The sequence below is a fragment of the Amborella trichopoda genome, chromosome 11, assembly GCF_054954075.1.
Source record: "Amborella trichopoda isolate Santa Cruz 75 chromosome 11, AtrichopodaSantaCruz75HAP2 v2.0, whole genome shotgun sequence".
NCBI lineage: Eukaryota > Viridiplantae > Streptophyta > Magnoliopsida > Amborellales > Amborellaceae > Amborella > Amborella trichopoda.
In genome coordinates, this window is record NC_142346.1 from 9,889,295 (window position 1) to 10,033,473 (window position 144,179).

Genomic DNA, 144,179 nt, shown 5'->3' on the forward strand with positions numbered 1-144,179 from the left:
TGACCGCCAATGAACAACCAGTGAGTGCTTAACAGTCAACAGATAATTGACCGTCGACGGATAATTGACTACCGATGAATTGATAGATAATATATCCTTGACAAATAACATATCCTTGACAGATGATGAATCCTAGATAGATGATGGATCCTTGACTGCTGACGAATCCTTGACTGATGGTGGGAGCTTGATAGACGGTGAACCTCCCTGACTGCTGATGAATAAATGTGAGGGGTGTGAAAAATAGTGTGTGTTGGTTAATGATGGATTCCAGTATCATGAGTAGGATGATACCGCTCAATGAGAATAACTGGATCATCTGAAAGCCAAAGATAGAAGATTTATTATACTATAGGGACTTGTACATACCAATTTAAAGGGTTAAAAAACACGCCCGAGTGTTCGGAACCATCTGACAATAGTTGAAAGAAAATGTATTTTACCACGTGTCAATAAAGACATACACCACGTGATTGTGCGATAAGATACATGACCTGTACGGGAGGAAGACTGTCAGGAATAAGGCTTTCTTGATCTGAAAATTTGTAAACATAAAGTTTAGGTACTAAAGATCCGTTGCAGAGCACCTGAATGAGGTGCAAAGCCTTGTTAATCAACTCACAACGATGAAGTTGTTTTTAAAAGATGAGCTACAAGCTCTATTTTTGCTCGATTCGCTATCGCACAGTTCAGATATCCTAGTAGTCTTTGTGAGTAACTCTACACCTGATAGAATAGTGATCATGAGTCAAGTCACTAGCAGCATGCCGAATGAGGAGATGAGAAGAAAATCTTCCAACACATCAAACTCAGAAGCTCTTATCACAAATAGAAGAAGGTCTGGGAATAGCAACCAAAACCAATCAAACCTAGCTAGATCGAAGACAAGAAAGGAGATCACATGTTTTCATTGTGGCAAGGAAGGGCACATCAAGAAAGAGTGTCGAAAGCTCTAGAAAGAGCGGAATGATGATAACACTAAGAATGATTGTAAGGAAACCACTGCAGGGACTACAGATGTTGGTCTGGTTAGAAACTGTGGTGATGGGTACATAAATATTGCATTAGGTTCAATCAACTCCGACTAGGTTATAGATACTGGAACATCATTTCATGTTACCCCACATAGACACTATTTTTCTTCTTACACAACAGGAGATTTGGCTCTGTGAAGATGGAGAACAATGGTTTCTCGAAGATTGTAGATAAGGGAGATGTACACATCAATACTGACCTTGGAACGAAGCTTGTGTTAAAGGACATCAGACATGTACCAGATATTTGTCTGAACCTCATCTCAGGAGGGTGTTTAGATGATGAAGCGTACCACTTATTGTTTGATAACGGACATTAGAAGCTGACAAGGAGATCTTTTGTCTTAGCAAAGGGCAATATATGTTGTTCACTCTACATAACATATGTGCAAAGTATCCAATACTGAAGTTAATGCCACCATGGAAGAACCCTCACATGTCTTGTGGCACATGCATCTTGGCCACATGAGTGAGATAGGAATGAAAATCTTAGCAAAGAAACAGATTCTTCCCATGTCAAGAATGCATCTCTAACCCCATGTAACCACTGTTTGTTAATAAAATAACATAGAGGCTCTTTCTTTAATAGGAGCTCTAACGATACAAAAATCATGGATCTAGTATATTCAAATGTGTGTGGTCCCATGGAGGTGAAGTCGCTTGGTGGTGCATCATACTTCGTCATCTTTATTGATGATGCTTTAAGAAAGGTGTAGACGCACTTGATGAAATCGAAAGATCAAGTGTTTGAGATATTTTAGAATTTCCATACTAAGGCGGAAAGGGAAACATACAAGCTTCTAAAGTGTCTTAGATCAGATGACGAGCGGAGTATACCTCGAATGCTTTCAAAAGCAATTGTGTCAAGTGTGGCATAAGGAACATAAAGACAGTGACATATACCCCTCAGCATAATAGTGCAGCAGGAAAAATGAATTGTACTATTATGGAAAGAGTTAAGAGCCTGCTACTCGCCGCCAAGTTACCAAAGCCATATTGGGGTGAAGCAGTCCTCATAGCATGTTACCTAATAAATAAATCTGTGTCATTTCCTTTGGATGGTGAAATCCCAGCGAGAGTTTGGACCGGAAGAGATATCTATTACTCACACTTGAAGGTGTTCAAGTGCAACACATTGGTGCATGTGCCCAAGGAACAAAGATCCAAGTTGGATGAGAAAGCACTCCTATGTATCTTCTTAGGGTACTCAGATGAAGAGTTCGGTTATAGGCTATGGGTTATTGAGAACAAGAAAGTTATCAGGAGTAGAGATGTGGTCTTTCAAGAAGAGCTTATCATTGAGGACATGAAAAAGTTAGAAAAGCTACAAATCGTCACTGATTCAGAACTGATCACAGTTCCTCTTATTGTGGTACATGAAGACGGGGGAGAAGTGTAACAAGAGGATGAGTCCCAAGAGTTTGACATGCCAGTTCCAGGTGATGTGGAGTAGGAGGGCCAGCCTATTGAAGAAGTTACACCTATAACTGAGCTGAGAAGGTCCTCTAGGGACATAAACCCTCTACAAAATACCCTGCATCGAAGTATATCCTACATATTGAAGGGGATGACCAGAAAGCTACCGAGAAGTCTAGACCAACAAACACAAAAAAGTGTTGGTTAAAACTATGTAAGATGAGATCAGATCACAAAAGGGTGTGGGTTAAAACTATACAAGATGAGATCGAATCCTTGCATAAGAATCACACCTATGACCTGATTTAAGCAAACCTATGACCTGATAAAGTTGCCTAAAGGCAAGAAAGCACAAGAGTTAAGTGCCATGAAGAGCCCTTCAACTAAAAAGAAGAAGAAAGAAATGTAGAAAGTTCCCTACGTGTCAAGCATATGAAGTTTGATGTATGTCATGGTATGCATAATACTATGTATTGCACAGACAGTTGGAAAGGTGAGCAGATTCATCGCTAATCTTGGCAAGGAACATTAAGAAACAGTTAATTTGATATTTAGATTTCTCAAAGGAGCATCTAAAGTTTATTTGAACTTTGGGGAGAGGAAAACCTTTATCGCAAGAGTACACATATGAAGACATGGTTAGAGAACTAGACTTCGAGAAGTCAATACTGAGATACTTGCTAACTTTTGCAGGGGGTTGTTTCATTACAGTCCAACCTGCAGAAGGGTGAAAAATTGTTGCAACTAGAGAAAATCCACACCAACAGCAGTACGTTAGAGATGATGACCAATACCTTAGCTAGAGATAACCAAGGGCAATGATGAAGCATGGTTGATATGGATGTTATATGAGCACTTAGTTGATCTGCGAAGGGAAACCTCCCTCCTGGGACTGGAGGGGCAATTGTTAAGTGTCACGTCCCATGAGGGAGGGTCACTGGCGATAATATCTCATTAGATGGTTACTTAGTGATAACAACTCATTCTGTTGTTATGAGTAGATAACCACTCATGTGAGTTGGGTGGTTATGAAATATTATCTCTTATCTCTTTAGAGAGAGAGAGAGAGAATATGGATATCTTCGTATAAGATAATAACTACGTGAGATAAGGCAGATAATTTGGAGAAAAAATCTCATCCTTCATAAAAAGAGGAAACCTCATGTATTATTAGGGTTGTATCTCCCCACTATGAGCAGTTTCATTAGGTATATCTCTCTTGGTGTATTAGAAAACTACAGAGAACCTTCTATGTGAGAGAAGAAGAAGAGAAAAAAAGTTACCTTCCTTTTAGAGAGAGAGGAAGAAGAATAAAAGAAGAGAGAGAGAGAAGCATGTTAGAGAGAGAAAGAGTATTTTTTTCTTTTTGAGAGATAGCCTCTAAAAAAGCAAAGAAGCCTATGAGAGAGATAAATGTTGGAAATATGGCCTATCAAGGCCTAAATTCCAGTATCTCTCATTCAGTGGGAGCGATTGAGAGATTGAAATCTTGGCGTCTTACGAAATGGAGCCGAGATTCCTTTACCCCGAGTACGCATGAGGTATCAAGAGTTCACGTGTGGAGAAAGCAATTTCTCAAGGAGGTGTAAGGGTCACCTCCTAGTCATGATTTTATAGGTTAGCCTCATGTTTAGCTTCAATCGGCCAGGGCTTGGAGAATCCAAATGAGAAAAATAGAACCCGAGCACTTATTGAGTATTTGGCTTGTATGGAACGGTCAAGACTTATGGGACATCAGTCTGTATCCTGACATGAGACCATTGCATGGCATGTGCATTTTCATTTCGTACGGGAAGCCACTCTTCCAAATGCATTATCCGAGTTTGGAAGAGCCAGTGCACATGTGCTTTGAGAAGACCCCTGTAATTGAGTTGGATTATGTCCCACAGGGGTACACCTGTAATCCAGTGAGAGCCGAATGATTGGAAGTTCTGGCTCAATGACTTTAATATGGTCAATTATGTGTCATTGCTTTAGATTGTGAAACATAGGTCTATTAGGTCGATCTGAGACTCGACAAAACATCATTCGGGACTTGTCCAATGGAGTACTTAGATATCTATAGTTATTAGCCTGAGATCCCACTATACTTTTTGTTCGATTTTATAATGATGAGAAAAACCTAATAATTGTTCAAAAATGCTTTAAATATTTATTGTGAATTTTAGATAATTTGTTCAAAATTTTAATTGCCAAAAAAAATAAGGGTTTTAATACTATTTTGCTCAAATTCCACTTTAGTCCTGACCTGATAGTAGCATGTGGCATCCGAGTGGCCATAGGGCTACCACATGGAACCCCACACGTCACTCTAGGATCACCGCCCAGCTAGGCATTGATCCTTAGGCAGGGGACTAGATTGGCATTTGGTTGCTTGTTTTATAAGGAGTTGTGTTATGGTGTCTTGTTATATTTTGTTATATTTTGTTATATAATGTTATAAATTAAGGCCCCTTTTTATCACATGTCTTAATTAACTCATACATAGATCATGCATGGCATGTGTAAAGTTTAATTAATTTATTTATTTGATATTAAATAGAAAATGTATTTTCAAATTTACGTTGAAAAATATCTTCACACAGGTGGGGAGGGGACATTATCTTTAAATTTATTGGTTTGAAATTTTAGATCTACAAAGTGATTGATTTTGATAAAGAAGAATATCTCTACATGTGTGAGCTTTGCCAATTACTTCTTTGCCCTTTAGCCTTTGTAGTTATCTACTCTAATACATTATTAAAAAAAACTAAGGGTATATTTGTAAGGCCATATTGGATACAATTGGAACAAAAACATGGGCCAAGGACAAAATGGTAAAGTGGCATAACTTAGGGTTAAGGTGGGTGATAATGGTGTGAAATCCTATCCCTTCATCCTAATGGCTAGATGGGGATGGGTGGCTAGGTACATTAGCCTCACATGTGCCTTTGGATTAGTGCATCAAGGGTGTTGATTGAATCCAAAGTTACACCCATATTATAAAAGCACATCATGAGATCTTAAATCCTAAATATCTCAACTCTTGAACCATTTTGGAAAATCGTTGCTCCCCTCTTTCTTCTAAGGTTTTATGACAGAAAATTGAAGAGATACAGCTTTTAGAGTTCCATTAATAGTGATCTTGATGGTGCTCTTCCTTTCTTATGCTTAAATCCATAGTGTGCATTTATCAAGGTAAACTCTCCATTGAATTTTTTTTTCTCATAAGATCATATCCTTGGCATCTATAGTTGTTGAAGTTTTGAATTCATAAAAGTTTCATTGATCTTAGAATCCCCATTTGATCATCTTTTTCATCATGCTTATTCATAGTGTGGTCCTTCATGAGTTATAGCCTATATGCATGAGAATCCATTATCATGCATAGTATCCCTTAATTACTTTGTTTCAAAAACATCAAATAATTTAATCTCATAGTATCACTCCATTTTCAGAAATTTTTCATCATGTGATGTTCATAATCTTTTCATACGAGACTGTTTTGGTAGTCCGAGGGACCACCGTGTATAGTTTGGCCATAACTCTCTTGTTCTTTATCCGATTCGATTCAAACCTTTTGCATTCTGTTTTGGATCAGTGTGTTGAGATCCTAAGATTTGATTTTAAGTGTGTAATTTCTTCCCATTTGGATTAGGCACTCTTGTGATATTGAACCACTTTTATACAATCTGAAGGAATAAAATTAAGCCTTTATAGGGCCCGATTGTGTAGTCTTGGCACAAGAGGTTCGAAACATGACTTCCCTATTTTAATTTACCATTCTAATACCCTATTTAGTTGATTTTATTCTTTAGAATTTTGTTTAGTTGCATGATGTATTTAAGCTTTGGAACATAGTTTATGTAATTTGTGCTATGAAAGTGTAATCTATAAGCAAGTCTTGCTTTATATGTAATTACCCCATAAGGGGTTGGTATTTGAGTTTAATAGTGGTTATACAAGGCTAGAAATGGTTGTAATTATTATGTAAAAGGATTGTAACTTATTCACTTATCTTGGTTTTTAGCAAGTGGCTTGTTGAAGGTGTCTATTTTGCCTTGTTTTTTGGCTTGAAAATTTACTCTAGTCTTTGTATTCACTTTCAATAAGAACCTCAGAGAGATAACCTCTAGAAAATATCCCAAGAAAGTACATTTCTTAGAAGAACATTATAATCATTATTTTAATAGTGGATTTGTCTATTTCTACCGTAGACGAAACCTGAAAATGTCTACCATATAAATCTCAATGTCAGTAAGCAATTTTTATTTTATTTGCTATATTGCATGTTTTTTCTACTCATATACACACACTTTATACTTTATGTTGTCTGTCCCATAAAACCGGGTTCTGTTGTGCGCATTCATATTCATGCAAGAGAGCTCGTACGGGTGAGCCCAACAGGGTGGAAATGGGCTGGGTGGTCCGGTCTGGCCCTGTTGTCTCCCGCGGTCCTAGAAAACAACGGCCTAGGCCGCAAAATGTGGCCCAAGTGCCAGGTTAGGGCCAACCACCATTGCTTGAGTCGAGGACCGGTACGAGCCTGGTGGCCTGGTCCTTGGTCACAACAAGGCTAGCCCATAGCAGCCCTTTTTTTTAATGATTCTCTCTTTTCCTCTTAAATTATATTGTGCTCTGCCCTATCCTAATAAGACTAGGCCTCTTCGGCTCGGTCAAAGCCAGGGCTTGGGGTAGCTCTTTAGACACTAGGGCCAGATTAGTGCCCTGTGGGCCTGGTCCAGCCGAGCCCAGCCCAGCCCCGTTGCTTGCCCAGGCTACGCTCTCAAATTAAGATGCTTGATAACAACGGCAGTGATGGCTGCACACTCTTAAGAAGTACTTTAGATATAGACACTTTTCATTTGTTTTTGTTTGATAGGCCCGAGAAGCACGTAGAGACATAAACTGGTAAACAAGTCGTTCAACCTTAACTATTAAAAGTGGGGTATATCAATTTGGGGAATGGATCGAATCTAGTGCTCGGTATAAGATTAGGTGCAAATTCAAATGCAATGAACGAGAGAGAGAGAGAGAGAGAAAAAGAAAGAAAAGGAGCAGTGTTGTAGGCATAGAATTTTGGGATCAGTCAAAGAAAACGTAGGTAAAGGAGATGTGAAAAGCAACACCCACTTTCCACATTTAAATGAGATATCTAGTCCCATCCATCTCCTACCAGCTTTTAAGAGTTTGAGATTCTCAACAATTTCCTACATTTCCCTTTTGTAAAAAAAACTATTCCATTATACATAAAATACTATTAAAAAACACCATGCCTTTTGCTCTCTCTCTCTCTCTCTCTAGCTTCATGTTTCCTATGGTATACAAACGTGCCGGGTCTATTTGGGTGCAATCCTTTGTGCAACATTACCTAAGCTTTTACATATAGGATTATCTTGGTGGATCAGCACTTCACTGTACCAATTGTTAGGTTTTGGTGATAGTCAAAATCATCATACCTATGTTTTTTTTAAAGATTGAAGGTATTATAATAAAAATAAATAAATTTTTTTAGGAAGCAAGAAAGTGACATCTATATAAGAGAGTCAAAGAAGACATGATACTCATCCTTTTCAAGATCGTCTTTTTGGGGTTTATGGGAAAAAATCTCCAACAAGGAGATGGGTCTAGTTTCTATTTTCAGAGAGATAAAGTTTATCAATTGCTCTCAAGTTAAGGTGCTCTTTTTGATAGTGGTATAGTAGTGGAAAAGATGATGCCGCTCGACGAAGTTGTTTGGTCAGGAGAGTATGATCAACTGAATTGCCGATCTGATAGAAAACTAAAGAAAGGGTAAAACCTAAGAAAATATAGAGTTTCATAAATTTATAGGAGACATGTTATTTAATAATTTACTATTTAAATCGTCAAAATGACCATATTTAGAATGGGGGATTAATTAAAATAGAGAGATTTGGGCGGTTACATATTTCAAGAGGTAACTGGTACTATCAATATTCGAATCAGATTCCCATCGGTAGTTCCCTATTAGATCTTTGATTTTTTAAACACTCTTACCCATCAAAAACAGAAGTATCGTTTAGAACTTTAATACCCGTACTGGAATCAGTTTAGAACATTTCAATGAGCACAAGTCATGTATCGAGTTCCTTCGGCTGCAAAAAAAAAAGGAGTGAATTATGTACTGACACCTCAAAAAAACTAAAATATAAAATGAATCAATTTTGGATTAAAATTATACAGAAGGTAGGTCAACCTGAGGTTTTTTACGTTTTTCAAATTCCCCCCTTGTCTGAGGATACCATTCTCGAACTACATTTTTTTTTTTGTAGTTTTTTTTAGCTTCTTCGATGGTAGGGTTGTGCCTTAATGTTTGGAGCAGGGACGAGTCGGTCCAATGCCCGCATCATCAGACCACCTTCTATGGTGCTCTTCAAAGTGGTCCAAATTCGCATCCTCAGCCCGTAAAGAATGACTTTGTTAGACATTCAGAGGCGGCCCGAGCTGCCCATTCTCAAACCGCCGTCTTTGGCGCTCTTCAAGGCGGTTTGAGGTTGGCATCCTCGGACCGCATTTACTCATTTGTTTACAATCGAGGATGCTAACCTCGGACTTCCTTCTGGACTGAGGCCTGCCCCTCACATTAAAGCATTGCCCTAGTCACAAAAAAAACTAAAAAAGAATAAATTAAAAAGCGGTCTAAGGATGGCATCCTCGGGTCGAGAGATCATTTTAAAAAAAAATTTGCATAATTTTTTCCTAAAATTTGGCCCATTTCATATTTTTCTTTTTTTTTGTATCCGCAAGTAAATTACTCAAAAAAGAAATTAACACTGTCTACATACATCATGTCACAGTTAAGCATCAGTTTAAGGATGTGATCTTTGTGAGATTAGCATCTTGTAGGGAAAGTAAGAAAGGGAAAGGAGAGTAAAAAGCAGTCGTGACTCATGAGAGGAGCTTCATCCTTTTGAGACTCCAAGGGAAAAAGCTATGAGAAAAGTAACCCACCCTTTCTTTTGCAATTGGGAAGATGGCCCACTATCAACACATGAGAGAGAGAGAGAGAGAGAGCACCACTTTGTGTGTATATATATATAGAGAGAGATCACTGGTTTGCGTCTAGAGAGAGAGAGAGATCACCGCTTTGTCTCTAGAGAGAGAGAGATATCACCGCTTTGTGTCCAGAGAGATACACTTTGTGTCTTCTCACTTTCCCAAACATGTATTAAAAATCTATGACGACAAATTCCCAACTTACGAGCGATCCAAAGGTGAAATTAGGGCGCTTAAAAATCTAGGGTTTTGAATGACATCTTTTCACACGATTCTAAAGAGAGATTCTTAGGGTTTAAAGATAAGAAGATGCCCATCTATATATCAGTTCTAAGCTTCTTTATTTTCCTTTTTATTTTAAAGACAACCCCGTCTTTGAAGCCTTTCCAAAGAGAATGTTTTTGCTTATATGTGCATGGAATCAAAAGAAAGGAAAAGGGATTCTTTTCAACGCATGAAAAGAAGAGCCCTTTTGATATATTTCTTAAGGAAGATTTTGCTTTTCCCCTTCAAAAGGAGCCATTCCTTTGCACAACCCTTACGTTATGAATCATACCTTAATCTTACTTTATCATATTTATCCATTTCTTTCCATCTTCTTATTGTTTTTTGCCTCTCATGTTATCATTCATGTTTCAGCATCCATGTTCAATGATTAACACTATAATATGCTTGCTGTACATTGTGTGGGTGTTGTGCCTTCTTGTGGCAACAGTGATGTCCTTGTGGCAACAAACCCTAAAGGACCATTGCTATTGCCACCCCCCCCCCCCCCCCCCCCCCCACAATCTCTCTCACACAAACCCTAAAGATCTCTCTCTCTCTCTCTTCCCAATTGTACTTCTCTCAAGTAGAATGATTATGTTCTAGTATATATAACAAAATGCCCAGGGATATGTGGGAATTGTGGTTCTTCTCTATAAGAAAAGAAGTGTGCTTCTCACTCTTGCCTTCTAGTCCTCATAATCATCTTGTGAAGCATCTATTGCCAATTCAAGGGAAGTACATTCGTACCAAAGGTCATAAAGGGTTGTCCCTCCAGCCACATACATGACCCCACTACTAGGTTCCCAGCCACCTCATTGTGGGCTCACTTTTAAAGATAGACATTCTAAGTTATTATCAAAATGAAAGAGAAATTCATGGACAAACCCAAAATAAGTCTGGTATCCAAGAATAGCCAGGTTTTTTGGACATTTTTGGGTGAGGTCCAAAACCTTTTAGCATTTCTTATACTCATTTTATTTTCGAAAATTCTAACTTTTGAACTACCCAAAATATAAGAAACTAGGTGTTTGGGCTAGGTATTTTGGGTGATTCGAAAATAGGACTCTTGAACCAGCCAAAAAACAAAAATCTAGGCAGTTCAAATATCTAACTTTCGAAGTAGTTTGAAAAAAAAAGATAATATCCCCTTAGAGTATCGATAAAAGACAACAATTTACATTTAAGGATATGTTTTTAATTTCTATATCAATCAGGTACATCCTCAAAAAAAAAATTTCAAAATTTTTCAAATTTCTCATGTCAAATATTTGGATTGTGGAACATTTAGGGGGATTTTTATCATTCGTCATGAGTAAGGCATTGGTGCCACATGACAAAATTACTCTCAATAGTTTAGCATTAGGAAGGTAGAACACAAAGTTCCTAAACCCAAACAATGGGGGTAATTATGTGGTTCAAGAGAAATTAATTTTTTACTCAAGGTTGCTCCGTTTTAGAAACATGGAACCATCTTTCGTTATTTAAAAAGGGTATGGTTTCCATAAGGTTGCAACTTTAAACAATCCAATTAAGACATACCTTCAAATTTGATCATAACATATAATTTTGATATAAAATATTCTTAGGATTATCTCAAAATCTATTTTCATATCTAATTATAAAATTTTAAACTCCAAAAATAGTTAAAATCAAGTAGATCTATAAACATATAAAAATTTAAAAAATGGATGGTCTAAATAATGTATTGTAAGATGCACTATTTCTAGGACTCAAAATCATTTTTTCTTTCATAATCATACATCTAGATATCGAGATACGCAATTAAAGAATTTTTAAATATTAAAATAATATTTTTCGATAGATTTTTGAGGTGCATCCGTAGTTCTACATTTTAAGGTTGCAACCTTATATAAACTTTTTCCATTTAAGAATACATGACTCTTTTCCTAATACCGAACTTTGAATCGCACGATGATCTTTTCGCTTGATTTAGTAACCATATTAGCCCTAGTTTTGCAGCATTAGGAAGCCAGAACTATTTTTTCCCTATGGAAACCTTTTGTTCTTATTTTTTTAAGGCAGAACAATAAAAGACATTTTCGGAAATAGCACCAATATCTTGCCTATACCAAATAACAATAAATATCTTTGAATGTTCTGTATTTTAAATACTGAATAGGGCTACTTAGCAATTTTTCAAATTTTTTTGAGAATGTACTTGATTGATATACAAACTTCAAAGCATGCCCAAGTATAATTTATTTCATTTTGACCACTTTAGTGACATGATAAGGTCCATTTTTTTTATATTTCCTCTACAAAAGATTAAAGGGTATTTTGGACAAATGGAAAGTCCAACTTTTAAACTGCACAAATGAAAGTGCTTCAAAAGTGTTCACAATTCCTGCTTTAAGACTGCCCAAATAACTATTTCTTTTTGTATTTAGGATATTTAGGCAGATTCAAACTTGCTGCCCAAATACTTAGTTTTTTTTTTTCATTTTAGGCAGTTGAAAGTTAAAATATTATGCCAAGGGGAAAATAGAAATACAGAAACTCCAAATTTTCCAACCTCACAATTAAATGTCCAAAAATATGACCCATTCTTTAGTGCCGAAAGTTATTACAGTATTGCTTAACATTAAAATTAACCTCATAATAAACTTAATTATTTATCCAATAGGCCAGCAGATTTAACAGTTTTATTTATTAATGTAGAACAGTTTAAATTATTAATTACGTATGCCTATTTAGTCACTGATGTACCCTTAATATCTCACTTTATAAACACCTAGGTTTTTCTGATTGATTCACATAAACTGTCATCTCAGCATTAGTTTTCCGGAACCTACTAGAAGAAAAACCTTTTTGAGGGTGGGTTGATTCACAAAGTTTAATCGAACCTACCACTACCACTAAATATATGCATGTAATTCTGAAGGCCTTTTATGTGTCATAGAGGAAGTAGTTTGATTCTACTCTCTTAACTACTAGTCAGGCACTAAAATTTAAGGGATTGTTTACAAAAAGATCGTTTATCTTTTGCACATAGAGGTCGCAATCACTTTCGTCACTGAAATTTCAAAAAGAGTGGTTGTAAGAGTGTCGAATACAAAGTTCTAAAAACATAATTGTCGGACTTCGTGACTTATCCCAAACCATCCAATTTGATATCTAATGTACAAAAGATAAATAATCTCTTTATAGACAATCTTAAAATTGAACACCTTTGAAAATAGCTTTGGGAAGCATGCTTCTTTACTAGACGCACAAGCAAACAAAGAAATAAGAATACCATCATTATATAAAGGAAAATATTTGGAGAAGTTTGCAGCCTATCAAAATAATAAAAGCCTCAGCTCAAACTCATTGAAAATTACAATTCTAGTGTTGGAAAAAATTCAAATCAATCATCTCGGCCTTGACAATTATGGTAGTGAAAAAAATTATTATTTCAAACTCTAAAAGCAATGTATATTGTAATACATAATCTAGACTGTCCACTCCCCTAAAAATACGTCTTTTACAAATCTGTAAGATCTACAACATGTTTTGAGCTTCAAATTTCATAAACGGTATTGAAAGCTGATTTTAGAGCCATCATAGAGATTTATGATGCCCAAAATGCTTTCTAAATGAGGATTAGATGTGAAGTTTTACTTTGCTTTCATAAAGCCTAGGCCTTACAGAAACTGCACCTTTAAATAAATATATCCAAAAGTCTTCTGCCCAGTGGCCCATATTCTTTCTCTGTTCTTGATTAATTTTACAAAATCATGTCCATAGTAAGTCCAGTGCCCACTCAAATTAGGGTACAAGCAAATGGTATCATAGCTATTTATTCTTGTTGTTGTCATTATTATTATTATTATTAGAAAAAATTATCATAGATGAACTATTAAGCATTTTACATATAGAATTTAATTTAATTTTGAAAAACCGATCAAAACCCATTACCGAACTTAAAAATAGTTACAAGAGCATAAAATATTAAATAGTCCATTTCTTATGAGCATTTTAATAAATTTCTATTATTATTATTGTTATTATTATTATTATGGTAAGAACGATGGTAGCAATTCAATCATATGAGACATTCTAAAGTTCATGTAATGCTCAACATATTACTGTCTTAAATGGTGAGGCCTTTCTACCACCCTTAACATGGCAAGTTGTCGGCCACTCGCACACATAAAAGCTATAATCTCATCTCGGAGTTTATTAGTCCCACAGCCACGTTATTGGGAACGACATATTTTCAAGAGAGCAACAAGAGAAAGTAGAAGCCAAAAGTGATAAGAAGGAGATCATTGACCTAAGAGAAGGGCTACTGTAGGGCGTTGGCTCCTTGGCAACCTCTAGTTCGAAAAATTAGAACCCTAAATGCCGAGAGTCCAGCCAAAGATCGCAGAAAAAGATGGCTGAGACAGAGAGAAAAATACATACACAAATCCACTACAAGAAATTAGGCAAAAACCAAATGACACTAATAACATGGAGATTCATATGATTCACACCAAAGGACTACATCCACGATGTTAGTAAGTAGGGATTTACTATCAATGAAGAATAGCCATTTTCACTAACCCTTGTTGTTTCCTTCTTCTCTAAACCCTGAGCAGCTGAGAGTACTTCTAGCAATTCTCCAACTAGGTCCTTCTTAACTTCTCCAACTAGGGTTATATTCATTATTTGGCAATTTTGTGTTTCCAACCTTAACAGCCAAAGGTACTTTGAGCCACTTAATTGTGTCAAGTTATCAAAATATCCTTGATTGTTCAGGGATCCCCACAGGAGTAACGGTAAATTGGAAATTTCAAAACAAATTATTTCACAGAGGTACCTTTACAAACTAAAACTTTACAAGTAAACCTTGCCGTGGTAATTGGGATCTTTTGAACACTTTAATTACTTTTTAAGATAATTTGAGCCCTTTTTACACATTTTCATGCCTCAAAATCATATTTTCCAAGTTTCTAATTTGTTAGGATTTAATAGCCTTCTCGAATACGAAAACAAGAATCTAAAAGGTGGATCCTTCACCTACTTATCCAGCTAGAAACAAATAGACGAGGGTACATCCAACAATATGAGAAATAAAACATAAAAATAAAAGAAGAGAAATACAAAGATTTACGCGGTTTATCTCAAAAAGAATGTATCAACGGCCATGCCAAATTGTAATCCACTATACCAATTAAAGTTATGTTATAAATTTTAAAATATAGAGTTACCTCTTTACCTCTCGACAAAACCCAGTCGAGCAAACCCCAGCCGATGTCTTATTTCTATTCTACAACTAAACCACGGTCCAAAAAGAGACCCAACCGAGACTTTTTCACACTAAAAAGGGAAACCAACTAAAATCTTAATGGGAATCACTTCTCTATAAGAAATCAAAACCACACAAAATGTTCGTGGTAACTGCTCCCTACAAAAGGCCAGCCTCTCAATCTACAGGAGGCACATCGTGGTGTTTTGCTCCATAGGAAGCTCTCTTCTCTCAAGTACATCTTGATGTTTCTCTTCATACGAAGCTCTATTCTCTTTAAGGGGAGGTCTTGCCTCTCATGCATAGGAGGGCTCTGCCTCTCTCTCTAGAGAAAGCTCGCATTTCACATATGGTGATCCAAATAGGGTATGCCTATTCATTCTTCTTTCATCCTATATACATAAGATTAGGAGTCTACACTAAATAGAAAACTTCTAATAGATGTTACATATATCTCAAGAACCAAGAGATATACCTAAGAGTCCTAATCTTTCTGGATTTCTATTTTCTCTAAGAAACTTATCAATTTCAATCTCAAACCTACATAATATGGGATTTCCTTATGTAGGTGATTTTGGATATCACTATATCCAACCATAATCATAGTTTCTCATAATACAATAAATTTTCATGTACTAATGTTATCTCAGTTCGTTTCAAACTTTTCGAATATAAAACACAATAAATTTTGACGCAACACCAATGTGCTGACTAGGCATGCCACCTTAGTGCTAACTAGGTTTGTCGGATAGGATTCGAACCCAACTTGGACTCGGGACCCTAGCAAGTTCCGAACTAGGTCCTTAGTATCCAACTAAGCTCTCAAACCATCTTTTCTGTAGATACAAACACTCCAAACCTTGGAGGGACCACTTATGGCTGCTTTAGAAGAGAGGTTGCCACTTGAAAATGATACATGGTGTACCATAATTTCTAGTTTGATTTTTGGACATTGAAAGAGATCTAACACATATTTTTTTGATTGATCTCAATGATGAAAGAGTTTGATTTATTCGAATGTTGCAGCCAAAAAGGAATGAGGTGACATGGGGAGAATGGTAGGGACTTTTAGAAATGATTGACAACCCCCAAGAGGGGTTTAGGTTTCCCTTTGAGAGAGAGAGGGAGAGGGGCATAGGAAATTCATGGAAAGTCTGGTGAGAGGTGGGACAAGAAGAGAGAATGAAAAGTGTATTGATAAGTATATGTTAGAAGAGGGCAAAAGGGATGAAGCAATTATAGACCCAAATATTCTGAGTGTCATGTGCCATCATAGGCAATGGTAGGCCACAATAAGCTCACTATGGGGAGAAAATAAAAAATAAAAAAAAATTAAAAGAAAGGTGATAGAGGGCAAAAAGGTATGTTGCTTCTGAAGGAAGGTAATAGAGTGAAAAATAATTTCTAGAAGTTCAAAAAGTATGTTGCAATTGCTCAGTTATTTATACATGAAAAAGGAACCAAAGATAACGATAGGACATAGCAAACATCCATTATTAAGTTTGGAATTATAAAACGACAATTTCAAGTTGGAGATGACTCAAATATTTTAACAAGAGCAAATTGGGTGGCAAGATAGAACATAGACCCATAATTCATTGGAGAAGTTATTGTAGTCACCTAAAAATCGTGAAAATCAAAAAACAAAACAAAGGGAACGGAAGAGATGGAGAGTGGCATGGCCTCATGCAATCTTTGACACTATGTGTTCCTAAAAGTCAATGTCACGATTTGGATATCTGTGTCAGCATATGATATGGATATAACTCTTTAAATTCTTCGGTGTAATTTGTATAAAGCTGACGCCTAAACAATCAAAAGTATGGTGGACCTTGAAATGGTGTCGAAATCTTTGTGATGGCCTGAAAATTTATTTTTATATTTGATCATAAAATTTAAAGCATCAGAAATAGAGTCGATTGAACAGATCTATGAACACTTAATAATCTTGAAAATTCATAGCTCATAAAATGTTTCATAAGAGGTAGTATTTTCAAGGCGTGAAATCCAATTTTTCTTATGTTCATACATCTTGAGATCGAGATGGTCGATTTGAGGATTTTTGGGCACAACTTCTTCTAGTGAATTTTTGATGTGTACCTTAATTTGATTATTTGGGGCCTTGCCCTTATATAAAAATTTTCCTTCTTTAAAATATCCATGTTGCCATTACCATTTTAAAAACAACACATTCAAATCCTATTTATAAAAAGAGGGAAGTGGCATTTTACATAACATTGAGTACTTCAATATCAACATTTCACGAAGAAGGATTAATAAGAAGTGTCAAGTTTTCTGAAGTATTAGACATGGGGTATCATGCCTTTGGTGGGTCGTCATGTGCGGAAACTTATAACTACATGTGTCTAGCTAGAATGTCTTTCCTGAAGAGACCATGTATCAATTTTAATTTTTGGAGCACAACTCTAGGAGTGGGATTACATAGAAATCCTTGAGCTAGTTCTCAAACCTGTCATGTCAAAACTAATCATTTTATTTTTTATTTTTTAGTTTTTTGGATTGTTTAGTGAGAAAAGGGACATTTACCTGTAGTGGAAATAAACCTCAAACATTATAGCACTAGGCACCCTGACCACCTATGCCTTGTTCCTAGTTAATCATTTTATTGATAAGATTAAAAATGCGTTTCTCGTCCAAGATTAGCTAATCTTTCTTATAGTTCATTAGCTTCACTTGATGGTGGAAGGGAAAAGTCAATGGTCTTTTCTTCAAAAAATAATAATAATAATAAAGAGCCAGTGTAGGTCTCGCATTCACCAAAAATGGACTCGTGATTTTTATAAAGTTATAAATAGCAACACCATTTTTTTCAAGCTTTTTGCTTATGGAGTAGAAAACAGCTGTTACAATGGATTAATGACTTCTACAGCTCTAATGCCACTATCACCGAGTTACAAAAGGGTAAACAATACTGGGTTTGAAAAAGAGAAATGTACATAAAGTGACCATTTACTTTTTAATACGAGGAATTCATAATTACTCTTATCTATCGGTTTTCAAATTGAGGGATTATAAGAGTGTATCAAAATTTCAAAATAAAAAAATTATTTTTGTTAAACACCACAAGTCATCCAATTTGATATTTAATATCTTGGAGTAATTGTGACCCCTTGTCGTAAAGATAAATAGTCTCATATCATAGAATCCTTTAAAAAAAAAAGGTCGGTACACTGAATAATGGTTATTTTGTATAATTAAACAGCCATTATGTAACTATCTAACGGCCATGATAAACAGTTCCCAAGTTCATTATTAAAAGGAAAATTTATCAAAAGTACACCTTATTTTTCAACTATTTAATATTTTATACTTTTCCTACTATTCCGAGTTTCCAACATTGAATCATCTGCATTTTGAAATTAAATCGAAACATAGGCAAAGCGTTAATATATTTTGAATAATGAAAGAAAACAAAAATAGTGGCCTTTATTTTCAATATATCAGAAATAACAGTTTTTACTGGAAGAATAAAAAAACAAGTGTCGTGATATTCAAAATAACAGTATGCATTCCTTGAAAAGATCTTCCATTTTCTTTTTTCTTTTGGTGGTCTCTATCATAGTTTACATTTTGACTTGCACCGCGCAATTTTGGAGTCATTCAAGTTATGCTTCTCTCTTAGTTTTCTTCTAAGAGAAGAAGCCTCCGCATTAGTGTGAAAGTCCCATCATTCAATATCTCTTATGTCTCTGTAAAAGTGGATTGGGAATACTTTGAAATCCAAAGAAAATTAAAAAATGCCTACCTTTACAAAAGGGGTTCAGTTCACTATTGTTGTCACTTATCATAACTATTTAGCTTTTTTCTGATATTTGTAAGAGGTGAATATATACCTCCTGATTGCCTAACTCTTACTCCATTGGAAAAAGGGCAGGAGTCATGTTGGTAGCATCTCCACACTCTAGTCACCATGTTGTAGTTTCGATTCCCCCTGTATTGTCTATTAACACCTTCAAAACAAATTAACTCCTAAATTATTTGTATTGTCTATTAACACCTTCAAAACAAATTAACTCCTAAATTATTTGAAAAAATGGGTAGGACCGGTCATTGAATTACCCAAAAAAACTTATACTCTTTTTTATGCCTTCTTTTTCCTCATGCGTACGTGTCAACAAATGTTCTATATTTTTTATCATTTTCAGAAAATAAATGAGAAAGAGACTACGAAACTTACAAAAGAAAATATTTGTAAACTAAGTTTCAAGAAAAGGGTCCCAATCGGAAACAACCGTATTATAATTTTTATCATCGCCTTCAAAATTATTGCTTAATTAAATTTTTAGTATAACTATTATTGTTTTTTTCCTACAAGCTGTTGTACCCTATTTTTATTTTGTGTGGGACCAGCAAGCAAACTAGTAAGGGATCTAGTTCAACCAAAATCAGTCCAACTACTAGTCAAATCGGTTGGACAAGATTTTAAAAAAATAAAATAAAAATAACAACAATAATTTTAACAATAAAATATATAAAAAATTTCCAAATGAGCCAATTAGAAACGGCTGGTCTGGCAGGCAAAAACTGTTTAAATAATGGTCTGACTGGTTCTTTAACAAAATCATTTTTATATTAGACCAGACTGGCTAAAACACAATCCTTTGACATAAATATATTTTCATCTTTTACATCCTTTAACATAAATATATTTTCATCTTTTATATCTCATTATCATGCAAACATGAGAATATGGCCCCCACATTATATTAAAATGAATATCATACCGCTCACCCATTGAATGGAGTCTTTCCTAAACAAACCCTCTTTGCCTCAAATGCTCCTCCCAAGGAAGCTAAAAAGTAACACCTTTTTTGAAAAGGCCAAAAAGTGAATACCAAAAACCAAAAAAGAATAAATAAAACAGGCAGCTATTTTTTTTTTCAAATTTATTCACACCAAGCCACAAAGACCAAGGTCCTAAAAAATATCAGAAACCCGAGAGAGAGAAAGTTGCATGCTCAATCCAATCCATGTATGACCTGAAACTGATAATTTACAAAACAAAACCACAAAAAAAAAACAGTACTAAGACTGTGTTAGAGAGAGAGAAAAGAGGAGAAGTCTCAATGCAATCCATGTATGACGTGAAAATGATAATTTACAAAACAAAACCACGAAAACGAACAGTCCTAAAACTCTGTTAATTTTCGCTTCTGCCCCCTTCAACGTCGAGCACGAAACATCCATCAACAAACTTTGCGAGCTCGAGGTCACAAGTTCGATCCTCGTCCTCTGCACAAATGTTCAAATCTAAAGACAAAATATCCATTGCCTTCTCATTCATTTCAACACTTGATTCTGATCTCTGTCTTGTTAGAGCAGAGAAATCCCTACTTTCTCTCTCTAAACTCTCACACCCCAATACAATTATCGCATCACAAATGCTGGTTTCTTGGCCATTGGAGTCGATCACCTTTCCTCTCTCTAAAACTCTCTTCAAACCCATTTGAAAATAATGATCAGATTGCTCAAAACCAGGCATGAATATTACTCTATGTGGGTTTTCAGTAATGGCTTCTGAAAATCTCTCTAGATGGACGAAGCATGGTTCTTCTCTACTTCTCTTTCCTCTTTCCATGGCTGGAAAGCTCGGACTTATCGATAAGAAGCTCGATTCGGAGCCAAAGATTAGGGTTGCCAACTCTCTTGCTATTTTCTCTTTACTTTGAGAATCAGAGCCTTTGAACAGTAGCCACATATCTTGCTTTCTCTCTCTAGAACTTGGTGTTGATCTCTTTGTGAGACGAGACCTGCACTCCAAGACTGTGATGGCTATTTCTTTCATGATGTGTTTTTGCCATGGCACTCTCTTCTCAAGACCATCATAAAGTGTCTTTAGGGTTTCTGCATTGAGCTGCTTTGCTTTGTGAGAGTCTGTGTCCATGGTTTCGGTGGATGAGGAGGAGTTGGGGTTGGGGTTAGCGTTCGCCGGGTTGGTGCTTGTAGAGAGAGAAAGGATCGGTGCTGCTGTCGGCTCACCATTTTCTTCTCTGAGATCTGTGGAGCTCTCCTTTGAAGAGATCCACAATTGGTTGTGGTTTCTCCAATGCTGATTAGGGCTGGTCCAGTTGTGGTAGAACTGCCCATAGCTTGAGAGAGAAGAAGATTGAGACAGGGAAGAGAAAGCCATGCTTCTCTCTCTTGAGCTCTGCTGTTTGTGAATAGAGTTGCATATGGAGTTCCACTTCTTGCTCAGTTCTCTCACTTGATGACAGTCCTGTTTACATGAAAAACACAAAAAAAATCAATATCAAGAGTGGAGGGAGAGAGAGAGAGAGAGAAGGGGAGGGTGGAGAGAGAAACCCAAGAAGAGACTGAAGAGAGAGAGAGGCCCACAGAGAATGATGAAATATGAAGAGAGAGAGACCCATGTAGAGACTAGAGAGTAGAGAGTAGAGAGAGAAAGAGAGAGGAGAGAGAAAATTGGAGGATGAAGAATAATAAAATGGTGAGCTCAGGTGATCTTCTGAAAACTCAGGAGAAAGGATAATTACGGGATCATTGGAAGTCAGTCTTCTGTTTTCGTCCTTGTATTGTTGGAGCCATGCAGGCAAATTAGAAGAAGTGGGGCAAGACTCATCATCATCATCCACTCTCTTCACTAAATCTCGAGCTTCTTTCTCGAATTTTGAAGAACAATCTGCACAACAACTCAAGCTCTGCTTCTTCTCCATTGCAATCTCATCTAAGCACCAAACCTCACCCAACCCATCTCCATCTTTCTTGCTTCTCAATTCACCTTGCATTTCACTGCAAAAAGGAACACAAAAGAAAAGGGGAACCATCAATTTTAGAGAACCAAGAAACCCCAATATGAATTAAAGCCCTACAGTTCTCTCTCTCTCTCTCTCTCTCTCTCTCTCTCTCTACCATAACATGTATTAAAATCAACATAGTTCTCTCTCTCTCTGTCAATACTTCAAACACATTATATCAAGAATTCAGAAATAAATACACTCTATCTCAAGAGTTCAGAAAGAAACATACTTTCTAGCTTTCTCAAGAGTTCAGAAAGAAACATACTCTCTAGCTATCTCAAGAGTTCAGAAAGAAATTCTCTCTCTCTCTCTCTCTCTCTCTCTCTCTCTCTCTCTCTCTCTCTCTCTCTCTCTCTCTCTCTCTCTCTCTCTCTCTCTCTCTCTCTCTCTCTCTCTCTCTCTCTCTCTCTAGAGAATTATAGTCCAAGAAACCACAGTCTCCCTCTATCTCTTACCTATCTGGATTGAGGCTGAGGCCCAAGCTCCCTGCAGGGATTGGAAGGGGATGAAGAGCCCAAATGCTCTCCAAAGAGGGATGACCCATCTTGCACCTCATGTATGTCTGATAAGATGAAGTCCCCATAACCCATAACCTCCCATTCTCTCCATTACTCTCTGAAACCAATCTCCCTATCTCTATCACAACTTGCTCAATACAACCCACCATCAATTCCACAGTCCACTTTAGATCTCCTACATATATTATCACTCCTCTCCCTACACAACCTCTCACTATGCACCTTAGCTCTCTGAGCTTGCGCTCCACCTCCTCTCTGCACATATGTCCGAAATTCAGGACTGGTAGAGAGAGAAACTGAACAGACTTAAGCATGTCCGGGACGTCTCCTATCTCTAGTCTCCCCATCAGCTCTCTCACCACACCCTCAGTGCTCAGCGTGCACTCCCCAACAATAACAGTGTTCCTCCTCCTCTTGTTCATTAAACTATCCACCAAGCTCATCACGTCCTCGCTCTTGACGTGATCGAGGCTGCTCTTCACATAGTTCGAGGTGCTGGTGGTGGCGGTGCTCACTGTAGGTAGAGAGAGTGCGGGTAGGGAGAGAGAGGGCTCCTTGCTTGGCTTAGCCGATACAGTGATGGAGCTCGAATTGCAGATCTCTAAAGAGACTGCTTGCTCTACGTTGCTCTTCACTTGTGTGCTCGAAAAACCAGCCTCTCTCATCACTCGACTAACACTTGGGTCATCAAGGATAGAGATTATGAGTTGCTCTATCTCTACCTTCACAGCTAGCAATGGTTGTTGTTGATTCTCGATCGAACCCCTTCGTTGGTGGGCTTGCGCTCTCTTGAAGGCGGCCATGAGAGCGTTAGAGAGAGAAGGGTGGTGGTGGTGGTGATGAGAGAGAGAAGATGGGTGGTGGTGGTGGTGAGGATTAGAGAGTGAAGAGGGGTGGTTAGAGAGAGAAGGGAGGCGGTTAAGGGCCACGTTGAAGCAAAGCTCGAGGGCTTTGCACTGGAGGGGGTGGGAGTGGGACTGGAGGCAGGCGGTGCGGAGGATTCCGCTGGTGGAGGAGAGCATGGCATTGGCAACATGGAGGGGAGTGACCTGAGCATGGCCCCGCCTCCGGGCCAAGCTGACCGCCTGCTTCACTACACTTGCCGCCTCGGCCGTCAGCGCCTGCTGCACACTGCAAGCCCCTGCCCTCATCTCTCTCTATCTCTCTATGCTAATTCTCTCTCTCTCTTCCCTCTACTAACACCTATCTCTTATCTTCTCTCTCCTCTTTCCAACTTTCTCACTCTTTTCTTGCCTGTTTATCTATGTATCCTACTCTAATAGTCTTCCCTCTCCCCTACTTCTCAAACTCTCGTCTCTTTTAATTTCTCTCTCCTACTCTATTGTCACTCTACCTAATTATCAGTCACTCTTCTTTATTTTTTTCTAAATCTCTGTCTATTTGTTCATCTCTTCTCCTCCTTCCTCTTCCTCTGTCTCTCTCTCTCTGGATCTCTCCCTATCTTTCTTCTCCTCCTCCTCTCTCTCTGGATCTCTCCCTATCTTTCTTCTCCTCCTCCTCCTCTCAATCTCTCTTTCAGTCTTCTCTTTCTCTCTCTCTCCTAATTCTACCTCTCTCTCTCTCTCTCTCTCTACCTCGGTTTTGTTGTTGTAGTAAAGATGGTGGAATTGGAGTTGAGGAATAGAAGTGAGTGATGGGGTATGTGGGGGATATGTATGGGGCTGAGGGCGGGGTGCTGTGGGGTGTGCTTTGCTTCAAGGGGAGGGAAGTTTTTTTGGTTATGGGACCGGTCTCTGGGTTTTGTAGACAAAGTGGATGGCATGTGGAGAGCGAGAGAGAGAAAGAGAGAGAGAGAAAGAGAGAGAGAGAGAGAGAGAGAATCAAGAAGCAACGGCAGCATCAAAGGCAACTTTGCCTTGTTTCTCCTTTCGATTCCAAGACTACATCTTTAAACCGGCCTCCTCTCTCTCTCTCTCTCTCTAGAACAGCCCCTCTCTCTATCTCTCTCTCCAGAACAACCCCTCTCTCTAAAACAGCCCCTCTCTCTCTAGAACAGCCCCTCTCTCTATCTCTCTCTAAAACAGACCCAGTCGCTATCTTTCTCTCTCTAGAACAGCCCCTCTCTGTCTCTCTCTCTAGTACAACCCCTCTCTCTAAAACTTCCCCCTCTCTAAAACAGCCAGAACAGCCCCTCTCTCTATCTCTCTCTAGAACAGATCTTTCTCTCTCTAGAACAGCCCCTCTATCTATCTCTCTCTTAGGTAACTATGCGGAAAGTGCTTTCAAATGAGGCGAAAATGGCCAAAATCTTTGAGTTGGGTCAAAATGAACAAAATACATCAACTTTTGGTTAAGCGAACCTAAAAGCCAACCATATCTTAAAAGACCATGCCAATAGACTAGGACATCGCTCATAATTGGCAAACAAAATATTCTTATTATTTACCAAAAACAAGAATGATCAAATTAAAATATATTAAATATTTCATCGATTCTAAGTAACATATGCCTTCTGTGTCAACATCAAACATCTCCATGTCCTTTGTGCTTGGACATAAATAAATAAAAACCACAATAGAAATTGAAAATTTAAAAGAGGAGGATCAAACCCTAGCAATGTGACAATCCAATGGCAACTTTGTTATTTCTTATTACAAGACAACACGCAACATTGATATAATCTACGAAAGATCCATGGTAGTAATATGAATCTTGCGTTTTTACTTGGAAATCGTTTATTTTCGATACAAGAATGTTACGATCACCTTTAGTCTTTAGGTATGAAATCGAGAGGGTAGGGTAAGTTGTTGTTTCCTGCCTACAAAATTCAAAAACAAAACAAAAAAAAAAAAAACATTATTTACACTTTTTATAACATACTCCTTCCCGTCAGATTTCACCTATGATGGATAGAAGAACGAGCTTGTGCACAAGAATGGCAATGGGCCCAGCCCGACCTAGCCCTTGTTCCTATAGGATAGAAAAAAAAAGAAAAGAAAAAAAAAATGGTCGGTCCGGGGTGGACCAGACGGATACTGAGCCCCAACCTGGCCCTCCGGCCACAGACTATGGCCCAAGCCCTACTCTTTTACGGCCGGGCCGACCAGCCCTACTGGTACAAAAATGATAAGATTATCCCTTTTCCTTTTGGGTATCAAGTGATTAATATTTATTTGCAGTACTAAGTGCTTTATTTGATTATAAGGTAGGGGAAAAACATACGTATATTGTACAAAGTTGGTAGAATAGAAGGGGAGATGAAAAGGGAGTGGAAGAGTCTGAGTCTGAGTCTGATGCTCCAATTCCGAGGGCCTGAAAAGAGGTGCGGTCCGGTCTGAAGAATCGGGAAATGTGTACGTTTTTTTTCTCGACTCGAATAGTAAGGAGGAATAAAGGTAAGGGATTGTGTTAGTGATTGGGTAGTTGCTGTAAGAGGAAGAAGGTGCTTCTAAATTAATTCTGTAAAGTGGCTTTTGGAAGAGAAAGAAGGTTTTCCCTTTTCTGTGTTTTTTTTTTTTTTTTTTTTATGTTTTTTTTTGACTGAAAGGATAACTTCCAAGTTAGCCGGAAGGGGAATAACAAAATTCAACACCTACATCACCTCCCTCCCTCTCTCTCTCTAATTTATAGTTATAAATTGTGCTTCATATGATCATTGAAAAAGTGAGGTTCTATCACCATTCAATCAAGAGTGATTTGCATACAGGCTTTAAAAAATTTCTTAAAATACAAAATGCTATGTTTATATGTAGAAATTATAAAGAAGGTCGGTCGATCTGCATTTGTTTATTTTTTTCAAAATTTCCCTTCGATTTGAGAATGAAATTATCTGATTAAATTTTAATTTTAATTTTTTTCAGTTTTTTCATTAGTAGGCCAGTACCCTACTAACGAAAAAACTAAAAAAAATTGGAAATTTAGTCCTAGGATGTCCTTAGACCGCAGGACAATTTTGGAAAAAAAAAAAAAAAAACAACCAAATTGACTGATCTTCTTTATAATTTCTACTTATAAATGACACATTTCGTATTTTAGAAAAAACTTTAGGGTTTATATATAAATCTCTCTTCAATCAATTGTTGGATGATGTCTATAGTTTAGTGGGTCCCAATCTCCCTCCATAATCACCATCAACTGATTAGAAAGTGATAGCATTTAGGACCATGAGTTTTCTATGATCTATACATCACATTATACTTTTCTCTATAGTCATAAGAATGTTTATTGAGCAGATGGATCACTAAACACCCAAGAAAATATTGAAGGATGCCCCAGTAGACATATCGGTGAACATGTGGGGAGAATGCAGTGGTGCGGCCTCAAGTGGCCTCAAGGGATCGTTCAAGAAAGAGATATATCAAACGTACACTTCTTTATTGAATGAGGTTTAATTGAAACCGCAACTTTACAAAAAAAATTAATTAGATTTCACCTCAAAACCCTCCAAAAAAACCAAGTCCAATGTCCTAAAACCTTGTGATAGATTGGGATTCCATTCTTGATTATGGAATATGAAGCTACATAAATAGTGCAAATATGGCATATCTACAAAAAGTTTAAATGGATGATAGAAATGAAGTAATACAAGATAGACTATGTTCAAGGAATAAAATCTTTCTTTTCTTTTTTTTTCTTTTCCTAAATCCATGATCTTCACGTTTGAGATAAACGATACGACGCATAACTTGTGTTGTATAAAGCCATGCTTTACAAAATACTTTTTATTTATTATTTTGTCTTAGTTATCAACAAAATCAAAAAGCATTTTACCAAGTAAATAATAATAATTTATTGTCAAAAAATAGTAAAATAATAATAATAATAATAAGCAATACATGTGGCTATTTTTGGTACCCACATGATAGAATATGCATTTTCTTTTGTCTCATGAGCAATTGTATTGCCAAGAGGCGCCCAATGATGGTCTTCATATTTCTTGCAACAAAGTGGCCTTATCATAACATGCAAATTAATTATATTAAGAAAGGTTTGGGTGGTTAATTAAAGAGGCATTAAGTACACTTTTGGGGAGGGGAGTTTGGCATAGGTATGTGAATGCTAGGGTCCATTTGTGCTATGAGTCCCTACCCCTTGTCATGGGTTACGCATAGAAAGGAGAGAACTTGTCTCCTTCATGCCTTAAAAATTAATCTAATTTCCCTAACACGTATCACGAGAGATTTCCTTCACACCTCAATCATCTTCAACTTTAATTGCCTCCAAGGGTTATAAATAAACCCCAGAATTTTGCATCTCATACATAAAGAAGAGAGTGGGTAATGGTCATGGAGAATCCCTAGTTTTCCTCTTTTTTTTTTTAAGGAATAATAAAAATAGATTTTGCGTTCCCCCTAAAAGAATTTGAATGCTACAGTGCCACAAGGTCATACCATAATCATCATTACCATCAGAGTCTTTTCCCAATCAAGTGGGGTCGGCTATACAAATCCTATTATGTCAATGTACTCATTCGATGGCAATAACCTCCGTAAAACCGAGCACAAAGTTCTAACTCATTGCAAGCTTATCTAGAAATAAAAAGTCTTGTTGTTGATCATTCTTTCATGCATCTTGGTAACTAATGTACTATTGTACGTTGTCATGTCCTAGCATGTCTTTGATATGTTAGCAACACAATTTTGTTGCATAGTGTAAAACAATAAGATGACCTAAATTCATGCTTTTTCTATACAAAATTGTCAAGTTTAAAATAAAAGAAAGTAGCCTCCTAGTTCCGCGCCTTATTTATAGTGAAACACGAGAATTGCCATTGCCACACACTATTGTTTTGTTTACTTTACAAGCTTTTAGCCTAGTAAATAATTATAGGAAAAGTATACAAAGAGGAGAAAAGTTTACATAGAGCCGAGGCTCTAAACAATCAAATTAGAGCCCACCTCAAAAATTTCATTAGAAGTGGTTGTTTTCATGCCCAAATATCTTAAAATTGATCATCTTGACTTCAAGATGCATGGACATGAGAAAAAAATAGACTTTAAGTTTTGGAAATAATGTATCTTGTATTGCATTTTTGGACTGTCAATTTTCAAGACTTTCAAGTATTTATAGATCTGCTCGATCTATATTATTTTTTAAGCTTTAAATTTTATGATTGGAGATGACAATATGTTTTAAGGCTATCACAAAGATTTCTAGTATCGAAACCACATTTATCAGACACTATTTGAAGGTGTACTCTATTTTGATTGTTTAGAGCCTCGGGTCTATACAAACTACGTCGTACAAAGAGAGCATTTACTTTTGGTACAAAGATGTGGCATGTACACTTGTTGGATTTCGAATCGGGTAGTTGTAAGAACATCAATGATTAAACTCAAAATTCAAAAAAAAACTTCTAGAATTTCGTCCATTGTAACTATTAAGGATTATCAAGTTTACTAACAATCAAAACCCCACAAAATAAATAAACGAGCGCAATATTTCTCCACCAACCCATGAAACTCAAACTATGGTAGGCTTCATTCTAACTATTGTAATGCTTGTTTTTTATCTTTTACTTTTGTGTGTGGTTTGTATAAGGCTAAGACTCTAAATAATGAAAATAAGGCGCACCTTCAAATAGTATCAAAAGATCTTTCAATACTGAAGATCTTGTGATGTCCTAAAAACTCATTTTCATCTCTAATTATAAAATTTTAAGCTTCAAAAATAGTAGAGATTGAGCAGATCTCTGGACACCTAAAAATTTTAGAAATTGAAGGTCAAAAAAATATATTACAAGATGCACTATTCCCAAGACTTGAAATCCATTTTTTCTCATGTCCACACATCTTGAGATCGAGATGATCAATCAAAGAATTTTTAAACATCGAAACAACCTCTTCTACTAAATTTTTGAGGTGCCCCTTAATTTGATTATTTTGAGCATTACCCTTATGTAAAGTGTAATTTTAAAATGTGAAGACATTTATATACTTCAAAAAATAGGCGGCGTACATAAAGTCCTAACTTATTACCAAATTTAAAAGATCCTATGTTAGCCATCAATTCCATCTTGTCGTGGCCACTATCTTTATGCCTTTTTCGTTACAGTGCGGTTTGTATAGAACTTAGGTTCTGAACAATCAAATTAGCGCCTACCTTCAAATGGTATGGAGAAACGTGGTTTCAATACTGGAAATATATGTGATAGCTTTAAAATATATTTTCATCTGTATTTGTAAAGTTTAAAGCTTTAAAAATAGTGTAGATCGACAGATTTATGAAAACTTGAAAGTTTTGAAAATTGATAGTCAAAAATTGTGTTACGAAATATACTATTTGTAAAACTTGAAATCCACTTTTTCCTCATGTCCATGCATCTTGATGTCGCGATGATTTATTTGAGAATATTTGGGCATCAAAACAACTTCTTCTAGTAAAATTTTTGATGTAGCCTCTAATTTGATTGTTTAGAACCTTAGCTCTATCTAAACTTTTTCCTTTTCGTTAATATATTTGGATCTCTCTGGTTATATTAAAAACGTTGTGCTACTCCCTTGAGAGAGCATTTGATCTTTGCTGCCTTAGGTAAAACCCAACCATGAAGTATTGTTAGGAAACAAATTTTTGGGAAGCAATGTAAACTTGAAAAATAAATAAATAAATAAATAAAAATTAATTGGACATTGTAAGTGTCTGAAAAAATCAACCTCAGTTTTCAAATCGAAAAAATCTTCCGGGGTACCTCTTTAGCCTGAAGTACCTCTTTGGGCTTTTCCAAATTGAAATTTGACAAATTAATTGGACCTATTGGATTTTTTGAAATCTAATTGTTTATACTTTTTTAAGAATGTTTGAACTTTTTAAGGTTGTTTTGGTTTTATTATACATTTAATTCTTTTATTTTATTTTTATAATTTTTATATTTTTTCAAAATTTTCTAGGGCATTTTGGCCATGTATAGGACGTGCGACTCCACATGGACTTAGCCAGAGTGATGCGCCTCGGCCAAGCCGATCTTCTGATTGAGGCCAACCCACTCATTTACCATGAGACTTGTTTACTTTCACTGGATGATCCGTGTTAACACGCCAACTTTCAAGCTCCAACATAGATGATCGATATCTAAGATTCATTGTGGACTTCAAAAGGCCAATAAAATGATCTTGTCACCCACATTTCAAGGGTCTCCATGAACTTACACAACATGTGTTTATTCGGCATCACTTTTAAGTCCAAACGTCTTTCATATTCGTGAAGTATTTTGTTATCATTTTCTTCCCTTGAAACATTGATCAAATCTCTTCTCTTGGTATCACAGATATCCCACATTCCTTTTCTCTTTTCTGTTTCTATTCTTTAGGTTAACTATCTAGAGCCTCTCACTCCAAAATTGTGCTGCGTCACTCTATCTGTAACAAGTGTTTTTGATCAAGTGAATAAGAAAACAAGAAAGACATTCAGTTTCTTGGCTCCTTCACGTAGAAAAATGACTTGTAGGCCGGTTCTCAATATATTAGGGGAACCAGTTTGCTCACAACGATTCCCGATCCAGATCGGCAGATTTTCAATCCAAATTGGCATTTTTTCAAACCTTGGTATAATTTCGAAACTGTCTAGGCTTCTTCGAGTTCTAAGTTCATTAGCCAGTAGAATCTTTTGGGGCAAACTCTGGACTTGTGCTAGAGAGGAAGCCAAAACAGTTGATTTATTTTGTTGTTTTGGTTATGTTTGAAAAATATAAGAAAGGAATCAAATTCATACTCGTCCTCACATATGAGAATAGGGACCCTTTTAGAGTGGTACATTAAGCCTTAAGTGACCGTAGGGCACCAAGAGCCAAGATGAGCATAGACAACTAAGAACCCAACATAACCACATGCAAATTTTAACCTTTTGAATTAAAAGGATGGTGTAGGTTCTGTATAAGTATAGATATTTGAGAAATTTTTCAAATAACAGCTAAGAGTTGAACTATTTAATCTCTTTGTTGCTTCTTTTAATCAAATTACAAATAGCTCCTCTTTGTTATTGGGAAAATTTTGTATGGAACCCTTGAAAGTTATTTAATTTTATAATAACCACTCCCTTATTTTTTCCAGCACACAGAATTAATTACTATAAGTATGTATCACCCCACCCTCTCCTCTTTCTTAATTTTAACCTCACTAACGGCCCTAAAGAATTATTCTTACCTGAATAACTCCCTTTCCTCATCTCTTACTTTTTTTGAGGGATAAGAGAGAGAGAGAGACTTGGGAAAAAAATTGCAGATTTTGTGTGGTACAACTATTGCGGTAAAGATAATAAAGGGAGGGGATAGAATTGAAGTGGGGGTGGAATGACATAAACTTCTAAAAATTGAAGTTGTGTTAAAGGCTGATAATTGATGACTAACCTTAGTTTTCTTCGAATTTGTTCATCTCTTTTATTTACATAAAAAGCTTCACATACCCAAGGAGAATTGGTTGGCTCAATTAATTGTTCCTTTATCAGATCCTGTATTTCTAGCTTAGCTTGTTCCATCAAATCTAGATTTAAACCTCTGTGGGAAGCCTTTGTGGGATTTATGTCTTCATTTCTCTTGAAAGGGAATTTGACATAGAAATTTTGGTTTCTCCATAAAGGGTTGGTGCATTTTTTAAGGAATTCAGAATGGAAATTTGCACAACAGTCTGATATAATTTTTTGTTTCACTGTTTCTAAGGAGCATGGTTGGTCTATACTGGCTATCCAAGGTAAGGTGAGGTTTCTAAAGTGTAATCCTCTGGAGGTCCATTGATGCTTTACTTAGGGTCTGTGAGGATAACCAAAGGATTCAATCTTTGCATGAAGAATTAACGCAGATCTAGTATATAGTCAAAGATATTCATGAGCAATCTTATTTACTGAATCAGAAAGGCAAAGAAAAAGCTTTTTTGGAAAAGCAATTACAGAGTTTTGAAAAAGATCTTTGGATGAAATCTCAATACTCTCAACCACAATATCATTTGCAAATCCAACCCTTGCTTACAAACCCATATATTCAAACTTATCCTACTTTAAGAAGTCCAGACCCTTTCCCACCTACCAGAACCCTTTACCCATCTACAGGTTCAATTCCTCCAAGACATTTTGGTTTTAGAGCTTTAACTTCCTTTGAAGATGAAAGAAGATTTCCTGAAGAATGTTGTTTCCCCAATGGAGAAAAAAATCAAACATTTTAGGGAAAATGAGAGAGGGGTTAGAAATTGAATTTCTTTGCAAGGCCTTTAAATTTTTCCTATTTTAAATTTCAAATAGTCTATAAAATGACGTAATCATCATAAATTGTCTAAAATTATTGGATAGATAAAATGTCCAATAGTTGATTATTAGTGTGTACACGATGTTTGTGGATTTAAGTTTTTATTTTTCTCCTTTTTATGGCATAAGTATGTTAGACACGTATGCTACACTCCTGCTGGAGGATACTTTATACTTACTCCCGCGATTTACGGGTGAGGATTTTTAATTTGAAATTTTGGAAACCACCTAAAAAATCACTACATGATTATTCTCAGAATAAAAAATTTGGAATTTAAGTATTCTCACACTTAGATCTTACCCTCTAAAATTAGACTGTTGTATTTAATTTTGAGACATTAATTTTTTTAAGTGCATAGAAGGTAGAAGTATGAATTCTTATTATAGAGGGTTAATCTATGGCTTGGAAGAGATTATATCCCCAAAATTTGGGATCCTAAAAGTCCTAGGTGGAGTTTTAGCAAAGGGAGTAAATAGACAATGTACTCCCGAGGGAGTATGATATCTTTTGGCAAGCTTTTGCATCTTTTAAGCGCCCCTGAGGGAGTATTGTCCGTCAAATCCCGCAGGAAAAGCTCAATAAGGGAGTATTTTTAGGAACCCAAACTTTGGAGACCTTTAACAGCATGTGTTGTACTCAATAAAAAGAATTTCCGAATTAGATTATCTGTGGGCTTGAAAACGAAGCCTCAAAAACCGTCCAATCTTTGAAAGGTGAGATCAAAATTCAAATCTTTTATTTTTAATATAATCATCTAGTGATTTTTGGGTTGTTTCCAAAATTTCAACATCTTTTAAATTTGTAAGCATTCTGGTATGGTGAGTCTCAGTCAAAAGGGCCTCTATAAACCCAAAAGACATTCATGGACACTAAATAATTTGCAAGGCTGAAGACTGTCTACTGCGAGAAAAGATGTGCTGCGAAAATTCGCTTACGTATGCCAACTTTGTTTGTCACTAACGGTCTCTCTTCCCATGAGAAAGAGAGATATGGACGTAGTCTAGAGAGAGAAAGATAAACAGTCTAGAGAGAAAAAGATAAACAATCTAGAGAGAGAGAGAAACAGCCTAGAGAGAAAAAGATAAACAATCTAGAGAGAGAGATAAACAGCCTAGAGAGAAAAAGATAAACAATCTAGAGAGAGAAGGAACATTGTGTAGAGAGAGATAGAGAGAATAAACATTGTGTAGAGAGAGATAGAGAGAATAAACAGTGTGTAGAGAGAGATAGAGAGAATAAACAGTGTGTAGAGAGATAGAGAGAGAGAAGGAACAGTGTGTAGAGAGAGATAGAGAGAAAAAACAGTGTATAGAGAGAGATAGAGAGAAGAAACAGTTTGTAGAGAGAGATAGCCAGTAGAAACAGGGTGTAGAGAGAGATAGACAGAAGAAACAGTGTGTAGAGAGAGAGAGAGAGAGAGGAATTGGAGGGCTTTCAACTTGGACAGGTTCAAATGACATGTTGATCTCCTTTAAGTAAAGTGTGTATAAAGTGCGTCTCAAGCCAACATTAAAAAGTAAAAAATGGCATTATCCGCACAAAAGCGTATCTCATTTTAATGCAAGTTTCAATAAGCATCTCTCTCAATCTCTAGGGTTTTTTACGTGGCCATGTGGACAAAAGCAGTATGTTGTCATACCACATCTCACAAGAATACTCTCTAGACTGTTTGCTTGTCGCACTTTTGTTTTTTAAAACAAAAGAATTTCAAAAAATTTAAAGGGAAAAGGAAAAGAAAAGGAAGGGGCCTTACTTTGAAATGACAGCCTTAAAGGTGATGGAATTACGTACGACACACTCCTTTCTCCAAAAGCTTTTCTTTCTTTCCCTTTTTTTCTTTTTTTTTTTTTTTTTTTTTTTTGGCTTTTTCTATTTCTAGAAAACCATGGTATGTGTTTGTTTGTTTCCATCTATTTAATTGCATTCATATTGCAAAGGCAGATGGGTCATGCATGGGTATTAAATGCATATTTCAGGCATTATTGGGACTGTTTCTACTTTGACTCCAGTCTCTTCTACCATCTCTTCATTCCATTCTATGAACAAGAAATAATGATTGGTTTTGCGCGTTTAAAGATTCATAGTACTCCATGCATTGTGCTTTTTGTTTGAGAAACTGCCATGAAAATAGTTTGGATGGGGTTATAAGACTTTTTTTTTTTTTTTGTCGTAATTATTCCAAACTATTAGATTTTAAATTAAATGGCTTGGAGAGTGTCATCAAGTTCAAGAAATTTTTCTTTGAACTTTAAGTCTAATCAAAGATACACTCACAAACATCCAATTTGAAATCTGACAAACAAGAGTGGTTGCTTACAGCTCCATCCCAACGGGACTAGTTTGGCTGTGGCAGTTGCTTATCCATTGAACTAATCTCTTTCTCGGAGGCTTGCAGTTACAATTGTGTTGTACGACCGCCTGGAGAGTCGTCATTCCCATTCGATCCTTTCAAGATCCGCTCTTGTGCGATAGTATCTATGGCTGATCTCTTTGTAAAATAAGTAAATAGTCTCTTTGTATACTCTCTCATTTTGATGCACATCAAACAAATAACTGTTTTTTGTTGCATATTGGCTTCAAGTTTCTCTTTCATCCAAACATTTGCTTTTCTTTTTTGCTGGCAAATAATTAAGAAAGACAAATTCGTCAATTGTTTTCTCGACAGTGTTCTCTCATAAAATCTTAATTTCTTATATTATTTGTAAACCAAAATGTTCAAAGCCGTTGTCCACACTAGCCATTGTATGCATTTGAATTTAAAAGAGGATGCTGTTTAGTGAACCAATGCCTTTCAAAGAACATCTCTTAGTATAAAATCATAAATACATGTAATGTGATCCTTCAATGGGAAGAGGTTCAATTTATTCTCTTCCTAAAAGTTTTTTTTTTTTTTTGGGTAAATAAGAGGTATGACATGGTGTTCTTCCTAAAACTTTGATTTTTATGCTTTCCCAAACAGTAGTATCAAACCAAGAATCTGAGTTTCTTGTGCTGAATTTCTCTCCTTCATGTAGATGGGGCTGAGCTAACATATATGGCTTAATTAAAGACAGCACATTATCGCGTAGAGCCTGATACATGGTTTGGCGTGAAGTCATAACATGGTGGTGGTCTGAGCCAATCTCTATCTTATACCACACACTCTCAATCAGACCACAGAGACAACCATGGATGCATCTCTCCAAGATTGTAACCATAAACCTCATAGATGTGCGATGACAAGTATAACTTCCACAAAGTTGTGTAGCATATGGAACCAAAGATACATCTGATATTTTGATCTAGATCCGATGGAGTGTTATCGACATATGGAATGGGATAACTGAGTAAATCTATTGAAACTTATGTCTCAGGCCCATTATTGTCGACACAGGTTATATCGACTCCAGCTTCTAGTCTATATGCTTTGGTCCATAAGAACTTGCTCATTTTAGAGTGTGACACTACGTATCTCAAGTTATCTTCTTTCTCAAGCACTATGATTCCCTACTTGGCTAAGAGAACTGAACCTTCAAAACTTTACTGTATGTCAAGAAAACCATGTTTCCTTAATACTCCCGTTTCTAGTCAAGTTTCGAACTGCATATGTTCCACTCCTCGTAAAATGCAGGAAACGAGAATAAAGCTAGAATCCGAATGAAAACTATTGGTTATCTTTACATTTCAGGTCAAATGCATGAAAGATTGTTGATTAAGTTTTTATAAGACGCATTACAAGTTTTGTTTTCTGTTATGAGTTGCATATTGTTCAATTTGCAGGGTCAGTATATCATTTGCATCTGATTCTACTCTCTTGGCTATCTATATCACTGTAGTGTCACTTGTCAGTTGCCCGAGTCACTTGTTCATAAGTCATAGGGCTTCTTTATTCCTTGAATGAGAATCATTCCTCCTCATCTCTAAGGTTGACATGATACTAGTGCTGGACGCCACTTAGAGAATGTTAAATTTAAAAACCGAATCCATCGGCTCAAAAGGACATCTAGAACCTCAGAATAAGAGCCATTGCTGAGATTTATAATCAGTCACGTCCATGGGAGAATCCCACTTGGAATCACATTGGTCAATAGTCTTGTCTTTTATTCTTCCACTATATACATCTAAACTTGATGAAAAGTTTGCTATGCGTCTTTCTTGGACATGCTTCAATTTAAATGGGAGGATCCATTAGTAAAACATCTTACATCTCCCAAAAATGCAAGTCTTGTTGAAATGGTCTCCTGCCAAGGACCAAGCTTTTGATCCAGTAAGTACGGATCCGGCTCCAGTAAAAATTCCAACCTAATGAAAATATTTTCTTTCCAATTTTGGGGAGAATTATATATCTTTTAAGAGTTTCTAAATTATTGGGGTACAACGCTTTCCAAAATAGAGTTCTGCTAATTTCTGGGTAGGTTAAACCTCACAAACCGTGCTAATTCTTGATCTCCGCAACAATTCAAGGTGGAGCCTAACTTTTTGTTACCCCACTTGTTGCAAACACAGTGCCGAAAGAGTTGTACGACAAAAAACATATGACTACTAGGGTAGCCAAACAGAGCCTAACTTCTATTTTTAGATTCAGTACCCCTCAACAACATGCATCTCTCTCTCTCTCTCTCTCTGCCCAGGGACTCAAATCCAAGCCCTCTGTTCCAATCAAACGAGATACTATCGATCTACTTCATTAAACCATGCTTAAGAGAAACACAAACACTTACCATCATTAACAACAATGACTTGGCAAAAGCAAGGATGGCATGATGCAGATTTTACACTTTTAGTATCCACAGAATTGTTTTATTTTCCTGCTATTATAGTACATATAGATGGTGATATCCTGCACCAAACAACATGAAAAGTGCTTCACTAATCTTCAACATCTATATTTGAACTACCTAAAAGCGGTGCTAGAATACTCAAAACAGCAGACCTTTGCTCAGCCCTTTTCTCCAATATCAAAGTCCTAGCAGATTTGCAGGTCTCAATATCCGAAAAGCCAATGGTCCATCTTCCATCATCAGGATGTTTAGACTGCAGGCCACTTGTACTGGTTTCATTTACTCCTACAGTTGGAGCCTTAGTTCTTATTCTTAGGTGCAGCCATCTTTGATGTGTTTCATCTATCTTTGGCTGTACATAAACATTAGAATACTTACAAATGAAAAATAACTACAAATGAGGGTGATCGACATTTTTAACACGTAGTGCACTTACATGTGATGCTGGGATCAATATTTCCATCATTTACCAAGTAAATAATCAGAAAAAGAAACAGTGAGAGAGAGAGAGAGAGAGAGAGAGAGAGAAACTAAAACTTGTCCATAATACAAAAGAGGGAGAGACCAGCAACACGATGTTTGCCAACACATTCCCAAATTTGTCATCATTTCCTAGCAAATGGAATGAGTAGCAGAAATCCATTGAAATATCAGTATAGACTGTACACTGTTAAGAGTAATATTATATATACATGAAATCGATATTCCCTGTCAATGTGCTGCGGTTTTCCTCATCAGTATGTTGGAAATGGAATATAATAAGTTCAGCCAGAAGTCAAGCTGGGTGATGGCAGGCACCTTTTAACATAGCACTTGTTCTTAATAAAGCTTATACATTCATCTAAATAAATAATGAATGAATTCAGCGAGCAATTGACATGATTATGAATGCAAAAAAACTCCTTTCGCAAACAAAAACTAAAAAACATTTCTTCTGAAAAAGTGGCACGAGAACAGAAAAATCATCTGCAAGTAAACAAGTGTTTCGTAGAAATGGCCATGCAGTGTCAATGCTTATGTCCACCCCTGGTTTTCTTTATCAAGAACTTCATCCTCTATATGGATGATGCAAATCATCTACTCTATAATGGTGGATGATAATATTATACAGGCAAACTGCATTTTTTTTTTTTTTTAATATGTGCAAACTGCATTTCATTACAACTTGATTAACATGCATCACATGCTTCGAAAAAGAATTTCAAAAACAAGCAGGTTCTTTGAAACTGATACTCCACAAGAAGAAGTTGGTTATCAAATAATAATTCTCATGCAATCTACTTCTGCACTCCAATGGATAACAACAGCCACAAGTTTATACATTAACCATGATATGGACTTACATTTAATCCAGCCAATGGTGCCATGGCAAAGACAACACCTTGATTTGAGTCAGGGAAAATCTCTTCAGCGAGGAGCACCTTCCCTGATATCCCCTTCGTTACTGGTACCACAAACATGTCTTTCTCCTGATGTTCTTCAAATGCAATTTTGCAAGGGATTCCGGAACCTGCATGGAATAGAAAAGAAAAAGGTAATTAGCTCCATTAGTTTGAGACTTTGAATAGATTCCATTAGGTACCCAACAATAATTATTTAATCATACCTAAGTCTAATTCCATCCCAAATTTCACAGGCAAGTTATCCATGCCAGGGGTTCCTGAACTGCCCAAAGAGCTGCTTCTGAAGTGGGACAAGGGATTTTCTTGTAAATCATGTTTTGAAGCATAAACGTGAAGCTGATAATGGAGAACAAAAACCTAAAATTTTTGCAGGAAAGCATGAAACAACTTACATTAAAATATAGCATTGCTTAGAACAAGCACTAAATATTGCTTCGACTTGAAAGCATAAAAATATAAATTAAGTACTAATATTTCCATGATGCAGGATGACATATGAGCTAATCTTGGTTACAGTTATCACACAGCAAAATTGCACCATAAACAAATAACCCCAACTTCAATTGGAAAAAAAAAGGAAAATTATCAAATATAAACACCACTCCCCCCCCCCCCCCCCCACCTTAAAAAATAGTATAAAACAAAAAAAAGACCTCGTATGTTCTTTCATTTCAAGCAGCATCCAAATTTCCCTATAAACTTCATCTAGGCCACCCCATACAAATCTCACCCCTTTTCCCTAGTATGTTTTCCGAAAATTGCCCCTGTGAATTCATTAGGTTCACAGCAGCCCCAACCCATTTAACACTCTCTCTCTCTCTCTCTCTCTCTCTCTCTCTCTCTCTCTCTCTCTCTCTCTCATTGTATGGAATGCCTTGCTTGATATGCATGTGAAGTGTGGGAGAATTGAAAAGGCCAATGTATTGCTTCGAGTGATGAGAGAAAAAGTCTCTCTCCCTCTCTTTCTCTCAGATTGTATGGAATGCGTTGCTTGATATGCACTATAAGAAATGAAGAGAGAAGATCAAAAAGTAGCCATCGAAGATGCAATGGAAGAATTGAAAGCTGAGGTGTTTTATGGACAAGGTGATAGAATAGCATTGGCTTTCTCTCTGATAAATACAGTGCTGGGAGCCATAAATCAGATCCTTAGAAACCTACACATCTGTCAGCTGCCATGCCATGGTTAAGTGTGTCATGGGTGTAGTTAAGAGAGAGATTACAGTAAGAGATGCCAATGGGTTCCACCATTTCCAAGACAGTTCCTGATTTTGTGGAGATCAGGGGTGTTTGCAAGTTCTAAATGATTAACATACATTTCTTCTTCACATTTCTTTGAAGAGATTTGGACTTCGAAAGATAATTGTTGGCAAACAGTAAAGGTATCAAGTGCCCTTGAGTATTTGTGTGTGTGTGTGTGTGTGTGTGTGTGTGTGTGTGTGTGAGAGAGAGAGAGAGAGAGAGAGAGATATTGATTTAGAAGGGCTACGACTAATGTGAACTTCAACAAATTCACATGGGCAATTTTTGGGAAATAAAGGGGAACAGGATGAGATTGTACGGAAGGGGCAATATGAAGTTCATAGAAAATATAGCCGCTTGAGATGCTGCAAAAAAAAAGGCAACTTTACAGAAGTCTATAAAATACTATCTCTAAGAAGACATGCACAATGTAAATGACTGCTTCTCAATATCGAACAGAATGCAGAATACATAAAATTACCTTAACAATATCAAGCATCCTTTCCCAAGCAAGAAAGGAAGATATATCACCTGTAGAATCAAATTGTAAACTGAAGCCATTCTTTTCCATAACAGAAAAAAGCTAGAAAATGTGACAAAAGGATCAAGCATATATTTAGCCAATGAGATGAAATTGAACTTACCATCTGGGATATGATCGTGTAGAGGAGTTTCAAGGAAGACCAAAGGATCTTTTTGTCGACATGATTCCTTAAGGACTGAGCAAATTGGATACAATACATCATATTTGTAGCTGTGCCAAAAAAAGTAGGCAAAAGCATACAAACATGCAAGGATTACCTTTCATACAATTATCCCACTCCATTTTCAATGTAATTGGAATAAGATCAAGCCAGCATCCATTGAGTTCTTTCATCAATTTTTTTGAAGAGCTTTCATACAAAATCTGTTCAGGAGAAGTAAGAAAAAATTAAACAGAAACGAGCAACATCATGTCAAACCAGAAGTTTTTTTGGTACTAACGCATACTAGAACACCTTGCCGATATAAATCTCTTTGCAAGGTGCAGATATATTGAACAGTCTACATCATATACGGCGGTGAAGAACTAAAAATGGCACTGGTAAGGCGACCACTTAATTAAGGGAAATTCATTAAAATACTCATAAGAAATGAATTGATCAACATTTACCTATTTGCAACAATTCCAACTCATTATCATGTGTTAACTCAAAATAAAAAGGTAAAAGGTTAAATAGTTCATCTCTTATGGATACTTTAAAGGTAAAAGGTTAAATAGTTCATCTCTTATGGATACTTTGATAAATTTCCCTTTGATTTTACAAAAAAAAAGACTTTCACAACATATAAGGACAAATTAGACTGGTATGCTGACATAGATCACCAAAGACCTATATAATAACATCGATTAAGTGATGACAAAAGGATGGAAAAACATGCAAAGAGCACCCATAAAGCATGTGACAAGCAAAATTAATAAAACAGAAGACCTTTTTTTTTAGTTGAAATCTATTTATGGCTCCATATACTATAGCATTGCATGATAGTGTGGGATATATAGACCAGTCATCCCCCATCTCTCCTCATTGATGGATGGCGAAGATTATAGTTGCCGGGATTGTGATCAGAACCTGTTCCAGGGTCAGATTGGGAGCAAAGGATCATGAGAGCTAGAAGGCCCCTAGGTTCAGGATCGCCATACGTAGACCCCAAAATTTAGGGATTTGGATCCCAATATGTTGGGGACCTCGATGCCAACTTCTACGGATCGAATGATGAGTTCTACAAGTTTGAGCTCCATCTCGTTAAAAACCAAGGTCCTTGAGTGCACTTAACTAGGGTTCCCGGGACCGCAGTCAATATAATATTATAATTGATTAGTTAATATTTTAGAAAGAGTTCAAAATTTTAGTAAGAAAGTAAGAAATCTAATTTTTCATAATAATTTAATATTTATGCACTCCTTTGAGTGTACTTTATATTTTAATTAAGGAAAAAGTTTATATAAGGTTGCAACCTTAAAATGTAGAATTAAAGATGCACCTCAAAAATCCATCGGAAAAGGTGGTTTTAATGTTGAAAAAACCTCTAATTGATCATCTCGACATCAAGATGTATGAATATGAAAAAAAAAAAAAGTTTGAGTCCCGGAAATAGTGCATCTTGCAACACATTATCTAGACCATGTTCTAGATTTTCATATGTTTATAGATCTACTTGCTTTTAACCATTTTTGGAGTTTAAACTTTTATAATTAGATATGAAAATAGATTTTGAGATAATCTTAAGAATTTTTTACACCAAAATTACATGTTATGATAAAATTTGGACGTGCGCCTTAATTGGATTGTTTAAGGTTGCAACCTTATAGAAACCACACCCATTAATTAATTAACAAAAATTAAAGAAATTCAAACTTTATAAAAAATTACTGCATTCCTTAGTGTAGTTTATAATTTTATTTAACATTATAAGCATCATGGCCTTCCTTCTTTGTTGAATAAAGAGTATTAAAGTGTTAGGTTGAAGTTCAAAGTAACTTGTGACCTGTTAAAGAGTCCAAAGAGACAGTATAGTCTACCACTCTCGGAAATTATGTGTGATCAAAGCATGCAACTAATATTATTATAATACTTAAGTGTTAACTAATTATGCAAAAGAGTCTTTATTTAGCATCAGGTTAAAGAGGGCAAGAGGAACAATAAAATCTACCACTAAGGGAATCTCTATCCCACTTTTGTGGAATCTCAATTTAGTTTACCTATGAACCTTTTCATATATAATGCAAAGGAATATGGATCCCATATAACTCAGGATCAAGATCATCATCATCGTCAAAGCCTTTCCCCAACTAATTGGGGCTAGTTACAAAAATCCTGGTCCGTCATTTAGCTCTATTAAGGGCCATACCCTCCATGAGGCCATAAGTCCCTATATTTTTTCTCACTACTTCCAACCACGCCTTTTTGGGCATATCCCTTACCCTTTTTTAGCCTTTCACTTGAACTAACTCACACCTCTTAATAGGTGTTGTATTGGGTCGGCACCACACATGACCAGCCCACCTAGGTCTACTTTCTTCATCTTATCGCTTATTGGTGCGACACCAAAATTTTCTCGAATGTATTCTTTTTTAATTCTATCCCTTCTTGTCTTGTCACTCATCCATCTCAACATCCGCATCTCTGCTACACTCATTCTAGGGGTATATTCGTTTTTTTTACTATCCAACATTCTGCCCCATAGGGCAAAGCTGGTCTCACAACTATCTTATAAAATTTGCCTTTCAGCGTCATTGGTATATGCGGCGATCACATAAAATTCCGGTTTCACATCTCCACTTCGCCCATCCAGCTCTAATTTTATGTGCGACATCTTCCCCAATCTCTCCATTTTCATGGATTATCGATCTAAGATATCGAAAGTGTGCTCTTTTATGTATCTCTTGACTGTCAATCTTAACTACTTGCTTGTCTCTATTCCTATTATTACTAAAGTTGCATTTCATATGCTTTGTCTAGAGCATCCCTCCAAAGTTCTAATTTCGGGTCTCATCGATCAAAACTATATCGTCCGCAAACAACATGCACCACAGTACCTCATGTTGTAGGTGCCTAATTAAATCGTCCATAACTAAGACAAAAAGGTATGGGCTCAATGCTGACCCTGATGTAGACCTATTATCACTGAAAACTCACTCGTTTCTCCACTAGTTAGTGCTTCATTGAACATATCTCACCAAGTCGATGCAGTGTCTGGAGACTCACTTCTTTTCCAACACCCACCAAATCAAATCTCGAGGTAATCTATCATAAGCTTTCTCTAGATCAATAAATACCATGTGGAGGTCTTTTTTCTTCGCCCTAAACTTCTCAATCAGTTGCCTAAGTAGGAAAATTACCTTAGTTGTTGACCTCCTTAGCATAAAACTAAATTGATTTTCTAATACAGTCGTTTCATGCTGTAAACATTGCTCAATCACTCTCTCTCAGAGCTTCATAGTGTGGCTCATAGGTTTGATCCTTCGATAGTTCGCGCAATTCTGTATGTCTTCTTTGTTCTTGTAAATACGTACCATAATACTTTTCCTTCATTCATATAGTATTTTCTTTGTTCTCAACACCTTGTTAAATAGCTTGGTCAGCTAATCAATGTCAATCTCCCCCATGCACTTCCAAACCTCTATCAGGATACAATTTGGTCCTAAAGCCTTCATTATCTTCATCCTTTTCAAACTTTCATTAACTTCCGAAATCCTAATCCTACGAATGTATCTATGACCTTTGCCCTCATTTATGCCAACGGCTCCTTCTACCGCTATGTTCTCATTGTGTTCATCACTTAATAATTTTTTAAAATAAACTCTCCAACTTTTGTTGACCTCTTCATCCATCACCAAGACCTTTTTATCCTCACTCATAATACATTTAATATGGTCGAGATCCTTACAGTTATCTCTCTCTTTTTTGTTAATTTGAAGACATCTTTTTCACCTGTTCTTGTTCCTAGTTTACTGTATAAATTATCATGTCTTAAGTTTAGCCTTACTATTTGTCTAGCATTTTTCTTAGCATTTTTATATTCTTCTAAATTTTGTAGAGCGAGATCCCCCTTCTTGGACTGTAAGAGCGAGCTTCAAAAGCGCGATTGACCCCTTGGTTGGGAGATGCCGACAACTATGGTGGAGATGAGCCATTGTTCTGCTATCAAACAATGGCTGAATTAAAAGTGGCACAGCAGCTCATCGCCAACATTGACGAGGATAGATGCAGGATGGCCAACCTATGTATCCAGCATAATGTGTATAGGACACCTCGCTTCATATTTACATCAATAGGATGTAGTACCCATTTCACTCATACAAAAAGTTACCATTCACCATTTTTTTGGCAAGAAGATTTAATATTATCTGTACCTATTGTTGTGCTCTGATACCACTTGTTGTGCGCGCGGAAGCAATAAACCCGATGGGTCAATATTTGGCAAATAAAGTATGAGAAATAAAGCACGAAACACATACAACAACAACACAAATATTTAAGTGGGTCACCCTAAAAGGGCTACATCTACGGGCACGAAAAACTGAAATCCACTATTCCAATAAAAGTTACATCAAAGATTTTGGAACAAACCTCGACAAAAATACAAGTCAAGAAAACCCTTTTAAACCTGCTCTCCCAAATGGGACCACTGTCGTTCTCTCATCTCTATTCCATAACTAGACCATTGTCTAAGAAGAGAACAACTTTGAGAGCAAACGAGACTTATCTTACTAAAAGAGAAACCACCCAAAATCTCAATGGGAACTACTTCTCTACAAAAAACAAGCCTCTCAATCTTCGGGAGTCCAAAAGAGGTACCATTACAATGTTTCTATCCAAAAGAAGCTCTCTTCTCTAGGAGGAAATCGCATCTTATGCACAGGAGGCCCTACCTCCCTCTCTCTCTAGAGGAACCACCATTCCCACATGGTGATCCAAATAGGGCACACGAATTCTCTGCACTTTCATCCCATATATAATTAAGAATCCACACAAAATAGGAAACTTCCTATTGATATAACATATATCTCAAAAAACCAACAGATATGTCCATCCAAGAGTCCTAATCTTATTGGATTTCTATTTCTTTTAGGAACCTTATTAATATCAATATCTCAATCCCACATAATATGGGAATATCTGAATCCCACAAAATATGGAAATATATCAAACCCACAAAATATTGGAATATCTCAATCAATCCCACAAAATATGGGATTTCCTTATCTTGGTGATTTTGGATAGCACCAAATCCAACACTTATAACTTTAAACAAACTGGTTTGCATTAAAACCCAGGTTGGTTTAGTAATTAATTTTATGCAATATGTAAAACTATCAAAATAGACACTGTGTTTTTCATTTTTGTTTTGCACATAACAAAGGAATCTTAAAGAATATACACAACGGGTGTTTTCTAAAGCATTGTTGGAGGCCCCAATCTTTAAGAATAACAAAAGTTTTTCCCAACACAATCATTCCATTAATGGTAGATTAGAATAAAACGAAACACAACAATAGAATACTGCTATAAGTTAACAACCTGTGCACAAAATCAAGGATGAGATGATTTGAGCCCTTACTTTGACACTAATTGCGAAAGAGTCAATAGGAATCTTTTCTTGGCAAGCTAGTAGCTTTTGTAAAATCCATCCAGCATTCCACAATGAATCTGTTGACATTGGCTGTTGGCTTGATAAATAAATTATTATCGAATTCATGACCTGCAAAAAGTAAAAATAAAAATACTGCAGCATTCAACTTTATATCATAAATTTCAAAAAATGACTGTGCAAAGTAGAATCTTTAAAAAGATAATAGAAGAGAATGTGCATCAATATTAAACAATCTTTCAAGTGTTTTTGAAATTATGCCTCGTTAGGCACAGCAATCAGTCTTTAAAGTTATTTTCCTAGAAGCAACTTTTTAGTTTAATGACAAATAAAGACAAAGACAACTCAAAACAAGATTTTATTATATTATTCCATTAGTATTTATAAAGAGAAAACAAAGAAGAGAATATCCTACCCAAAGAGGCCAAAGCACAAGCATTTTTCTTCTCTACCCAAGTCTAAGTGCACCTTGAAAGGAATCAACAACATTGCTATGAACCACATTTCAAGTTAATATAAAAGCCCAAAATTTTTCTTAAGAAATAACTAATAATTCCAGAAAAGGAATCTAGAAGGCCCTTATTATGGGCATGTCTAATATTGCAGGTGAACAAAATGGACATGCAACAATGCATTTCAAAATGATTACTGACAAACCATGTTAAATAGATATGGACATGGGTGTTGGAATCTAACATGCCTCCAAGTGTCAGATGCAGTGATCAAAAATAAAAGAAGCAAAGACATGTCTGTGCACAAACTTAAACGATAAAGACTAGACAAAAAGGTAAAGTTTACCAACACAATTTTTTAGTTGGATTTGTGTTCCTCCATCATTTTCAAACTCATTGCTGTCCAAACATCCTTCCAAACTTCCCCAAATCCCTTTTCACTTTCAAAAGATCAATGGAGAGGGACAAAGAGGTGACCACCTAACCAATTCTCTGCTGGTTCTAAAGAGGGAGATAGAGAGGTGGCACATCTACCCAAGTTTTTGCAGGGTTTAAGAGAGAGAGAGACAGACAGAGATTAACCATCTACTCATTTGTTGTTAATTTCTAGAGAAAGAAAGAGAGTGATGACTCATTTGCCTAGAATTACCCCACAAAATCATCATAAAAACACCAATCTTACCATTGTACAGTTATTCAGATAACATGCCTTAAATATTTCTCCAATCATTAATGCCAAACCAAGAAAGATGTTATGCTGTAAAATTGTCATAAGAACACCAACCCAACCATTGTGAAATTATCAAGATAACATGCTTTATAATATATCTAGAATTACTTATACTTTGTCATAAGAACACCAATCCTACCATTGTAAAGGTCTCCTGAAACTCCTCTTCAGTAATTCCCATCACAGAGAGCAATAAATCATTCAGATCTGTAAGCAAGAAAACAGAACAACAATGAGCTACAGTGTCTCAAAAGAAATTTATGGCAGCAAAGATTTATAACGGTACCATTCATTCGAAAAAACAAAAATTTATACCGATATCTCCTTTCTCAGATAGAATGAGCAGGAACATTATAGCTGGAAGCATAAGACAGAAATTCCCCGAGAAAATTAATGATGACAACCAACTCCTGCACAACAAGGAATATGTAAGCCCACAGAAGAAATGCAGAATCAGTTAACTTCAACTCATTATAAATAAAATACCTAACAACATTATCTTACCTATTTAACAGTATAAGTTTTCATCACTTCTTTTTGCACAATGCAGCTCCTAGAAGTGATGAAATAAATAAACTAGAAAAGAACAGTTTTACTATCAAGCAAATGGATTTAACATTGTCCATCGGAGTCATAAAAAATTTAACATTGTCCATAACATATTTAATTTTTAAAAGAATGAATTCTAAAAATCGTCGAGTCTGACAAGGACTCGTCTTCGTCACTTGGACATAGCTGGGGGCTCTTTCTGGTTCAATCAGGAGTCACCCAGGTTTCACCAGGTTCCAGATCATTCTGTGTTATTTTCACGAAGACTCAGCCGATTCTTGTTAAGGCTCAGCCAAGTCGGACCAGCTCAATCGAGCTCAGTAACCTAACATGTCCAAGCCTGAGTATGTGTTTCTAATCACTGGATGGTACATAGAGAATTAGCATACTTCAAAACGACTAAATTTATCTAGGATTCATAGACACCTAGACTTTTATTGAGATTGACAGATGTTTCCTTCAAATTAAAGCAGGCATGCCTACACACTCACATACAAATGCTTGTTTTTAGCTTTATGTGAAAGGAATTCCATTTCATACTTACATGGAATTGTGTTGTAGTAAGGTACCCATGCAGCTGCATGGAGACAAGGCAAGGAAACCCCACTTTGAAGCAGGCCTACGAATTCTTGAGCACTAGCATGGCCATGTGAGCTCAAGCTCCCACACGACCTTCTTCAGCCTCCAGCAGAAAAGAGCCCAAGGAGTAGTTCTTGTCACGTTTGAAATGTTATTTCAACCCCTCCAAAACTCTCTTGGGCCCATTTCTTTCAATCTATAAATTTACTTATTTATTCAGCAATTCATTTTTTTTTGGTTGTTGAGATATTTAACCAAAACCCTATTTTTGGAGTAGTGACCCATTGAAATCGGGTATAGAATTCACATCTCAATGAAATGCTAATTGTAAAAGAAGTTGCTAATTATTTAAAAAATATATCTTTTGCACAGGAAGATACATATCAACTGAAAAAATCGGGTTGTCAGGTTTTTAATACAGGAACAGCCAAACTGTGCCTGGAAATAAAACAAATAAATATATCAAAAACAATAAAAGAGTGAACAGAATGGCTCATATTATAATTAGTACCGTCCACCAAAGTGACTGTTTTTCTGAACCTTTATTTTATGAGTGCGGTTTGTATAGAGCCGAGGCTCTAAACAATCAAAGTAAAGCGCACCTTCAAATAGTGTTGAAAAATGTGGTTTCAATACTGGAAATCTTTGTGATAGCCTTAAATATATTTTCATCTTTAATTATAAAATTTAAAGTCTCAAAAATAGTGTAGATCGAGCAGATATATGAAAACTTAAAAATCTTGAAAATTGACAGTCCAAAAATGCGTCACAAGATGCACTATTTCCAAAACTTGAAATTCATTTTTTTCTCATGTCCATGCATCTTAATGTCAAGATGATCAATTTGAGGATATTTGCGAATCAAAACAACCTCTTCTAGTGAAAGTTTTGACGTGGGCTCTAATTTGATTGTTTAGAGCCTCGGCTGTATATAAACTTTTTCCTTATTTTATTGAGATACTATTTGGTTAAATTTTTATATAGTTTTTATCTCACTGACTTTTTAGGCATTCAATTGGTGGAAGAAGCGAGGCATCACATCAGTTGTCGCATCTAGAATAAGGCAAATGTAATTTGGTAGCAACACAAAAGCCTCAGGTATTGTTTACACCTATTTGAATAACATATACAGACCTTGGATTTTGTATGCTGTTCCATTCAGAGCTGCCATTGTGAGAACCATGCAAAGCATGCTTCAATAGATCCCCTTCAGGACGCTTCATATTTCCATCCCTTTCTCTTTTGAACTCAAGATTTCTCATTGATATTATGTATTCCTTGATCTCTAGTGAACACTCGCATAATAGCTCAGCATGGAAATGCCAGCGATTCGTATCCAAATCACTACTCACATTTTTGGAAGTATAATTATATAACAAACCAGCCGCAACACAATTAACAAGCTCCTTTCCACCAACAATTTGAAGAAGACGGCAAAGTACATACAAAGAAGTGATAGGTGATACACATAATTCCTGAAACAACATTCTAGAAGTCAAAGGAACCTCACTGCAAAATAACTTGCACTTTCCAAACAACATACCCATTAGGCCCTCTCTTCCCTCACAAATACAAAATTTAGTTTTGAGAGATCCCTTATATTTTTTTTTTTCCTTTTCTTTCTTTCTTTTTGTTTTTTTTGAAAATTTAGGATCCCATATAGATGAAATAGAGAAGGGCAAGGAGGAAGGATATTGAAGAATATCTCACAGAATTTTGGCCCAGATGAAGTGAGGGCAGCAGTACAGGCAAGATCAATGAGGTCAGAACACTCTTAGTTATCAGTTTGGACAAATGAGTCACACCAACTCCTAGAATGTCATTACAGTAGTAGAGATCATCCATAATTTTATCAGTTTCCTGAAGTAACTCCTTCATATGAGTGTGATCATTCCTAAACACGACCAGTCATGAAACATGTTAATAAGATAATCATCTCTGAATACAACCAGTCGATTAAAAGGTTTGTAACAATTTTCCAATGACAAGGAAGAGCAACATACTTTGTAGCATTAATGAGAATATCCAGTTTATAGCATCGGCTCCTCAAATATTGGACAAAGTCTGAGAAATACTCTGACCTAGGAGGAGTTGTGATAAATGTATGGAGAATTTCATCGTTGACTGCAGAATAATGGCAACCATGAACATTCTAATATGAACATAAGATAAAAAATTTCTAACAGGCAAAATTCTATTTTTCCTTGACATGTTAAAGAAGGCAATGGATTTTCTTACTATTATATATGCTGAGGGTCAAAGCACGCACAGCTATCTGGATCATCTTCTCTTCATGGTAGGCAAATTTTATAGCCTCGGTATACAATGGGAATGAAACTGCAACCTCCTGTCATGGGAAGATATTAGCAATAAAGCACACATGAGCTCCAACAACTGCAATATTTAAAAACAAAAAGAAGCAAGAAAAAAGGAGGAAGAACAAGAAGAAGAAGAGGAATAAAAGAATATAATAATAATAATATCTTAACCTCTACAAATGTAGAGTTGCATTCCATATTTTAGCAGCCATGCAAGGTCACATATTGAAATCCCTTGATGTGATCAAAGAGTCTAGAATCTCAGGAAGAGAACTGCAGATTTGAGTATGAATTCGCCTTTTATAAGGCAGCAAATAAGAAAAAGACAGATTTAAAAAGACAGAGGGCAAGAAATGGGTGCAGCAAAAGCCAAGGTAGAAAGGTAGCCGACAGCATTGCAAAGGATGAGCGTGTATGTTAACATAGATAAAGAGCAGCGGAAAAGAGCCTTTGAGAGGTTTTGGTGTTAGAAAACATCAAAGGATAAAGCAATATTGCATCCCCAATAGCAGCATTACTTCATACCAAACAAAATGCACATGGAGAAGACCGGCAGAACAGGAGAGAGTTTACAACACAGTGTAGTTCCTAGTCAGATAAGGCAGTCTAAAACTCATATTTCCAATGCAATTTATTGGAAATATTACTGTTAGACATATCTTTAGATGATTTCATTCACTATTTTATGTAAAAGTTTTAGCCTTGGTAACTCTTCCTTGCTTGAGCAGAACTTACTTGGTATTACTAGTTGTTCTCAGCAGCCAATGCGAAAGCTTCCATAGATTTAATACAATGTGATGACAAAATATGGTGAAATTTATTACGAAACAGCACAAACTATCATGCTCAAAGAAACTCGATGCCGATGAGAGAGGCCAAATGAATTCAGAACCTAGTTTTTGGCCTCTGAAAGAACACACACCCACAGCCACTAGTAATGGATGAGCATGAAACTTTTGAAACAATTTGAAAAACACCAGACTTTAAGCCTAAAGTAACAGAGAACGATAGCAATAAATGTTTGCTAGTAAATTGTATGTTCATTCACAAAAAGGAATGCTCCTGAAGCTTATCTCAATATCCAGAGATATAAGCATAAATACAGTAATCAGCTATTGAAAAAACTTAAAGGGGACACTAAATGATGAATCAGGATAGTGCAAAGGGAATATCGCCTTAACAATGCTTTAAATCAAGGATGGATCAATGTGCACAAATACCGCACGTAAATGTTTTCTCGTAGGAAGAAAATTGCAACTTACATCTTGAACCTTCAAAAGAAGGCAAATTGTATGTCCATCAAGTTTTCCGCTAACTGTCCTGATACAAGTAGAAAACAAGAAAAGGAAAAAAAATAAGGATTCCCTTAATCACGAAACAAATGGAAGAACTTTAAAAGGTAAAATGCAGCAGTCTCATTTCAATAAAACAAATACAGAAGATCTGATTAATTGGTAACCTTAGGAATGATACGTAATAGGGAGCAAGCTCCCCATCATCAAACTTAAAGGGGTGGATGATAATATTGTCAATGTACCCATTGCTGAAACAATAGTCTGCAAAAAGTAAATTCATGATGTAGCTTATGGTAAAAGAGCACTGATTCATAAAATTCAATAAAGGAATACAACAACGATGATATCTGAAAGGAGGTACTTCGTGGTACTTCTGCAGCTTACAGATTGCATTTTCACTATTTAAATTCTGGATCATAATACTCAGAGATTGCAGCAACTGCACCTCTATGCTTAAAGCTTCACTGATCTTCAAAATGCGGAGAAATTGTGCCAAACCTTGTCTTTCCATAAAATACCTACCAGAAGACAATAGAACCATGGTCATAAGATAGACCCATCATACCCAAAGGATCCAAGCACTGGACTCACCATTAATGAACTATCTACAAGAAAATCTGAAGCAATCATAAAAAATAAACATAAAATTATTCTTACTCAAATATTAATGGGTCGTGTTGATCACCGTAGATTACTATCTCTACTACTGATCTCAGTAAATCCCCAACAAAATCCTGAAGATAAACGAAAATTCATCTAAATCATCATGCATTCCAATTATATGCAACACAATCTCCAAATAGACACCATTCAATGAAATGATGAGATGTACCTTGTTTAGTCGGTCCACGAGTTTAACATTCTGTAATTCATCATTTAAGACCCTGCACCATGAGCGAATAATTGAAGAATATATAACATTTGAAAAAGAAGATTGAGACTGTCTAGTCAAAACTTGTAGAATAATATGTTATCTTCCAAAATTGAACAATGAAGATTGAGACTGTCTAGTCAAAACTCGTAGATTAATATGTTATTTTCCAAAATTGAACAATGATAGTTTACATAGCTACCATCGACAACTCAGAACCAACTTTATGCAAGAAACCTTATGCTACTTCTAATTAATCGGCATTATACAACTTTGTTTGCTAAATGGTATCATATCAAATTGAATCACTCCAGGGAAGTTGATCACCATATTGCGTTGTTGTAAGTTAGAAGCAATAGTTAAGGCAAAAACTGATTCCATATGTAGTTTAGAAGCTCTAGTTGAGGCAAAACTAATTCCACATGTGGTTGCTAACCCATCCAGCAGAGAGTTCACCTAATTTAATCAGTAAAAAGGAGAGCCAATATCTCTCAGAATTTTTCATGGCTACAATGTTTTTATAGACAGTATCCATGAATTGCAAATACAAATGTTTCATTAGCAAATTACGCAGAACAACAAAACTAAAATGGTGGATCATGTTACAACATAAAATCCTGCAAACAAAACACTCCAGAAGAAAACAAAGCCCAGAAAGAAAATTCAACCGAACTATAAAATAACGGGTTCTAGACAAAGAAGGAACCCTGAACTTCAAATGCCACAGCGCATTCCGCCCATATTTTGCATATAAAGAGATAACAAACCAAAAAACAAAATAAATAAAAATTCACTGAATAAGGAAGACTCACTTGAATCGTTCAAGGGAGAAGCGATTCTGTGAAGCAGGCCTCAAGGACCACCACATTGAAACCCTAATTTGCGTTCTTCGAAACCTCACACTATCGTTCTCAAAAACCCTGAAGCATTTGAGAGCTCGACAGTTCAAATACGAGAAAACCCTCAACTCGGCTATACTTCCACAGTCGAAAGTCGAAACCCTATTACATTATTTGCAGAGCTCCAATGCCAACGCCGTTCGTTTCGGTTACGAGATAACGGGAACCGCAAGGACCGACGGTTTCTGGTAGAGCAGCCATTCAACGTCTAAGCACGTGCTCTCGGTTGTTGCCATAATTGTTGCGACTAGTGCACCCAACTACTGTCTACTTCCGGCACTCGGCGCGAAAGGCAAGACATTAAAATTTGGGATCCACCAAAGAATCATCGAGTATCATCAAAGGTCACAATTATTTAAACCATTCGATGTGTCCCAAAGTTAAAAAAAAATATTTGAAGCCTGAGGTTGGTGAATGAAATAATTGCAGCCACCTAATTCCACATTCAATGGTCAAGATTAATGTGACCACCTTGTACCAAAGTTAACGGTGTCATTCTATACTTTCTTTTTTGTGAAATATATTTTTTAGGGTTTTTTTTGACAAATGTTACTAAATTTATTAAGAACCAATTATTACATAATAGAATTACAAAATTCAAGACTAACGAAGACTGCAATGACACTCCACTTTTGGCAAGATCATCCGCTTAAGAATTGGCCTCTCTATACACATCATGGAAAGAGATACTCAATGTGTCTGCCAAGTCTAAAATCTGGCTGCAAACTGATTTTAGCTCCCACGGCACCCTTTATTCCTTGTACACCACTTGATAACATTAGTTTCCTTCCACCACCACACTAACATCACAGTTCCTTTCTTTAAAAAGCTTCAAACCCTGAAAAAGAGCCAATAATTTTGCACGATTTGCACTTGCAATACCAATAGGGCCAGCCTATGTAAACATTGCATTCTCAATCTATTCTCTCAATACCCCTCCTATACAGGCCTCCCCCGAATTACCTAAAGAGCTCCTATCAAAGTTAAGTTTAAACCCTCCCATCAAATGTGGCACCCAAGTACTCCTTGGTCTATATTTAACAATACTAATCTAGAACAAATTAGACAAATTTAACATGACATCCACTTCCAAAACTTCCCACCCCTCTTTCGTGATCGACACCCAACACCACAAAGTATGCTTGACATTATTGAGGACTTTATCAAAAGATAAAATATCCCTATTAAAAGTTCATCTATTCCTCTCCTTTCACAACTCCCACATAATTGCTCCTCTCGCAATCTTCTATAGTATGCTACCCATTTTTTCTAGATTTGGAAAGGCCAACTACGGTACAATTCCCACCATAGCCTAAGGCATTGCCACTCTCACCCCTAACAAAGAAAGGAACCAGCACCAATTCTGGAAGCAAAGCGACAATGTAAAAATAAGTGAGCTCCATATTCTCCATCTTCCTTGCACATGAGACATATATTTTGCAAAAATTTTCCTCTTTTGATCCAACTATCTAATTTAAGTATTTTTTCTTGAGCCGATAACCACACAAACACTTGGACTTTGTGAGGGATTGACCATTTCCAAATTTGAGCAACTTGTGGAAAGGACTGAAGCCACCTATCAAACAAATTTCACCAAAAATTGTCCATCACATTCAACATCCCAAATAACTTCATCTTGTAAACTACGTGGAATATGTCCTTGATCCAAATCCCACAATAGCACACTAAGCCAAGAGGAAACTTCTTCATTCAACCTATTATAGGGGAAATTTGAATTCCAAAACACATGTTACCCGAATCTCAAAGATGTCAGCAACCTTAGCATAAGATTGTGCACTATCGAAAATCTCCGAATAAGCAATTTTAAGTGGCATCTCTCCTAACCACTTATGATGTCAAAAGGTGATATAGTTGTCATTACCAATACTCCACCGCACATTTCGCTCCAGTTGGGGTTTACACAGAAAAACGGATCTCCACAAAATCGATTGATTCACATTTCCCCTTCCACTGCCAAGCTACATACCTTGTCTATCAAGATCATGTTTAGCAAGAAGAACTTGAGACCACAAGTGATCTTCAAGTAGCAGTTTTGCGGCCACCATCTACACAAAAGTGCCTTATGATAAGCCCCCCTTCACTCTTAGTAGTACAAACTTTATCCCGCCTTAGAAGGTGAAACTTTATCACTATACCATATGACCCCAACAAAAATTTCACATCATTCCCTCAAATTTTTTCATTATAGAACTTACCATTTGGATAAGGGACATTTGATAGATGAGAAAAATTCACCAAGCATGATCTTAAAAGAGTGACTCTCCCCCTCCATAGATAAGAACTTGGGCTTCCAAAGCTCCAATTTAAATTGAACACACTGCACCACTATATCCCACAACGAAACAAGAAGTCTCAAATATGCAATAGGTATTCCTAAAAATGTAAAAGGGCTAGAGTCAATCCTACATCTCATAGTTTCTGCTAAGTCTTTCACTAGAAAATCACCACAATTAATCCCAATCAATGAACCTTTCTCAAAATTCATTATTAACCCTAGAGCCACTTCGTAGCATCTTAGAAATTGAGTAACATTGCTAATTTGGACCACATCTGCCTCACAAAAAAATAGTGTATCTCTGCATATTGAAGATGAGTCGCACAAGGCCCATGGTTGGCAATCTTGAATCCCATAAAATTACCCCTTCACTTAATATTTTGGGTTAGACGACTGAAGCACTCAGCAAAGAAGGTAAAAATAAATGGCAACATAGGATCACCCTAACATAAGCCCCTCGAAGCATGGAAGAACCCCTTAGGGCTTCCATTGTTTAAAATTGAGAAATGGGGTTGGAGAAAGATAGTTGAAAATCCAGCTTCTCCATTTGCCCCAAAACCCATCATATTCATCACCTCTACAATAATACCCATTCAACTATGTCATAGGCTTTGTCCACATCTAATTTGATAACCACACCAAGTAACTGACTCAACATTCTAGAGTAAATGGAATCATGGGCTACCAAAACATTGTCCATTATCAAGCGATCATGAATGAAGGCCGATTGAGGACCTGAAATAATGGCAGGCAACGCCACATTTAACCTTTCAGCTAAGACTTTAGCTACAATCTTATAGAGGCTAGTCAGTCAGCTAATAAGTTTAATGTCTGACAAAGAGGCAATAATTGATATTTTTTGGATCATCACAATGTACATGGAATTCACTCCCTTAAAGAACTCCCCACTCGACAAAAAACATTTCACCATCAACAATAACTCTACATTAATTAGTGGCCAAAATTTTTGAAAAAACATCAATGGAAACCCATCTGGACCAGGAGCCTTATCACTCAGAATTGAGGAAAATAGCCTTCTTGAGCTCCTCCAAAGTGACGTCAACTTCCAACTGATTAAATAGTGGTTGACAACACTTTACAAGGAACTTGTTCCATCCTAGCAGTGAATCTAACTTCCAAGGTGAAAGCTTCCTTGAAATTGTTAATAATTTTATCTTCCTAACAATCACGATCATCGTTCGCTAGACCCTGAATAATCAAACCCCGAAATATTATTCTTATGCCTATGTGCACTAGCAATAGTATAAAAGAATTTGGTATTAAGATTCCCCACTATTAAGCACTTAATTCTATATCTCTATTTCTAAAAAACTTCCTCCACTCTAAGGAGCTCATGGAGAGCTTTTAAGTTCACATTTTTATCATCCACCAAGTCATTTGTTAAGATACCAGTCTACTGGACATTGTGATCTAATGTTTCTAACTCTAATAACACCTCTTCCATTTTTACCTTACTTGATATCTGCTCTATTTCTTCCAAACAATCAACTTACGCTTATTATTTAGGAGCTTCTTGTGCAATTGGAAATCCAAAGAAACAAATGTGATTGTATTTTTCCACGTGATTTTTATAATTTCTACCACCTCCTACTCCTCAAGCTACCCTAACTTCATTCTAAAAAGTTTAGGACTACCCTTCAAATTATTAGAAGACAACAAAATTGGAGTATGATTCGAAGATAGTCTTGGAAGAGTCTTGACAGAAGTTAAAGGGAATGCTTCCAATCTCTCACTTGAAACCAGGAATCTATTAAGCTTAAATATTGATAGGTGACTCAAGCTATTATTGGACTAGGTGAATTTTGTATCATAATTGGGCAAGTTCAGCAAAGAATGATATTCAATAAACCTATTGAACATCCTCATTGCCAAATTAATAGAGCCTCCAAAAGAAGACACATCAGGCCAACAAATTAAATTAAAATCCCCCAATACATATATGAAAATTAGAATTGAGTAAAACATTAGCCATTTCAAGCAAGAAGATTAGGCTCATACACATTCATCAATCCCCAAAAAACGTTAGGCAAAAGTTCCTGATGACCTAAAAACTTTATAGGATAGAGGGATTACACAAAACCCATAACCCACCCGAATCTCCAATAGAGTCAATACCCTCAAAATAAATTGCCCTAGAGCACCTAACCTCCCTCACCCCAAAAACATTGAGGCTAGGAAGATTTGTCCCTTGTAAAATCAAAATATATGGTTTAAATATTGTAACCCAAAAAAAAATATCACTCATGCTTCTGGGATCACCCAAATCCCTTACATTCGAACTAATGATAAGCATTAAAAAGCAAGGGAGGAGGAGGAACCTAGATCCTCCAAAAATATAGCTCTTTAAGCATCATAACTTCTTCATAAGAGGCCAAAGACGAGGTTGAAGCTAATGAAGAATCATTGCTCAATTCCATCATTGCATTATCCACACTCAACATTCCTCTAGATATCACACCACGTGCAACCAAACACGCAGAAGATCTCAAAAGCTTTGACACATCTTTCTTTTACTTAACCTCCTTTCCCATCTTTTTCTTCTCAACATCCTTGACAAGGGTAGCTTCTGCATTTAAATCCCCTTCTAGTAAAATAGGAGCAGCAACATTCTTGGCCTCCTTCCTCTCTCTAACTCGAACTTTTATCTGTTGCCATATAATTTTGATAGGGACTGCGAAGTCCATCCCCATATCCCCCATCATATTGGCCACCAAGACCTCTTCAGCATCCACTGAGGCTTAAAACTCCTGAGCCACCGACATAGCTAACAAGGCAGTAGTCTGAGTCTCCTGATGAATAACTGCCAGAAGAGGGCTACTATACGCCTCCACTTTCGTAAATTCCAGATTAAAAAAAACATCTTTATCACCTTGAGGCTCCATGGAAGGAAGATCATCACCAGCTACTCCTTCAATGAATAGTTCATGGTTATCCTCATCAAGGACATCATCTTCACATGAAGCCAGATGCTTCATCATCATAATCAACTCCTAAAGCATCAAAATCAATTACCACGATAGCGAATAGATCCACTTCCAGGGGATCAAATAGTGGTCTATCTCTGAGATCAAATACCTCTTTCACAACACGTCTGTAAGACAAGGTATGCATCTTAACTCTGAGGAGAATAGCATGGATAAATCAGAGAACGCCCGTAGGGAAAAACCAAAGAAATCTTTCACCCCTTCTTTCTTAATCGCCACAAAAAAAGGAAACTTAGTCGGTTTTATTTTTGTGCACGAAGAAGAAGAAAAAGAGCTTTCCAAAAGGCTTAAGTTGACTTTTCCCAATGATACTGCATTGAAAGGTAAAGGATATGATCCTGAAGGACACGTCCACTCAGCACTACCATCTATGCTAGAAGGAGAGAGATAAAAATTGACCTTTTCACCTTGAACTGGTACACCTACTGGATTACCCAAATAAAGAGCTCAAGAATTTATGGCCCTCTTTACTACAACCTAGGGATCAAGAGAAACACCAATCTTAAAACCATCTTATGCACCGTAAGTTGCTTCCTTAGCTTCACCTTGTGGACCCACTGTATTACCAGAGGGAACTTCAAAACACAAAACTTGCAGAGAAGGAATAGCAATATATTCTCCTTAGAAGCCGGCTGAGAACTCAGGGAAACAGCTAATGGGAATCCACCTCTTTTATATTTTCAATTTGTGGTTAAAGTAATTGTTCTTGCGATAATCTTGGACTAGCCGTTTCCATCAAGCCACATCGAGATTCACATTTCCGGCATGCTTTAGGCCATGAACTTGCTACACTAAAGAAATAAGTTTACAACGAAAGACCACCTTCCAATCATCCTTGAATGTTTTTGGAGGGGAGATCTTCTGCTGAATTATTATTTTTGGGATCAACTCATTATCATTTTCAGCAGCGACGTAAATTAAGAAAAAATCTATCTACTTGCAGTTTGATATTCTTTGGAAAAGCAATGGCGGAAACTTTCCATAGTTTCGTTCTCACAAAGCCACCATCTTTCTCGCTAATAGAATCCCAATCAATATCGCAATATTCCCCGCATATATTAGCCAAGAAAGTGGAAAGTGTCCAAGCATGAAAAGGACAACCCTGAAATCTAACCCTGGCACAAACCTTATATAAAAACAAAGCATGTACAGAAAGTTTCAACTGGTCTAATGAAAGTAGTTTACCTGGAACTCAACAAAACCTATGCCCAAGAGCTCTAGCCACAACATTATCAGTACAAAGTAAACATACAACTTTATTTCATCTAAAAGCCTTAACTGGTGGGGGCATAGGCCAATCTCCAATGTCTATTAGCCTAATCTCCGAGACTAAAGATATCATTAGAATGGGGAGAAAAAGATCCCACAACACAGATACTAGCTTTAGTCAGCAATCCGCTCTCCAAGTTACTTTGAACACAGACCAAGGGACCAGATCCAAAGTCATTTGTTCATTCCCCCATGCCAACTTCCATCAAGACCCCTAAAAGCAATCGAAACCCATGCTCGCCGGAGAACTAACTCACCAGAAATCTCCTTGCCACCCCTCGCAATAATTTCTCTACTTGTTACCTTTGAGTAGTTTTTTATAAAATAGATTTTAAGTATTTTCTTTTTAGTAGCTTGGTGGTAGAAATTTAACTAACATTGCTAAACCTATAACCACTTAAGCTGAAGTCCGACTCCTAGATTTTGAATTCCTTAATTCTTTTATGCTAGTGTCCTTGAAAACCCAGTGAGTTATTAGCATTTCTCGAGTCTTGTTGAGTGATGCAATGCTAATGAAGCACAATTGAGGGCTCTTAAGCAGGGAGTTATAAGCATTTCAATTGTTCTATCAAGGATCATTTTTGAAGGAGATTCAATGAATGTAATTGGCTGGAGCTCTAGACCCCCGTGGAGGCTTCGTGATTTGCTATTTTGTGATTGATTCTTTCTTTCCCTCCTCTCTCCTCTCTCTCTCTCATTTTTTTTTCTCTTTATACAGATCCTCATTATATACTTCTCTTTTGTAAAGAAATTTTATCAAAAGAACAAAGAGTATGGACTAAACACCTCAAAAAATAACGAGATAGAAGATAGGTTCCAGTTCATGATGTCCTAAGGCAAGGAGTCTTATAGCAATGAACTACTCGGCTCATTTTAGGGACTCAAGCAATTCTCACATATTTGGTATTTCTTTCATTTTTTAGTTTTTTTCTTCATTTCACTATTTAAGGTGATTCACCCAAAATTGGGGAATTGAATTGGATCGGCATGTCTGTGAGTTGATTCTTAATTCTTGTTTTCTAACATTTGAAATCAATAATTTTATTAATAAAATAGTTACTTCACAAGATCTTTTCACTAGGCAAACCTTTCAATGATTTTGCTTAAAAATGTACGGAGTGCCAACATTCTACGTTTAAAATATGGAAAAAGAGAAGTCATTTGGATAATTTGTTTCAACTTAATTAAGGGGTTGAATAATTAAAAATCTACCCACTTGTTTTTGTTTCCAAACTTAAAACAACAGCTTTTGATGATAAATGCATATATTTGGGTTTGGAACCAAGAACAAGCAATGGTATTTTTGTCATTTGGCTTAACTTAAGTAGCCCAAATACCCAAATTTATTTTGAGCTCCAAACCTAGAATAAGATACTTTAATGAAAAACACGTAATAAAAACATAAAACAAATAAGGGTATTTAGTCATTTGGCTCATGTCACTTAAGTCGGCCAAATGATAACTTGTTCCAAGTTCTAAATCCAAATATTTGGCCACTATTTAACAAAATTATTGAGAGGTTTCGCATCCATTTTCTTGCAACAAACAACGACTAGCATGAAAGCCATTGCATGTTAGTGCATCTGTTTTTCTGCAAGAAGCAACGACTAGCATGAAAGCTGTTGCATGTTAGCACATCTGTTTTCTCGCAAGAAGCAACGGCTAGCGCAAAAAACGTTGCACTAACACGAATCATCTTTCTTACAACAAGCAACGGCTAGCACGAAAGTTGTTGATAGGCTTTCCTATTGATAAAAAAATTCGAAACAGAAATTATGACTCCCAGAAAACCATTGGAAGACTAGGAAGTTTAATACATACAAGTACTTCTTGCCTTGACTTCCTTGAAGGAGTAGAGATGGGGTCCTACTCTTGTAGAACTAAATACTTTTTGTTAACAAACCATGGCCCCCCATTATGGCAATCTCGATTTCTTCCTTGCTTTCGAAACGGAAAACTAAAAAAGCCATCATTCAGAGAGAAGATCTCAATATCATTATCTGGCTTCCACATTTTTTTTAACATGGTCTTTAAAAAGAATTATAAAAAAATTAAAATAGGAATATTTTGTTCATTCAAGTATGCTTAAGAGAAGTTGATGTTCTATAATAGAGAAATTTAAGCGTATGTCAAATTTAAGTTTTCTTAGGGGGCTATTCTAATTTGAATTTTCTAGTAGGCTTATTGAAGGATCATAAATAGATAAAAAATTGTAAACTCAATATAAATTTTCATCCATCCCCTCACGATTTGGTTTGTGTGAAGTAGGCAAGGCTGAAGAAGTCTTGAAATTTTAATTGAAATGCAAAGTAGTATAATCCACCTTTAAGTTTATCCCAAAATAAACAAGCTTTACCATTATCTTTTTGGTCTATCGATCCCAAAAAAACTAGCTAATCCAATTTATTTTCAAGAATATTTTGGTTTAGCATCACATGCCTCGAGATATTCAAAACTGAATAATACAATAACGTGCATAAGTTAGTTTCTCTGTAGGGTGATATAGATATCAGCGTATTTACTAAGCTTCCATAGGAACATACTATGCATCTCATCCTACGCTCAAACACCTAATCAAGAGAACTTTCTTAGTCTAAAATTTAGGGGAATACATAATGATGCAAGGAGTATGGAGGGAAGAAGTAATTAAAATAAAAATACTAATAAAGGGTGAGAGACTATACCCTTCTCGGGGTTTGCAAGGGAAGCCACTCTAAAGATCTTTTCACAAGATCAATTATTTATTCTCTGTTTACGAAGAAGGGACATCTCCTTTAATTACACGTAGATGAAAGACAAAAATAAAAAAATAAAACAACCATAAAAAATAATATCTCTCTCTATAAAAGTCGTGTACCACCTTTCCCATATCTTTCTATCTCTAACCTACGATTTTCTCAATCTCTATCCACATTTGATCTTTCCCATATCTAACTACCCACATTTGATCTGGCCCATGTTTAAATACCTTAATCTCTCAAGTCTTATACAAATCTCTTCTTCTCCCAACATGAGGCTCCATAAATCTCTCATGAATCTCTAACTAAATATCCTTAGTCCATAAAAATAGGAAATCTAAAACCATTTGCCTAATATTAAAACTAATCATATCCCCAAATAACTCTCATTCACCACCCTATCCACTAAACAAAAATTAATCTATTAAAAAATAAAATAAAATTTGATAACCCCATTTTTATTTGCATTATTCTCCTGTTGTTGGGAGAAGCTCGACCTTGAGTTTACACCTTGTAAATTCCAATCAAATAATTGGTGATGCAGTCCCACCATGCGCATCGGTATTTTTTCTTCAATAAACCGATTCATCAAATACTTCGTGCTATTTTCAGTATCAAGACCAAGAGTACGGGAAGATACTTTCATTCATTCGGGAAGCTGGAGGTCATGCTTCTTTCGTATAACCACTTCGACTAGGCGTTGTTTCTCACATTTCGGATTTAGCATTTCACTCTCAAAGAACGCATGCCCGCATCGGAGTCTCGTTGCAAGCTATGCCTTGATAAGCTGAGCTCATTGTTCGGTCTTGTTCATTCATACATACATAAGGGCACTGCGAAGTTACGACGCTGATATGCTATAAACACATACTAGAGTGCTCACGAAGCGATGCGAGCTAAACCATCGAAAACATGATCAATTGTCGTCATCTTCTCGCGTTTCATTATTATTTCTTTTTCTTTTTCAAGTTCATCGTAAAACTTAAGAAGATTGAGTTAAATACTATGATCATGTGGATGCTCCTGAGATCGTAGTTGTCGTATCACATTGTAATTGTCACATTCATGATCGACACCCCTAGTTAGTCATGGGCCTTGATTCATCTCTATAACGAAATTGGTGTCAGATCTTTATGGTTGCGAGCACACTCTTCGCGATGAAGATTGTTCTTCAACTTTTTAACTACTGATTCATTTCATGAAATTCGGTTTGATCATCCTCCATGACTTTGGACAAATTTTCTAAAATTTGTCCCAAGCGATTATCCATAGTAGGGTTAGCTTTCCGTGGCATTGCAATAGCTGGATCTTACGTGCTATGATACTAACTGATGTAAGGAGAATGGAGGGAAGAAATAATTAAAAAAATAATAATAATAAAGGGTGAGAGAATATGTCATATCTCAAGATCCGCAAGGGAATCCACCCTTTAGATCTCTTCACAAGATCAACTATTTACTTAATCACCAGATTCTCTTTGTTTATAAAGAAGGGACATCTCCCCTTTAAATACACCTAGAATAAAGAAAGAAAGAAATAAATAAATAGATAAATAAACGCATAAAAAATTATCTCTCTTTTTCTCTTTGAAAATCACATACCTCCTTTCCCTTATCTTTCTCTATCTAACCTACAATTTTCTCAATCTCTACCCACATTTGATCTTTTCCAAATCTAACTACCCACATTTGATCTTTCTGATTTCTAAATCATTTAAATCTATCAATTCTTATACAAATATCTTCTTCTTCTCAATCTCTTCTTCTTGTTTTTTTTTTTTTTTTTTGAGTAATTCAATGGGGAAGACCCTTACCTATTTTTTCAAATAGTATAGGAGTTATTTTTTTAAGGTATTAGTAGGATGGTATTAGTCGAAATGGAGACCACAACATAGTGACTTGGGTGTGGAAGTGCTATCACCACGACCCCAGCCCCTTTCCCAAATTCTCAATCTCTTCTTTTGCCAATGTGAGGTACCATAAATCTCTCATGAATCTCTAACTAAATCTCTTAAGTCCATGAAAATAAAAGATTAAATCTCTTTGCCTAATATTAAAACCAACCATATCCCCAAACAACTCAAGCACTATCCTATCCATTAAAGAAAAAATAATACATTAATTTTTTTTTTTATAACCTCAATTTTTATTTGCATCATATTATAAGTAGATGATTATTTTTAAAAGAAAATATTTGAATTTTAAATTTGTGACATTCTGATCTGGCCCTTAAAAAATTGGACGGTATCTATTCAATCTCGAGGCATAAGTTTTTTCTAGTACATAGTGAGTTTATTTCAGATTTTTTTTTTTTTTATTTCGATTTTTGTTTTTTGCCAAAATTATTCTATGGGTTGTAAAGGTTACATCCCCAAATATTAAGATCCAAAAAGTATACTTAGTATTTATTTTCCGGGGAGGAAATGGATAGTGTCCTTCTGTAGGGCTAGGAAAGCTTTTGGCTATAGATATAATGAGTTATTTAAGAGAATACAAATGCTATGAATTCAAGTAGCAGTTCATTTTTTAAAGGTTAGATGAGAATAATTGTGAATTCGACATCCATTATCTGTCATACTACTCAAGTCAAAAGGAGAAATATTTTCTCCATTGTTGTGTTTAATAAAAAAATTGTTGTGTTTAATAAAATTAATACAGGGAAAAGTTTATATAGAGTTGAAGCTCTAAACAAATGAAATTCGAGCCTATCTCAAAAATTTCACTAGAAAAAGTTGTTTTGATTCCCAAATATCTTCAAATTGATCATCTCGACATCAAAATGCATGAACATGAGAAACAAATGGATTTCAAGTTTTGCAAATAGTGTATTTTGTAAGGCAGTTTTCGACCATCAATTTTCAAGATTTTTATGTTTTCATAAATATGTCGATCTACACTATTTTTGAAGCTTTAAACTTTATAAATAAATACGAAGATATATTTTAAGGCTATCACAAAGATTTTCAGCATTGAAACTACATTTCTCAATACTACTTGAAGGTAAGCACTAATTTGATTGTTTAGAGCCTAGGCTCTATACAAACCGCACCCATAAATATATTACATGATAGAGAAGAAATCAATGCAGGGTACTATAGAAATTAGAGAAACATTTTAGAATAAGCAATCATAGACCTTTTTCGTAGCTCTAAATAATAAACCATAGACCTTTGTATTGTGTGATAGAAGTTTGAAATGAATTGGGGTTGTGATAAAGGTTTGAGTGGGGGCAGGCTATGGTAAATGGAAGAGAATCTATGGGGAACTTGAACAGTGAGAGGAAACCATGGTTAGGAGATTGTTATGAATTATAAGGATAGATGATTCAACATTAGACAAAGAAATATGGAAATAATATACATGTTTGGGTTGTGTAATAGATGCTTGAGAAATTGGATGAGATTGAAAAGAATCAATGGACATAAATTATAAGTATAGATGTATGAGACATTACTTGATTATTGGGTATTAGTTACAAATACAAAGAGACAGTTGGGTTTGAATTACAAGGATCGACTTTTGAGATAGGGGGATTGAATGATGATAGATGTAAGTGTAGAAGTGTGAGACATATTGCAAGGATTGATATATGAGTGGGATTGAGAGATGATAGATGATAGATGTAAGTATGGATGTGTGACATTAATTGATTATAGGGTATGATCTACAAAGATAGATATTTGAGATCCTGATCAAATTATAGAGAGAAACGCTTGGTAATAAAAAGTGCAACTGTTCAGGACATGCCAACACATTTTCTTCATAAAGTTGAACCAAAACCAATATTTGAAAAAGGGTGAGGTCTGTATAAGGTGCCGTCTTTATACTGTAGGAGTAAGGTGCACCGCCAAATTTTATATTGAGATGTCATTTAAGTAACGCAAACACTTTGATGGTCCGCAAATATATTTTTATCAGTCATTTAAAATTCAAAAAAGGGTACAAATGAAGCATATCTATAAACACTTGAAATTCTTGAAAATAAATGGTTCATATAATTTTTTACAAGATGTAGTATTTTTAGGACTTGAATTCTTTTTTTCTTTTTATCCATATATCTTGATGTTGAGATGGTCAAATTGGAAGACTTTTCAATATTTGAATACTGAAAAATTTTAGGGTGCACCTTACTTAAATAGTATAAAGTTGCTACCTTATATAAACGTTTTCCTTTGAAGAATTATTGATCCAACTTCAAGTCACCTGATTTGAATCGAGATCCGAAGGTGGGCAATTTCGGATGGAAAATATCGAGAATTGCTTGAGTTTTTTGATTTTCTATTATTTTCCCTTTTTAATGTATACCCAATTTGACTCAAGAATCGCCCCGATTACGACTAGGAGAATATAAACTGAAGCCAAGTCCATTTAGATCCGTTTGCTTTCTATTTTTTTTTAATTTTTTTAGAGTATATTGATTCGTATCTAAAACATTGGAATCCAATCATTGTGTCAGACTATTTTTTTTTTTTTCAAGGATGAAGTTTTTATATGGCTCAGGCTCTATGAAAACAAAGTGAAGCCCCACCTCAAATCCTTGTCCGAAAATCACTTTGGCCATTGAAAATCTCCATGAAAGCTTTAAAATCACTTTTCAACACTGACTATAAAATTTGAAGCTCAAAAAATGTTATAGATCTTGTAGACCTGTAAATACTTTAAGGCAAAATACACGGTCTAGATAATGTGTTACAGAATTACAGTAAACATTATTTTTAGGGTTTGAAATCCTAATATTTTTTTCACGACAATGGTTAAAGCCGAGATAATCGATTTGAAGATTTTCAACACCATTTTCGATGAATTTTGAGATGACGATTTACTTATTTTATTAAGGTTGCAGCCCTGTCAAAATATTTTGCTTTTTTTAAACACTAGAATCGAAGTACGTTGTGCTATGGACTTTATACCCTGTCCACCAAAACAAGAGGCCTAACCTTATAAGCAAGCGTGCCCTTAGTATTGTTAGAATGGTAAATTGGTGATGTATTGACTTAGGAATAGTGCGCTGATGCATTCCACGCAATAAATAACAGATATTTGTTTGTACCAATGGTTTAAAAAACAGAGCGGTGACTCGGATCGGGCTTCCAAAAACCGATTCGGATCGGCGAATCGGCGATTCGGATCGGAAATCGGGTGAATCGGTCAGAATAAAATTTAAAAAAAATCCGAAAAAATTATTAAAATTCATTATAAATATTGTTTTTTAGGAATTCAATAAGAAATGAGGGTACTCCATTAAGAATTTTCATGTTTTTGAATGAATATACGAATATTGATATGTTCTTTCCCTGCATGAACCGCCATTCCGCATTTAATTTACATCACACAAAAGGATAAACATATAATTATCATGGAATAAGTATATCAACATACATGGACTACAATAAAGCATAAAATTAGTAACATATGATCTAAAAATAAAATGATAGACGACGTTATTGTTCTTCTTGGTCACGCTGGTGCCATTGATTGAATTCGTTTAACAATTCATTGATTCGATCTAAAAACGAATCATCGATATTAGTAGGCGTCTGACTATTCCCAAATCCCTGAGTGTTAGTGTTTTGTTGTGTTCCCAATCTAAAATCCCCGAAGATTGTCCATCCTTCATGCTCACCTGCACTGTCGTGCTCATCCCTACACTGTTGCTGTTGGGACTCGATATGTGAATAATATGGCTGGGATAGGGTGGCCTCAGAATCATCATCTCTCTCATTTTCTCTTTGAATAATATGGATTAAAAAAAAAAAAAACAAATTTTCAAAAAAATCGATCATGGATTAAAAAAAAAAATCACAAATTTTCAAAAAATTCTATCATGGATTACAAAAAAAAATTCGATCATGGATTAAAAAAAAAAAATCACAAATTTTCAAAAAATTCTATCATGGATTACAAAAAAAAATTCGATCATGGATTAAAAAAAAAAAATCACAAATTTTCAAAAAATTCTATCATGGATTACAAAAAATTCGATCATGGATTACATAAAATTCGATCATGGATTACAAAAAAAAATAAACAAAAAAAAAACAAAAAATTCAATCGTGGATTACAAAAATAGAAAAAAACAATTCGATCATGGATTACAAAAAATTCAATCATGGATTACAAAAAACTCTATCATGGGTTACAAAAAAAAGCAAAAAACAAAAAATTCGATCATGGATTGCAAAAAAGAAAACAAACATTTCGATCATGGATTACAAAAAAAAAACAAACATTTCGATCATAGATTACAAAAAAAAAACAAACATTTCGATCATGTATTACAAAACATTCGATCATGGATTACAAAAAATTCTATCATGGGTTACAAAAAAAACAAAAAAACAAAAAATTCGATCATGGATTACAAGAAAAAAAAACAAACATTTCGATCATGGATTACAAAAAATTCGATCATGGATTACAAAAAATTCTATTATGGGTTACAAAAAAAAAAAAAAAGCAAAAAATTCGATCATGGATTACAAAAAAAAAAAAACAATTCGATCATGGATTACAAAAAAATCGATCAAGTATTACAAAAAATCTATCATGGATTACAATTAAAAAAAAAAAAAAAAAAAATATCCGTACGGGACTCGCAGATTCATTGTATGGACTCGCGATTCCGTAAAGTGAATCGGCGAGTCACTGTACAGAATCGTCCGGTTCTCTCTAGAACCGGACGATTCCCGTTTTTTTCGCCGATTCGATCCGTTCATGGCGATTCCCGAGTCAAACCGGGCGAGTCCGGTTCGACTCGGTGTTTTTTTAAACACTGGTTTCTATGATACCGTGGCCTGCACAGCACAAGATTCAAACAGTGGGCAAAATGTCGGGCGAGCCAACACGGGCATGCCCAAGCAACTCGGAGTTGCACTCTGCCTTGGCTGGTCCTGCTTGGGGATCTTATAAGAATTTGAAAAAAATATAAAAAAGCCAAAAAGTAAGTAAGAAATTCATTTTTTATATGTTTTCTTTTTTTATGTTTTCTATTATTTGGCAAATATTGGAAAGTGTTTGATAATGAATACTTATTTTTATATTTTCCTTTTGTTTTGGACTTTTTCCAAAATAACCCCACCATAAGTTGATTTTTTCACAAATTCCATTTTTTCACTACTTTTTTAACCTCATTTATATGAATTTGTTTAATTTTATTTTAAATTTATTTTTCTTATTTTTTGAGAACTTTTGTATTCTTTTATTTCTTAAACATTTTTGGCTTGGTTGGGCTCGGCCTAAGTTACTTGGCTCGAGCATGGGGAAGTCCCGTCCCCGAGTCGTGGTTTTGCACACTAGATGTGAGGGATACTTCATAAGACTTGCCGTGTGGTGCAAGTTACATGTGAAAAGGATGGGAAGAGAGCGTGAGACGCCCCTCTCATTGTTATCGTACTTTGGTTTAAAATTAATGGTTGAGATCAAATAATTTCAAAATGGATGGTTGTAATTTGCTTAAATCAAAATTAGGGCTTGAAGAGCACATGTGATATTATAGAAAATTTGGAAGCGATTTATGGGCATGGTGATAGAGGTATATATAATCAACACCATTCACATGATAGTAATCAATGATGATTGATTAGGTTAGAATTTTATTTCTCTCAGCCCTTGGATCGCTCAATAAATGGCCAAAATCTAATCTATTATAGAGCCCACACTTTAAACCTCTATAAATAGGGTCCTAACCTACCTCATGTTCATTATTATCTCTCAACGCTTTTTGTTCATTTTATGAGCCTCGTTCAGAGGGCCACACCCCACTCTCACCTTTCACCTTCTTCCTCTTGTATGTTGAGCCTTTAAAACCCGTCCTAGTGAGAGACAAGGTCTGGATTCCAGCAATGTCTTGAGCCTCATCAAGCACCACGGTACACACTAACTTTATGTTTTAGGATGAAGTTTGTGCTGTAAATGAGCATAACAGTAGGCATATTGACCTTATCTTCCCTCTTTTGAAGTTCATTTGATTAGCATTTAAATGTCTGTCCATGGTGTAGTTTTGAGCATTATATTTCCAAACTGTTATGGTATTTTAGTTGCTGTATATTTAAGAATTTACATGCATAATAGTGAGCTCTAAATGTTCCTCAAACACTAACTCATGCTCCTTTGATCACATTTCGTGACACCTTGTGCAAACCCTAGTTCCTAAACTACACCATTTGAGCCGGTTTCGGCCGTGTTTTTCCCACCTAAAGCTCTCATCGTCTTGTGTCCCACATGAGGTTAATTCTGGCCTATATTTGATGTGTGAATATTTTTTTCGTGTGGCATGGTGTTTATGCTTCCCATGATTAGATCCATTTCATCCCTCTTGCGCTATTGATTGGAAGCAATAATAATAGTTGTATCGAAACTTTGCGGTACTCGTATGGTGATTGAGAATTATATCTGTCTTCCAAAGTCATATCAAACGTGCACACACTTGATCATATTTGTCTTTTATTTTTCTCAGTATATTTTGATTTGAAAAGTGTTGTAACGGGTGGTTTAAAAAACGATTCGGTGCCCCGGATCGAGCACCTCAAAAATCCATCCGGATTGGTGAATTGACAATCTGGATCGAGAATCGACCGAAGCGATCCTATTAAGCCTTAAAAAAAATCCAAAAAAATTATGAAAATTCATTATAAATGTTATTTTTTAAGAATCCAAAACGAAATACGGGTATTATATTATTAACTTTCATTTTTAATCAAATTGTGAATAATTAAGATGTTCTTTTCCTATATGAACTTATGTTAACCATTAACATCACATAAAACAAAAAACATAGAATTACCATGGATAAAGTATATAATCATACATAGACTACAATAAATAATGGTTTAAATCGATAAAAAATGGTCACTAACATCTCGAATTGGTAGAAAAACCTAATCCACTAAAAAAAAAAAACCAAATTATTACAACCTAACTAACTATAATCCAAAATTATTACAACCTATGTAACTATAATATTATATATTGCAACGAAAATTGTTGGTTTATAGTTTATTATATAAACAATAGCAAATTTAAAATATTTTATAGTATCATTTAATTTAAAATGTATTATTGACAACTGTAAGAAAAATATTACAAGATTTATAATGCAAATAAATAAATAAAATATTTGATTATCAATATATAAATTATTCGAATGTGCATCAATTTTCTAAATAACACTTCAAATTTTTTAAAATATAATTTTTTAGAATTCTAGAATAAATTTAATGGAAGAGATTGTTAGAGACAGAGAAATATTTCAAATGTGTATGAATCATATCTTAAACTTAATATCCCTAAATTTATAGTAAAGCTTACCATATTATAAAAATAAAAATTATAATTAGATTAGTTATTCTCAGTTTGTATTAAAAAATATTTGTTGTATTAAGAAATATCTTTTATTTTTTTTGACAATAAATGCTTGTAGTATTTTTTTTTTACGAGAAAATATGATATTTATTGTATTACTTTTTTTTTTTTTTGACAAGAAAAAAAAGAAGATGTTATATTACCTTTTTTTTTTTGCTTGTTATATTACTTTTTATTTTTTTATTTCTTTTATCATATTATTTTCTTCATTTTAGTTTTTTTTTAAGACAAAAGAAAAAACCTATCTTTTTTTTTTTATGAAGACAAATTTTAGTTTTTTTTTTTTTTTTTAAGACAAAAGTAAAAACCTATCTTTTTTTTTATAATATTATTTTTAAAAAAAATATATTTTATGATATTATTTTTTTAACTTTTTTTTATAAAGACAAAAAGTGAATTTTGCACAATAACGTCCCAACTGGGATTCGAAGCATAAAACCTCTGCTGCCAACCACGCCAGCCTTACGCGCGCTGCTGAAGAGTTTTGTACAATAATTATCTATATTGTATAAATTTTCAATATAATATCGCTTAGTGCAAGTCCCACATAGAAGAATTAGAGAAAGTCAATAAGATATAAATACCTTTACAAAAGCCTTAATACCAGCGCGATGGAGAGAAAAAGTAACCTGAAATGATATTTTGAAAAAAATTACCAAAATGTCTTTAGGTAAGGACTCGCCCTGTGACGTAACTAAGCGGTTGGAATTGCGATTTATAACGTAATAGGGGCGATGCGATTTATAACGTAATAGGGGCGATTCACGATTCAAAATCGTCGATTCTCCTCTAGGATAGGGCGATTTTTTGTTTTACAAAAAAATCGACATGGGGTGCCCGATTCTCGTGTCGATTCGAACGAGTTCGTTGTGTTCGGGACACGGGATGCTCGATTCCCATGTCGATTCGGGCGAGTTCGTTGCGTTCGACTCGCCAATTTTTGAAACCCTGCTAACAAAGCAATGTTCATTGTTGTAAAGTTGTAATCGAAAGTTATTTACTAGAAGAGAAGTGTACTTATAATTTTATTATTTTGTAGTGGTTGTCACGATTTCCCCAAGGTTTGCTCATCGTTGTAAAGTTGTAATTGAAAGTTATTTAGTAGAAGATAAGTGTACTTATAATTTTGTTATTTGTTCGTGGTTGTCAGGATTTACTCGAGGTTTTGTAAGCTCTTTTGGAAGGGAATTAAAATTTTTTATTTTGCACACTTTAAGTAGAGTCCTTGGTACTTCAAAAATTTGAGGGGGACCACTTGAGACAATAAATGAGTGGCAAAAAAGTGGCAAACTAAGACAATTCAGAATTAAAGACATGCACTTGAATGCCTAGCACCCTTGGAAAGGTGAATCTGTAAAAGATATCAATGGGAACGACGCTGATTCTGGGATAGTTATATTTTGTTGAGTGGTCTCCAACAGGAAATCTGTTCATTCTAAAATGGTTATTTTTTTGTTGAGACCACCACAACGAAGTTACCCGACACTGCAGATTAGACATCTTCAGCTTAAACCTTTATATTTGGGTGCACGTTTCTGATTGACTGGGGAAACGATTAGGAATTTGAAATGATAATGATTATGAGAATTTTGGCCAATTCAATTTCTCTTTCCACCTTTCACTCTTAATCCTAAGGATTTTGGGAGCAACGGCTTCCACTCAAAATTTTCCTAAACGGTTTTCAACCCATTCTTCAAGAGTTTAGAGAAGGCATAAACGAAGTAACATCATGTACGGGCAGACCAACTCCCTCATTTTTTAAAAATATGTTTTAGCAATTTTGAAAATATAGAGAAATTTTTAAAAACAGAACTATGTACCTGACATACAATTTTAACAGAGAAATTAAGATTTTTTAACCATAAGGTATATAATTTTGAAAATTTGAGAGTGAGATTTTCAAAAAATGAATTAGCTAGTGGTTTAGGATCATGCTACTGTGGAGCATTTTCTGAAAAAAAAAAAAAAAGTAAAGGATTTTTTAAATGTTTTTGAAAAAATACTTTTGATTTTTTTTTTCTTCTAAAAAAACAATAGTCATACAGTTTAACCACTTGTGACCTTTTTGGTGGAACTTATGACCTTGCTCAACCCTGACTAAGACTTTCAGGACAGGGAATCATCAAGTACTCCTTCATCTTAAATCCTCATGTCACGATCTAAAGACAAATTCTTCAAAGTCTTCGAGCAAACTAGAATTTCAGAAGAGGACAACCTTTCTATGCTCCCCTACAGCATAGAAGTTCTATTCTTCCCCTACCATCCAGCCGTCCAATTTTGATTAAGAGAGCAACTCATTATTTGATCTTAGATCCGACGTCTTAAAGTATTTTATTTTTAGTTTTTTTTTATACAAATTGTATGAAAATATAATTTGATATGTGCCATCGTCTCATTGGGGCGCACCTATAAAAAATATTAAAAATAATTTTTTGATAAAATATAATGACCAAAATACCTTTTCAAACTTTCAGAGGTATTTTGATCATTTTATTTTATTGAAAATATATTTTTTTATATTTTTCACTAGTGCGAGTTTAATAGAGGAATAAACGTCCAAAATTTAGTGACAAAACAGTTTATAAAAAAACTTAAAAATAAAATAGTGTAAAGACGTGATATTATGATTGGGGCAATTTTAGCCCTCCATTCAAAATGAACGGTTGGATAAGAGGGAGGATAGAACTTCTATGCTGCAAGGAAAGCATAGAAACCTTTCCCTTCAAAAGATATATGATACTACCACAAAACAAAACATGGGTTCTCCTTGACTTTCTCTCTAATTCATCCACTACTAACATGGGTTCTCCTTGACTTCCTCTCTAATTCATCCAGTACTACCCGTGGAAGTTTAGATGGTCAAAGTCCGTTAGGTCTACATGGAGAGATCTTTCCCATGGTCTGTCGGACTTGTGCTCCTTGACTTTTACACCTTGATTTCCTTTGAAATATTGTTTCTCTCTTTCTTAACTTTTGGGAAATTTTTGGTGCCTTTCATTTTGCTTGACTTTAAGAAATCTTCTTGACTTTTGCTGATTTTTTCCCATTTTGCCTTTTTTTTTTTCTGCCTACAACATGGAATCGAGAGGTTTTCAAATTTGAAATCCCCTAATCTATCACTATTAAACTAGTTAATTTAAAATTCCATGGATTATGTTAAATTTCGATATAGAGGCCAATTAACATGTGTAATCTAATATTCTTTTAAATCACCAGCAATGCTGGCATGATCTTTTGCCAAAAAAAAGAAGAATTCATCTGAAAATCAAATCTAGCCAAAATAATCAAAATTAACTTGAAATTAAACAAAAAAGGGAGAGGAAACTTACTAACCTGGGGCAATTGACTTGGGACCCTCGAATTGGAGGATATTGCCCGTATCAGGATCACGGATTATTTAGACCTATTGCTTTCCATTTTCTCTTTGAACTTGATTGAATTCCTTTTTTGAAATTTGTTGGAAATTTTGACTATGGGTGGTTGAAAGAGGCTCAAATTGATTTAGGATTTTGTAGTTTAAATCTAGAATCATAAATCTTGCATCTAGGGCTTGAAGGCTAAGGCTCTAGGGCTGAGGTTCAGAAGATCTAAGTTAAGGTTTTATTCTTTTGAATCAGGGTTTGAAAGATAGGGTTAGAGGCTCTAGAGGGATTAAGTCTTCGAATTCTAAGATTTCTATCTAAGATTGGGCGTTGAGGTCTAAACTTATGCATTTTTGTTGTCAATGTCCCAAATTGGATCCTTTATATAGACTTCAAAAGTTGGTTCCCAGTTGGTTTGGAAATATTCTTACACTGGATACTTTTGGAAATTTGATCTAACTGGGTCAAAGTGGATGATGCGTACCGCGTTGTTTGGGCCAATTTTGGTCAGATGCCACATGATGCCGTGTCTATAGCTTCTCGGCTCTAGTCAGCACAAATTTTGGGATGCCAGGTTTAGACACCGCAATACATTTCATTTGGGGGGTCTTCTAGTCTAGATGGCACACATTGCAGCAGGGGTTCTTAGGTTTGTAAGAGCCTAATTTTTGGGGTATTAGGATTAGACGCGACAGACTGTGGCGTCTAGACAACACGTATTGTGGCATCTGGGACCCTGATTTCTCAAATTTCATGATTTTGCTGATCTTCATGATTTTGACTCAAATTTTATCATTTTTTTATTGGATTTATCTCGAAACCTTCTATCCTAAGTCGGTTTTGCTATTTTCTAAGATTTCAAGATAACTATCTAGATAGGTTGATTTCCTAGGGTTTTATGATTTGTTAGGAGATTCACTAGGGTGTTTGAGAAAGATAGGACCATAGTTCATAGGATTATGGATAAAAAGGTATCCTAAGGTGTAATTCGATAACATGGTCCCTAAAGGTTTACTAGGTATTTCTAAGGCACTGTTAGGGATTTAGAAATTAGTAAAACTAAAAAAAATAGCCAATTTCAAATTGGGGCGTCTACATTTCTTTCTTTTCTTTTTTATTTCTTTTTTCTTGTTATTTTTCTTCTTTTTTTCATTGCTCGGGTTTCCTTTAGGCTTTACAACCTGGCGATCTCTCTCCCTCTCTTTTTTGTTTTTGTTTATCATGTGATTTGGCATTGATGGATGGATGAGGCTTTCTGACTTTGAAACTTGCGTGGTTTTTTGCCTTTGATCTCCTTGCTTGAAGAGAGGGTCTTCTTTAACCTTTGCGGAATTGGCGGGGCTTCTCTTAATATGGCATTTCATCTTAGGATTGGGTCAAGACTTTCTTGTGTTCCCATGGAAACGATCTCTCCTTTCATTCTCCAAGGAGGGAGATTCTAATCTTGGTTGCCATCCGATTTCCCTTGCCCCTAGGTTTACATCTAGCATCTCTTAGGAGATGGTTGCTGACCTTGTTGAATCCCATTTAGACTACTCCACTCGAACCTGAACTATCCGATTTAGAATCACTTTTAGCTTTCTAGTCCTTCAGTCTTTCACTTTGCTTGGTTAAGCCCATAAACATTCCCTATGAGAGAGCAATTTTTGCTCAGAAGAAAGGATGAATTGATTTATCTACCCTTGTTATGTTACCAATAATGGGAATATAATCGCTTCCTTGTGGACTCATTTTTTCTATCTTAATCAGGATTTGCTTTTGAGTAGTTAATTGTTTGGTTTTTCTCAGTACTATACACACAGAGCTAAGGAAATTCTCATCATTTTGTTTTTGAGGATCCATAGCCATGGGATGTGAGCAAACTTATCATCTTGATCTTCATTTATCGAATTTTCCTGTCGGATTTTCTTGTACTTCAAGGTCATATTGGGTGATATTTAGGCTTGAGCAAAGATTTCGACTCATCAGTTTTGCTTAGATTGACGTGGGCTACAATCTTGTCCTCTTCACATGTCATAGTGGTATCATCTAGCTTTCTTGAGTTTGCCATGAGTGAGCCTATCTACATCCCTGGACCACTGGGAAGGTGATTCTGATGGGATGGCCATCTAACTCTTCAATCATCACCTCGCTAAGGTCACAACCAGATAACGCTTTATCATGACAGCAGAATGGATTCAAAGGAATAAGGGTGAGATTTGCTGAAAAAGAACTTAATTGCAGGTGATGCAGTCTCCATGGCCATGCAGATCTAGGAGGATTCAGAAAGCATACAGTCAACAACCATTGCTGCTACCTCTTAGTGAAATTTGGACAAATGTAATATAGCTCGGTGTATGTATTTCTTTGTTTAATCTCTTTCTTCACTTTTCCTTTTTCTTTTCGGGCTAGATCACATACAAATAGTCTATTACAATAAATTGAATTGAAAAGAAACAAAAGGAAAATAAAATTGAATCTAAAACTTGATGCCACTAAAATCACTCTTTCATTAATTAAACAAAAACCACAATACTAAGCTTGAGAATAACAAAAGATAAAAGTAGTAAGTATGACAAGAAACAAGAAATAGGATGTCGAAGATTACCTCAACCATGCTTAATCCACCCCACACCGAGTCACCACCTCCAATGGCGCAGGGTCAATAGTCAACATCAATCTCCAAGATCGGAAAACATATAGGCCAAGCCTCCAATAGAACAAGAACTCTTATCACAAGGCTTAGATCTCTAACTAAGCTCTTAACCCCTTAAGCGCCTAAATGAGAGGTAGGAGCTTCTCTTATACTAAACCCTTAACCCATAGGTCATGGGAGAGATAGAAGATGAGAGAGAGAGATGAACATAACCTAAGTTAGGTTTATGTGGGGCGTGCCCCTTTCATGAGAAGAGACAAAGAGAGAGAGCTACTCCATGTGGGGCGTGCCGACAATAGTGTGTAGAAGAGGCCAAGTGCCGCGTGTGTAGAAGAGAGAGAAGAAATGGAAAACACAGGCGGCAGTGAAGAGAGTGAGTGGTAGTGAAGGGAGCGTGCGACAGTGAAGAGAGGAGAGCACGCTGCAGTGAAGAGAGCGCGCGGCAGTGAAGAGAGCACGTGACAGTGAAGAGACAGAAGAAATGCAAAACGCATGTGGCAGTGACGAGAGTGTGCGACAGTAAAGAGATAAGAGCACGTAGCAGTGAAGAGGAAGAAGAAGAAAACATGTGCGACAATGAAGAGAGAGAAGAAGGAAAAGACGTATTGTTGTCATACGTGTCAGCGTCGCACTTGTCAATATCGTGCATGTCAGCTACAGTGACATCTCCACCTTCTCGGTCAACCACAGTGGATCCCACCTACCCTTGGGTACTTAAAGCCCTCTCCCCTTCCTTCTCACTGTGGTTTGCTCCTTGCTTTCCCTCTCAAGATCCCAAGGTTAGAGTTCCTTGCTGTTGCCATTGGAACACCATTGCTTGGAGCTTGAAGTGGCCTGCGAGTGGGAGTTTTGGAGGCATTGTAATCATCAGGTAAGTAGGTTTAGCATCTATGCACCAACAAATATTGTAGAAATCAATTTTATATATTGGAAGTGGGTAAAATGGTAGGATGAGAGGTATGGATGTGAATGGGTTAAAATGAGCTTGAAATTCCAGATTTTGTGCCTCTACATGCCATGATTGTTTGAGTAATGTAAATGATATTGTTAGTGGTGGAAATTGTGAAATTAATTACTTGTAATACTAGTTTATTATGAACAAGGTTTTGTAACAAGATTTGTATTGGTTCATGAAACTTTAAGTGTTCTTTAAAGCATGTTAAACTTGAGAATGAGAATTTCCAGAACTATGACTGTTCTTGCATCGAATCTTTCAGTGGCCAAATGTCATCCAAATGTCACGACCCCACCCCCTTGACCCCTGCTGGAGGGCGATAGGGCACGGGATCACGACCGGAGGTCGCAAACGTCACTCAGGTGGGAATATCTCAACCCATAAAAATACAGAATCAAGAGCAATCCACGAAATAAAACTAAAATAAATCCATACGACAAACAAATATCCAATCAAAAGTACAGCCATCTCCTTCATTCATTATCAAAAGTCTTTACAATTTCTTCAAGGCACTGCTGGCCCAAAATACATAGAATAAAGTATACAGCATAAGCTGAGACCACGAAAACATACTGTGAAGGTCTTCGGAAGACGACTTTTCAAACTTCTTAATTTCGAACTTCAACCCCACCTTTAGCACAGGCTCCACCACGCTTCACTCTACAGTTATAAAATTAAGATGGAATGAGCTAAAACCCTAGTAAGCGGATCTACACAAATGCATTCTAACTAGCATAACAGTGATAACAAAAAGCAATGCACATAAAATCACCAGGTATCAAGTGAATCCTCCAATATGCTTCTTTACTATGATAAAACTAGTTTAATATACAATGCATAGTTCACAATCACCTTACTTAAAGTAGAACAGTAAGGACAACGGCTCACAGTCACAAAACTAGTAAAGCCTACTCCCGTAGTAGAAGTTTTATTGCGCAAGTTAAGCCAATCCTGCTGCTTAAAACTTCTACCTTCATTCAGATGGAGGACAATGACAATGGGTGCCCCACTTCATAATACCCTCACACACACATACACATCCCCAGCGCGCTTTGAGGTTTCGATAGGCAGTGGCCTTGCAAGAGACAACCCTCTCCTTGTGCCCTTCTGGCGAGATAACATTACACTACCATTGGGTGACCCAATGCGTAATGCTTATATAGATTTGGGGGGTACAACCCTCCCTATTATTCACATTCTGACACCCGTCCTATCATGAGGAGTGAGGGAAAGATCGTAGCTGCCGGCACCATCATTCACATAGTAGGTGCCCTTCTCATTAGGCAGCTGCCAGCACCATCATTCACACAGTAGGTGCCCATTCACACATCACATAAGCAGCACGGTACCATCATTCACACAGTAGGTACCCCTTCCTCATATCACATAAGCAACATGATACCATCATTCACGTAGTAGGTACCTGTTCACATATCACATGAGCAGCATGATACCATCAGTCACACAGTAGGTATCTATTCACATGTCACATGAGCAGCATGATACCATCATTCACACAATAGGTATCTATAAGCAGCATGATACCATCATTCATACAGTAGGTATCTATTCACATATCACATTTGATAGTGGCACATCATAGTAAGCAATCTCATAGTGACAGTACCATGGTAATAATGACATTATTCTATTTAAGCTTTACCGCTCAATTTCCTTCCATAAAGGGCAATGACATGCGCTCACCCTGAGGGTCATAACTTTTAGCCCGTTTAGAGTTTAAAGGTGATTCCAAAACCAATTTTGTACTAAATATACCTATCCTTCAAACGGGATTGCCTCTTAAAAGTTCAAATACGTGAGGGTTTACTGGCTGCACCCTGCGGAGCACAGGGGACAGTGACATATTGTGCTTCATATCACGATCACTCCCAAACCGTGAAGCAAATTGTGATGATTTCAAAATCAAAGTTTGAGCCAAGACGTACATATTTCTAACAAAGCTAATTTGAAAGGATTTGGATTTCATTTGATGATTCAAATATTCATTCCAAATGAGGCGATAGTTCTGGAATTTATCAAAACTGCACACAACGACATACCTTCATAAAATAAAGTATAACTTTCAATATAAAACGAATTTCAAAATAATTCCTTCATGTAAATTTTATCTCATTCAAAGATCTTTCAAATAGCTATGGTTTGGCTGAAAATAAACTTATTTGGTTAGTTAAAATCAGTGACTACAATGGCATTAGTGAAAAATCTAGGAAAAACAGTCCACAATGATGTACCTTCTCATTTTGAAATATAACTTTATTTTTGTGAAAAATTTCAACAATGAGAGAAAAATAAAAATTTTACTAGACTCATACATCCTTCCAATGGTGGTAATTTGAGGCAAATTAGACCCCATTTGACAGTTCAAAAGCCTCTTCTAAACACACACATAATTTTAGAATTTCACAGTGGCATACAACATGTCTCAAGAACACATTCCATGACCTCCATTTCATGGTGAGGAACATGATAACAACCATTCTCTCACAATGCACACAAATAACATGCATTTCTTACATAATCGAGTCATATACTTATTCTGAATATCCACCATTATCATATAACAAAAGCCCCAATTTTTCAGTGAAAAAGGCGTAATGATTTTCTACATCACATATACTTCCATTGCTCATTTCACATGCACAAGTCCCCATGCATTCTTATGACTATAATACAATAGTGATGGATCCACTTACTTGATCAGTAATACTCTTATTGTACAACTCACACCCACCCAACAATGGCTGCTCACCAATCTTTCCCAACCTTGCCTTAGAGAGAGAGAGAGAGAGATAAAGGAAGGATGAGTGGCGTAGGAGAGAGGGTAGCTTAAGTACTCATGAGATGCGGCAGTGGCCAAGTGGCACTAATGGTTGGGCAAGTGGCACCCAAAGCACGATAAGTGATGGACACTCTTCATGCACGCCAGAGCCATGCGAATCGCCTTGTCCCTTCTTCAGCAGCGATGCCCACACGGCATTGCCCATCCTTCAGCTCACGTGCGCACGCGATGTTATCCCCTCTATCACCGGATGCCTTCTCTCCTTCTCCTTCGTCACCGTGCGCTTCACTATGCCTACCAGCCTACACTCGCCTGCTCTGTTGCGTGCTCCCATCACCGCACACCTATTGTCGTGCTTCCCTCCTTCCGTGAACACCATCACCGCGTGACTTATCGTCGCGCGACTTACACTGCCGCTCTCTCCATTGCCACGCGACCCTTCTCTCCTTCTATCGTCGTGAGTCTAAATGCTTCCGAATTACTGTCATTTGAAAGATCTGTGTGTGTACTAAAAGTTGCATGTTGAATTCTTTTTGAAATTCCCTATAGACTGAGAGTTATGACCCGAAATGTGAGGGTATATTATTGTTCACAGTTGATGGAAATTCCAGCAACTGTCACTCACATTGTGCCGAGCTTTTCACCCATCAAATGCTGCCCAAGAATCTTCAAACTACCACTATTTTAAAGATCCATGTTTAAACTTATAGTTGTATGTTTAAATCATTTTAAAATCCTCTTTAAATTGGGAGTTATGCTCCCGAGAAGAGGGGTACGTCACTGCCACTCGTGACCAAGAAATTCAGCTTTATGCCTATCTTGAGAAATAAATTGTTTTATGGTAAAACCCTGCCCAAATGTGTTCAAATCACTTTTAATCATGAGTAAGTCTATTTTGAAATTAGTTTCAAAACCACACGGGAACCGTCCACAGTTTGATAATGACGCCCCTTTTTCTATGAGAATACATTGGTGGTGAATGTGGTGAAATTGTACACCTTTTTAAATAAATTGTTCACTAATCGACTAAGCGACAAGTGTTACAAGTGATAATTGCTAAGCATAATGTTATGTGATAGTTGAATGCTGCATGTCAAATGCGAAGTACGCAATGTTATGTGATCGTGCAATAAATGATGACCGATAAGTACAAATGCCATGTGATAGCCCAACGATAAATGTTACGTGATAAATTCCATAACGCTAATGTGAAATGTGCCATAAATGTTGATTGATAAGTGTAAGTGCCACTTGATAGTCCTATTATGATGGATGTTTTATGCCAAGTGTCATAGTGTTACATGACATTTGTATATTTGTGAACAAGACTCAAACTTTGCATAATGAGACTGGAATTGCTGTCATAAGGTACTAATTAAGTACGAGAAAAATTAATGCTTGACTGTTCTGTTATGATACTGTGATATTGACCACTGCGTAATGGGCCACCCATTGGTAGTGGGTACTGTTCTATTATGATACTGTGATATTGACCACTACGCAATGGGACACCCATTGGTAGTGCGACTGAAGTGATAGATGCTATGAGAGCTCTTTGGCATGCTTTGGGTGTATCGCATGAACAAACATTGATGTTGGGGGATGGCTCCTTTGAGAGTATTGCAGGGCCTGCCTATGTGACTTATGCCAATAAGGTGCATGCTTTGGGCATATTGTATGACCTGACCTTGTTGTTGTTGTGAAATGGTAATATTCTCTATGTTGAAATAAGGGTATACTCTGTTGTGATAAGAACATATGTGGTGAACCATATTCAGTTATAGATGAATGAGTGATATTGAGAAATGCATATGATGATACTCCTAAAGAAAGGGTTTTTCTGAACTGATAATTCATATGATATCCATTATCTGCACTGTGAATGTGAATGATAGCTACAGTATTGAACAAATGAGAATTATGATACTTGAAACGACACCTGTATAGATGCATTGATGAAATTTATGGTTTATATGATATCTACACTGTGATAGCTTGTAATTGAGAAAACAGTTTATTAACACATGGATAGGCTCAATAATGATGCTTTGTACCTAGACCTACTTATTAGGCTTTATAGCTCATTCCACTATTTCTCCCCGCCTTGTAGATTGATAGCGTCAGGTTACGGGGCCAGGAGTATGTGTTTTGCAGTTGGAAGTCGAAGCCAGATTTCTTGAAGAAGGTGCTTAGATCTTGTATGTATTTGGGCAGTTTAGCCCTGAGTTTTTGTTCATTGTTGAAATGTGTAATATTGGGCCCGGATGCCCCAAACTGAAGTGTAATATTTTGGAAGAATTTTATATAGTGGATTTTGGTGTATGGGATTTTCCATGTTCATCTGCCTTTTGTATGACTATTTTAGTTCTTTTCAGTGGTTTGCTCTGTTTACCGCATTATTAAAGCGTTGAGTTCACTCCGATCTAAGTGACGTACGCTACATCGAGATCACTATCCTGTACCCGGTCATCCTCTGTCAAGTACAAAATGGGGGTCAGGGGCGGGGGCATGACAGTTATGGTATCAGAGCAGCCAAGATAGGATCCTTAGCTTAGGGAGTTTTAGAAGTGTCCTTAGAATAGTTTTATGACAGATTAGTGATTGGCTGCTACTATGGTAGGATGGAGATGCCGAAGACTCGTGCCAACCAAACAAGCTCTAGCAACAAGGACACAAAGGTCCTAGGTGAGTTTTGTAGAACTTTGGGAGCCATGATCCAAATGATGAAGGAGTCAATGTCGGCCCCATCTACCCCTACCTTAGAGCACAATGATAATAACTTGCTAGAGAGGTTCAAGATGTCAGCACCCGCAACTTTCTTAAGGCAGGGAGGAGTAGAGAAAGTTGAGAGGTGGTTGATGCAGGTTGAAAAGATCTTTGGGGTTCTACAGTGCTCAGATGAGCAGAAGTTGAGACTAGGAACCTTTATATTAGTAGGGAACGCTGAACTTTGGTGGCATTCGATCCAATAGGACTAGGAACAAGTAGAGGTAGTACCTAGTTGGGAAGGATTCTTAGGGGCCTTTAACGAAAAGTATTTCCCCGATTCGGTAAAGGAGAGGAAGGAGGTTGAGTTTATAGAATTATAGTAAGGGAAGCAGACCGTTGGTCAGTATGCGGCCAAGTTTTTAGAGTTATCCCGATACGCGCCGCATATTATCAACACGGAGGCTCACAAGACCAACAAGTTTGAGAGGGGCTTGCGACCTGATATCAGAGGAAGAGTTTTGTCGGCCAATCTTAAGGCCTTATCTCAATTGGTGGACCTGGCCAAGAAGATAGAAAAAGATTATGATGATTACCGTTTGAGGAAGGAGAAGCTGAGGATAGGGCTTCCTCCCTCTGGGGGTCCACAAGAAAAAGGAAATTGGGGGAATGATAAGACTCAAAGACCTCCCAGGGCGACGTCAAGCAAAATCAACCAGTGCATTGTACCTACTGTGGGAATCAAGGTCGTGTGGCTTGCGAGTGTTGGTTGAGGATGAAAGCATGCTACAAGTGTGGCAAGTCAGGCCACCTGATTAGAGACTGTCCAACTCTGAGGGACGAATCCAAACCAAAGACTCAGGGTCGAGTCTTTGCACTTGAAGGGAAAGGAGCTAAGACCTCAACTTCAGAGACCAGAGGTATGTTTTGGTTGTGATGTGGAATCTAGAATTTTGTTTGATCTTGTTTTCCGTAACTACTGCTATAGCACCATCTTTTGACATGCTTTATAAGATGTGAACCTTCATGGCTTGACTGTGTTTATGTTATGTGCAACTAATGGGGGATTCTATAGAGACTATTTTAGTGTGTTAACTGTGTGGAACCTTGCTTGAGGGGCACGTCCCACCCCATTTAGTTGAGAATTAATAAGTGTCGTTTGATTGAGGTGATAAGTATTATATGATTGGGCCGGTGTTGCCAGTCATGTGATGAGTGAAATGTGATGTATGAAACATGATTAAAATGCAGCAAGTGCTATGCAATTCCTGGGGCATACTTTGAGCGTATTACATGACCCTAGTTGATGATAGCGAGGTGCCTGCTTTGAGCGTATTGTAGGGTCTGACCTTGTGATTATGTGTTCATGCCTTGAGCATATTGCATGGCCATAATTGATTTTGTAGGGTGCATGCTTTGTGCGTATTGCCGGTCCTGACCTTGTGATTGGTGCTTGCTTTGAGTGTATTGCAAGGCCTGACCTTATGATCATGTGGTGCATGTTTTGAGCGTATTGTATGGCCATAATTGATGTTGTAGGATGCCTGCTTTGAGCGTATTGCAGGGCTTGACCTTGTGATAGATATCGGTGAGGTGCTTGCTTTTAGCGTATTGCAGGGCCTGACCTTTTGATTGATATCGGTGAGGTGCTTGCTTTTAGCGTATTGCAGGGCTTGACCATGTGATTCTATAGTGCATGCTTTGAGCGTATTGCATGACCATAATTGATTTTGTCGGGTGCCTGCTTAGAACGTATTGCAGGGCCTGACCTTGTGATTGATATCGGTGAGGTGCCTGCTTTGAGCGTATTGCAGGGCCTGACCTTGTGATTCTGTGGTGCATGCTTTGAGCATATCGCATGGCCATAATTGGTTTTGTAGGGTGCCTGCTTTAAGATTATTACAGAGCCTAACCTTGTGATTGATATCAGTGAGGTGCCTGCTTTGAGCGGATTGCAGGGCCTGACCTTGTGATTCTGTGCTGCATGGTTTGAGCGTATTGCATGGCCATAATTGATTTTGTTGGGTGCCTGCTTTGAGCGCATTACAGGGCTTGATCTTGTGATTGATATCAGTGAGGTGCCTGCTTTGAGCGTATTGTAGGGTCTGACCTTGTGATTCTGTGGTGCATGCTTTGAGGGTATTGCATGGCCATAATTGATTATGTAGGGTGCTTGCTTTGAGGGTATTGCAGGGTCTGACCTTGTGATTGATATTAGTGAGGTGCCTGCTTTGAGCATATTACAGGACCTGATCTTGTCATTCTGTGGTGCATGCTTTGAGCATATTGCATAGCCATAATTGGTTTTGCTTTGAGCATATTGCAAGGCCTGACCTTGTGATTCTACGGTGCATGCTTTGAGCTTATTGCATGGTCGTGATTGATACTGATAGGGTGTCTACTTTGAGCATATTGCAGGACCTGACTTTGTGATTTTGTGATTCTATGGTACATGCTTTAAGTGTATTGCATGACCATATTGTGATATGTAATTGATTGGTATGCATTGAGCATATTGCATGACCATACTGTGATATGTGATTGATTGACATACTTTGAGCATATTGCATGACCATACTGTGATATGTGATTGATTGGCATGCTTTGAGCGTATTGCATGACCATACTGTGATATGTGATTGATTGGCATGCTTTGAGAGTATTGCATGACCATACTGTGATATGTGATTGATTGGCATGCTTTGAGTGTATTACATGACCATATTGTGATATGTGATTGAATGGCATACTTTGAGTGTATTGCATGACCATACTGTGATATGTGATTGATTGGCATGCTTTGAGCGTATCGTACTGTGATATGTGATTGATTGGCATGCTTTGAGCGTATCGTCAAGCCTGGTTTTGTGATTCTATGCCTCTATGGTATATGCTTTGAGTATATTGCATAATTGATAATTGTAAGGTGCCTAATCTGGGCGTATTGCAGGGCCTGACTTTGTGAATCTGTAATTCATTGATGCATACTTTGACAGTACTGCATGATTAATATTAATGAGGTGCCCGCTTTGTGTGTATGGTCGGACTTGACTTGAAAATTGATACCAGTGAGTCAGCGGGTAGTGGTTGATCTATTGAGATTACTTGTAATTAAATGAGTTGATCTATGTGTGTGTACTTGTTAATGTTTGCATGACTTGATTGATATGATATCTGATTTGTTAGTGCATGACACTCTGAGTATAGGCTTGGAGATGTTAGGTTTATGTTGTCGACAATTGCATTAGGCGGTAGTGTGTATATGGATACCCTCCCCCTATTGTTTGGTTTCATGTGTATGATTTTGGGGACAAACTCCTTTTTAAGAGGGAGGATGATGTAAGGACCAGAAATTTTCTTGAGCGTGAGACGCAATAGTGTGTAGAAGACGTGTAGCATTGTGTGTGTAGAAGAGAGAGAGAGAGAATAAATGGAAAATGTGCACGGCAGTGACGAGAGCATGCGACAGTGATGAGAGCGCGCAGCAATGAAGAGAGAAGAGCACGCGGCAGTGAACAGAGCGCACGGCAGTGAGAGAGCACGTGGCAGTGAAGAGAGAGAAGAAATGGAAAAAGTGTGCGACAGTGAAGAGTGTTCTTGGCAGTAAAGAGAGAAGAGCGCGCAATAGTGAAGAGGAAGAAGAAGAAAACGTGCGCGGCGGAGTGCGCGCGGCAGTGAAGAGAGTGAAGAAGGAAAAGACGTACTGCTGTCGCATGTATCAGCACCGTACATGTCAGCAACAGTGACATCTCCACCTACCCGGTCAGCCACAGTGGATCCCACCTACCCCTGGGTACTTAAAGCCATCTCCCCTTCCTTCTCACTGCGGTTTTCCCCTTACTTTCTCTCTCTAGAGCACAAGGTTAGAGTTCATTGCTGCTGTCATTGGAACACCATTGCTTGGAGCTTAAAGTGGCCTGGGAGTGGGAGTTTTGGAGGCATTGTGATAATCAGGTAAGTAGGTTTAGCATCTATGCCCCAACAAATGTTGCAGAAATCAATTTTATGTATTGGAAGTGGGTAAAATGGTAGGATGAGCGGTATGGATGTGAATGGGTTAAAATGAGCTTGAAATTCCAGATTTTGTGCCTCTACATGCCATGATTTTTTGAACAATGTAAATGATATTGTTAATGGTGGAAATTGTGAAATAAATTACTTGTAATACTAGTTTAATATGAACAAGGTTTTGTGTCAAGATTTGTATTGGTTCATGAAACTTTAAGTGTTCTTTAAAGCATGTTAAACTTGATAATGAGAATTTCCAGAACTGTGATTGTTCTTGCATAGAATCTTTCAGTGGCTAAATGGCATCCAAATGGGACCCAAACCGGTTTTGAATGAGATATATGGCTATCTTCTTCAACTTTTCTTATTATATCATCTTGAAATTCCCCATGGATTAGAAATTATGCTTCAAAATGTGTGGGTATGTCACTGTTAAAAGATTGCAGAAAATTCCTGGGCTATCACTCTTTTTGTACCAATTTTTTGACCTATCGAATGACATCCAAATGCTCTCAAATCACTGCTACTTGATAAATACATTGTCCACTATGATTTTTATATTTTAACTTTATCAGAATTTTGATGAGCTATGCTTTAAATTATGCATATATGTCACTGTTAGCAGATTTCGCTGGATTTCACAATTGTTACCTTTGTTGTCACAATTGTTACCTTTATTGTCACAATTTTTGACCAACTAAACGGAGTCTAAATGGTCCCAAACTACTTTCATTTGAAAGATCTGTGTGTGTACTAAAAGTTACATGTTGAACTCTTTTTGAAATTCCCTGTAGAAGGAGAGTTATACCCCAAAATGTGAGGGTATATCATTGTTTACAGTTGCTGTTACGCACCGTGTGCCGAGCTTCTGACTCAGCAAATATCATTCAAACATCTTCAAACTACCGCCATTTTAAAGATCCATGTTTAAACTTATAGTTGTATGCTAAAATTGTTTTAAAATTCTCCCTAGATTGGGAGTTATGCCGCCAAGAAGAGGGGTACATCACTGTCACTCATGACCAAGAAATTCAGCTTTGTGCCTGTCTTGAGAAATAAATTGTTTTATGCTAAAACCCTGCCCAAATGTGTTCAAATCATTTTTATATGAATCATGAGTAAGTCTATTTCGAAATTACTTTTAAAACCACATGGGAACCCTCCATGGTTTGATAATGATGCCCCTTGTTTAATGAGAATACCTTGGTGGTGAATGTGGTGAAATTGTACACTCTTTTAAATGTTACGTGATAAATGCCATAACGCCCGTCCACGATAAATGTTACGTGATAAATGCCATAGCGCTAATGTGACATGTGTCATAAATACTGATTGATAAGTGTAAGTGCCACTTTATAGCCCTATTATGATGGATGTTTTATGCCAAGTGTCATAGTGTTACATGATAGTTGTAAATTTGTGAACAGGACTCAAATTTGCATACTGAGACTGGAATTGCCGTCATCAGGTACTAATTAAGTAAGAGAAAAATTAATGCTTGACTGTTTTGTTATGATACTGTGATATTGACCACTACGCAATGGGCCACCCATTGGTAGTGGGTATTATTTTGTTATGATACTGTGATATTGACTACTACACAATAGGACACCCATTGGTAGTGCGACTAAAGTGATAGATTCTATGAGAAATCTTTGGCATGCTTTGGGCGTATCACATGACCAAACATTGACGTTGGGGGACGACTGCTTTAAGAGTATTGCAGGTGTCACGCCCCAAAAATTTACAATACTGATATTCCTGAGATGTGACAGTCAAAACATATATACATCTCTTAATAGGACAAATGTACAGTGGCGAATTCTTACAAAGTAACAAAAGAAAGTTTAAGCACAACTACAATATCTTCCAAAGTTGATCCTGACGAGCACTCAAAATGAAACCGCAGTTATCCTGAAAAAAAAATGTTTACCATAATTTGATGAGTTTGACTACTCAGTAAGTGATCTTCATAATCTTAAAAATAATCATGGTTGAAAGATATCAATGTTTTCAAAAAGGAGATCTATTAACAGAAATGCATTAACAGTTTCACTTTCAAAATGCATAATTAAGTATAATCCGAATAATTGAAATGCATATAACACTTTAACGGCAGTGCATAATTCAAAGGATTTCACAAATTACCCTACTAGCGTCCCAAGTAGGTCACCTATACACCCCATCAGCGTCTTGATGGGTCCACTTAATCCCTATCGGTGTCCAAGATAGGTCCACATAATCCCTGTAGGTCTACTTACCGGATGAGTCCACTTAATCCCTACCGATGTACCGGATAGGTGCACTTATACCTCACCAGCGAACAAAACGAATCCACTTGCATACTTAAAGTATTTCTAAATCTCTTTAAACATTCGAAAGCAGCAATATTATATACTCAACATATCACTGAAATTATTAATATGAATTTAACTGAAACCATTAATAACAATCACTTTCAATAACATTTTCAAAATAACCAGTTAAATATTTTGGGCTCAAATTTAGAAAGGTAGAAGTTCGTAAGGACATTATAGCATAATTGCCAATCTAGTATGTATAGAAAACTCTAGAAATCCAAGAATACAGAATTATCACAATTTATGGGATGTCAATTTGCAAATAAACATTTCACAGACAATGCTATAATCAAATGAAAAAATATCAGTTTTCAAATAATAAGGCCGCCATTTGCACATGAATTTTACAATGTCTAAATATTCAAAAACAGTAGAAAGAAATCTCACAATTTTACTAAAAACAGAAATATCACATTTATTTCTAATAATTTTACAGTATCTAAAATTCTCTAACAATAGACCAGAAAAATAAATAAATTTATTTCTAAGAATTTACAACATTTAAAATTTCTAGCATAGATAAAATATCACACTTTTATTAAAAGCTTATTTTTCAAAATAATGAGGTCGCTTGCGCATAAAATTTATCGAGCCTAAAATTCATGATAATAAGCAGAAGTAATTATTTCATTTCATTTTTAAAAAGATCGGATTATTTTTCAAGATAATGAAATCACTTACCTAAAATATTTGAGTGGGAGCTTCCGATAAAAATTCGGCTGGTTCGACTGGAGAGAGAAAGATCTCAAAAGTTTTCTAGAGTGGGAGTCCTCACCTCTGCGAATTTAAATTCTTAAGTCATGTTATTATATTATTTATTAAGCTCCACCTCATACATGGGTGTGACGATATTATTAAACATGAAACATTTAAGCACCACGTCAACTAAAGGACGTGGTAATGAAGGGAAAGTTAACAAAAGTGGTGATGGTCCTAAGGACCATAGTACTTATAAGAACCATCACACTATAAAGAATTATTTATTTATTTATATTTTTTTTCTTTTGAAAGTTTGGGATTGTTACATTCTTCCCCCCTTAAAGAAATTTAGTTCTCTAAATTTGTGTACCTGATTACTGAACAAGATAGGGATATTTTTCTCTGATATCGTCTTCTCGTTCCCAAGTCGACTCCTCTCTTGAATGGTACTGCCATAATATACGGACCAAAGGAATCTTCTTTTTGCGCAACACTTGTACCCTTCTATCCAGTATCAAAATTGGTTGCTCAATGAAGGATAGGTCCTTCCTGATCGGTAAAGGTTCATATTTCAAGATATGGGATGGGTCGGGCTGATATTTTCGTAGTGATGATACATGGAAAATATTATGGACGTTTGTCAATTCGGGTGGTAAAGCAAGTCTATAAGTGACATCTCCGATTATTTTCAGGATATCAAATGGTCCGATGTAATGTGGGCTCAGCTTTCCTTTCTTGCCGAATCTCATAATGCCTTTTATTGGGGAGATCTTTAGGAAAACTCGATCACCTTCCTCAAATTCAAGATTTCTCCGTCGGTTATCGGCATAACTCTTTTGCTGACTCTGAGTTGTCTTGAGCCTTTCTCGAATTAATGCTATCTTATCTATGGTTACCTGGACAATTTCTGGCCCCAAAAGCTTTCTTTCACTAACCTCATCCCAACAGATGGGTGACCTGCATTTCCTTCCATACAACGCTTCATATGGTGCCATTTGAATACTGGCTTGGAAGCTATTATTATAAGCAAACTCAATCAAGGGTAAATGGTCATCCCAGCTTCCTATAAAGTCAATGACACTGGCCCTCAGCATATCTTCCAATGTTTGGATGGTCCTCTTCGATTATCCATCAGTTTGGCGGTGAAAGATAGAGCTAAAGGTGAGTCTCGTCCCCAAGGCTGACTGTAGCCTAGCCCAAAATTTAGAAGTAAACCGAGTATCCCTGTCTGATACAATACTGACCGGAACTCCATGCAACCGCACTATTTTCTTAATGTACAACTGGGCCAGTAGATCCAAAGTGTATGTCATGCGAATCGACATAAAATGGGCAGCTTTGGTTAGCCGGTCCACAATGACCCAAATGCTATCATGTCCTGAATTTGTTCTAGGCAAGCTAGAGATAAAATCTATAGAGATGTGCTCCCACTTTCACTCTGGCACGGGTAAAGGCTGCAACAACCCAGCGGGCCTTTGATGCTCAACTTTTACTTGTTGGCATGTTAGGCATTCAGACACAAATAGTGCTACCTCTTTTTTCCTATTGTTCCACCAAAAGGTTTGCTTCAGGTCCTGATATATTTTAATACTTCCGGGATGTATCGTATAACGAGAGTGATGTGCTTCTTTCAAGATAGCTTTTTTCACACTCTCATCATTTGGGACACAAACTCGACCTTTGAATCTTAGCAAATCCTCACTACATATAGATAATTCTTCTCTCTTTCCCAACGTCACCTCTTCTACAATTGTTATAAGCTGAGGGCCTTTCTTTTGTGCCGATCGAATCTGTTGGATTAATTGGGGTTTTGCCTTAATGTTGGCAATCATACTTACCACACCAATAATGGATGGAGTCGAATGCCAATCCACTATTTTATCTAACAATCTCATTTCTTGGATCATTAGATGAGCTAAGACTCCCGTAGATTTTCTACTTACAGCGTCGGCTACAACGTTAGCTTTTCCTGAATGATAATGGATTGTACAATCATAATCTTTTAAGAAATCCATCCATCTTATCTATCGCATATTTAAATCCTTTTGAGAGAAGAGGTATTTTAAGCTCTTATGATCCGTGTATTTTTCGAATTGCTCATCATATAGATAATGCCTCTATATCTTCTGAGCGAATACTATTGCAGCCAGCTCCAAGTCATGAATTGGATATTTTTTCTCATATTCTTTCAACTGTCTAGATGCATATGCTACTACTTTCCCATATTGCATTAATACACAGCCCAAGCCTTTATGTGAAGCATCACTATAAATCACAAATCCCCCACTCCCCTCAAGAATAGTTAAAATAGGTGTTGAAGTTAATCGAACTTTTAGTTCTTGAAAACTCTCCTCACATTCACTTGTCCACTCAAATTTGACATTTTTCTGTGTCAATTGAGTCAATGGGGTTGCGATTCGAGAAAATCCTTTTACAAACTTTCTGTAATATCCTGTCAATCTCAAAAAGCTTCCAACTTCAGTCACATTACTTGGCTGTTTTCAATTAACAATGGCTTCAACCTTTGAAGGATCAAGTGATAGACCTGCCTTTGATATGACATGTCCTAAAAATGTCACTTGTTCAAGCAAAAATTCAGATTTACTAAGTTTGGCATACAATTTCTTTTCTCTTAATATTTGCAATACCATTCTTACATGCTGCTTATGTTCCTTCTGATTCTTAGAATAAATTAAAATATCATCGATGAATACCATAATAAATTTATCCAAAAAGGACTTAAAGACTCGATTCATCAAATCCATAAATGCAGCTGGTGCATTGGTTAATCCAAAAGGTATGACTAAAAATTCATAATGGCCATACCTTGTTCTGAAAGATGTCTTGAGAACATCTTCAATTTTAATCTTAACCTGATGGTATCCAGATTTAAGATCAATTTTTTAAAACACTTGTGATCCTTATAATTGATCAAATAAATCATCAATTCTAGGTAATGGATACTTATTTTTCACTGTCACTTGGTTCAACTGTCTATAATCGATACACAATCTCATGGTCCCATCTTTCTTTTTAACAAACAATACCGGAGCATCCCAAGGTGACACACTGGGCTTGATAAAACCTTTATCTAATAATTCTTCCAATTGTTGTTTAAGTTCCTTAAGTTCTGCAAGTGCCATTCTGTAAGGTACCATAGAAATTGGGGCTACCCTTGGCAAAAATTCAATAGAGAAGTCAATTCCCTTGTCAAGCAGTAATCTTGGCAATTCTTCAAGAAAAACGTCTGGAAATTCTCGGATAATCGGAGTGATATCCAAATTTATCTCTTCCTTCCTATCTTCTTTGATATAGGCAAGAAAGCCTTGACACCCTTTTCAAAGGAGGCGATTAGCTCGAATATAAGGGATTAAATATGATGGGGAGTCTTCTTTGATACCATTGAAGTAAAATACTTGTCGATCCAGAATACTAAAGGTAACCATTTTCTTGTAACAATCAATACTTGCATGGTATGCAGAAAGCCAATCCATGCCTAAGATTACATCAAAATCTTGAATTTCTAGAATTATTAAATCAACCAACAGTTCCATTTATTCTATCTTTATTTACCCTCGGCTTTCAGTGGGTTTACAACACCCTTAAAAGAAGGTGGGTTCAATTTCATGCCTAAGATTACATCAAAATCTTGAATTTCTAGAAGTATTAAATCAACCAACAGTTCCTTTTCTTCTATCTTCTATTACCCTCGGCATCTAGTGAGTTTACAGCACCCTTAAAAGAAGGTGGATTCAATTTCTTAAATTGTTCGATATTACTCCCACCATTGCCCGTAACTGACTGCCTCGGTGAATTGTTGTTTTCCATCTGATGTTGTATTAGAGCAACCATATTTTTTAAGGCTTTGTGAATTCCTTCCATATTAGCTTCAGCTATTCTGGATCTTGACTTCGTCCTAGTCTGTATACGCAATAAATGTGATGATTTTAAGTACATTCTTTTTAAATTTCATAGAATCTTAAACCTATTGCTCTGATATCATAATTGTCACGCCCCAAGAATTTACAATACGGATATTCTTGAGATGTGACAGTCAAAACATATATACATCTCTTGATAGGACAAATTTACAGTGGCGAATTCTTACAAAGTAACAAAAGAAAGTTTAAGCACAACTACAATATCTTCCAGAGTTGATCTTGCCGAGCACTCAAAATGAAACCGCAGTTATCCTGAAAAAAAAAGTTTACCATAATTTGATGAGTTTTACTACTCAGTAAGTGATCTTCATAATCCTAAAAATAATCATGGTTGAAAGATATCATTGTTTACAAAAAGGAGATCTATTAACAGAAATACATTAACAGTTTCACTTTCAAAATGCATAATTAAGAATAATCTGAATAATTGAAATGTCTATAACATTTTAAGGGTAGTGCATAATTCAAAGGATTTCACAAATTACCCTACTGGCGTCCCAAGTAGGCCACCTATATACCCCATCAACGTTCTGATGGGTCCACTTAATCCCTATCGGCGTCCCAGATAGGTCCACTTAATCCCTGCAGGTCCACTAATACATCACTGGCGTACCGGATGAGTCCACTTAATCCCTACCGACGTACCGGATAGGTCCACTTATACCTCACCAGCGAACCAGATGAGTCCACTTGCGTACTTAAAGTATTTCTAAATCTCTTTAAACATTCGAAAGTAGCAAAATCATGTACTCAACATATCACTGAAATTATATGAATTTCACTGAAACGATTAATAACAATCACTTTCAATAACATTTCAAAAATAACCAGTCAAATATTTTGGGCTCAAATTTAGAAAGGTAGAAGTTTGTAAGGACATTCTAGCATAATTGTCGATCTAGTATGTATAGAAAACTCTAATAGAAATTCAAGAATACGAAATTATCACAATTTATGGGATGTCAATTTGCATATAAACATTTCACAGACAATGCTATAGTCAAATGCAAAATATCAGTTTTCAAATAATAAGGCCGCCATTTGCACATGAATTTTACAATGTCTAAATATTCAAAAACAGTAGAAAGAAATCTCACAATTTTACTAAAAGCAGAAATATCACATTTATTTCTAATAATTTTACAATATCTAAAATTCTCTAACAATAGACACAAAAGATAAATAAATTTATTTCCAAGAATTTACAGCATTTAAAATTTCTAACATAGATAAAATATCACACTTTTATTAAAATATTATATTTCAAAATAATGAGGTCGCTTGGGCATAAAATTTATCACGGCTAAAATTCATGATAATAAGCAGAAGTAATTATTTCATTTCATTTTTAAAAAGAATGGATTATTTCTCAAGATAATGAAGTCACTTACTTAAAATATTTGAGTGGGAGCTTCCGATAAAAATTTGGCTAGAAAGAGCTCACTGCATTTCGACTGGAGAGAGAAAGATCTCAAAAGTTTTCTAGGGTGAGAGTCCTCACCTCTCCGAATTTAAATTCTTAAGACATATTATTATATTATTTATTAAGCTCCACCTCATACATGAGGTGTGACGATATTACTAAACATGAAACATTTAAGCACCATGTCAACTAAAGGACGTGGTAATGAAATGGAAAAAGTTAACAAAAGTGGTGATGGTCCCTAAGGACCATAATACTTATATGGACCATCACACTACAAAAAATTATTTATTTATTTATATATATATATTTTTTGAAAGTTTAGGATTGTTACACGGGGCCTGCCTATGTGACTGATACCAGTAAGGTACATGCTTTGGGCGTATTGTATGACCTGACCTTGTGATTATTGTGAAATGATAATATGCTCTATGATGAAATAAGGGTATACTATGTGGTGAACCATATTTAGTTATAGATGAATGAGTGATATTGAGAAATGCATATGATGATACTTCTAAAGAAAGGATTTTTCTGAACTGCTAATTCATATGATATCCATTATCTGCACTGTGAATGTGAATGATAACTAAAGTATTGAACAAATGAGAATTCTGATACTTGAAACGATGCCCGTGATAGATGCATGGATGAGATTTCTAGTTTATATGATATTGATACTATGATAGCTTATAATTGAGAAAACAGTTTATTGACACATGGATAGACTCAATAATGATGGTTTGTACCTATACCTACTTACTGGTCTTTATAGCTCATTCCACTATTTCTCCCCTCATTGTAGATTGATAGTATCAGGTTAAAGGGCCAGTAGTATGTGTCTTGCGGCTGGAAGTCGAAGCCAGATTTCTTGAAGAAGGTGCTTAGATCTTGTATGTACTTGGGCAGTTTAGCCCTGAGTTTTTATTCATTTTGGAAATGTGCAGTATTGGGCCCGGATGCCCCAAACTGAAGTGTAATATTTTGGAAGAATATTATATAGTGGATTTTTGGTGTATGGGATTTTCCATGTTTAGCTGCCTTTTGTATGACAGTTTTAGTTCTTTTCCATGGTTTGCTCCATTTACCGCATTATTACAGCTTTAAGTTTACTCCGACCTAAGTAACATATGCTGCATCTAGATCACGAACCCACACCCGGTCATCCTCCATCGAGCACGGAATGGGGGTCAGGGGTGGGGTCATGACACCCGCCCTAGTCATCCTAGGAACCGAAACTAAGCACCTCCTCGTATCGGGAGCGTAAAGTGATTGCCTTAGGATTAAGATCCTTCCACTCTTCATTTGGAGCACAAAATCCCTTTGATTTCCTCCCATATAGATATGTTGCTCACCCGGCCCCACTGGAGTAAAAGAGCATAAGCCATCCTTGGTGTTTGTGACATGAGTTGTATAAGAAAATTCATTGTTGGTCCCATCATTCTTGTTGGACCGACAATACTTCAAATATAAAGGAAACAAGTCATAGTTTCTCTCCTTCTTTTATTATCATAATCTCTTTTCTTATCCTCTCTTCTAATTTGTTCTTTCCTTTTCCCCTCTTAGGTTTGAAGAAGGGTTGCAATTTTACCATACGGACAACCTCCCTCTGAGTTGGAGTTGGTGTCAGTGTTGGTGCATGCCTCGCGCTCCTCCTCTCTTCCTCGCCTTTGATCAAGGTGATGAGTTCCTCCAACTTCTGGGCTTTTTTTTGAGTGGAGGGAAGTAACAAAGTTTTCTCATGAGTTAGGGAGAGAGTTCATGAGATGAACCACTTGCATTGGTCCCAAGGGTCTCATGCAGTAGCCTCCATTTCTCGGACTAGTGCACTAAAAGTGTGCATATGTCTGATAATTTTGTACCCTCGTACATATTTAATTCATTATATTTCTTCATGGCTATGGATTGTTTCATTAGAGAGGGATCCGCATACTCCCTCTCAAGCCTATCATTGATCCCCTTTGTGGTGCTTATTGACTCATATTCCGAAGCATATGAGTCACTCATTGTGCACAATAGAATGTGCCTACACCTCATGCTTTTGTGCTTCCATGGAGCGTACTCATTTTAGGTTTCTTGATATGAGTCATTTCTTGGATGACGATGACAAAGCTCATATAGCATCTCTTGCAATCCTTCCTCATAGAGCACATAGCCCATCTTTCGTTTCCATGAGGTATAGTTAGTCGCATCAAACCTTTCGACTTTTATGATTTCCGAGATGAAGGTGCTGGTAGTCATATCTTATTTCCAAGCTTATACAAGACTCAAATAAAGAGAAAAAATTGTTAATGGCAACAAGTAATATAGGCTATGATACTAATGAAAATTGGACTTATGTAATCGAGCTCGCTGTATGTTATTTTTTCCTTTTATTCTTTTTCTTCTCTTTTCCTTTTTCCTTTCTGGCTAGATCACTTACAAATAGTTAGTTACAATAATATGATTTGAAAAGAAATAAATAAAAATAAAACTGGATCTAAAACTTGATGCCACTAAAATCACTATTTCATTAATCAAACAAAATACAATACTAAGCTAGGGAATAACAAAAGATGAAATCAATAAGTATGACAAAAAACAAAAAATAAGATGTTGAAGATTACCTCAATTGGGTTTAATCCACCCCACACCGAGTCACCACCTCCAATGTCGTAGGATCAATGGTCAATCTCAATCTCTAATATGAGAAAGCATATGTGTCAAATCTCCAATGAAACAAGAACTCTTATCACAAAGCATAGATCTCAAACTATGTTCTTAACCCTTTGAGCACCTGAATGAGAGAGATGAGCTTTTCTTATACTAAACCCTTAAACCATCGAGCATGAGAGAGATAGAAGATGGCAGAGAGAGAAGAACGTAACCTAAGCTAGGCTTATTGGGGCGTGCCCTTTTCATGAGAAGTGAGAGATCGAGAGAGAGAGTAGAGAACACCCCCTTATATAGTGTTTCAATGAGGCTAGGGTTTCTTAGGATTTCCATATGGTTGACTACTTTAGTGAGATTGAATTTGTAAAATTGATCTTGGATGTTGTGTGGTGAGAGATATGAGTCATCCATTCTATAAATTAGCTATCAATATCTTATGGAAGGTGCTAGAACCTTTGTCTTCTATTTCCTAAACCAATTTCCCATCAATAAATTAATTATGAAAATAGTCAATTATAATATTGTACATTCTAATTTCATGCACAACCCTCTCAATCCTTTTCAAGTTTGATTTCTAAATCTCCATAAAATCAAACGTATCTAAAATACAAGACTTAAGCCTCAAGTCAACTTGCTTAATCACAAAAACTAGAAAGTAGAAGGGGGTGGGGCATGCCACCCTAAGGTGGGGATCTCAAGGGCCCCACCAACATGCAATAGTAGCCCATGTGTACTAATGGCCCCCCATGCAATAATAAAAAATTTTACAAATATAATTTTGATTTTTAGAAGAATCAATATCTATGGTTTTATAAATTCAAATCACATAAATAAAATGCACAAAGATTCAGAAAAATTGAAGCAATACTTCTAAAATCAAATAATATTAAAATAATTATAATTAAACATTATTGATGGAAATTGGATTGGCATGGTCTAGGAATAATTAAAATTTTAGAGGAGTCCACCTTCTACTATGGACAACGATCCACACTCGTTTTCTCAAACTGACCCAACAGTTCCCATGACCTACAGTCTATCGCAGGTGCTCATGATTTGACCACCAAAGTCAACTAATGGGCAAGGGGATATAATCCCAGTCAACGGATTTCACGTACTCAACCAAGGTCAGCTAGATTTGATGCAACCACATCTTTATAATGCATAGGGGTAATCTCTCATACATGTACATGCTTCACCCTAAAAAGTGGTCTGCTTTCCAGATACGGCTATCATATATACATGTCGTGTGACAATACAAGGCTCCTATCTCTGATGGCCACTATCATACACAAGGGTCATACAGTCACTCAGCTCACTCATTCGAGTATACTTCAACCTCATCAAGGGATGACCCATCATAATCCTTATTGGTTTAATCTCTATTCCCAAGCAACATGGGTTATTTCCCAATCGATTGGCCTAGCACATCAAGCTCAGTCCGGTATCAAAAAACATCATTTTCTTAGTATGGTTCACACAAGATCACACTCCCACTGAGTTCAAGTTCCACTATATTAAATGTTTAATTATAAGCACTCATAAGGCCTTTAATGGCCACATATACCCAACACTTAGAACCTACTCGTAAAGTCGATGAATGATTCCCTTGAATTATTCATCATAACGGTTAGTTCACCGAGAGTCACCGGGCTTTATTTGGTCTCGAGATAATTCATGATGAAACATTGAACAATTAGTCGGCGGTTTGATTCAAGTAATTATTCCTAACCTCATATACCGCATGAGTGGATCTATGGATAACGTATGTTGAAACTTAGGATTAACAAGGGTTGTTTTCCAAAGATGGTATAATTAGAAGATAAGCGGTGACATGGCTTTCCTTGTCACCCTTTCCACATAACCTATATTTGAGTTGGGGGAAGATTAATCCCAATGGGAGACTCTTGACATGTCTTAGAGTATCCTTTACATAAGATTTTGGAGCTATATATCTAGAACCCCCATCTTTGCTAGAGTGTCTTGGAAATTTTTGAGGTCACCTTTTAGGTTGCTAACTCAATTAATTAGGCAGTTGTGGTTGCCTTAATTGACTGGTTGCCTGATATTGACTGGTTGTCTTGAACCAATGCACATACTGGACAAGTTTGATTTTGGGCAAGATTGGACTAGAGGGATGGCTTAGACTAATGGGTAATAAGATGGAACTTATTTTCAATGGCTCAACATGAGCTGGCTAGCCCATAAGGTAGTTGTGAACAACTGGTGTCACCTAATGGCACTTTGCCAAGGGGAGGCATGAGTTTGTAGCACAACTGGGTTAGGCTGGACTAGAGGTTTGTAGGTTTGTGGTGGTTGGACCGACTGGTTCTAACCTAGGTAAGTTTGGGCTAGGAAGCTAATTAGAACTGACTGGGCTTGGGGTTGAACGTGTACCCCAACCAATGACGTTTGGGGTAGGCAAAATTGGGGTTGACTGACTGGAGTGTCAAAGAAACCCGGGGCTGGACTCACTTGACTGGGTTGTCCAAGAGCTTAAGAAGGACTCTGACCTGCTCCCCTCTGGTGTGTCAAGGCTTTGATGTATGCTTGGAGCTTGGGAGGCTTCTAGAGCTGAGTCAAGCTCAAGCAATGAAATGTTGTGCGATCAAGATTAGGGTAATTGGTAGTGCTTTGTGGGTAGAGAGCCCGACTTGATGAACCTTAGGCTTAAGAGAAGATGGGCCCAAACCATTTAGGTTTCTATGGTGGCTAGGCTTATGTTAGCCCTAACTCATTTGATCCCAATGTGGTTGGTTATGAAGGCTTGGATGGTGAGAGGGTGATTGAGCCTCAGGTTAACCTAGGCTTGGGTTGACTAACCTAAGGGTTTTCTGGGCTAGGGGTGGTCCTATAGGACCAAGGTTGACTAGGGCTAGCCTAGACCATAATTTGCTCATTGCCATCCCTATGGCAAACATAAACGGAGGTGTCATATACTTTTTTTTACTGGCAAGTATAGAGACCATTTAGAATTGACAATACAAACACATGGCTACAGGAGCCCCAACGGTCTAGGCTGGGCTACGGGCTTTCGGGCTGGGCCTGATTTTGGGTTGTTTTCAAACATGATTTTGAGCTTCAGGCCAATTCTGAGCCAGAAAATAAAATAAGGAGCTATTACGAGCAATTCTCAAGCTGGGCAATAAAATAAGGAGCTATTACGAGCAGGGCCAGGTTACAAACAAGTGGCTCAAATCAGGCTGTTATAGGGTATTTTTTGACACTTGTATCCCCGATGCGAATAAGGAGGAAGCTAGTGGCGACCTAGGCCTGCAGGTACCAAAACGCATGTGGACTACGGAAGCACTAACAAAACAAACCCCGATCTGGAGTGAATTTTTGAAGGGTGTCAGATTGGTCCCAAAAGGCATGTGGGGTGGCATTTGACTCCCTAATAACACCCACCAAGTTTCGTCACAATCTGATGAACTTTAGATGGATCAAATGAAAAAGCAATTTTCAAATTTGGCTTTTTGCATGCTAAAAGAACACCTCATAACTGTAGCACCATTATCGGGGTCTCAAATGTGTAACAGACTGCTTTCATTGGATTAAGAAGGTCCGAAAACCCCCAAATATCAAGTTCAGCTCATTCAGATGGTTCTGGATTATTCTATGGTTAACTTACCCAAAAAGGGGAGGTTTTACACTATTCTAATGTACCCTCGTTGAACCAATTTCCATTTACAGAAATTGTGGGGATCACCTTCCAAGGGCCGTAACTTCTCCATTTTACGCCTAATCAAGTCCAAATTTAATGAGGTTCTTCATCTTGTCAACACACATATTTTGATATATGGCACAGCCCAAGACGGAAGAAATCCTAGAGAGAAATTTCTCAGAAAAGCTCATGTGTTGTAAATTTTTACAAGAAAAAGACCTCTTCAATCAAATGGTCCTTTCACAAAGCCTCGACCTAAGATTGTCTTGAAAATAGGTCAATTGAGACCATGGTGTCGATGGCTTCGATCCAAAGTAAACATCACATGTGATAAAAGACCAAAAGTTTTGTACTTTGAGGTTGAAAAAGGGAAACTTTTCGGTCACCGAAATCTATATTCAGGCAAGTTTCCCAATTCGACAAGTGATGATTCAGCGACTAAATCAAGCCATTTTTATCACAAAACGAGCTTCCCCATCATTCTTTAACAAAAATATTGACGCAAAAAGATCAAGAAACGTACAAGATTAAGTATTCAAGATTGCAAGATTTTCATTTTTCGCCGTATTATAAGAAGGGTTCGAAACCTCTATTCAAGGATCGAATTATATGTCAAAACGATCGTCTCGTCGAAACCATCACGTTTACGGTATTATTTTCTCTAGAAGGTTGCCAAAAGATCCCAAAATGAACCCCGAGCGATTACCATGGCCCATGGTACCTTTTTGGGGACCATCGGGCCATTTTCAAGATTGTGGGTAGGGGTAAAATGGTCATTTGGTCTAAAAACGGGATTTAATTTTAATTCATAGAAAATGTAATTTTTTACAATTTGGTTTAGTTTTGAGCATCCACCATTGTTTCAAGGGCATGTTATATAAGCATCATATGCTCATTTGTAACCCTAAGCTTGAAAAGGTTGGTTGTAAGCTAGAGGATAGTTAAAAGCATTGGCAAAATTAATCAAATATATTGGTTTCCCCCTTGGTAATATTTTATTCCATCTTCTCCATCTTAAGGAGAGGAAAGAGAAAACTTTTACCCCTCAAGGACTACCCCTAGAACTTCCTACTTTCGATTTAGAACTTCCCACTTCCAATCCAAGGTAACCCCTCCCTTTACTCGTTCTTTCTCGAGGCGCGGGCCCAGATTTCTTTCTCCTCCTTTTCTCTCTCTCTCTCTCTCTTGTTCTCTTCTCTCTTCCCCTATCTTGTTCTCTTCTCACGTCCTCCCCTTGTCCCTGTTTTGAGCCCACACCTAGAGGCAGGCCCAACTCCTCTTCTCTCTTCTCCCTCTCTTCTCTTCTACCCTCTCCCTTCATCTTTTCTACTCTCTCCCTTCTTTCCTCTTTTTCTCCTCTCCCTTTCTCTCTCTTCTTCCATCTTTTTCTCTCTATTACCCCCTTCTTTACTCTCTTTCTCTCTTCTCTCTCTCTCTCTCTCGCTCTCATTTTTTTCTTTCCCTCCCCCATGACCACGTTTTGGGCTTGCATCTAGAGGCGGGCCCAGCCCTTCTTCTCTCTTCTCCCTCTATTTTCTCTTCTACTCTCTCCCTTCTTCTCTTCTTATCTCGCTTTTTCTCTCTCTCTCTCTTACCCCCTTCTTCTCTCGCTTCCTCTCCTCCTTTCTTCTCTTTCTCTCTCTCTCTCTCTCTCTCACTCTCATTTTCTTCTCTTTTCCTCCCCCATGACCATGTTTTGGGCCCGCACCTAGAGGCAAGCTCAGCCCTTCTTCTGTCTTCTCCCTCTCTTTTCTCTTCTACTATCTCTCTTCTTCTCTCTCTTCTCTCTTTCTCTCTCTTACCCCCTCTTCTCTCTCTTTCTCTCCTCCTCTCTTCTCTTTCTCTCTCCCTCTTGTTTTCTTTTCTCTCTCTCCCATGTCTATGTTCTGGGCTTGTACATAGAGGTGGGCCCAACTCTTCTCCTCTCTTCTCCCTCTCTCTTCTCGTCAGCCTCTCCCTTCTTCCCTTCTACTCTCTCCCTTCTTCCCTCTTTTTCTCTTCTCCCTTTTTCTCTCTACTCTCTCCCTTCTTCTGTTCTTTTCTCTCTTCTTCTCTCGCTTTTGCTCCCTTCTTCTCTTTTTTTATCTCCTCCTCACTTCTCTTTTTTTCTCCCTCTTGTTTTTTTTCTCTCTCCCCCATGTCCATGTTTTAGGCTCGTATCTAAAGATGAGTACAATTCTTCTCCTCTCTTCTCCCTCTTTTTTCTCTTCTACTATCTCCCTTCTCTTTTACTCGCTCCCTTCCTCTTTTCCTCTCATCTTCCCATCTTCTCTCTTTCCTCTCCCACTCATGTCCGAGCTTCGAGCCTGCACTTAGAGGTGGGCTCAGCTTTCTTACTCTGTCTCTCTTCTCTTCTTTCCTCTTTCTCTCAAGTCCAAGTTTTGGGCCCTCACCTAGAGGCGGGCCCAACTTTCTCATTCTTTTTCTTTCTCTCTCTCTTCTCTTCTTTTTTTTTTCTCTCTCTCTCTCAAGCCCAGCTTTCTTATTCTCTCTTCTTTCTCTCTTCTCTCTTTTCTTTCTCGCTTTCAAGTCCAAGTTCTGGGCCCGCACCTATAGAGGAGCTCAGCTTTCTTACTCTCTTTATTTCTCTCTTTCTTTGCTTCTCCTTTATTGTTTTTCTCTCTCTCAAGTCCAAGCTCTGGGCCCACACCTAGAGGCGGGCCTAGTTTTCTTACTCTCTCTCTTCCCTCTCCTCTCTTCTTCTCTCTTTTCTTTCCCTCTCTCAAGTACAAGTTTTGGGCCCACACCTAGAGGCAGACCCAGCTTTCTTACTCTCTTGCTTACTCTCTCTCTTCTCTTCTCTTCTTTTTTCTTTCTCTCTCTCAAGTCCAAGTTCTCTCTCTTCTCTTCTCCTCTCTTTTCTTTCTCTCTCTCAAGTCCAAGTTCTAGGCCCACCCCTAGAGGCAGGCCCAACTCTTTTACTCTCACTTTTCTCATTCTCTCATCTTCTTCTCTCTTTTCTTACTCTCTCTTCTCACTCTTTTCTCTTATTCTCTCTTTCAAGTCCAAGTTCAAGGACCGCCCTAGAGGCAGGCCCAGCTTTCTTACTCTCTCTCTTTTCTATCTCTTCTCTTCTCCTCTCTTTTCTTTCTCTCCCTCAAGTCCAAGTTCTATGCCCACACCTAGAGGTGGGCACAAATTTTACTCTCTCTTTTTCTGATTCTCTCTTCTCTTATTCTCTCTTTTCTTACTCCTCCTTTTCTCACTCTCTCTTCTTTTCTTCTCTCTTTTCTTACTTTCTCTCTCTTCTCTCTCTTCTCTTTCTCTTTCTCAAGTCTGAGTTCTGGGCCTGCACCTAGAGGCGGGCTCCGCTCTTCTTCTCTCTTCTGCCTCTCTCTTCACCCTTTCTCTTCTCTTCTACTGTTTCCCTACTTCTTTTCTTACTCTCTCCCTCTTCTCTTTTCTCCTCTCCCTCTCTTCTCTCTTTCCTCTCTCTCTCTCTCATGTCTGAGATCCAGGTTTGCACCTAGAGGCAAGCCTAGCTCTCTTACTCTTCTCTCTTTCCTTCTGTTTCTCTCTTCTCCCCCTCTTCCCTCTTTCCTCTCCCTCTCATGATCGATCCTCGGGCCCGCGCCGAAAGGCGGTCCCAGCTCTCTTTCTCTTCTTCTCTCCCTTCCTCTCTTTCTTGCTTCTCCCTCTTTTTACTGTCTCTCTTTCTTTCCTTCTTTCATCGTCAGCCTCTTCTATTCTCTTCTCTCTCTTCCTCCCTCTTCACCGACACTCTCTCTCTCTTTTATCGTCACTCACATTTTTAACTGTCACTCTCTCTGTTTTTATCGTCACTCTCTCTCTTTCTCGTTTCCACTCTCTCTCTCTCTTCATTGTCACACTTCCCTCTCATCATCACCCTCCCTCTCTCTATATCTCAATTTCTCCCCTCTCCCTCCTTTCTCTCTCTCCCTTTCTCATCTTCCCTCTCTTGACATCTCCTACTCTCTTCTCACTCATCATTGTATTATTCTTCTTTTATTAATACTCTCTCTCTTTCTTCCACAAGATATTTTATTTATTTATTGTTATTATGAGGTTGTTCGTTAAGATGACACCAAAAGGCCGTCAAATTGATAAATAATCCTTCATTTTCTTTCGTCGTCTCTTTTATCTTCTCATTATTCTCTCGATAAATTACCCATCTAAACAAGTCAGGGTCTTTTGACCTACTTGTCTAACACACGTACGTTCATAAGGGGCAGAAGTGCAACAAGGGAGCTAGAGCCTGTTTTCTAACAGATCTTTCGTTGAAGATCTCTCAAATTTTAACACTTTAAACTAATTAAAAAGATAGAAATAAAGTGGTAGAGAGAGTGGGACAGATCGAATTCAGATCTGAGGCCAAATTTGCTCGGAAACATGCAGATCTACTCTCAAATTTGTGGCGCAGCCAGCATGATCTAGAGCATTAAAATAAGATTTTTAAGACAAGTTAACATATCAAAATAAATAAAAGAAGAAAAACAGTAAAAAGAAAAAAAAAAAGATAGGAAGAAATAATATCAAATCGGAGCCTTTGAGGGCTCCCCCGTATCAGAACCGGTCCTCTTTGCCTCATTGATTCGGATGTTGACCAGCAAATCTCTGGTGTAAAGGGTTAGATCTAGGGTTGGGTTGCCCTAATTCTAGTTTTGATCTAGGGTTTTTGTGACTTAGGTCTACGTTTTCTCAGTCTTGGGGGTTAAGACTTCAAGAAGCTAGGGTTTATATCTTCTCTAGGGTTATCAATCTAGATATTTTTCTAAAGCTATTGGTCTTTCTGGGGCCTGAAGGATAATTTCTTTCGTTTTCTAAGGGTTTTTTGATCCGAGGTTGAATATGAATTATGAGATTTTCTCTAATTTTTTGGGATTTTTGGAGATTTTTCCAAAAGTTTTAGAAATTTTCTAAGGGTTTTTCCTATTTTTGGTATTTTTGGGTAATTTTTCTAATTTCAAAAAATTGTAAGGTTTTTTTTGTCTCTTTTTCTCTCTCTTTTTGGGTTAGGGAGATGGGGTATTTATAAGATTCAATTGGTGATTTTTCCTAATTGTTTGGAATTTTTTCGAAATTTTTTTGATTTATCTGGAAGTTTTAGCCTTATCTAATTAAAGAAAACATATTTACCGCATCATCAGATACGTTGACTGCATCATTAGCCCGCGTCTGGGTCTGTCGGGCTCGTTATAGCCCGTCCCATGGCCCGATAGTTGGGTCTCACAGGGACTAAATTGTCATTTACTATATCATTTTATCCGTAGGTCTTATTCAAGTGATTCTTGGACCGTTGGAAACCTCTTGGGCTCTTATTCAAATTGGGATAGGATTTGGGTAGTTTTGGGGTAATTAAATTAGGTCTACTAGGATAATGTGGTCCTAAGGGTTTAAAAAATTATAGAATCTATCAGATTTAAAATGGGGTGTCTACAGTTGCCCCTCTTTAGTACTCCCTGTCCTTTGAGGGACAAGTGAATGGCAAAGAAGTAGAGACTTTGACATTCCCTGTCTTTCGAGGGGCAGGCCAACGTCAAAGATAGAGCAAACATTTTAAATTTATTCTTGAGGTCACGTGGTCAAGGGCACACCAACTATCCCTCCAAGTCATTACGCCCACTAAGCTCACCCACTTAAGGCATTTTTCCTCCTAGGGTTTTCGACATGAGAAGTCGGTGAGTTACACAAGCTTGAAACTCTAGTTGAATTTTCTAGCCATGCTACTTAACTTCAGGGATTTTTGTAGTTTGAATTTTTAACCCTGGCATTTTCTTTGATCTCCTTAAAGTTTTCTAAGGTTGTTTATAGGAAAAATCTTTCTATAGGAAGGGACTTGTCTGGCCCAATCCGAAGTGAGAGACGAGGCAGCAACGCGGTAGCGCGGTAAGCATCATATATGGGTGTCCACATTCCTTCGTTTTTTTAAGACTTTTTTGGATTTTTTTTAAAGTAGGGGGAGATTTGAAATAGAACCCGGAGTAAGGACATGTTATGATTTTAACAAAGAAATTAATGTTTTTAGAAAACACAAGACATATAGTGAAAATTTTGAAAAGAGAAAGATATTTCAAAAAACAAGGTTGGTTAGCAGTTTTAACTCTTATAACCATAGAGCCCTCTAAGTAGTTTAACATTATGCAACGATGGACCATACACCCGACCCTTTTACGTCAATACGGGGATAGACGAAATCCATCGAATAGGGTGGTTGTGCCCTGGATGCACGCGACCTTTTTACATCATACGATGCTAGACAGTGCCTGCTTTGGCTCTTTTACGTCACACGAGTTTGATGTTTTTCCATCAAATAGGGTGGTTGTGCCCTAGATACACCCGACCTTTCATGTCATACGGGGATATACGGTACCTGCCTCGGCTCTTTTACGTCGCATGAGTTTGACGTATTTCCATTGAAATAGGGTGGTTGTGCCCTGAATACACTCGACCTTTCACATCATATGTGAATAGATGGTACCTGTTTCGGCTCTTTTACGTCACATGAGTTTGACGTCTTTCCATTAAACATGGTGGTTGTGGCCCCGAAACAGGAAAAACAAGGTTGGTTGGCAGTTTTAATTCCTGCAACCATAGGGCCCTCAAAGCAATTTAGCGTCATGCAGTGATGTACCATACACTCAACCCTTTTATGTCAATACGGAGATAGACGGAATCCATCGAAAACCAATCTTTCACATCATATGGGGATAGACAGTACCTGCCTCGGCTCTTTTACGTCGTACGAGTTTGGTGGTTGTGCCTTGAATACACCTGACCTTTCACGTCATACGGGGATAAACGGTAACTGCCTCAGCTCTTTTACATCGCACGAGTTTGATGTTTTTTCCATTGAAACAAGGTAGTTGTGCCTTGGATACACTCTACATTTCACATCATATGGGAATAGACGGTACCTGTCTCGGCTCTTTTATGTCGCACGAGTTTGACGTCTTTCTATTAAATAGGGTGGTTGTACCCTGAATACACCCTACCTTTCATGTCATACGGGGATAGACGGCACCTACCTCGACTCTTTTACATCACACGAGTTTGATGTCTTTCTATTGAAATAGGGTGGTGGTGCCATAAATACATCTGACCTTTCACATCATACGGGAATAGATGGTACATGTCTCGGCTCTTTTACATCGCAAGAGTTTGACGTCTTTCAATTAAATAGGGTGGTTGTGCCCTGAATACACCCAACCTTTCACGTCATACAAGAATAGATGATACCACCTCAACTCTTTTACCTTGCATGAGTTTGACGTCTTTCCATTGAAACAGGGTGGTTGTGCCTTGAATACACCCAACCTTTCACGTCATATTGAGGTAGACGATATTTGCCTCGGCTCTTTTACGTCGCACGAGTTTGACGTCTTTCCTGTCTTGACTCTTTAACGCTGCACGAGTTTGAAGTTTTTCCTGTCTCTGCTCTTTAAGGCCGCACGAGTTTGACGTTTTTCCTGACTCTACTCTTTAACATCACACGATTTTGATGTTTTTTTTCCTGTCTCAGCTCTTTTAACGTCACACGAGTTTGAATTTTTTTTCCTATCTCGGCTCTTTAACATCGCACGAGTTAATGCTTATCCTGTCTCGGCTCTTTTATGTCACACGAGTTTGACGTTTATCCTGTCTCGACTCTTTTACATCACATGAGTTTGAAGTTTTTCTGAATTGGACTTTGGGACATCATACGCATACACGGGGATGAGATAGCCTCACTTCGCCTCAGGGGATTACGTCGAGAGAAAAACGCTCCTAAACTAGCCAATATCGTCATTGGCGAGGTTCACCCATCTCCGATATGTGGTAGTTGGTAGTTATACTCCTACAACCATTGAGTGTTTGACTAGTTTCCTTCATAACAGACGTAGGAAGTTAGCTTCGAGAATTAGGCCAAATCGACTAACAGTTTCACCTCTTATAGTGATGGAGGAAGTCCTTTCTAAAAGGGTTATAGAAATGGAGGGTTTTAACAATCAGATTGAAAAATCGCTTTTAAAAGGGACGGGCCTTATAGGCTTTGGTGGTCATTTTCTTTATTATATTTCACCCAAAGATGATGAAAGGATTACCTTGCGGGATCGTAAAAACGCAAAAGTCTCAAAGTTGTTTTACTACCTTTGGAGCTTTCATCCTATGTTTCGCGGGTCCATGAAGAGTTCTCTAGATTCTTGCTGAGCTTCCATCTTGGAGAGGTCTCGATGTTCTTTCAAAATTCGTCGAAGTCACTTCGATTTTCCATTCATATCACGCTCCCGCATCTTTCTGAGTTGGTTATGTTGAGAACCTGCAGGGTTTAAGAGGAGTCTTCGTCCTCAGGGTCTGCTTGTGCCGTATTGTTGAAACTTGCAAGTACTTGAGTGTTTTTGAATTAGAAGCTCCTTCTTGGAGATTTTATTTTTTTCTTTACTCGTGATGCCCTTTTAGATTTTCATCACGTCCGTTTTTATTTTATTTTTTGATGCTTTTTCAACTTTTCACCACTGTTTTGAGTCCGTTACGAGTAGTATTTTTTGAGATACATCGCATTGATGGGTCGTTGAGCTCACACCTCTCCTGATTCTTGATCTTGTAAGAATTGACTGTGTGCACTCGGGTGACCACGAATGGCCCCTCCCAATTAGGTTTGAACTTGCCTAAAGGGTATGGGTTTGCAGGAGTGTGGAAGATTTTCTTGAGTACCATGTCCCCTTCCCTGAACTGTCGAGGAACAACTTTACTTTGGTATGCCCTCTCGATTCTACACTGGTAAGCAATAATATTTTGTGTTGCTCGTAGTCGTCTTTCATCCAAATTAACGAGGGCAGCGATTCGTGCTTTGATCTTTTGTTCCTCATCGAAATATTTATGATTAACCACTCGGAGAGCGGGTATCTCAACTTCAATGGGTAACACTGCTTCCATACCATACACCAATGAGTACGGAGGTCATGCTAGTAGGAGTCTTCTCAGTTGTCTGGTAGGCCCCTAACACGTTATTTAGCTTTTCGTACCAATCTTTGCCACCTTCTATTATTCTGTCAATAATTCTGAGAAGTCTTTTGTTTGTAGCATATGTTAATCCATTTCCTTGAGGGGAGTAAGCTGTGGAGAATTTTTGTGTTATCCCAAACTTTTCGCACACCTTAGAGACCTTTTCATTTTTGAGAATGGATCCATTGTCAGTAATGATTGACTCAGAAACACCGAAACTAAATACGATGTTGTTCTTTATGAAATGGGCAACATGTTGTCCCTCAATTTTGACAAATGATGCAGCCTCTATCCATTTGGTGAAGTACTCTATAGCCGTTAATATATAACGGTAGCCATTTGAGGCTTTCGGTGAGATCAATCCGATGATATCAAGACCCCACATGGCAAAGGGCCATACAGGCGGTGTTGAGTTGAGTGTACGGATGGTACATGGATGAGGTCTCCATAAAGCTGATATTTGGGACACCTCTTTACAAACTTCCTACAATATTCAGCCATGATGGTCTAGTAATAGCCTTGGCACCTGATTTTCTGAGCTAAGACAGCTGTGCCAGAATGACCTCCTTCATTGTGTAACTATGTCAGTACTTGGTCGATTTTTTGTTGATCAAGACACCTTAGAATGATGTCATCAAAGGATTTTTTTAACAGGAGATCTCCTCTTACTAAGAATCCCATAGAAAACCTTCCAAGGGCTTCTCTATCCTTTTTGGTGGCTCCTTCAGGGTATAGCCCATCTTTCAACAAGGACTTAACATCGTGGAACCATGGTTTTGCCTTAACTAACGCATCTGAAGCCACGAGAGACACTTCCCCATAGTTTTCATTTGTTTGCTCTATTTCTTCTTCAATCCTTGGTGGGAAAGGATCATGTTTGTTCCTGATATAGAATGACGGCGTGGTGATTTCTGGAGGAATGTCAAACATTGAAGCAAGGGTCGAAAGGGTTTTGCGAACCGATTATTTTCCCTAGTTACATGTTGAAAGGTGATTTTCTTGAAAGATGGGATCATCTTTTCCACCTTTTCGTGATTGGGTTTGAGCTTTTCTTCTTTCACCTTCCAAATCCTTCGAACTTGGTTTATGATGAGTAAGGAGTCACCAATCACTCGTGTTTGTTGGATTTTCATTCCCATGGAGTTCTCGAGCCCGACTATCAAGGCTTCATATTTTGCAAGGTTATTGTTATATGGGAAATTCAATCTGATGGCTGTTGGCATTAAAATCTTATCGGGTGAGCATATTATGACTCCTATAACTGACTCGTATTCATTCCTTGCACCATCGAAGTATAACTCTCAAATTGATTTTTCAATTGTGACGAGGTTCTCATCAAGGAGATCCGTGTTGACAGGAGTGTTATCTGGCAATGCGTGTTCAGCTAAGTGATAAGCAATGACTTGTCCTTTGATCGATTTTGAGTACCATGTTCGATCTCGAACTTGCTCAATAGTATTCTCCATATCACCAAATGTCTGCTCAGGACTGGTATTTCCAATAGGTACTTGAGTGGATCTATTTTTTAGATGAGCTTGACTGAATGAGATAAGACATAGTGTCTTAATTTCTGCATGGCCCACACAAGCTTCAAGCAATGCTTCTCCACATTCGTGTATCTTGTCTCATAGTCCACCATAGTCTTGCTAATGTAGTATATCATTTTTTCTTTTTCATGGTCATCATATTATCCTAACATTGCCCCCATGGTCTTGTCTCTCATTGACATGAAGGGGTTTATCTGAACTTGGAGGGCTAAGGATGGGAGGTTTGGTGAGGTACTCCTTGATTTGAGCAAATGCTTCTTGGCACTCATTATCTCATATGAATGGGGTATCTTTCTTGAGTAGTCTCTTAAACGGCACGCGCTTGTCTGCTAGTTGTGAGATGAAACGCCTTATGGCTTGTATGCAACCTTGCAGCCCTCGAATTTCTTTGATGTTTCGGGGAGAGGGAATTTCTCTGAGCTCGACTCCTAGAGCTAGCTTCCCATTATGTATACTAGGATTGAGAAAAGTAGGGAGTTCAACACATACCTTTGCGACACCGTTTTTAGTTAAAAATTTGAGGCATTGATGGAGTGTAGAGACAATCATGAGGTTTTCATACAGCCACAATCTTCCTAACAGCATGTTAAAAGAAGGTTTTATGTCCAATACATAAAACTTTATCACTTGGACGGTAGGGTCGATCTTGAGTGTGAGAGATAGTATGCCTTCAGCTTGTCTTTTGATTCTATCGTATGCAGCGATAATTACTTGACACAGCTCCAAGTCATCTGAGCTTTTGCCTGTCTGCTTCACTGTTTTCATAGGGCATATGTTAAGGATGCCCCATTATCAACAAGCACTCTTCGTATCTCATATCCTTACATGAAGACGGTGATGTGTAGCGGTTGGACGTGAAATCGATTGAAGATGGCTGGGATGTCATCGTTTGTGAACACGACTAGTGTTGGTGCCATCAGCTGGTTGATCATTTCGCACAACTCATCCGACTGTGTTGCTCGGGATGTGTGTCTTGGCAAGGGCCTTCTCAATCTGGGCTCTATGTGCTAGTGAATTGGCGAGTAACTCCAAGATGGAGATTTGAGTCTGGATCTTCCCGAGATGAGCTGGTATATCGTAAGTGGTTGCAGATCCTTGAATTTTCTTATTCGGCTCGTGATCTACGACCCCTGCTGGTTGTTTGGTGTTTGAGGTATTTCTCATTCTTTCATCGAGAGTATCAGCCATCAATTGAATGGGTTTGAACACTCGGCCTCTTCGGGTTAAGGAGTCTACCTCGCCAGCCAGAAGCTCGATAGGGTCTACCCTAGCAACAGTAATTGAAGACTTAGGGTTTGGAAGATGACGTCATTTCATTGGTCCTAACCATATCAATCTCTAATGTGTCATCTTCATCATATCGGCCCCATTTGGAAATATTATCGAGGTTTGGAGATGAAGGGCTTCTTCTTAGGAGGCTCAAAAGATCTTCTTCGAGTTCTTGAAAGTGATGATCACAAGCCAATATGAATTGACTGGGATCCTCTTCTTCGTCTCCACACTCAATCATATGAATGACAACGTTCTTTTTCGAGTTGTTTTGAGCAACCGGCTTTTCGGTCGTTGTGACCATATTTTTAGGGAGATGATTTGTGAAGATACTCATCATTCGATTAGGCTCTTCGATAGGTTGATTTCTAGGTGCGACAGTGATGTCCCCCTATTGATTAACCCTTAAATCAATGTATCAAATACATGCAGTTTTGAGTAACATGAGCTTGGTATTGATGTCATTTGCACCACTTGCTCTTATATGTGACTTGCAATGGTGGTTCAAATGGTGGCGGGAGATGAACCATATTCTTAGCCAAGAGTAATTCCAACACTTTTTCTAAATGGGTCTTTGAGAGGGGTGAAATTATCATCTTGCCTTTGGTTATTATTTTGAGCGTTGGCTTTAGGCTCACCCCTTCGGTTTTTATTACGATTGTTGCATTGAGCAACTGAACCTTGGGCCTATCCATTAACAACGATCTCATTAACTTGACTGGAAGCATTCCCCTTGATTTTGTTCTTATTTTAGGGAGCTGTTATCGGCTTGTTGTCGGGCTTGGTGTTAAGGGGTGTCCCTCTGGCTCTTTCTTATCACATCACCCGCTCGATCATGAAGTTGAAAGAGTGGGGGATAAGACCTTGACTGAAGAAGGTTTTGTACTCGGGAGTAGCATTCTCTAAGGCAATGGAGATCTTGGCTTAGTCTGTAAGTGGACATTCTATGACGCGTAGCGTCGCCTCGCAGAATCAACCGATGAAATCCTCGAAGGATTCTCCTGGGTATTGTTTTGTTGCATTGAGTTCGCCTAGGGAGAGAGGTCATGGTATCAACCCGCGGTAGTGAGAAACGAATAAGTTGAACATTTCGTCTGGAGTGATGTGTGGTCGAGCGGACATTGTTCTCTGATGTTAGTTCAAGGCCTCACAGGTCAATGTTTGTGAAAAATATGTCCTTCAGTTGGTTAGACATGTCTCGCAAAGCTCGAACGAATAGGAGGTACCCGTTGACGTGAATATCTCGATCGCTCTTCCCATTGAACTTGTTTCTAAATTCTGGGATGACAAATCCCAGGGGTAGGTCTTACATACCTCCAAGGGTCTCATGAACATAGGCCTTTGGGGGTAGAATTTCATGCATACTCATTCTTACAAGCATATCTTGCATTGCTTTTAAGGTGCCTTCTTGTTGAGTATTTGGCATGGCAGAAGGCCCACTGGTTGGTGGGTTCCCAAGCGTAGACTGATAAGTTGAAACTTGGGATATATGTTGGCCTGCATGGGCCTGAGATTGATGAGCTGCAGTCACCAGGGCGATTTGATACATTGGCGCCTGAGGGGTGTACTAACCCACAAGTGTCGTCATCGGTTGTGAAAATTGCACAGTTTGTTGGACCGGATGAATTGGAGGGACCGATTGAAGAATCAGCTGACTCGACTGTGCTAAGGGTTGACCTATACCACTAACTTGGTTTGGGATCGACCAGTAAGTTGGGGCATGAACAGTGTAACCTAGGTCAACTAGAATTTTGAGGGCAGCTTGGATGCTTATCTCACCTAAGGGTCCGTTTGAGTCGACACCTCTGCTTCATACAGTGTTCAGGACATCATGAGCTATGTTATGGTGGCTCGAGGTTGGGTTAGATCCCCTAGACCTAGGTGGGTCTTGGTTTTGAGATCGCTGCACCTTAGAGTTATCTAGGTTCGAGTTACAAGAATTGTCTTTAGATGTTGCATGAATTTCATCCTCATTGGACTTCTACTTTGGTTGCCTAAAATCCCCTGTAGGATGACGCCTAGTCGGACTCCCTGACTATTCAAGGTTTTTCGAGCAGAGCCGGCTTTTCGGGCCACACAGCTCTTAGGATTATGAGTGGATGCTTGAAACTCTGCCTCTAATTGAAGACTTTGGCGTTGGATAATGAAAATTATCCTAAGGTCTGCCAATAACTCCAAGGGATTACAACATACTGGTCCCTAGGTTTGAGCAGGTTAGGCTTTGAGTCGGCTGTGGAGCAGTCATCATGGTCGCCTTGAGTGACTGACATTGTGATTTCTTTTGGCTAGGTTCTAAAATCTAGACTTATGTAAGATCTAAACTTGACAACTTAGGGCAAACCTAGCCTAACACTAGGGGCAAAAACTTTAGCTAAGACCTAGGCTAAGACTAGACTAGAACCTAGACTTACTAAACTCAATGGATTTTGTTTAATACCCTGAATTAGGGTAAGCCTAGTCTAGCTCTAGAGGCAACTCTTAAGCTTAGACCTATGCTAGAACCTAGACTAAGATCTAGACTAGATGGTGCACAAGTCTCGGCTCGGACCAAGAATGGGTCTAGGTTTAGAGGGGTAAGCAACCCTAATGTATTTTTTTTTTATCTTTTTAATTTTGATGAAACACAGTTAAACTAAGCACGGTGAAAGCAGAGAAAATATGATTTCAGTCAAAATTAACAAACTAAAATAAAATCAAAAGGGCAGAAATAGAAGAGATCTATCTAAAGTAAAATATTTTTTTTGTATTTTTAAAATTTTTATTTTAGGTAAAACATTTGTCAACAAGGAGCCAAAAGTCCCTGGAATGGTCTTGTGGGGTCCCAGAATTTTTGTGACACTTGCAGTTGGGCGACATGGGTGGTGTCGCCCTTGCAGGATGGGCGACATGGCTGGTGTCGCCCAAATTATTATTATTATTTTTATACTTTTTTTATATTTTTATCTTGTTAATCTTGATGAAATAAGACTACTTAAAACTTGGAAGAAACAGGAAAATAAAAATATTTATGATGAAATAAATTAAAATAAAGTAAAATAGGAAAGCTTAGATTGAACTAAAAAATATTTTTTTTGTATTTTTAAAAATTTTATGTTGTTTTGAATGTTTTGTGAAGTCACAAAAGAGTCCCTAGAATAGATCAAAAAGTTCTAGAGGTTTCTGAGACCTTTGAATTTGGGCGACACAAGAGTGTTGCCTAGAAAAACCAGGGTTTTAGAGCACCGAAACCCTGGATTCTGGTCACAATCGACTTTTGAGACCTTTTGTAACTGAAAACCGTGAATAAAAATTGTATTTTGAAGCTTAGATTAAGCTCGAAATAACCCCACGGTGGGTGCCCAACTGTTTATCATGAAAATCTGACAGATCTTCCAATGAAGTTCTCTCGAATTAGTAGAGAAAATGAGACAGATCGAATTTAGATTTGAGGCCAGATTTACCTAGAAACGAGTAGATCTACTATCAGATATGTGGTAGAGCCAACATGATCTAGAGCAATAAAATACGATTTTTAAGACAAGTTAACATATCAAAAATAAATAAAAGAAGTAAAACAGTAAAAAGAAGAAAGAGAGAGGAAGAAATAATACCAAACCATGCCGAATGGCTCAGAATTCCCGAGCATTCGAGGGCTCTCCCGTATCAGAACCGGTCATCTTTGCCTCTCTAATTCAGATCTTGACCAGCAGATCTCTGGTGTAAAGGGTTAGATCTAAGATCGTTGTGCCCTATTTCTAGTTTTAATCTAGGGTTTTTGTGCCCTAGGTCTAGGTTTTCTCAATCTTGGGGGTTAGGACTTCATGAGCCTTGGGTTTCTATCTTCTCTAGGGTGTCTGTCACACCCCAAGAATTTACAATACTGATATTCCTGAGATGTGACAGTCAAAACATATATATATTTCTTGATAGGACAAATTTACAGTGGCGAATTCTTACAAGGTAACAAAATAAAGTTAGCACAACAACAATATCTTCCAAGGTTGATCCCGACTAGCACTCAAAATGAATCCGCATTTATCCTGAAAAAATGTTTACCATAATTTGATGAGTTTGGCTACTCAGTAAGTGATCATCATAATCCTAAAAATAATCATGATTGAAAGATATCAATATTTTCAAAAAGGAGATCTATTAACAGAAATGCATTAACAATTTCACTTTAAAAAATGCATAATTAAGTATAATCCGAATAATTGAAATACATATCACATTTTAGCGTCAATGCATAATTAAAAAGATTTCACAAAATACCCTACTGGCGTCCCAAGTAGGTCACCTATATACCCCATCAGCGTTCTGATAGGTCCACTTAATCCCTATCGGCGTCCCAGATAGGTCCACTTAATCCCTGCAGGTCCACTTATACCTCACCGGCATGCCGGATGAGTCCACTTAATCCCTATCGGCGTCCCGGATAGGTCCACTTATACCTCACCGGCGAACCGGATGAGTCCACTTGCATACTTAAAGTATTTCTAAATCTCTTTAAACATTTGAAAGCAGCAATATCATGTACTCAACGTATCACTGAAATCATTAATATGAATCTCACTAAAACCATTAATAACAGTCACTTTCAATAACATTTCAACCAATCAAATATTTTGGGCTCAAATTTAGAAAGGTAGCAGTTCGTAAAGACATTCTAGCATAATTGTCAATTTAATATGTATAGAAAAACTCTTCTAGAAATTCAAGAATACGGAATTATCACAATTTATGGGATATCAATTTACAAATAAACATTTCACAGCAATGCTATAATCAATTGTAAAAATATCAATTTTTAAATAATAAGGCAGTCATTTGCACATGAATTTTACAATATCTAAATATTCAAAAACAGTAGAAATAATTCTCACAATTTTACTAACAGCAGAAATATCAGAAATATCACATTTATTTTTAATAATTTTATAGTATCGAAAATTTTCTAACAATAGACAAGAAAAATAAATAAATTTATTTTTCTAAGTTAAAATTTCTAACATAGATAAAATATCACAATTTTTTATTAAAAAGATTATTTTTCAAGTTAATGAGGTCGCATTCGTATAAAATTTATCGCCCCTAAAATTCATGATAATAAGTAGAAATAATTATTTCATTTCAGTTTTAAAAAGAACAGATTATTTTTCGAGTCAATGAGGTCACTTACACACAAAACTTATAAAATAAAGATCCTGGACGAAAATATCACTATTTATTAAAAACAGACTATATTTCAAGAAGATGATGTTACTTACTTTTAATCACTCACGAAATTGATGCTTTTTGTGTATATTGGTTGGGGCACTAAAAGGCCTCCCGTTTACAATAGATCTTATGGAATCAGTATGCACAAGAGCTCAGTGATAAAAGTTTCAGTTAAAAAGACGCATCTCATGGTTATACCATAGGAAGATGGCACATTTAATTTACTTACACGTCATAGTGGATTGTCAAGGGCCAACACGTAAGAGAAACTACAAGCCATGTCATAAGATAAGAAAAGCTTAAGTCAAAAGCTTTTGAAAATAGTGATGGTCCCTAAGGACCATCATGCTCATATGGACCATCACTTATTAAAAGTTTATTTTCCCTTTTTTTTATTTCTTTCTTTTTTTCTTTTCTTTTTTTTTTTTTGAAAGTTTAGGATTGTTACATTCTTCCCACCTTAAAGAAATTTAGTCCCCTAAATTTATGTACCTGATTACTGAAAAAGATATGGATATTTTTCTCTGATATCGTCTTCTCGTTCCCAAGTGGACTCTTCTCTTGAATGGTACTGCCATAATACACGGACTAAAGGAATCTCCTTCTTGCGCAACACTTGCACCCTTCTATCCAATATCAAAATTGGCTGCTCAATGAAGGATAGGTCCTTCCTGATCGGTAAAGGTTCATATTTCAAGATATGGGATGGGTCGGGCTGATATTTTCGTAGTGAAGATACATGAAAGACATTATGGACGCTTGCCAATTCGGGTGGTGAGGCAAGTCTATAAGCGACACCTCCGATTCTTTCCAGGATTTCAAATGGTCTGATGTAACGTGGGCTCAACTTTCCTTTCTTGTCGAATCTCATAATGCCTTTTATTGGTGAGATTTTTAGGAAAACTCGATCACCTTTCTCAAATTCAAGATCTCTTCTTCGGTCATCGGCATAACTCTTTTATCGACACTAAGCTGTCTTGAGCCTTTCACGAATTAATGCTATTTTATTTGTGGTTATCTGGGCAATTTCTTGCCCCAAAAGCTTTTTTTCACCAACCTCGTCCCAACATATGGGTGACCTGCATTTCCTTCCATATAGGGCTTCATATGGTGTCATCTGAATACTGGCTTGGAAGCTATTATTATAAGCAAACTCAATCAGGGGTAAATGGTCATCCCAGCTTCTTGTAAAGTCAATAACACAGGCCCTCAGCATATCTTACAAGGTTTGGATGGTCCTCTCCGATTGTCCATCAGTTTGGGGGTGAAAGGCAATACTAAAAGTGAGTCTCGTCCCCATGGCTAACTGTAGTCTAGCCCAAAATTTAGAAGTAAACCGAGTATCCCTGTCCGATACAATACTGATAGGAACTCCATGCAATCGCACTATTTCCTTAATGTACAACTGGCCAGTCGATCCAAACTGTACGTCGTGCGAATCGGTAGAAAGTGGGCAGCTTTGATCAACCAGTCCATAATGACCCAAATGCTATCACGTCCTGAATTTGTTCTAGGCAAGCCAGAAACAAAGTCCGTAGAGATGTGCTCCCACTTCCATTTTGGCACGGGTAAAGAATGCAACAACCCAGCGGGCCTTTAATGTTCAGCTTTTACTTGCTGGCATGTTAGGCATTTAGACATAAATAGTGCTACCTCTTTTTTCATATTATTCCACCAAAAAGTTTTCTTCAAGTCCTGATACATTTTAATACTTCCGAGATGTATCGTATAACGAGAATGATGTGCTTTTTCTAAGATAGCTTTCTTCACACTCTCATCATTCGGGACACAAACCCGACCTTTGAATCTTAGCAAATCCTCACTACATATAGAGAATTCATTTCTCTTTCCTTGCGTCACCTCGTCTATAATTGTTATAAGCTGAGGGTCTTTCTTTTGTGCCAATCGAATCTGTTGGATTAATTGGGGTTCCGCCTTAATGTTGGCAATCATACTTACCACACCATTAATGGACGGAGTTGGATGCCAATCCACTATTTCCTCTAACAAGCTCATTTCTTGGATCATTAGATGAGCTAAGACTCCCGTAGATTTTCTACTTAGAGCGTCGGCCACAACGTTAGCTTTTCCTGAATGATAATGGATTGTACAATCATAATCTTTTAAGAAATCCATCCATCTTATATGTCGCATATTTAAATCCTTCTGAGAGAAGAGGTATTTCAAACTCTTATGATCCGTGTATATTTCGAATTGCTCACCATATAGATAATGTCTCCATATTTTCAAAGCGAATACTATTGCTGCTAGCTCCAAGTCATGAATTGGATATTTTTTCTCATATTCTTTCAACCGTCTGGATGCATATGCCACTACTTTCCCATATTGCATTAATACACAGCCCAAACCTTTATGTGAAGCATCACTATAAATCACAAATCCCCCACTCCCCTTAGGAATAGTTAAAATAGGTGTTGAAGTTAATCGAACTTTTAGTTCTTGAAAACTCTCCTCACATTCACTTGTCCACTCAAATTTGCCATTTTTCTGTGTCAATCGAGTCAATGGGGTTGCGATTCGAGAAAATCCTTCTACAAATTTTCTGTAATATCCTGCCAATCCCAAAAAGCTTCGAACTTCAGTCACATTACTTGGTTGTTTCCAATTAACAACGGCTTCAACCTTTGAAGGATCAACCGATAGACCTTCCTTTGATATAACATGTCCTAAAAATGTCACTTGTTCAAGCCAAAATTCACATTTAATAAGTTTGGCATACAATTTCTTTTCTCTTAATATTTGCAATACCATTCTTACATGCTGCTCATGTTCTTTCTGATTCTTGGAATAAATTAAAATATCATCGATGAATACCACAATAAATTTATCCAAAAAGGGCCTAAAGATCTGATTCATCAAATCCATAAATGCAGCCAGTGCATTGGTTAATCCAAAAGGCATGACTAAAAATTCATAATGGCCATACCTTGTTCTGAAAGCTGTCTTGGGAACATCTTCACTTTTAATCTTAAGCTGATGGTATCCAAATCTAAGATCAATTTTTTAAAACACTTGTGATCCTTGTAATTGATCAAATAAATCATCAATTCTAGGTAATGGATACTTATTTTTCACTGTCACTTGGTTCAACTGTCTATAATCAATACACAATCTCATAGTCCCATCTTTCTTTTTGAAAAACTGTACTGGAGCACCCCAAGGTGACACACTGGGCCTGATAAAACCTTTATCTAATAATTCTTCCAATTGTTGTTTCAGTTCTTTAAGTTCTGCAGGTGCCATTCTGTAAGGTGCCTTAGAAATTGGTGCTACCCCTGGCAATAATTCAATGGAGAATTCAATTTCCCTGTTAGTAATCCTGGCAATTCTTCTGGATAAACGTCAGGAAATTCTCGGACAACCAGAGTGGTATCTAAATTTATTTCTTCCTTCCTATCTTCTTTGATATAGGCAAGAAAGCCTTGACACCCTTTTCGAAGGAGGCGATTAGCTCGAATACAAGAAATTAAATATGATGGGGAGTCTTCTTTGACACCATTGAAGTAAAATACTGGTTGATTCGGAATACTAAAGGTAACAATTTTCTTATAACAATCAATACTTGCATGGTATGCAGAAAGCCAATCCATGCCTAAGATTACATCAAAATCTTGAATTTTCAGGAGTATTAAATCAACCAATAGTTCCTTTTCTTCTATCTTTATTACACATGATTTGTACACTATATTGGTGTTAATTGAATTTCCCATCGGTGTGGCTACCTCTAGAATGTATTCTAATTGTTCTGGTTCTACCTTTAAGTGGCATGCAAAGTGTTGTGACACAAATGAATGAGTAGATCCAGGATCAATCAAAACATGAGCTACTTTTTGAAAGATAGTAAGAGTACCTTGGATCATTGATTTTGAGGCCTGAGCGTCTTGCTTGATAATCGCAAATACTCTTCCCTTCATCAGAGGCTTTGGAGCTATCTCTCCCTGCTTTGGAAGTTGTTGTGTCTGTAAGCTAGGACATTGTCTAATCTGGTGTCCCAATTTTCCACATTTAAAACAGGCTCCGGTATTCCAATAACAAGGGCTTGATCCGTGGTTTTTCCCATATTTTCTACATGGTTCTATTGGGCTTTGAAATGGCAAGGGCCTTGGCTTCTTGTTTGGCCTTTCAAACTGTTGTCGATTAGATGATGTAGGTCTAACATGACTTTTCTGATTTTTCGTCTTTTGGTAATCTTCAAAATCTTTTTCGACAATTTGGGCTCGATCCACTATTTCAGCATAAGTTCTTAATTTCAAGACTGATATTCTGCTTCTAATAGCTGGCCTGAGACCCCTTTCAAATTTCTTCACCTTTCTTGCCTCATTGTTAATCATATGTGGTGCAAACCTAGCCAATTCAGTAAACTTGGCCTCGTACTGTGCTACTGTCCTATTTCCTTGGACTAATTCTAGAAATTCCATTTCTTTTTTATCTCGAATAAAATCTGGGAAATACTTTTCATTAAATGCCTCTAGAAATACTTCCCAAGTGAAGGGTTTATTTTCTTTGACCAATACTTCTTTTTCCATTCGCCACCAGTGTTGTGCCTCACCTTCTAACATAAAAACTGCCTAGGCCACCTTCCTATCATCAGGACATTCCATAACCTCGAATTCCAGTTGCATAATCCATCCCTCGGCTTCCAGTGGGTTTACAACACCCTTAAAAGAAGGTGGGTTTAATTTCTTAAATTGTTCGATATTACTCCCACCATTTCCTGTAACTGATTGCCTAGGTGGATTGTTGTTTTCCATCTGATGTTGCATTAGAGTAACCATATTTTTCAAGGCTTTGTGAATTTCTTCCATATTAGCCTCAGCTATTCTGGATCTTGACTTTGTCCCGGTCTGTACACACAATAAATGTGATTTTAAGTACATTCTTTTTAAATTTCCATTCCTAAGAATCTTAAACTTATTGCTCTGATACCATAATTGTCACACCCCAAGAATTTACAATACTGAATTCCTGAGATGTGACAGTCAAAACATATATATATTTCTTGATAGGACAAATTTACAGTGGCGAATTCTTACAAGGTAACAAAAGAAAGTTAGCACAACAACAATATCTTTCAAGGTTGATCCTGACTAGCACTCAAAATGAATCCGCATTTATCTTGAAAAAATGTTTACCATAATTTGATGAGTTTGGCTACTCAGTAAGTGATCATCATAATCCTAAAAAATAATCATGATTGAAAGATATCAATATTTTCAAAAAGGAGATCTATTAACAGAAATGCATTAACAATTTCACTTTTAAAAATGCATAATTAAGTATAATCCGAATAATTGAAATACATATCACATTTTAGCGTCAATGCATAATTAAAAAGATTTCACAAAATACCCTACTGGCGTCCCAAGTAGGTCACCTATATACCCCATGAGTGTCTTGATAGGTCCACTTAATCTCTATCGGCGTCCCAGATAGGTCCATTTAATCCCTGCAGGTCTACTTATACCTTACCGGCGTACTGGATGAGTCCACTTAATCCCTACCGGCGTCCCGGATAGGTCCACTTATACCTCACCGGCGAACCAGATGAGCCCACCTGCATACTTAAAGTATTTCTAAATCTCTTTAAACATTCGAAAGCAGCAGTATCAAGTACTCAACGTATCACTGAAATCATTAATATGAATCTCACTGAAACCATTACTAACAGTCACTTTCAATAACATTTCAACCAATCAAATATTTTGGGCTCAAATTTAGAAAGGTAGCAATTCGTAAAGATATTCTAGCATAATTGTCAATTTAATATGTACAGAAAAACTCTTATAGAAATTCAAGAATAAGGAATTATCATAATTTATGGGATATCAATTCCCAAATAAACATTTCACAACAATGCTATAATCAATTGTAAAAATATCAATTTTTAAATAATAAGGCAGTCATTTTCACATGAATTTTACTATATCTAAATATTCAAAAGCAGTAGAAAGAATTCTCACAATTTTACTAACAGCAGAAATATCACATTTATTTTTAATAATTTTACAGTATCTAAACTTTTCTAACAATAGACAAGAAAAAGATATAAATTTATTTTTCTAATAATTTATAGCATTTAAAATTTCTAACATAGATAAAATATCACAATTTTTTATTAAAAAGATTATTTTTCAAGTTAATGAGGTCGAATGCGCATAAAATTTATCGCGCCTAAAATTCATGATAATAAGTAGAAATAATTCTTTCATTTCATTTTTAAAAAGAATGGATTATTTTTCGAGACAATGAGGTCACTTACACACAAAACTTATAAAATAAAGATCTTGGACGAAAATATCACTATTTATTAAAAACAGACTATATTTCAAGAAGATGATGTCACTTACTTTTAATCACTCATGAAATTGATGCTTTTTGTGTATGTTGGTTGGGGCACTAAAAGGTCACCCGTTTACAGTAGATCTTATGGAATCAGTATGCACAAGAGCTCAGTGATAAAAGTTTCTATTAAAAAGACGCATCTCATGGTTATACCATAGGAAGATGATACATTTAATTTACTTACACGTCATAGTGGATTGTCAAGGGCCAACACGTAAGAGAAACTACAAGCCACGTCATAAGATAAGAAAAGCTTAAGTCAAAAGCTTTTGAAAATAGTGATGGTCCCATAGGACCATCATGCTCATATGGACCATCACTTATTAAATGTTTATTTTCCCTTTCTTTTTTTTCTCTTCTTTTTTTTTCGAAAGTTTAGGATTGTTACAGTGTCCAATCTAGAGATTTTTCTAAAGCTGTCGGTCTTTCTGGGGTCTGGGAGATAATTTTCTTAGTTTTCTAAGGGTTTTGTGATCTCCATAGGTTGAATATGAATTACGAGATTTTCTTTAATTTTTTGGAGTTTTTGGGAATTTTTTCTAAATCTTTAAGAATTTTCTAAGGGTTTTTTTCTATTTTTGGTATTTTTAGGTAATTTTTCTAATTTCGAGAATTTTTAAGGTTTTTTTGGTCTCTTTTTCTCTCCCTTTTTGGGTTAGGGAGAGGAGGTATTTATAAAATTTAATTGGTGATTTTTTCTAAATTATTTGAGTTTTTTCGGAATTTTTTAGATTTATCTTGAAGTTTTAGCCTTATCTAATTAAAAAAAATACATTTACTGCATCATCAACCCACGTCTGGGCCTTTGGACCCGTTATAGCCCGGCCCACGGTTCGATAGTTGGGTCTCACATGGACTAAATTATCATTTGTTATTCTTTTTATCCGTATGTCCGATTCTGGCGATTTTTGGACCGTTGGAAAGCTCGTGGGCTCGATTTGGTTAGTTTTAGGGTAATTAAATTGGGTGTACTAAGATAATGTGGTCTTAAGAGTTCAGGAAACCATAGAATTTGTCAGATTTAAAATGGGTGTCGACATAGCCGAACCATCTTCAAGTTTGAGGGCTTTCCGTCGTGATCTTAGAGGACATCAGCGCACGCTCGAGAGTGTCACGAATCCACCGTGAAGTGGGTCCCACCTCACACCTTATAATTCTCTCTCACCAGTTGGTACCTACCCATACGTGTACCAACACGCACTGCGATTTTCGGGAGTAGGTCCCACCTCACACCCTATAATTCTTTGTCACCCGACACGCACTGTAGTTTTCGAGAGAGCGATCTCAAGCTGGACCCCACATGCGGGTCTCCACACAGTTTTTTGACCCGACGAGATCAAAGCCCAACCACAGGCCCGAAGCCCGAAATATTTTTCACCACAACTTTTTATTTTTTGCTCTTCTCTCTCTCCCTCTCACTCTCTCTCTCTCTCTAAGAAAAAGCCCTTTTGGTTTTACTGGGATTAGCTTTTCAGACAAGAGAAGAGAATTATCAAGTGGGAGCAGAGGGTTCTCAAGAAAAAGGCCTTTGCAGTAAGGTTGTGGAGGGAGGGGAGACCATATGGTGCTTTTCTGGTAATCGAAATTGTAAACAGAGGCACCTGGAAATTTGGAGTGCAGTTTCATGAAGGTCACCTGGTCCAAATAATGGATGCTTATGGTCCTTTCAATGATCTTCACACACACACAGCGAGAGAGAGAGAGCGCGTTAAATAGTGATAATGATTGTCAAGAGAGACCCGGCCCACGGCTCGATAGTTGGGTCTTACATAGACCAAATTGTCGTTTGTTATTCTTTTTATCTGTATGTCAGATTCTGACGATTTTTGGACCGTTGAAAAGCTCGTGGGCTCGATTTGGGTAGTTTTAGGATAATTAAATTGGGTGTACTAAGATAACGTGGTCTTAAGAGTTCAGAAAACCATAGAATTTGACAGATTTAAAATGGGTGTCTACATAGCCGAACCATCCTCAAGCTTGAGGGCTTTCTGTCGTGATCTTAGAGGACATCAGCGCAAGCCCGAGAGCGTCACGAATCCACCGTGAAGTGGGTCCCACCTCACACCTTATAATTCTCTCTCACCCGTTGGTCCCTACCCATACGTGTACCGACACACAATGCGGTTTTCGGGAGTAGGTCCCACCTCACACCCTATAATTCTTTGTCACCCGACGCACTGTAGTTTTCGAGAGAGCGATCTCAGGCTGGACCCCACATCCGGGTCTCCACACAGTTTTTTGACCCGACGAGATCAAAGCCCAACCACAGGCCCGAAGCCCGAAATATTTTTCACCACAACTTTTCATTTTTTGATCTTTCTCTCTCTCCCTCTCGCTCTCTCTCTCATTAAGAAAAAGCCCTTTTGGTTTTACTGGGATTAGCTTTTCAGACAAGAGAAGAGAATTATCAAGTGGGAGCAGAGGGTTCTCAAGAAAAAGACCTTTGCGGTAAGGTTGTGGAGGGAGGGGAGACCATATGGTGCTTTTCTGGTAATCGAAATTGTAAACAGAGGCACCTGGAAATTTGGAGTGCAGTTTCATGGAGGTCACTTGGTCCAAATAATGGATGCTTATGGTCCTTTCAATGATCTTCACACACACTGCGAGAGAGAGTTAAATAGTGATAATGATTGTCAAAAGGTGAGGGGTGAAAAGTATGAGCAAAGAGAGAGAGATATTGAAAATAAAGGGTATTTACATGAGAGTGAGAGAGAGAAAGAAGGGGTTTCAGGGAGAGAGGGGTTTCAGATAGAGATGTGGTTTCAGAGTGAGGTTTTCAGAAGGATGGAGAGGGGCTTCAGAGAGACCTTCGAGAGAGGCAAGGCATTTCAGAGAGCGAGAGAGGGAGGCGGTTTCAGAAAGAAAGAGATTTGAGAAAGGTCTAAGAGAGAAAGAAACCTCGAGAGGGGGGGGGGAGGGGAGAGAGAGATGGAGGGAAAGACGTGGAGAGAGAGAGAAAGGGAGATGGAGAGACGTGGCTAAAAGCCTCTCCCGCTATTTCTTTATCATTAATAAATAGTTTTGGTTTTTTTTTTGAGGGACCGATTAGATCCTTCAAAAAAAAAAACGGGGCTTTTATTGGGGTTGGGCCTGTGGGCTTGGCCCATGCCATGGACCGGCCCCATATTGAAATCATTTTTTGGGCTGGGCTTCACATATAATTTTCACATTGAGCCCATAACCATAGATATTGGGCTGGGCTATACCGGGCCTGGCCTGAAAATGTTTTTGGGCTTGGCAGGGCGGGCCCCGGAGGCGGCCCTAATGGCTGCATACAAAATCTCTACATATTTTATGTCCAGCTGGATACACTTTTTCCGTCGAATTTGTTTTTAGAGTTTTACAAACTTTTGCATCCACCAAACCTAAAAAGGGGGTCACTTTTCGCGTGTTTTATGCCATATTGAAAATGATCAAAACTGAGAGTTCAACCACCCATCCCTTTCAAAATGAATGAAGGGAGAGCATCAAAAAGCTAGGCATAATCAATAAGCGATAAGACCATTTCTCAGTACCATGTGATGAAATCTATTACCTTTGCGACCTTCAAAAAAGAAAATTAGAAAAGGCCATAACCATTCCAGTGCAACACACCACCCAAATAAATGAGAATTTGAGGACATTTGCCGCAGTCTAATAAATTTTTTTTTAGTAATTCAGTAGAAAAGACAAGCTCCTACTTATTTTTTTCAAGTAAATTAAGAGTTAACTTTTTGAAAATATTAATGAGAGTGGTGTTAACGGTTGGAATAAAAACCACCGCAACCCATTATAAGACCGTGACTCCATTTTCACGGCAAAATAGGCCAATAGCACCATCCTCCGCCCCGTGAGGTGGGGTCAAAGTCATCCAAAAAGGAGTGGACCTTATTATAATCCATAGAGATCTGTCCCACAATCCAATTACGACTTTCGCCAAGACTTCAATTAATTTTTAAACAAGGTCTCAGTCAGTCTTAGACTCAGATGCGAAATCATTATCTAAGAGTTGCACCATTCATTGTGATCAAAATCAAAGAAACTTCTTTGGATCTGGGTGGTCATTATTTTCTTGTACAATTCCAATGGAAAATTTAAAAAAAGTAAGCAGTATCATAACATACAATTCCAGTGGAAAATTAAAAAAAATGGACGAATCACTCAAGGTCAGATAAAAAATAAAATGATGTGCAAAGCACATGCCATGAACTACAGAACAGAAAATAATGACAGAGTGAAAAGTAGGCCAATTTCATTAAAGCCCGGTTGAAATCACACACTAATTATGACACATCATATTCTCACAATTATTCAAGAACTTAATAAAAATTAGCATTGTATTGCGCATTAAGCAAACCAAAAAAGACGAAAGATTCGCTGTCCCCCTTTTATTTGGTTTTCGGCCGAAATGATGCCGAAACTTCGGCACTGGAAATATTCCCAAGTCTCAGCACTCCTGAGGCCTGAACCCTAATCTCCCCTTCTCTATATCATAAACAATGTAATAATTTTGCTGCTGAAAATTGCCCAAAATAATGGAAGGCCCCACCTTTGAGCCATTAACATTACCGTTATCTGTCAATATTGTGAGGCAAACAGCTTGAGTTTCACCGAAAAATGCGAAGTAATTCTCTAAAGGAAGCTCCATTGTTGCACCACCCTTGAAATGAAAACCTAGCTTTGGTAATGTCAAATTCTCACCTTTTGAAACATTAAAACAAGGCCTCAAACCGCTGCTCTCCTCAATTGCTTTCTCTCTCTCCAACCCAACTTCTGCCTCAAACTTCTCTGCAACTCTGTCAAAGATTTCTCTCTCCATAAAAGTGAAAGTAGTACCAGAGTCTATGATACAACCGCCATTACCTGAGGGCTCAAGCTTTAACAATTCATAAGGGATTTTCACCTTCTTTCCACCTACTGTGATCTTTCTAAGACCCAAGTAATAATAAACCTGAAAAGCCTTGTTTTCTGATATTGGGTTCTTCAGAAATGGTGTGAATTCAAGGTTGCTCTCATCTACCAAGGCACCAAGCTGCATTGTACTGCTTTTATTTGTGTTATCAAACTTATGTGAAACCAAACAATAAGAGAATTTCCCCAAATTTAGCTGGTCTGGTAGAGAGAGATTACCCCTTCCGAACCCGGCAATACCAGAGGGCAGCCTACTAGAAATTAGAGAGCAGCCCACCACAAAGTCTTCAAACTTAGAGGAGCTTTTTAAATTTAGAGTCTCGGAAAGGAGAAGACCAGAGGTTGAACCAGACCCATATTGTACAATGTAAGGTGAGCAAACACGAGATTTACAGAGAGAAATTGAGCCTGAAGATTCACTTATCCATTTACACTTCGGATTTAGACAGCCCACTAATTTAGCAGAGGTGGATTGTTTAGGGAAGAAAGTAGGGATTGGATTTGGACACATAGCACATATGTATGTTGAGGTACATGGAAACCAAACAAGTTCACTACCTGTGTCCATGATGAAAGAAAGAGGTTGCGGAGGTGTTCCGAAATCGAGAGTGACAGTGTAGCCACCATAGCTTAGAGGAGACAGAGGAACCTCAAATGTAGTTGCATTTTTGCTAAATTTGGGGCGTTTGAGAAGTTGGGCTCTTGCGAGGGAGGTGGAGGCATAGATGGAGAGCTTGTGATAGGGATCTGATGTGGGTTTTGGGGTGACTCTTTCTAGAGAGAGAGTGAGAGTTTGGGGGTCGTCTTGAGAGAGACGGGTTTGGGATTGTTGCAGAGGGAGAGAGAATGGTAGAGAGAGAGAGCCATGGCTGCTGAGAACCAGAGGAAACAAGGATTGTAGAGCGAGAAAGTGGATGATGCGAGAGAACATGGTGGCTCCTGTCGGAACCTTCAATGGAGGAACAATTTTATATGCATAAAGTCTCCTAAATTAAGTATCGTTGTAATTGACGGTTCAAAACCAAGGAGTGAGTCACCATGGGGGATATCTGGACCGTTGATTTTAACTTTAAAGGTCTTAAGAATCAACTACCAGTGGTCCCGATGTTTAAGAGCTCTATTAAAATGGACGGTTCTGATGTTTTCAGAGGCAGTCGAGCTTTAAGATCCGTGCCGCTCATCGGCGGCAAGGTATGGGGGTGTGGATCTCGAATCTAAGCCGTTCACGTGGGGACGAGAGAGTAAAGATCACTAATCCCTTCCGTTCATTTCTTCCATTGACGGCAGCCAGGGCAGGTTTTGTAACAGCTGTAAGCGGAGGGAGGGTCGGAGATGGACGGTTGGGATTGGTGTGATGGGGATGGTGTTTGTCTCTTTTCCTTTGGGCCATGGGGGACAGGATTGTGGAAAATCAGTGTGCGATGCGCGCACTCACGTGGGCAGATGGACGGTCAAGAGCAAGAGGTCGCTTTATTTGAACAACTCATTTGTTTGAGGGAAAAAGTTTATATAACGATGCAACCCTATAACGTAGAATTAGGGGTGCATCTTAAAAATCCATCGAAAAAGGTAGTCTTAATGTTGAAAAACCTTGTGGTTCTCTCCACATCAAGATATATGACCATGAATAATAAAAATAATTTAAATCTCAAAAAATACGCACTTTACAAGATATTATCTGCACTGTCCATTGTCAAGATTTTCATATGTTTAAAGATCTACTTGATTTTAACTATTTTTAAAATTTAAAAATTTTATAATTAGATATAAAAATAGATTTTGAGATAATCTTAAAAACATTTTACATCAAAATTATATACCATGATAAAATTTGAAGGTGTACCTTACCTCTATAGCTACGAATGCATTGTATGCCAACTGCACCCTTGTTTGAGATAGATCTCATATATCTCTCTTTTTAACTCTCTAGCACCTTTTGTTTTTTTCCTGGTTTTTTTTTTTGAACATTAACGGTAAATTTCTTTAAATCTTCTGGACAATGAGCCAGTACAACTTGTAAGTAACGCCCAAGATACAAATAAAGTAAAGCCCAAGGAATCATATAAATTTTTGAAGTTTCAAGTGGAATGGAGCCCAAACGTTATGTCGAGGCACCAGCCCCCTAACCACATATGTCCCGACCCCCATCCCCATATCTTTTTAGTCCTTGACTCTAACAAGTTCATGGAATCTTCGATTCCTTTCTATTTATCTGCTAGGGAATACCATTTCCACACTCACACCAATTGACAACATTGGCCATTTTGCCCTAGATGATTATCCTCCAATGTAATGAGCAGCTTCATTGGTGGAGCTTGTTATGTTATGCCCCTAATGATAGTGGATACAAAGATTAGAGCAAATTTTCAAGCCAAAAAACAAGTCAAAATGGACTCCTTCAACAAGCCACTTGCTAAAAACCTAGCCAAGTGAATAAGTTACAATCGTTTTACTTAACAATTACAACCATTTCTAGCCTTATATAACTACTGTAAATAAACTAAAATACCTACAACTATTTCTAGCCTTATATAACTACTGTAAATAAACTAAAATACCAACCCCTTATGAGGCAATTACATATAAAGCAAAACTAGCTTATGAATTAAACTCATAGCACAAATTACATAAACTATGTCCCAAAGCTAAAATACATCATGTAAATAATCAAAAAAAAAAATTTAAGAATAAAATCAACTAAACAGTGAATTAGAATGCCAAATTAAAATAGGGAAGTCATGTTTCGAACCCCTTGTATCGAGGCCATGCACTCGGGCCTATAAGGATTTAATTTTGTCCCTTCGGATTGTACAAAAGTGGTTCAATCTTACAAGAGTGTCTAATCCAAATTGAAAGAAATTACACACCTTAAAATCACTTCTTAAGATCTCAACACATTGGTAATATCATCCAAAACAGAATGCAAAATGTTTAAATCGAATCAGATAAAGAACACGAGAGTTATGGCAAAACTACACACGGTAGTCCCTCGGACCACCAAAACAGTCTTGTATGGAAAGATTATGCACCCTCATAGGTAAAAACGTGATGAAAAAGCTCTGTAAATGGAGTGACACTCTGAGACTAAATTATTTGATGAGTTTGAAACAAAGTAATTAAAGGATACTATGCATAATCATGGATTCTCATGCATATAGGTTATAACTCATGAAGGACCACTATATGAATAAGCATGATGAAAAAGATGATCATATGGATTCTAAGATCAATGAAACTTTTCTAAATTCAAAACTCCAACAACTATAGATGTCAAGGATATGATCTTATGATAAAAGAAAAATTAAATGGAGTTTACTTAGATAAATGCACACTATAGACTTAAGCATAAGAAAAGAGGACCACCATCAAGATCATCATTAATGGAACTCTATAAGCTCTATCTTTTCAATTTTCTCTCACAAAACCTTAGAAGAAAGAGGGGAGCAACAATTTTCCAAAATGGTTCAAGAGTTGAGATAGTTAGGGTTTGAGATCTCATGATGTGCTTTTATAACATGGGTGTAACTTTGGATTCAATCAATACCCTTGATGCGGTAATCCAAAGGCACATGAGAGGCTAATGTACCTTGCCATCCATCCCCATCCAACCATTAGGATGAAGGGATGAGATTTCACACCATTATCACTCACCTTAACCTTAAGTTATGTCAATTTACCATTTTGTCTTTGACTCATATTTTTGTTCCAATTGTATCCATATGGCCTTACAAAAATACCTTTAGTTTTTTTTAATAATGCATTACAGTAGATAACCACAAAGGCTAATGGGCAAATAAGTAATTGGTAAAGCTCACACATGTTGAGATATTCTTTTTTATCAAAGCCAATCACTTTGTATATCTAAAATTTCAAACCAATCAATTTAAAGATAATGTTCCCTCCACACATGTGTGTCAAGATATTTTTCAACTCAAATTTGAAAATGCATTTTCTCTTTAATATCAAATAAATAAAATAATTAAACTTCACACATGGCATGCATGACCCATGTGTGAGTTAATTAAGACATGTGATAAAAAAAGAGCCTTAATTTATAACATTATATAACAAAATATAACAATATATAACAAAACACCATAACACAACCCTTATAAAACAAGCAATCAAATGCCAATCTAGTCCCCTGTCGAGGGAGCAGTGCTCAGCTGGGCGGTGATCATAGAGTGAGGTGTGGGGTGCCATGTGGTAGCCTTATGGCCACTCCGACGCCACATGGCACGACCAAGTCAGGACTAAAGTGGAATTTGAGCCAAACAATATGAAAACCCTTATTTTTTTTAACAAATAAAATTCTGAAAACTTCTCTAAAATTCACAATAAATATTTAAAGTATTTTTGAGCAATTATTAGGTTTTTCTCATCATTATAAAATCAGACAAAAGGTATAGTGAGATCTCAGGCTAATAATTATAGGTATCGGAGTACTCCATTGGGCTAATCCCGAATGATGTTCTGCCGAGTCTCAGATCGACCCAATAGACCTATGTTCCATAGTCTAAAACAGATACACATAATTGGCCACATCAAAGCCGTTGAGCCAGAACTTCCGATCATTCGTCTTTCAATAGATTGCAGATGTACCCCTGTGGGACATGATCAAACTCAATTACAGGGATTCTCTCAAAGAACATGTGCACTAGCTCTTCCAAACTCGATAATGCATTTGGAAAAGTGGCTTCCTATACGAAATGAAATGCACATGCCATGCAATAGTCTCGTGTCAGGATACAGACTGATGTCCCATAAGTCTTGACCATTCCATACAGGGTGAATACTCAATAAGTACTTGGGTTCTATTTTTCTCATTTGGATTATCCAAGCCCTGGCCGATTGCAGCTAAACATAAGGCTAACCTATAAAATCCTGACTAGGAAGTGACCCTCATACCTCCTATAGAAATTGATTTCTCAACACGTGAACTCTCGATGCCTCATGCGTATTCGGAGTACAAGAATCTGGGCTCCATTTCTCGGAACGTCAAGATTTCAATCTCTCAATCACTCCCACTGAATGAGAGACTACTGAAATTTAGGCTTTGATAGGCCATATTTCCAACAATCTCCCACTTGGCCTTTTGAGGCCTGAATTCGTATATATATATATATATCTACCTCATTATCATTCACAATAAATCAAAGCATGCATACTTATCGATGGATTTATCATTCATAAGCAATAGACAAAGTAATAACAACTATGTCAACCTCCTTAAACCCATCCCATGCACATGCCTCATAAAATCAATTGCCCCCAAGCCTTTGGTTATAAAGGATCTGCATGCATAGCCTTAGATGGAATGTAACCAACTTCTACTTCACTAGTTGTTATCTCTTTTCTTACTCTATGATATTGAGCTTTAATATACGTTGACTTGTTGTGGAACCTTGGTTCAACTGCCACTGCAATTGTTGCTTGATTGTCACACATGATTCTAATAGTTCCATGTTTTAAAGGGTTGAAGTTAAGATTATTCAAGAACTTCTTAATCCAAATGGCTTCTAAAGTTGCGAAACTTAAAGCCATATACTCGGCTTCCGTGGTAGATAGAGCTACAATGCCTTGCTTCTTGGTGCGCCAAGAAATTGTATCACCCCCATAAAAAATAGATAACCCGAAGTGGATCTCGAGTCATCCGGGTCTCCTTGATAGTCGGAGTCTGTGTATCCCAAAACTTTAAGCTCACTCACATTGCCATAGGTTAATTCATAATTAAATGTTCCTTTCAAATACCTCATGATTCTTTTCATGGCTTTCCAATGTTCTAATCCAGGATCACTTTGGAATCGATTAATCAAGCTTTGAGCAAAAGCTAGATCGGGTCTAGTTCCCATGGTTAAATACATTAGTGATCCTGCGGTACTCCGATACGGGATCCTTTCCATCTCATTTCTCTCAAGATCATTGTTTGATTTCATATTGACATTTAATTTTCCTCTTTTTTCCACAGGTGTATCTATAGGCTTGGATTCACTCATACCAAATCTCTCAAGAACTTTCTTTCAATATGTAGGTTGAGATAATTGAATAGTGCGGGCTGCTCTATCTCTTATAATATGAATCCTTAACACATATGAAGCCTCTCCCATATCTTTCATATCAAAATTACTTGATAGCATTGCCTTTGTGTCCCTTATATGGTCTAGGGTGCTACTAGCTATTAGAATGTCATCCACATATAAAGTCATGAAAGTAATGTCAGTCTCATTAGTCTTATGATATACACAATGGTCATCCTTATTTGGTTTGAATCCATATCTAATCAGGGTTTGGTGGAACTTGAGGAAGCATCTTCTTGAAGCTTGTTTGAGATCATAAAATGATATGTTAAGTTGTACACAAGCTTTTCCTTTTCTTTCACAACAACACCCTCAAGCTGATTCATGTATATATATCATCTTCTAGTCACCATTTAAGAAGGTAGTTTTCACATCCATTTGATACAATTCTAGGTCAAGGTAAGCTGACATGGATATGATAATCCTAATTGAAGGAATTTTGGCAACATGTAAGTAAGTGTCAAAATCTACCCCTTCTTTTTGAGTAAAACCTTTTGCTACAAGTCTTGCCTTGTATTTTTCAATATGCCCTTCAGAGTTAAGTTTCTTTTTTAATATCCACTTACATCCAATGGATCTAAGGTTAGGTAGTAATCGAACTAACTACCATACATGGTTCTTTATGATTGAATTTATCTCATCTTACATGGCTTCCTTCCATAACTTATGATCCGGACAAGACATAGCATATAAGTAAGAATAAGGTTCATCATCGGGTTCTTCACTAATCCTCTCATAGTCCTCTCCAAGGTAAGTAAAAAAGGTAAGTGGTTTCTTTATTCTCTCACTTCGCCTAAGGGGATAGTTTCAATTTCTTTGTTAGGCTCAAGCTCATGGAAGTATACTCTCTTTTGAGTTGATTCTCTTTCAAGGAATTCATCTTCAAGGAAATGGGCATCAAGGTTTTCAATCACATTACGATTCAAGAGGTTATAAAACCTAAACCCTTCCCATGACTTGGGTATCCTATGAAAACACATTTTATGGTTTTAGGATCAAGTTTGGACCTATTTTGGGATGGTATGAGAACATGGCCTGAACATCCCCAAACCTTGAGGTGCTTTATTGAGGAAGGTCGGCCCATGAAGAGTTGGTAAAGAGTTGATTGAATTGCTTTGGTGGGAATCCGATTAAGGACATATGTGGCGGTTAGAATCGACTTCCCCCAAAACTTCAATATAAGATTAGCGATACTCATCATACTTCACACCATCTCAACTAGGGTCCTATTCCTTCTCTCGGCAACCCCATTTTATTCGGGTGAGTAAGGCATGGTGGTTTGGTGGACAATCCCATATTGGACACAAATATCTTGGAAGGCTTGGGAGGTATATTGCCCACCCCAATCTAATCTAATGTTTTTGATGGTTTGACCTAATTGGTTTTTAACTTCCACTTTATATTGTTGGAATTTGATTATGGCTTCACTTTTGTTTCTCATGAGATAGGTGTGAGCAAAACGAGAATGGTCATCAATGAATGTTATGAAGTACATCATGTGCCCTATGGTAGGCACACTCATAAGTCCACACACATCCGAGTGGATTAGTTCTAAAAGACTAAAGATCCTTTCAACCTTTTTGTGGGACTTCTTTACCATCTTTCCTTTAAGGCAAGCCTCGCATCTATTATGAGAATCGATATTCATTTTATCAAGCAATCCTTATTTTATCATAATATGCATTCTCGATGGATTAATATGACCTAACCTTAAATGTCATAAAGTAATATTTTGTAAATCATCACCCATGCAAGCAAACTCTTTTTTCATATTGATTTCATAAAGCCCTTGAACCAAGTGGGCTACAAAAACAAGGTCTCCATTAATAGAGCCATCATGCACATAGACTTTTTCCTTCTTGAACAAGAGCACAAACTTGACTGTACTCATCGTGGAAACCGATATGAGATTCTTCCTCATCCCGGGTGCATAGAGGGTGTCCTTAAGCATAAGAGTCTCACCATTAGTGAGCTCTAACACATAGTCCCCTTTCCCTAAGACCCTTTCCATTTGATTTCCACCCATATAAAGATTATGGGTACCGGCTTTGATATCATAAAACCTTCTAAAGCCCTTCATAGAATTTGTCACATGGATAATAGCCCCCGAATCAATAACCCACACATCCACCTCCTCATTGGCAATCAAAGTCTCATGGACCACGCAAACTCTCTCTTTCCTTAATCCTCCACCGGTATTAGCTTGAGGCTTACTGGTATGCTTAGGAGTAAAATAAAGGTTTTGTAGAGGAGGATGATACCTACAAAACTTTTGAGTATGCTTGTATTTCTTGCATCTAAAGCATTGCACCTTCGAATAATCTTGGCTTGAGGGTCAAACCGACCTCCCACCTACCATCATGGGTGTGGGTAGTGGTTTAGGTCTAAAAGGTATGGGGCTAGCATGGTTTGGTGGGTAAGGGCTAAATAGATAAGTGGAGTAGGATTTTACCTTTTGCTTCCCCTTCTCTTTCCAATTGCTTTTTCCCTTTCTTTTCTTGTTCTTAACATTATCACTTCCACTCATTCCCACATTACATGTATTTCACCATAGAAGAGTTAAAAAGAGAATAAGATATACGAGCAATGAGTAAGGGAGTTGAAGAACATAAGGGTTGGTGAGATTTTACTATATGGATCATGGAAGATGGTTCATCCATTGTCATCCTTCTTTGCTCTTCCCCTTCCATGAAAAATGCAATCTCATCCACTGTTGTAGGCGTATTTTTTGCCATAAAATTGGCCACAAAGGCCTCCCATGAAGGAGAGATCGAAAGCACAAACATCGTATTTTGTGTCACCTCATTATATGAGTGACCGATTCTCTCACTCTCTCTTATACAACTCTTGAACTCTCTTAGATGATCACCCACTTTGGTGTAATCATCCGTTTTACAACACATGAGATTCCTCATTCTAATGATCCTTTGAGCTTCATTCGATGTGTCGTATTTCTTTTTCATGCTTTCCATAATATCTTTGACACATATGGAATTCTCATACTCCTTAACAAAGGAATCACTCATGGTTGCAAAAATAATATTCAAAGCACTTTGGTTTTTTTTATGCCAAGTCTCATATGCATCATTAACAACTTGATGAGCATTGATTGCGGGCAGATTAGGTGGTCTAGAAGTCAATAATGGCAATGGACCATCTTCATGAAACACATAACCAATTTTCCTTCTCCATTTCGAGAAGTTGGTTCCATTGAACCTCTCCTCTTTAAGCAATTCGGTGAGTATTAAACGGGCTGTCATGGGTTTCTATTTGGCACTCTTTAATCCCTCTAAAGACCCTAAAAGAGGCTGTAAATGAGCTTAGCTCTGGTACCAATTGATAGCGGATACAAAGATTAGAGCAAATTTTCACGCCGAAAAACAAAGCAAAATGGACATCTTCAACAAGTCACTTGCTAAAAACCAAACTAAGTGAATAAGTTACAATCCTTTTACATAAAAATTACAACCACATCTAGCCTTGTATAACCACTGTAAATAAACTCAAATACCAACCCCATATGGGGTAATTATATATAAAGCAAGACTAGCTTATGAATTACACTTTCATAACACAAATTACATAAACTATGTCCCAAAGCTTAAATACATCGTGCAACTAATCTAAAAAAAATTCTAAAGAATAAAATCAAATAAACAGGGAATTAGAATGTCAAATTAAAATAGGGAAGTCATGTTTCGAATCCCTTGTGCCGCGGCCCACGCAATCGGGCCCTATAAAGACTTAATTTTGTCCATTCGGATTGCATAAAAGTGGTTCGATCTTACAAGAGTGTCTAATCCAAATGAGAAGAAATTACACACCTTAAAATCACATCTTAAGATTTCAACACACATACATTATCATCCAAAACAGAATGCAAAAGGTTTAAATCAAATCGGATAAAGAACAAAAGAGTTACGGCCAAACTACATTATGGTGGTCTCTCGAACCACCAAAACAGTCTTGTATGGAAAGATTATGAACCCACATAAGTAAAAACATGATGGAAAAGTTCTGAAAATAGAGTGGCACTCTGAGACTAAATTATTTTATGGGTTTGAAGCAAAGTAATTAAGGGATACTATGCATGATCATGGATTCTCATGCATATAGGCTATAACTCATAAAGGTCCACACTATGAATAAGCATGATAAAAAAGATGATCAAATAGGGATTCTAAGATCAATGAAACTTTTCCAAATTCAAAACTTCAACAACTATAGATGTCAAGGATATGATCTTATGAGAACAAAAAATTCAATGGAGTTTGCCTTGATAAATGCACACTATGGACTTAAGCATAAGAAATGAGGACCACAATCAAGATCACCATTAATGGAACTCTAAAAGCTTTATCTCTTTAATTTTCTCTCACAAAACCTTAGAAAAAGGAGGGGAGCAACAATTTTCCAAAATGATTCAAGAGTTGAGATAGTTAGGGTTTGAGATCTCATGAAGTACTTTTATAACATGGGTGTAACTTTGAATTCAATCAACACCATCGATGCACTAATCCAAAAGCATATGAGAGGCTAATGTACCATGCCACCCATCGCCATCCAATCACTAGGATGAAGAGATGGGTTAACCCTAAGTTATGCCACTTTACTATTTTGTCTTTGGCCCATGTTTTTGTTTCAATTGTATCCAATATGGCCTTACAAAAATACCCTTAGTTTTTTTAATAATGCATTAGAGTAGATAACCACAAAGGCTAAAGGGTAAATAAGTAATTGGTAAAGATCACACATGTGGAGATATTCTTTTTTATCAAAGCCAATCACTTTGTAGACCTAAAATTTCAAACCAATCAATTTAAAGATAATGTCCCCTTCACACATGTGTATCAAGATATTTTTCAACTCAAATTTGAAAATGTATTTTCTCTTTAATATCAAATAAATAAATTAATGAAACTTCACACATGGCATGCATGACCCATGTGTGAGTTAATTAAGACATGTGATAAAAATGGGGCCTTAATTTATAACATTATATAATAAAATATAACAATATATAACATGACACCATAACACAACCCCTAATAAAATAAGCAACCAAGTGCCAATCTAATCGCCTACCTAGGGATCAGTGCCCAACTGGGCGGTGATCCTAGAGCGAGATGTGGGTTGCCATGTGGCATCCCTATGGCCACTCGGACGCTACATAGCTCTACCAGGTCAGGACTAAAGTGGAATTTGAGCCAAACAATATGAAAACCCTTATGTTTTAGCAAATAAAATTCTAAATATTTTTCTAAAATTCACAATAAATTTTTAGCAATTATTAAGTTTTTATCATCATTATAAAATCGGACAAAAGGGATAGTGAGATCTCAGGCTAATAACTACAAGTATCGGAGACTCCATTGGGCTAGTCCCGAATGATGTTCCGTCGAGTCTCAGATCGACCTAATAGACATATGTTCCACAATCTAAAGCAAGGACACATAATTGGTGATATCAAAGCTGCTGAGCCAAAACTTTCGATCATTTGGCTCTCAATGGATTACAGGTGTAACCCTGTTGGACATGATCCAATTTAATTACAGGGGTCCTCTCAAAGAACATCTGCACTGGCTCTTCCAAACTTGGATAATGCATTTAGAAGAGTGGCTTCCTGTACGAAATGAAAATACACATGCCATGCAATGGTCTCATGTCAGGATACGGACTTATGTCACATAAGTCTTGAACATTTCATACAGGGCGAATACTCAATAAGTACTCAGGTTCTATTTTTCTCATTTGGATTCTCCAAGCCCTGACCGATTGCAGCTAAATATGAGGTTAACTTATAGAATCCTGACTAGGAAGTGACCCTCATACCTCCTTGAGAAATTGCTTTCTCAACACGTGAACTCTCGATGCCTCAATCTCTCCCACTGAATGAGATACTATTGGAATTTAGGCCTTGATAGGCCATGTTTCCAATACTAAGAAGTTCAGTAAAGTGATTATCCCCAATATCTCGATAGAAGCCTCCTATGTTGGCCCATATTATTGCATTTTTACTACCTTCAAAGGACTAAACACACTTTCCATTTATAAAAATGCTAAGATTTTGCTAATTACTAAGATGGCATTTGATAGTTGAGAAAGTCAAGAAAGTTGCCTACTACTTTACTGCAACTGTATATTTCCTCTGTTTGTTTTAAGGTAGAGTTGTTAGGATTTAAGAGCCCTCCTAGATGCAGAAATAGGAATACTTAAATTTAGATCACACCAGGACCGTATACTTAGTCGGCTAAAAGCAAAATAGCCAAGTACAAAATAATAATATGAGCGATAAAATATAAAGCATAGAAACCACAAGAACATAAAGATTTATGTGTTCACCCAAATCGACTACAT

The 144,179-nt window shown here is 37.1% G+C and overlaps 3 protein-coding genes and 2 long non-coding RNA genes across 22 annotated transcripts; 1 reads left to right on the forward strand and 4 right to left on the reverse strand.

Annotated features, from left to right (window-relative positions):
* Nucleotides 1-19,917: 19,917 nt before the first annotated feature.
* LOC18444453 (Double Clp-N motif-containing P-loop nucleoside triphosphate hydrolases superfamily protein) lies at nucleotides 19,918-24,130 on the reverse strand. The gene is made up of 3 exons (XM_006854626.4): nucleotides 22,181-24,130; nucleotides 21,462-21,717; nucleotides 19,918-21,184 (listed from the first exon to the last, which is right to left on the reverse strand). The coding sequence occupies exons 1-3, from the start codon at nucleotides 23,392-23,394 to the stop codon at nucleotides 20,108-20,110; spliced, it is 2,547 nt and encodes an 848-aa protein (XP_006854688.2). The 5' UTR covers nucleotides 23,395-24,130; the 3' UTR covers nucleotides 19,918-20,107.
* A 10,524-nt stretch (nucleotides 24,131-34,654) lies between these two features.
* LOC18444455 (protein TRANSPARENT TESTA 9) lies at nucleotides 34,655-53,814 on the reverse strand. 17 transcript variants are annotated; one of them, XR_016044287.1, is made up of 20 exons: nucleotides 53,579-53,814; nucleotides 52,728-52,779; nucleotides 52,553-52,629; nucleotides 52,341-52,413; nucleotides 52,060-52,156; nucleotides 51,863-51,920; nucleotides 50,521-50,629; nucleotides 50,286-50,406; nucleotides 49,993-50,176; nucleotides 49,417-49,757; nucleotides 47,470-47,564; nucleotides 47,294-47,361; nucleotides 45,943-46,083; nucleotides 40,639-40,744; nucleotides 40,482-40,556; nucleotides 40,319-40,368; nucleotides 38,799-38,875; nucleotides 38,536-38,702; nucleotides 37,345-37,544; nucleotides 37,152-37,251 (listed from the first exon to the last, which is right to left on the reverse strand). XR_016044287.1 is itself a non-coding variant. In XM_088851724.1 (20 exons), the coding sequence occupies exons 7-20, from the start codon at nucleotides 50,564-50,566 to the stop codon at nucleotides 37,212-37,214; spliced, it is 1,788 nt and encodes a 595-aa protein (XP_088707850.1). In that variant the 5' UTR covers nucleotides 50,567-50,629; nucleotides 51,863-51,920; nucleotides 52,060-52,156; nucleotides 52,341-52,413; nucleotides 52,553-52,629; nucleotides 52,728-52,779; nucleotides 53,579-53,814; the 3' UTR covers nucleotides 37,152-37,211. The 17 variants fall into 17 exon arrangements, 11 of the variants coding, with proteins under 11 accessions (XP_020529355.1, XP_088707851.1, XP_088707850.1 ...); XR_016044283.1 differs by having other exon boundaries at nucleotides 52,280-52,413; XR_016044286.1 differs by having other exon boundaries at nucleotides 52,257-52,413.
* A 14,599-nt stretch (nucleotides 53,815-68,413) lies between these two features.
* On the reverse strand, nucleotides 68,414-77,955 carry LOC148779732 (uncharacterized). 2 transcript variants are annotated; one of them, XR_016043508.1, is made up of 2 exons: nucleotides 75,666-77,955; nucleotides 68,414-68,699 (listed from the first exon to the last, which is right to left on the reverse strand). It is a non-coding gene; the product is annotated as an uncharacterized LOC148779732 (long non-coding RNA). The 2 variants fall into 2 exon arrangements; XR_016043509.1 differs by lacking the exon at nucleotides 68,414-68,699 and adding an exon at nucleotides 72,876-72,961.
* LOC148779733 (uncharacterized) lies at nucleotides 70,570-79,444 on the forward strand. Its single transcript, XR_016043507.1, has 2 exons — nucleotides 70,570-70,840; nucleotides 77,918-79,444. It is a non-coding gene; the product is annotated as an uncharacterized LOC148779733 (long non-coding RNA).
* Nucleotides 79,445-131,061: 51,617 nt separating this feature from the next.
* Nucleotides 131,062-132,877, reverse strand: LOC18444457 (putative aspartyl protease At4g16563). The gene has a single exon (XM_006854630.4). It carries the CDS (start codon nucleotides 132,674-132,676, stop codon nucleotides 131,282-131,284), a length of 1,395 nt encoding a protein of 464 aa, XP_006854692.1. The 5' UTR covers nucleotides 132,677-132,877; the 3' UTR covers nucleotides 131,062-131,281.
* Between the last annotated feature and the right edge of the window lie 11,302 nt (nucleotides 132,878-144,179).

Excerpts from the sequence above, each read along its gene's own strand:
- LOC18444457 (XM_006854630.4), bottom strand. The coding sequence starts at position 132,676 with ATGTTCTCTCGCATCATCCACTTTCTCGCTCTACAATCCTTGTTTCCT.
- LOC18444455 (XM_011628847.3), bottom strand. The coding sequence starts at position 53,634 with ATGTGGTGGTCCTTGAGGCCTGCTTCACAGAATCGCTTCTCCCTTGAA. Across the intron at positions 50,407-50,520 it reads GACCCTCAGCATATATAATA|TCAACGATGAAATTCTCCAT; the intron begins GTAAGAAAATCC and ends ATTATTCTGCAG. Across the intron at positions 38,953-40,318 it reads GGATGCTTGATATTGTTAAG|GTTTTTGTTCTCCATTATCA; the intron begins GTAATTTTATGT and ends CAAAAATTTTAG.
- LOC18444453 (XM_006854626.4), bottom strand. The coding sequence starts at position 23,394 with ATGAGGGCAGGGGCTTGCAGTGTGCAGCAGGCGCTGACGGCCGAGGCG. Across the intron at positions 21,718-22,180 it reads CTCAGCCTCAATCCAGATAG|TGAAATGCAAGGTGAATTGA; the intron begins GTAAGAGATAGA and ends TCCTTTTTGCAG. Across the intron at positions 21,185-21,461 it reads GACTGACTTCCAATGATCCC|GACTGTCATCAAGTGAGAGA; the intron begins GTAATTATCCTT and ends TCATGTAAACAG.